We start from the raw sequence: 118626 nt of genomic DNA, 5'->3' as shown, positions 1-118626 counted from the left end.
CACACGACCGTTGTTTAGTTGGTTTGAGCTAATGGCTATTATGATGTCATCTTCTTTTAGAATGGCAAATGTTTATTTACGTCACTGTTTACGAATCTAGGAATCAGAAACGATTTATTTAAATGTTGGAATACCCTAACTGGTCAATATTTAACAAAATGTTCAGGTCAATATTTTTAGGGCGAGCCAATATCTCTATACTATTGATAACTTTTTGTTTAGAAAATAGACTTATAAATCGCAATATTTTACTAGTTAATTCTATGTTAAATGTAAAACATTTCTGCGATATATTTTCAAATCCTTTGTTGATTTTCTGTTTGTTTCTTAAAATAAGATAACAAACGTTGACTGTGTTTTTGCGCATTAATGATTATATTCGCCCCCTTGGGATAAACATTCTGCACTTTGTTTTGCGTCGGTTAACATTTCGTTCTCAGGGGGTAGATACAAACAATGTTGAAATCTAACTCAATCAATTGTTGTATTTAAATCCTGTTGATGTATTAGTTACGAATCTTTAATTGCAAGCATTTTGAAATAAAGATTTTTGCAGAATACCTGTAGAAACCCATGGATGAACACCAATGACAAAATGAGACAATTATTCCGTGTTATTTTGAAAATTTTATCCAAGTAGCAAAATTGTTCAGTACTAATTATTTAGGACACCACATGTTGATTTTTCATGAAAAATAGCACTCATTTCATCTCTTTTAGTTCTATAAAGGTGTTGAGTCGCTGGCGCATTTGATAGCGTCAACTGATTTGGACTTAGTAGCTCCGGGTTCCAGTTTGTCGTTATATAGCTATTATTGTAACATTGAGCAAGTTACTTTATTCTTCTTGTGCACTCTCTCCACCCAGGGGTTAAAAAAGTACAGCACATAAGACTATGTGAATGAAAATGCATTAACGCAGTAATTTGACAGTTCTGCCTCTATGCTCCCCAGAAAGTTGAGGATGCTTTTGAATGTACATGTACATGTCTAATCAGGGTATAATCTGCAAGGCAATTTACTTTGCATGAGAAAATATACACCGTTAGTTATCTTTTTTTCATTTTAATTAAAATATATAAATCTATAATGCTTCTCTACATTTGATTTGCAACTTTATGAAAATGTTTTACATTAATTATTTAGGTTTTTGAACAGGGTTCTCTGCAATCGATATTTATCAGCGTTTTCAATAATAAGTGGTCTCAGACCTACTTATTGTTGCTTTTAAGGCTTTTTTTCTATTTCTTATTCATGTATTTGATAACATGATATTCAAAGTTGGTTTAGTTTGATCAAAATTGATTCATTTAGAAAGTATCTACAAAATAATGGGGATGTTTCAAACTTCCAAAGCCCTATGGCTCCTGATCAATCTCATTGTCCAGTGTTCCAGTAATCTACATCCGGGCTTTTCTCGACTTGAACATGGACACCGACTGGACGGAAGCGTGATCAATTCCTTCCCAGAATTCAGTTTTCTGGACTGTGTAACAGAGTGTTTAGTTACCCCACGTTGCGTATCAGTTAATTATTTCAAAGGAGCTAATTTTTGTGAACTGAATTATGAAAAGAAAGAGACGGCAAATATTAAGTTTCCGGAGAGTCCTGGGTGGGTTTACAGCGAAAAAGATCACTGGCCAAAGGTTAACATTTAATTGTTTAGTTTTTGTTTTTTTTTAACTTTACATGTTTGGTATTGCCTTTTATCTAGAAGAAATTCGCGATACACTTTGCATTACATTTGGAATACATTTTGCGATGCCTTTAGAATACGTTTTGCGATACCTTCTAAATACATTGTTAACCTTGTTAAAATATGAACTAAATAAGATTTTATTTCATTTCTGATTGCCATTCATAAATAGGTGTTTTTATCAAAGGTATCATTTTTTTCCATCTTGTGTTTCATCAATTATTTATTTGCTATTTAATTAATGAACTATTCGATAATTCGGAACTGGTCGAGATTTTCAAATGACTGGAAGCTTAAGAGATTGGTTTTCGTGTTCTAGTTACTGTAAACGTGTGCAGATTAATTATCACAGACATAAATGATGCCCTCAGACTTTGTCATAAGAGTATGCAGCGACTAGTTGCGAAACATTGCAAAGAATAACATGAAGATTCTGTTGAAGGATTATTTTGACAGAAACTTAAATTCCTTTGATTTCTACTCACCTTATGTGAGATATAATTCCACTGCTTACATGTACGTAGTTATGGCTCAAGATGAGAGGATTTCGACAAATATGTGCTATGTTTATGTTTATGTTACATTGAATTCCCCATGCATAATACATTTAGAGGCAAAAACATGCTTTATTTCCTTTTACCAGGTCTCACAGATGCATATTTTGTGTAAAGAAATAGTGTCATGCATTAAGTTGAGAAGGTCATTAAAAGTCAAGTACACATAATGTCATTATGATTGAATCTAGAGACTTTTCATTGCTAACATCCCAAAGAACTAATGAATTTAATTTTACTGGAAAATATTTTTAAGCAATATAATCCAAAAATCAGTTTCTACCCAAATTTTAAGGTGAGTTCCTTTTCTACAAATACTGATATTCATGTTTGATGACATTAGGTATTGAAGTACTAGTTAATGCTAAAATGTATAGAAGGAGATATTCCTGATTTTTATATGGTAACCCCAGCACACCTGTCCTGGAATTATATCATGTAAAATGTATGGGTACAATAAAGATGTCCCACCCCTATCTACAACTATTGGGGCTGGTTTGATTATTTCTATAGTACTGTGATATGACATGCACTAATGTAATTTCTCTGGTAAAAATGCTTCAGAAATGCATTGCCTTATTGAATCACTCCATTTTTATGCTTATTTAGATCTCTTGCTGTAAATTATCTAAAATGGGTCAATCATCATTATTCAGTAGTTCTCTTTAAATTCTTTAGGGAGGGCCTATGATTTAGTATTTTCAATTAAAATTTGATGGCTGCGTTTGCTCTTCAGATGGGATGTTACATTAATCACAAGATGATGTTGGATCCCAGTTGTGTCGTTTATATTTTTATCATCAGAGCAAGATTGATGGTTGTCATAGCAGAACTGAGCTTCGTTACATGCTAATATCATTTGGAATGTCCTGTAATACAATGCTGTTCTTAGAAAAAACTGAGTATGGCAGTGAGTAGACAAGTGAACGGACTTTAGCTGATATATAAATTTACCAGATACAGATTTCATTTTTTACCTGATGATTCACAATATAGGTATAAAATTTATGATCAGTAGGGGTAAAATTCTTCTTTGTTATGCAATGATTGCATAATGAAGTGGCTCTAATGAAATCCTTTTTATTTGGTGTAAGGAAAAATGTATAAGCTCTGATTTGGAACCAAGATGGGTTGTAAATCATTGTTTTAAGGATAAAAAAATTAGCTTCAGGTCATGCGTAATGAGAAGCTCCAAATGCGTTATATCTGTGCTTTTTTCTTCAGTCTGAGTAAGAGAGATACATCTTCAATAACAAAAGAAATAGAGGGAGCTTGGTGGCAGGGTTTTAGGGTTTTGGTGACAGTTAATTTGGAATCCTCAGGTGCAAATTTGAGAATAATCTGACATCTTATGAGTCTCTTGAATGGTTGCTCCTTGTTAAGTGTTTGTTTCTTCGCCCTTAAATGCGACCGCCCTTGACGCATTTCGCCTTAGTTTCCGTTCGCCCTAGGTCTGTTCACCTATGATTACGTTCGCCCATGGTCTGTTCGCCTTATTTAAAGACAACATTAATGAAAATGTATATTATTGTATCTGATCATTTTAAAGGCCGGGGTCGACTTCGATTTTCTGCCACCTGGTAGACAATTAAACCTATAAGGGCAAAAAGGCGTATCTAAATAATTTTCAAATTTTATTTCTTTCTTGTATAGTCTATAATATAAAAAAAACTTAAGCAGATGTTTTAAGTACTGATTGCCAAATTTGGTAAAATTTATCAATAAAACATTTTTTACTTTTACTTTTAACCACTTGGTATTATGTATACCGTGTTTTGTTCAAGCCAAATGTTAGAGAGTCCACAGTGATTTAGTGTTGTTTTTATATAATCAAGCCCGTCAATTTTACCAATTTCTTTGTTTAATTAATTGAAAGGCCTAGCTGTAGAATAATATAAAACGTTTGGTTTCTTTCAAGTTAGTAATTTTGACCAATATGCAATCATGCGTGTTTTTACTTGAATTTCTAAAGTTCCCACTATATCATGAATTCTGAAATTGATTGATAAAATTTTAAATGAAGCAAAATTATACAAAATTGGAGATTTAATCTTTCTTTAACAGTGATATTCGAAAACTTCAACACTTCACATACATATAACAATATTGGCTGCGCAATTTTATCAAATAAATCCAGACATTGTGTTGATAGTTTAAGCATTCTTCCTTTTTTTTTTTAACTTTATACTTTGCTTCTGTTGCTTTTTCGGATTTGTTTTGCATTGCGACTTTACAAGACCCTGATCTAATTAAAGTAACTCCTATATAATTAATTTCTGTCACAACTGCAATTAACCTATTGTCATATCGTAGCTGTAAATTTTCGTTCCGTCTGCCTTTGCCGAAAACTAGTAATTTAGATTTATCTATATTCATTTTCAAATTTCATCGTTTGCAATCAATTTAGAAATAATTAAGTTGTGTTTGCAATTCTTCGGAAGATTTTGTTAAAACTACAATAGTTTTAAAAATACATTCAGCTTTATTTCAGACATTTCAGATAAAGTGGATAACGAGAGATATTAATATAAGTTGTAGAAATTGCTTATCAATCGTTGTAAAATAAATAAAGTTCTTTAATTTCAAGCATTTTGAGAAAAAGATTTTTGCAGAATATCTGTAGAAATCCCATGGATGAACACCAATGACAAAATGAGACAATTATTCCGTGTTATTTTGAAAATTTTATCCAAGTAGCAAAACTGTTCAGTGCTAATTATTTAGAACACAACATGTTGATTTTTCATGAAAAATAGCACTCATTTTTTATTGCTAAACCACTGCTCTTAAATGACCAAACATGTGATTTAGCAATAAAGTAAGGAAATAATGATACCCAATATTAACTGTGAGGGATATAATCTCATCTCTTTTAGTTATATAAAGGTGGCATTCGATAGCGTCAACTGATTTAGACTCAGTAGATCCGGGTTCCAGTTTGTCGCTACATCTACGAAAGCCGAGAAGGATCATTCGAGATTCAAAATACGAGATTCGAAATACGAGATTCGAGATTCGAAATTCGAGATTCAATATCTAAATTAACCAATCAAATCATGGATCTGAAACCTGTATCCTAGCAACATCAAACTGTTCTAAATAAAGATTATTCGTACATGCTCTTTCCTACAAATAAATGCTATGTTCACTTCTCCCTACCTAACTAAATGATTATTTGTATTTACTTTTACAGAGAATATCTAAGTAGACTAGTAATAATGCAGTGTGCTTCGCGGATCTAAGTGATTTTGTTTGCCCTGGTGCATTTCCACCTGATGCTTTTGAACCCTGGGGTATTTCACCACCAGTAATAGTTTAAAACCCGGGTTTATTCACCCCTTTTGTGTAAAAATGCGGTTATGGTAGAGAACTTCATAAGCGTAGCTAATTTTTTCTGTAGGGGGTCCTAGGCCAATTTTAAAAAATTTTACTATGTAAATTTAATAAGCTCCAATTTTCCCGAGGAGGGGGTCCAGATCCCCTGACCCCTTCCTTTCTATATTCCCGCATGAAGATTAGTACATGTATCTAAGTAATCTAAATATAAATAATCTGTCCTGTTTCACTAATAAATATAAGCATTACTTATCGTTTTTATGTATGCATACAGTGATACACTAGTACTATGATTATAAACAAATCATTGAGATATTATCACATCATACGGAATTATTAATAAATACAATTTTTTTCCTTTTCCTCAGTAAACAACTTATTATGAGTCTTACTTTTGAATTGTTTTCAATATAGAAGGATACCTACTTTCTACAATTAAAGGTAGGGATGATAGGGTGCCAATTTGTTCACATTGCCGATTTCTTGTGCAGAGAACAGTAAAACTTTTTAAAAATTTGACTGTGCATGAATATTTCAAAATTAATTGTTGTACATGTTTTTTGTTATAATTCATTCATTGATGTATCAACAAGAAAGAATAAAAGCATATGTTTCACAGCCAAGTTAAGTTTCTCTGTAGTTTCCTACCCCCCCCCCCCCCCGCACCAAAATTGACAATAATTACATATAAGTCATACAAATGTTTACTTTTTTTGTAAGTAAATATCTAAAGATGTAAATAAGCACTGCAAACAAAGATATGTGTATTAAATATACTACTACAATACACTTAGACAGATAAAATGTAGTCAGTATGAAGCTACAAGGAGTGAGTGATGCAAATTTACCAATTTGTCGCCATACACACAGAACACCAAATAAAGAAACTGTGAGTGGTGTGTGGAATGCATAAAAGATGGCGGCAAATTATCTCAAATAATCAGTGCAAAAACCCACAAATAGGCTGTTATTTGTTACATATCCTTATCATTATCATTGATAAAAAATGTTATCGTCCCATAACATAGCCGATTAAGTTAATGTGTACATATGGTCAACGTACATGTAATTCTAATATACAAGAAGGCGGACGTATCAGGCGGGGATCCAGAAAATTAAATTTAAAAAATGATCGATTGAATTACATTAAATGCTTTGAAAATTGTTTTAAACCATTGCAAGGGTCAAAATGCATGATAGAAGCTATGTACAGTGTAATTGGAAACTTTCATTTTATATCAATATGTAGTATTACCTATTATAACAAATGAGAGTATAGCACAACTGCCACAAGCAATACATGTCCTTTACCGGCACCACCTCCCTCCCCATAAAAAATGAAACAGTTGTCGTTTTATTTGCTAAAATGTGTGTGGTTCAAGATTTTTCTAAAGGACATACCCGATTAGAATTGAAAAAGACTCGTACGTTTAAAACTAATTTTGTCAAAATTTTTAGATTCATTTGGTTATATTTTGGTCCATTTGGGTAAATAGATGCACCAGCGCAGCTCTAATTTATATATAATCAGGCCATAAATTCAAAATATTTTCAAAAATTAATAGCTTTTAATCCAGTGGATGAAAAAAAGGAAAGCAAGTCGAACTCGATGAGTGTTAATACCTGTGTTGAATGAATGGTACAGTAGGATATGCGCAAAAAACTCCCGTCTACTCTTTCCTACCCTATATTTATTGGAATATTCAATCCGATTATAAGAGTCAAATTAAAAATCAAGTACGGATATGTACCTGTTTATCAAAAGTAAAACTACTCATAATTTATCTACAGTGCATCGTTATGGAGCTACACAGAAAGTTTTATATTAATTTGCCGAGCCAAATAAAATAAAACTGGAAAACGAAGAGAAAACAAAGTGGGGACAGAATAACTGGCAAACTAATTAGGACTATAAAGCCCCCCCCCCCCCCTCTTGAAATGCATATACTGAAAACAGATTATTGGAGTACAACATCCGCACACAATTTAAAGAACATTTCATGTTTTTTTTCATCATTTTCGCTAGCTAATGTAAGACATCACAAATACCCCAAACCCCCTCACGGAAAAGGAAATGCTAGGTGATGAGTAAGAGAGAGAGAGAGAGAGAGAGAGAGAGAGAGAGAGAGAGTCGATGTAAAATTAAAGCTTGCTAGCTGGTCTGCCCTACCCTAGCTACCACCTCTCTTTTATCCTTTTAGAGGCTTAATTATTGTCTATATATGCTTGTAACAAATCTAATTAATTTCAAATTCTAAATCAAAACTGAATTTGACACTACAAAACTCTCTGTCTGTCTGTCTGTCTGTCCGTCTGTCTGTCTGTGTCTGTCTCTGTGTGGGTCTCTCTCTCTCTCTCTCTCTTTCTCTCTCTCATCGACAATGGCACTGATACCCTACAATACACTATTCCTATAATGATTGTTGTCGTTGAGGTTGTAAATCATTATATCTTCTATGGTTTAAAACTTTATGATAACCTATAATTTGACATGTCGATTATTTCAATGAATTTCGTTTCATAGCTAAAACCACACTCAGTTTTTATTATTTAGATTAAACAGATCTTTCTTCGCGAGCCGATTTTTACACAGTTGGGGCGAACACACAACGGGTTAAAATGGTTCGGGGGGGGGGGGAGGGGTACAGACAGGACAAACAAAATCACATAGATTTGCAAAGCCCACAGTGTTATCACTAATTTAATTGTTTATCCTGTGTGGGGTCAATTTATCAATGTTAATTTAACCATTTTATAACCACAATATAAGAGCTATTAAGATATTTATTTGTAGGAAAGAGCATGTACGAATGATCTTTATTTAGAACAGTTTGATGTTGCTAGGATACAGGTTTCAGATCCATGATTTGATTGGTTAATTAAGATATTGAATCTCGAATTTCGAATCTCGAATCTCTTATTTCGAATCTCGTATTTTGAATCTCGAATCTCGAATGATCCTTCTCGGCTTTCGTACTATATCGCTATTATTGTAACATTGAGCAAGTTACTTTATTCTTCTTGTGCACTCTCTCCACCCAGGGGTTAAAAAAGTACAGCACATAAGACTATGTGAATGAAAATGCATTAACGCAGTAATTTGACAGTTCTGCCTCTATGCTCCCCAGAAAGTTGAGGATGCTTTTGAATGTACATGTACATGTCTAATCAGGGTATAATCTGCAAGGCAATTTACTTTGCATGAGAAAATATACACCGTTAGTTATCTTTATTTCATTTTAATTAAAATATATAAATCTATAATGCTTCTCTACATTTGATTTGCAACTTTATGAAAATGTTTTACATTAATTATTTAGGTTTTTGAACAGGGTTCTCTGCAATCGATATTTATCAGCGTTTTCAATAATAAGTGGTCTCAGACCTACTTATTGTTGCTTTTAATGCTTTTTTTTCTATTTCTTATTCATGTATTTGATAACATGATATTCAAAGTTGGTTTAGTTTGATCAAAATTGATTCATTTAGAAAGTATCTACAAAATAATGGGGATGTTTCAAACTTCCAAAGCCCTATGGCTCCTGATCAATCTCATTGTCCAGTGTTCCAGTAATCTACATCCGGGCTTTTCTCGACTTGAACATGGACACCGACTGGACGGAAGCGTGATCAATTCCTTCCCAGAATTCAGTTTTCTGGACTGTGTAACAGAGTGTTTAGTTACCCCACGTTGCGTATCAGTTAATTATTTCAAAGGAGCTAATTTTTGTGAACTGAATTATGAAAAGAAAGAGACGGCAAATATTAAGTTTCCGGAGAGTCCTGGGTGGGTTTACAGCGAAAAAGATCACTGGCCAAAGGTTAACATTTAATTGTTTAGTTTTTGTTTTTTTTTAACTTTACATGTTTGGTATTGCCTTTTATCTAGAAGAAATTCGCGATACCCTTTGCATTACATTTGGAATACATTTTGCGATGCCTTTAGAATACGTTTTGCGATACCTTCTAAATACATTGTTAACCTTGTTAAAATATGAACTAAATAAGATTTTATTTCATTTCTGATTGCCATTCATAAATAGGTGTTTTTATCAAAGGTATCATTTTTTTCCATCTTGTGTTTCATCAATTATTTATTTGCTATTTAATTAATGAACTATTCGATAATTCGGAACTGGTCGAGATTTTTAAATGACTGGAAGCTTAAGAGATTGGTTTTCGTGTTCTAGTTACTGTAAACGTGTGCAGATTAATTATCACAGACATAAATGATGCCCTCAGACTTTGTCATAAGAGTATGCAGCGACTAGTTGCGAAACATTGCAAAGAATAACATGAAGATTCTGTTGAAGGATTATTTTGACAGAAACTTAAATTCCTTTGATTTCTACTCACCTTATGTGAGATATAATTCCACTGCTTACATGTACGTAGTTATGGCTCAAGATGAGAGGATTTCGACAAATATGTGCTATGTTTATGTTTATGTTACATTGAATTCCCCATGCATAATACATTTAGAGGCAAAAACATGCTTTATTTCCTTTTACAGGGTCTCACAGATGCATATTTTGTGTAAAGAAATAGTGTCATGCATTAAGTTGAGAAGGTCATTAAAAGTCAAGTACACATAATGTCATTATGATTGAATCTAGAGACTTTTCATTGCTAACATCCCAAAGAACTAATGAATTTAATTTTACTGGAAAATATTTTTAAGCAATATAATCCAAAAATCAGTTTCTACCCAAATTTTAAGGGGAGTTCCTTTTCTTCAAATACTGATATTCATGTTTGATGACATTAGGTATTGAAGTATTAGTTAATGCTAAAATGTATAGAAGGAGATATTCCTGATTTTTATATGGTAACCCCAGCACACCTGTCCTGGAATTATATCATGTAAAATGTATGGGTACAATAAAGATGTCCCACCCCTATCTACAACTATTGGGGTTGGTTTGATTATTTCTATAGTACTGTGATATGACATGCACTAATGTAATTTCTCTGGTAAATATGCTTCAGAAATGCATTGCCTTATTGAATCACTCTATTTTTATGCTTATTTAGATCTCTTGCTGTAAATTATCTAAAATGGGTCAATCATCATTATTCAGTAGTTCTCTTTAAATTCTTTAGGGAGGGCCTATGATTTAGTGTTTTCAATTAAAATTTGATGGCTGCGTTTGCTCTTCAGATGGGATGTTACATAAATCACAAGATGATGTTGGATCCCAGTTGTGTCGTTTATATTTTTTATCATCAGAGCAAGATTGATGGTTGTCATAGCAGAACTGAGCTTCGTTACATGCTAATATCATTTGGAATGTCCTGTAATACAATGCTGTTCTTAGAAAAAACTGAGTATGGCAGTGAGTAGACAAGTGAACGGACTTTACCTGATATATAAATTTACCTGATACAGATTTCATTTTTTACCTGATGATTCACAATATAGGTATAAAATTTATGATCAGTAGGGGTAAAATTCTTCTTTGTTATGCAATGATTGCATAATGAAGTGGCTCTAATGAAATACTTTTTATTTGGTGTAAGGACAAATGTATAAGCTCTGATTTGGAACCAAGATGGGTTGTAAATCATTGTTTTAAGGATAAAAAAATTAGCTTCAGATCATGCGTAATGAGAAGCTCCAAATGCGTTATATCTGTGCTTTTTTCTTCAGTCTGAGTAAGAGAGATACATCTTCAATAACAAAAGAAATAGAGGGAGCTTGGTGGCAGGGTTTTAGGGTTTTGGTGACAGTTAATTTGGAATCCTCAGGTGCAAATTTGAGAATAATCTGACATCTTATGAGTCTCTTGAATGGTTGCTCCTTGTTAAGTGTTTGTTTCTTCGCCCTTAAATGCGATCGCCCTTGACGCATTTCGCCTTAGTTTCCGTTCGCCCTAGGTCTGTTCACCTATGATTACGTTCGCCCATGGTCTGTTCGCCTTATTTAAAGACAACATTAATGAAAATGTATATTATTGTATCTGATCATTTTAAAGGCCGGGGTCGACTTCGATTTTCTGCCACCTGGTAGACAATTAAGCCTATAAGGGCAAAAAGGCGTATCTAAATAATTTTCAAATTTTATTTCTTTCTTGTATAGTCTATAATTAAAAAAAAACTTAAGCAGATGTTTTAAGTACTGATTGCCAAATTTGGTAAAATTTATCAATAAAACATTTTTTACTTTTACTTTTAACCACTTGGTATTATGTATACCGTGTTTTGTTCAAGCCAAATGTTAGAGAGTCCACAGTGATTTAGTGTTGTTTTTATATAATCAAGCCCGTCAATTTTACCAATTTCTTTGTTTAATTAATTGAAAGGCCTAGCTGTAGAATAATATAAAACGTTTGGTTTCTTTCAAGTTAGTAATTTTGACCAATATGCAATCATGCGTGTTTTTACTTGAATTTCTAAAGTTCCCACTATATCATGAATTCTGAAATTGATTGATAAAATTTCAAATGAAGCAAAATTATACAAAATTGGAGATTTAATCTTTCTTTAACAGTGATATTCGAAAACTTCAACACTTCACATACATATAACAATATTGGCTGCGCAATTTTATCAAATAAATCCAGACATTGTGTTGATAGGTTAAGCATTCTTCCTTTTTTTTTAACTTTATACTTTGCTTCTGTTGCTTTTTCGGATTTGTTTTGCATTGCTACTTTACAAGACCCTGATCTAATTAAAGTAACTCCTATATAATTAATTTCTGTCACAACTGCAATTAACCTATTGTCATATCGTAGCTGTAAATTTTCGTTCCGTCTGCCTCTGCCGAAAACTAGTAATTTAGATTTATCTATATTCATTTTCAAATTTCATCGTCTGCAATCAATTTAGAAATAATTAAGTTGTGTTTGCAATTCTTCGGAAGATTCTGTTAAAACTACAGTGTGGCAAATAGTTTTAAAAATACATTCAGCTTTATTTCAGACATTTCAGATAAAGTGGATAACGAGAGATATTAATATAAGTTGTAGAAATTGCCTATCAATCGTTGTAAAATAAATAAAGTTCTTTAATTTCAAGCATTAATACAATTTTTTTTCCTTTTCCTCAGTAAACAACTTATTTTGAGTCTTACTTTTGGAATTGTTTTCAATATAGAAGGATACATACTTTCTACAATTAAAGATAGGGATGATAGGGTGCCAATTTGTTCACATTGCCGATTTCTTGTGCAGAGAACAGTAAAACTTTTTAAAAATTTGATTGTGCATGAATATTTCAAAATTAATTGTTGTACATGTTTTTTGTTATAATTCATTCATTGATATATCAACAAGAAAGAATAAAAGCATATGTTTCACAGCCAAGTTAAGTTTCTCTGTAGTTTCCTACCCCCCCCCCCCCCCGCACCAAAATTGACAATAATTACATATAAGTCATACAAATGTTTACTTTTTTTGTAAGTAAATCTCTAAAGATGTAAATAAGCACTGCAAACAAAGATATGTGTATTGAATATACTACTACATTACACTTAGACAGATAAAATGTAGGCAGTATGAAGCTACAAGGAGTGAGTGATGCAAATTTACCAATTTGTCGCCATACACACAGAACACCAAATAAAGAAACTGTGGGTGGTGTGTGGAATGCATAAAAGATGGCGGCAAATTATCTCAAATAATCAGTGCAAAAACCCACAAATAGGCTGTTATTTGTTACATATCCTTATCATTATCATTGATAAAAAATGTTATCGTCCCATAACATAGCCGATTAAGTTAATGTGTACATATGGTCAACGTACATGTAATTCTAATATACAAGAAGGCGGACGTATCAGGCGGGGATCCAGAAAATTAAATTTTAAAAATGATCGGTTGAATTACATTAAATGCTTTGAAAATTGTTTTAAACTATCGCAAGGGTCAAAATGCATGATAGAAGCTATGTACAGTGTAATTGGAAACTTTCATTTTATATCAATATGTAGTATTACCTATTATAACAAATGAGAGTATAGCACAACTGCCACAAGCAATACATGTCCTTTACCGGCACCACCTCCCTCCCCATAAAAAAATGAAACAATTGTCGTTTTATTTGCTAAAATGTGTGTGGTTCAAGATTTTTCTAAAGGACATACCCGATTAGAATTGAAAAAGAGTCGTACGTTTAAAACTAATTTTGTCAAAATTTTTAGATTCATTTGGTTATATTTTGGTCCATTTGGGTAAATAGATGCACCAGCGCAGATCTAATTTATATATAATCAGGCCATAAATTCAAAATATTTTCAAAAATTAATAGCTTTAAATCCAGTGGATGAAAAAAAAGAAAGGAAGTCAAACTCGATGAGTGCTGATACCTTTGTTGAATGAATGGTACAGTAGGATATGCGCAAAAAACTCCCGTCTACTCTTTCCTACCCTATATTTATTGGAATATTCAATCCGATTATAAGAGTCAAATTAAAAATCAAGTACGGATATGTACCTGTTTATCAAAAGTAAAACTACTCATATTTTATCTACAGTGCATCGTTATGGAGCTACACAGAAAGTTTTATATTAATTTGCCGAGCCAAATAAAAAAAACCTGGAAAACGAAGAGAAAACAAAGTGGGGACAGAATAACTGGCAAACTAATTAGGACTATAAAGCCCCCCCCCCCCTCTTGAAATGCATATACTGAAAACAGATTATTGGAGTACAACATCCGCACACAATTTAAAGAACATTTCATGTTTTTTTATCATTTTCGCTAGCTAATGTAAGACATCACAAATACCCCAAACCCCCTCACGGAAAAGGAAATGCTAGGTGATGAGTAAGAGAGAGAGAGAGAGAGAGAGAGAGAGAGAGAGAGAGAGAGAGAGAGAGAGAGAGAGAGAGAGAGAGAGTCGATGTAAAATTAAAGCTTGCTAGTTAGTCTGCCCTACCCGAGCTACCACCTCTCTTTTCTCCTTTTATAGGCTTAATTATTGTCTATATATGCTTGTAACAAATCAAATTAATTTCAAATTCTAAATCAAAACTGAATTTGACACTACAAAACTCTCTGTCTGTCTGTCCGTCTGTCTTTGTCTGTCTGTGTCTGTCTCTGTGTGTGTGTGTGTGTGTGTGTGTGTGTGTCTCTCTCTCTCTCTCTCTCTTTCTCTCTCTCTCTCTCTCTCTCTCTCTCTCTCTCTCATCGACAATGGCACTGATACCCTACAATACACTATTCCTATAATGATTGTTGTCGTTGAGGTTGTAAATCATTATATCTTCTATGGTTTAAAACTTTATGATAACCTATAATTTGACATGTCGATTATTTCAATGAATTTCGTTTCATAGCTAAAACCACACTCAGTTTTTATTATTTAGATTAAACAGATCTTTCTTCGCGAGCCGATTTTTACACAGTTGGGGCGAATACACAACGGGTTAAAATGGTTCGGGGGAGGGGGGGAGGGGGGTACATACAGGACAAACAAAATCACATAGATTTGCAAAGCCCACAGTGTTATCACTAATTTAATTGTTTATCCTGTGTGGGGTCAATTTATCAATGTTAATTTAACCATTTTATAACCACAATATAAGAGCTATTAAGACATTTATTTGTAGGAAAGAGCATGTACGAATGATCTTTATTTAGAACAGTTTGATGTTGCTAGGATACAGGTTTCAGATCCATGATTTGATTGGTTAATTAAGATATTGAATCTCGAATTTCGAATCTCGAATCTCTTATTTCGAATCTCGTATTTTGAATCTCGAATCTCGAATGATCCTTCTCGGCTTTCGTACTATATCGCTATTATTGTAACATTGAGCAAGTTACTTTATTCTTCTTGTGCACTCTCTCCACCCAGGGGTTAAAAAAGTACAGCACATAAGACTATGTGAATGAAAATGCATTAACGCAGTAATTTACAGTTCTGCCTCTATGCTCCCCAGAAAGTTGAGGATGCTTTTGAATGTACATGTACATGTCTAATCAGGGTATAATCTGCAAGGCAATTTACATTGCATGAGAAAATATACATCGTTATCTTTTTTTTTCATTTTAATAAAACATATAAATCTGTAATGCTTCTTTATATTTGATTTGCAACTTTATGCAAAATATAATGTTTTACATTAATTATTTAGGTTTTTGAACAGGGTTCTCCGCAATCGATATTCCGTGTATGCCCCAGATCTATTCATTATTAAAATTATAATCTCAAATCAATGGCACTTCATGCACTTGGTTTGAATTGTTTAAATGAGACCGTATCTACAAAACGATGTGGATGTTTCGAACTTTAAGAGCTCTATGGCTCCTGATCAATCTCATTGTCCAGTGTTCCAGTAATCTACATCCGGGCTTTTCTCGACTTGAACATGGACACCGACTGGACGGAAGCGTGATCAATTCCTTCCCAGAATTCAGTTTTCTGGACTGTGTAACAGAGTGTTTAGTTACTCCACGTTGCGTATCAGTTAATTATTGCAAAGGAGCAAATTTTTGTGAACTGAATTATGAAAAGAAAGAGACGGCAAATATTAAGTTTCCGGAGAGTCCTGGGTGGGTTTACAGCGAAAAAGATCACTGGCCAAAGGTTAATATTTCATTTGCTTAGTTTTTGGGTTTTTTAACTTTACATGTTTAGTATTGCCTTTTATCTAGAAGAAATTTGCGATACCTTTTGCAATACATTTTGCGATGCCTGTAGAATACGTTTTGCGATACCTTCTAAATACATTGTTAACCTTGTTATAAATATGAACTAAATAAGATTTTATTTCATTTTTGATTGCCATTCATAAAGAGCTTTACATATTCCGGTGTATTTTTCTTTTTATTTTGGATTTCTATTCAATGGGTTTTTTTTTATTTTTTCATAAAGTTTGCATATAGTCTAATACTGTTCTACAGAGCAACAAATTTTTAAAGTATATGTACACTTTACATACTTCATAAAATGTAAATGTCGAATCAAATAATAAAGAACGCCAATTGTAATATCAAGCACTATAGTTTACTTCTATATCTCAAATTATTATGTTGCCAGGCAATTTGTCACTTTATATTTAACGCTCATATATTAATATGATAAGGCTGCTTTGCGCATGTACATCTGTAGTATGCTTCTTATCAGTGTGTCACTATGTATTTAATGCGCATCTACTTTTTTCATGGTACATAAGGGTTTATATAACGTAAGCATACTATGCCGATATAAAGCACGGTGATTGTTATGCAGGAAAATCTTAAGATAGCAGGTATCGAACTTTCGATCCTAAAACCATCGACGATGAGAACGTTAGCCTTATTCGCTACCATGTTTTAAGGGGATTTTACTGTTAAAGGTTTGATAAACTTTTGAACAAATTGATTAAACATTTATCAAAAGAATTTTTACATAGGAATCATTAATACGCTTTGTGAATTGACGTTTGATTAAAAATGCTAAAGAACACGAGTTTTCTCTGAAAGGACCAGCGTTTCACATTTCTTGGAAACAAAAGGAATTTTTGCTGACTGTACATCACCTTGATTAATATATTATCACTTAAAATCAATCAACTGATAGAGCAAAGGCTTTCTTTCATAATGGCTATTTTTTTAAAGGGACTAGACAACACACATAAAGCACGCTAAGATTTTGACTTAAGTAGGGTCATAAGTAGGACTTAGGCGGAATCTTAGGACCTACATAAGTCCTGCTTTTATATCTTATACCGTAACATAAAGCAAACTTAGCATTGTCTTAGCTAAGCCATGTTTATGTTAAAAAATAAAAACATATTTTTCATTTCTGTTGTCGAATTTGAATGTATTTGTTTTTATAGATACACGTTCATGACATCTTTGATATAAGATTGACAGACACAACATTTAAGGTGGCATGAGTATATATACATATGTGCCTAAAATGTTTAAAAAGCTCAAAGCGATGGATCTCGGACAATTTATTCAGTCTATTGTTGTTGCTTGTTTGTTTTGACGAATATTCACTATTTAGTCGTTCTCGAAGACTGCCTGTGGCGTAATATTGCGATGCCGTAGAACTTGATATAATTATATAGTGGATTTCTTTTTATCTCTTGTTCTACCTTTTACCTCACCAATAAAGCAATTCACATATTATGGGTATAATTTCTTCATTAAGTCGATATATTGAAGAGAGGCAATCGTCGTCTTTAAAATCGCTAAGTGTTTTTCTGTCTTCGAACGTCTTTTTTTCAGTTTCTCAAGTTTCGCGAGTTTATATATGCAGTTACTTCTTGTAAACCGACCATTACGTGTTTATTCAGCAGTCTACTTGCATACTACCGGTTTATGGAAAATGTTACAAATCACTGCGACCACTATTAATATTTATATCAATCATATCAACAATTCTATATTCATTTGGTGAATATTAAGATATTCACTCTGTGTAAATATCATAATGCGATTAATACTCTGTAATCATATGCTGAATTGAATAATTAACAATAAACTTCTAAATGTCTGAAAACAATACTTAAGACATACTTAAGTCACCACTACCGGCTTAAGCACTGTCTTAGACTTGAGTACCCTTTATGGTACGAGCCCCAGGGCTTCAAACATAGCCTCCAGTCCGTGTACCAAACACTGAACCCTGACTACTATTTAGGCATAGTACATGCACAACACACCACTATTATATAAATAGTAGTCAAAGTTTAATGCATAAATAAATTCAAACATACGTTGATAAAAGCTAGTTCTGTGCAATTTGTTGTATACAACAATATCCACAAATGTATTTTGAGCAGATATCAAGCCGCTGTTAAGCAGTTTGAAAACTTCTGACCGGTTTAGTTCGAGTAAATGTGTTTTTTTTATAGCTTTAATTAAGTTAATTGATTAACTTGACTCTATCAGCATGAATTATTGTTAATGAAGAGAAATTATGGTTAAATGCTTCGAAAAAATTTAGCATTAAAAAGAAAACAGCGCCTTATGCGGCTTTTAAGAGAGAACATTGATAGCAGACATTTCTACCCCAAATACGCGTCGGTTTAACATGTTGACAAACAGACTTAACACCGTTTAGTAAGTTGCATCCTGCGAACATAAAGAAATAGTGTGCTATTTAATTCAGCTTGACAATTTCACTGAAGTAATAATAATGAAGTAATAGTAAATGAGTCCAAAATTAATACTCTAGGCCTAAAAATAGATGCCGAAAAATTTCAAGGAAAAAAAAAAGAAAAGAATTTGTTTCTTTATATATCTAACTACAATTGATTATGTTAATTTTGATTGGTATTCCCCTGAGTAAGACCTTGAAAAGAGAGAAAGGTTACTATGAAGTATGCATTTAGCTTGGTTAACATAGAGGAATAGTCTAAACAACGACCAAACCCAAATATGTACACAGCAGTCCCTAACAAACGAAAAGCGAAGTGTCGTAATTTGATTAACTCTGATACTAAGCTTTATTTACTTGATATTTGACCTTCCCTAATTGTCAGAAACACTTCATTTGTCGCTTTTTTGATTATGTTTGATTTTGCAAATGTTATTGACTTTTTTTTCTCTAAAGCGGATGATACATGTTACAACTGCATGTATGTAAGAAGCACAACCATCTTTTATGATTATGTTCATTTTTAAGGTGGCTCTCTACACCTTGAAATATTTTCTCAAATCTGCAGAGTATTACTTGATTATGATAGATATCATAATGGATAAGAAGTATTTAAGTCAAATAGGCAAAAAATGTGCAAATTTGGGTGAAAAATTACATTTTCAAAAATTTAATTTAGTAAGCATGAACAAAAGCTCCAGGCGGATTCGAACTCATGATCTGTGGTTCAGAATCCCAATACTTTAACCACTGAGCTACGACGATATACAACCCAATAGAACGATATATAAACAGTTTAACAAAACATTTAAATCGCCATCTTGTGACGTAGTGTCTTAAAAAGTACAAGTCTTCGTGTAGTGAAGTACCTTATAACTGTAACATGTTATTAAACACCAACGTACATCATTTATGATAAATGGTCATGATTTTTATTTAGGTTTTTTAATCATTTCTTTAGGAACTAGCAGGTGTATGTTCTAACTCAAACTGCAGCCTCCACGAAAAATGTGCACACAAAAAATACACAAAGGAGACACACTTTAAATGTGTTATTTCAGGTATTTTACTATTGTCAAGAAACACGATTGATTTTTTCTCTATTTAATAGAAAAGTTCGTTCTTATTTTTACACAAAAGCAAGATGTACCACATATATGACTCAAATGTCTTATTACAAAATTTCAAATCAATACAGTATATTATGTTCTTCATTCTAAAAAATGCAATTCAATGTGATTAAATAATTAAGTAGTTGATGTAGCAGGTATGTATAGAACAAACCTGAAGTATCGAAATGTTATCATCTTTTTTACGGTGCAAACTGTTTAATATGTAAAAGAATGCGTAATATCGTTAGGGTATTTTTTTTTTCATATCGGATTTCGTCAAAATTGAATTCTAAATAGTTACATGTAATGATAAAATAATATTTTCTATCCAAATTCATGAAGACTGTGGGATACCAGATAGAACAGGCAACCTTGATTTTTCTCAAACAAAACGTGAGGACGCCATTGGTATACACAGGAGGATACACGCCTCGTGTTCTGAAGGGTACTACCGAATTGGTTCAGGACGACTGACCTGTCAATCAAACGGAGAGTGGAAATACGATATCCTGTGTGAAGATGAAGACGGTAACATACTTGAAAAACGAAATTTTGTGTAAAAATAATAATGGTAACATACCCGATAGAAGAACTATTGCAAGATGAACAAAAATAACATACCAAACAATAATATCGTTATATTATTAATATAAGACTATTAAAGGTAGCAAAGAAGGAATACAACATTCACTGCGAAAATGAAAAACGGGATAAACAAACACAAAATTTCTTTTGTGAATATAAAAATAGATTAGAGTCCAAAATACATTATTAAAGCAGACATGAATTCATAAATATGCATTATTTCCCTTTTATCTCCGACTTCCGCCATATTAGTTGTCGATTTCTATTGTTCTGCTTATCGCTACACATCCCCTATAAAAGGCCGAGAGCATTACTCATGCTTTACCGTATTCAGGTATTTCATACATCCGCACACGTTACCTTGGACGACAAGACGTGTAGAAAAGCGTTTTGAACAAAAAAATATGACGACCACTGCACTGGCAAGGAATGACCAATGAACGACGAAACAAGAGAGGCTGAAATCCAGGCACAGATACTTAAAAAATCCTTGATAATTGTAGACCTTTTTCCTGTGTATGTTATAGCATCGCACAAGCGCAAACCACACACTATGGCAGATCGAGCAATGTCAGTGATCGCAGGGATTTTAGAAACGGGGCGTTTTCGTAGGGACGGATGGAAACGATGTTACGTTGTTACTTTCTTCGATTTACTATCATTTAGCTACCGTGTTGGATAAAGTGCCACCGGAGTTTTCAAAAAGATGCACACGTATTCATGAACGACACACGTGTTCGATTTGCATGCGAAGTAAGACACCACTGTCTGTGCAAAATAATACGGAACCCTTGGAAATTCTTTTAGAATATAAATACATTTTATATTTCATTGATTGTTGTTTCCTTTATTACAAACATTTTACTAGAATGTGTAGTTCATTTTGAAGTCCGTGCAACCTGAATGCCTCGATCAAAAAGCAACCGACTGTAACTTTCTCAACCGGTACATATACCACAGTGACAGTAGAGGAGCGATCGAAACTAATATGGCGACCAAATCTTTTTATGAATTCATGTCAGCTTTAAGTAACAGTTGAAATTGACACCCCAAAAAACCAATGTCAACCGACGCGAAGAGCGTCAGTTGACAATGGTTTTTTGGGGTGTCAATTTCAACTGTTATCCTACCAAACAGGCATTATTAATTTTATTATACTGAATGCCTTAATCTTAGAGAAACTTTACTGCTTTTATATAGAAATGACGTGAATTCTACGGCGAACCGTACGTGCAAAATTTACGCACATGTAGCAATTCGTTGTTACCCGTCGCCAAGTGTGTTGCTAACGCTGAGGGTAATATAGACTGAATTATCAACTGCGTCTAAACCAATTAGATTTTAGTATTTAACATGAAAGTATAATAACATCAAATGTTACACGACATTAGAGGTAATAAAACAGAAATACATTTTCAATATCATTTGTTATGATAAAATAGCATTATACCTCAATATGATTATTCTATATAACGCGTCACCTTATTGGTCTAGTAAGTCACATGACAAGGCGAACAAAACGTCGTGTCTCCCGGGGAATAAGTATCGTGTCTCACCTCTTCGGAAATATTGGGATTTTCATTCCAAAGGTATGAAAAAGCCAATTTTAGAATACGATGTTGAAAAATATTAGTAAAGCAAAATTAATTAAGCATTTAAATTCTCTTTAAAGGGGCATGGTCACGATTTTGGTAAAAAAAAAAAAATTCGATTTTAATGTTTACAATGCTTCAGTAAGGCATTTTCAATAGGCACTTAAAATTTGAGTGTCATTTGGTGAGTTATAAGCGAGTTACAGAGCTTACAATTCTTTGCAATGTAAACAAAGCTTTTGTTTACATTATGAATGTTGAAGTGAAAATTCCAGTTTTAGACCTAAAATGAATGTACTAATCGTTAGGAACTGTTTAATTATGCTTTAAATGAATAATCAGATAGACAAACCAGCTTGAAAAAGATTTTTACTGGTACATGTATATTGAACCTAAGTAATAAAAAACAGGGCACGAGCCTTGTTTTCATGACGAAGAATTGTGAGCCCTGTATCTTGCTTAAAACTCAACGAGTGGCACCCAAATTTCATTTTATCTTTAGAAATGCATTCCAAAAGTTTTTCGAATAATAAAACCAGAAAAATAAAATTTGACCAAAAATCGTGACCATGCCCCTTTAAACCGCAAAATTCAATTTTACTATATTTGATTCGTATTTATGAAAGAAACGAGAGACAAGAACCAAATTAAATCCTAAACAATCACGACGTTTCAACTTTTGACAAGTTTGAAAATTACTAGAAAATTAGAAATCGATGTATCTTGTATAATCATATGTTGTTAGGTATAATTAAACTTTGATTACGTGAATGTTCGGGAAATATGAAGATTCATTCCCCCAGAAAAATAATATTCTCCTCGGGCGAAGCCAACAAATTCATCTGTTATCCTTCCAAACAGACACTATTTATTTTATTATACTGAATGTTTTAATTAAAAAAAAAAGGGAACTTATCTGCTTTTATCTAGAAATGACGTGAATTCTACGTCAAACCGTATGGGGCTAATTTCCGCGCATACATTTCTTTAAAATTAAGACTTTCAGCAAAATAAAATAAATAGTGCCGGTTTGGGAGGATATTAGTTGAAATTGCTGTAACGGGATTTCCCAGCAATAATAAGACAATCCTTTCTTCAAATTAATTTAATTTTAAAACACATCTACTACATTGACACACTGAGAAAACCATTGTCAACCTCCGCTTCGCGTCGGTTGACAGTGGTTTTCTAAGGCTGTCAATTTCAACTGATACCCTTCCAAACAGGCATTATTTATAAAGTGGTACCCGTTGCCAAGTCTGTTGTTAACGCTGATGCATGGTAATAGAACGGATTATCAACTGCGTCTTAACCAATTAGATTTCAGTATTTAACATAAAAATTATTACAAAACAAAATACAACAACCTTCTACATTAAAACAATAATCATTGGAGATGTTACACAAAATCGGAGATAGTTTACGTTTTGTTAGATTAATGGAGGTTTTATTTTGAATTCGTCTTCAGAGGTGTATGTTTCGGTAAATGAAATAATAATGTCTAAACCATTTTTTAAAAATGTGAGCATACTCTTAAGGTTGATGGTTGTTTTTAAGTCTATAAAATTGTCTTGATTAACGTTTTGCATGCTTTATCGGCTATACTTTATCTAAATTGGTTTTAAAGCTGTGGTCAATTTAACCGATTTTTTAATACATGAAGAAAGCCTGATTAAAAGTGGTTGCTTTCATCTTTCGTGACATTATATTACAAAAATAATATCATAAGAAACTTGATTATTTTATATTAGGTTGGAAAAAATACGGACAACGCATTTATCGTCTGGCTACTGAAAGAAAAGCATGGAATAGTGCTAAAGTAAGTAAACGAAAAAGCCTACTCAGTGAGAATAAACTAGAACACAATTGCAAGTTGTCTACAAATCTGAGAGTAATGTATTTGATATGAATTTTCATAGATATATTGTGAATCTAAAGGCGCTTATCTAGTAGAGATTGACTCCTTGGATGAAAATACTTGGGTCATTGAAAACATTATTGTTCCGAACCTGCCCGGTAAGTCTTTTATTTTTCTGTTTCAAAGGATACATACATGTAACGTGATGTACGAGTCAAACCATTGAAGGAAACTGTCTAAGCTTAATTTCAAGCAAAATCTGTTTAACACGAAATAAGCAAATAAAAATGTTTTGTTCATAATTGCTTTTACATCATTGATTACGTGCAACTGTTGCTACAAAGTTCATGAGCGGAATTGATTAATTTTCGGTCAAATACGCAGACATTTATTTTTTTCTTAATGTCCTGGGTTTTTTAATGTACCGCTGATACACACGTGTAGATGTGAACATTTAAAAGCACCATAAACACACGATTCAACTTTAAAATCGGTCGATTGCGTACAACTCTTCACATTTACAAAATCATTAAACAATATTGATTTGATCAACTAAATTTTAAATTCCAAGATTTGGGTAATGTGAAAAATTATTCTTCAATGTATGGGTAAGATGGCTAAGTTCTTATACCTATCTGTTTCTTTTATATGCAGATTTTAAAGCATGGAATACTTATTTTCTTAAATACGTAATGCCATACTTGGAACGATGTGTATGAATAAATTCAGTATTGCGCATTAGTGCGTTCTAAAAATCAGAAACGATTCTATATTTTTCAAAATAATTTTGTCATTTAATGCTTTTAATTTCGATATTTTTAAGTTCAGTCTTGTCTGTAAATGTGAAAAATACCTCAGAATTTTAGTTATATTATTATAATTGTAAGTTAAAATTGAAAGAAGAGCAACTGGACTAACCACAACCGTGACCTTTAGTTTTTGCTTGCGGTGTTTGCTTATACATCGTTCAACGTTTGTGACATCAAAAATAAAAACTCAAAAAATATTAATTAATAAAAACCAAGAAAAACTTTTGAGCACCTGTTTGAATTACATATCATGTTTTATTCTTTTGTTTTACAAAAAATTTACCAACGAAGTTGATATTTAATGTAAATAATCATTTCGTTGTATTTGAAAAAATCTATCATAAACAATAATATGCATATGTTGTCTCCTAGATGACTGCAGTATTTGGGGTTGTACAGTATGGATTGGTGGAAACGATCGAGAGAATGAGGGACATTTTGTTTGGAGCAGGGATGGAAATCCAACAACTTTCACAAATTGGGACAGCGGAAATCCTGATAACTATAATGGGAACGAGGACTGCATAGAAATGAGACATGATGGGATTTGGAATGATAGGCGGTGTGATCATCGGACGCTTTTTGTTTGTGAAAAAGATATCAATTAGAGTATCCAATGCAGTTAGTAGAATATTATTAGCACATTCAGTTACAAAAATGTTCGTACCAATATTTTTGCTTACGTGAAATAATGCATTGAAGACTTTTTAGATAGTATAACGGCAATGAAATCATTAAATTTTAACATATGTATCCTACTTACACACATAGCAGCCTTTCAAAACAGGAAAAAAATTCAAAATCATAAATCTGTAATGAATATCTTTATTATTAAGATATATCATTATCTAAAAACAAAAACATCTTGGTTTTTGTCTTATTTTGCACGCTCCGAATTTGCCGAGTGTTTTCGTTTTACTGTACCAGTTATCGGCTTCGTGATAATAACATAGTAAAATCCCTGTACTTGTTGATTTTATTCTTTGCAAAATTTAACTTCAATTATGCCCCTTGTGGGGTAAGACTAAAGGTCGTAGGGGTTATGATGCATAAACAAAACTCATAAAATTATTCGTTTGTAATATACGGTAACACACAAAATCGTAGACTATTCAATGCATAATTGTGAAATCGGCCGTTCAACTGCGCTATGAATTTGTCAGAATTTTGTGATTTTTTTTATTGTTATTTCATGTTATATGTAGTGATATTATATGTCAAATCAAAGAAGGGATATAATAATATATCACAAAGGGGTTATATTCTATTTGTTATTTGTTACCTTACTTCCCCCACTGCTGAAAGTGCAAAGATGTAAAATCAGCGGTAAACATGGATCGTTAAGCTCATGTTTAAAACATATTCAAAGTTTCATGCAGACTTACTTTCCTTTATTCGAAACAGACGACTGAATTTAAAAATATTGGCTAGTCGCATGCTATTTACCGGAACTCTCAGTTTAGACTATAACTGGTCTTAGCCGATAACTGGTACAGTACCAATAAACTTTTCGCATATTTTACTTCTTCTCTAAAACCACTGTACCAAACTTATTCAGACTTAGTACAAAACATCCTTATGGGAAGGGGATTCTAAATTGTTTAAATAGAGAGCGTAATCCTTTTTATAAAAGGGATGATTGTAAAACAGTGAGTATAGGGTGTGTGTGTCTTTAAAATTCTTCCTCTCGAGAACAACTGCACTAGAAATACAAATATTTACATCAAAGCTTGTTTCTTTAATGAAGATTCTAAATTGTAAAAATCGTGACCCTTCGACCAGGCGGGATTCAAAGTTTTACTTTGGGGCCCCGAGTGGAGTTCAAAGTTTAACATAGAAATATATATTATTTAAAAATGTTTTTTACAGTTTGTGAGATTACTGTGCAAGCATCCTAAGATAGTATAGATTCTAAATTGTTAAAGCCAGCCAAAAACAACGGAACACTACTGGGGTTTGAAATAGAAATAGTATTTGCTAAGAAATAGAATGTTACAATGAAGTTGTTCGGGTGTGCGATGTGACCCATGGGCCTCTTGTTTTATCATCGCATTTCTTTTACAGATAAATTTCTATGTGCATTCATTTACGTTTAAAAAGCTTTATTAAAATATAAAAAAAAAACAGGTTTCTTTTAACTGGGTTTTCCAAAGGAAATATCCGGTTAATAAAATAGTGAAAATGGAGGGCTGCCCAAAGAGTCCCCATATAGTACGGATAACAGTTTTTAGGATAGGAAGTTGATATTTCGCAGATCAGTGTAACATATCTCAGAGATGTGCAATTAACTTGGAATTTGATTGTTGACATTATATTGTTCCTCAGCATATTGCCAATATGGTATACTGTTGTACAGATTACTCATCGTACACTATTGAAGATAGGAAATTGATTGCTGTTTTGTAGGTTTTTTTTGTACAAATATTAAAGATGTGCACATTACTTGGATTTTAATTTTTGATAATGGAAAAACTGTCACCGGTTGAACATAGTATTTTTTTTTCCGCATACAGGGTATCTCATTTTTCTGGATAGGTAGTGTTTATCGTTATATTTATGTCATTACAATATTTGACAATAATGTATATTTTTTAACTTTTAAGAACAATAACAATTCCAAACAGACTAGTTGGTTTCAAAGTAATACTTTAGCTTTTTTTACGACATTGCGCTTCACTGTAATACATTTCTTGGGACATGGACACCATACCCTTAAAGTTGTAACATAAATTTCGGGGTTTAAGGCCTTCCCATTTTGCGATTTTTGTTTCATTTTCTCTTTCTTCAGAATCTTCGCAAAAATGGTGTACAGCATTAATACTAGAGTACATTTATTTGTATTCGCAGTTTCAGCATGAATGACGGCTTGTCTTGTAGTCTTGTTTTTATCCAAATTGTTTTTTTTCTGTCTTTATTGATGCAATATAGGAAACAATATTTTACTATGTATGCATTAAAAATAGATGAATAGTATATCTTACATCGTGCATAATTTCTGTTTTAACTTGGTTTGTGTATACTAAAAAAAATAAACTATAACAAATAGACAAATGTATATGATAATTATTGAGCGTAGTTATGTACTGCAATACCAGAAAATGAGAACAAAAATTTCTATATTTATAGATTATGGAAAATAACTCACATGCCTAACTTTGATATCGGCTCCTTTGTTCATGGTATATTAGTTAAGGAACTAAATATAATTTTGTACTCGCAAAACCGTTTTGCTTAAAATTACATGTGATGAACACGTCTGATCTATACACTCAATAAATACCAATATTGAGAATAAAATGTATAGATGACAGCAAATCTAAAGGAGATATAGTCGTGATAACAATTGAATAGGATTATATATGGCTTTTTAAAAGAGTGTAGCAAGAGCAATAACTCTAGCAATTCTAACAAATATCATATCAATATACATTTAAGCATTATACAATCTTCGTGGTGCACAGGTATTAGCTGCTAGCTTTTAACTAGAAAGCGTCCTTTCACTTTTATTGAAATTTCTAATCAGACGTAAGATGCATCAACGGTATTTAATTTTTGTTTTAACATCCAAACTAGAATAAACTATGTGGGTTTTTTTTTAATTTGAATGATATCCAGAGGAATCATGTTTGGACAGTTTCGGAATTTTTACAAAGCACGATAGACTGCAATTTTGACATTATTATTTTATCAAAAGCAACAAGAGACACAATCAATTTTAAGACGAACATTGTGAATTTAGTTTTGTTTTGTGGATTTTCCAAAGAAAAAGGAAACACTTCTACACAATTAACACTTTCTGACTTATAATAAATACTAAATACGTTTGGCATTTAATCATTTGTTTAAAACCATTATTACTTGTTACATTCAGATAAAACTAGTTTTACCTAGAATTGAAAATAACCTTTTCTATCGCAAACACTGAACATATGTTATCAACAACCAAACAAACAAACAAAAAACAAAAATGTTGTTCAATTTGCAGGTTAAATTTAGTGTTTGGTATTATATATATTGTATGTGACACATTGACATAAGGATTCGAATCACTTAAAAACACACAATATATAAAACATTGCTTGTTGGTACACTAAATGAATTAAAAGACTTTCTTAATCAAGATCTAAAGTATCCGCTCCTTCCCTAAAACATTTACTACTATACCTGCAAAAAGCTCTCTCTCTCTCTCTCTCTCTCTCTCTATCTCTCTTCTCTCTCTCTCTCTCTCTCTCTCTCTCTCTCCATGTAAGAGTATGTGTTTGGCTTTTCTTTAAGTGTTTGTTTCCTCCTTTAGTCTAAATTCTCTAGTTGTCCTTGTCTGAACCTCGTGTGCTCGTAAGTAAATTACTTTTGAATCTTTTTACATTAAAGTTTTATATAGCCGAAAATTAGAGGAGGGGCACAAAAAAAAACTTTTCTCCTTGTATTCATTTTTCGCTTTCTATAGGAATTGTCTACCACCTAAGAATGATATATCAGATTTGTTAATGTAGTAAAAAAATGAACAAAAGGGCACCAGATGTATGACTTTTTTTATCAATGATTTAGGTTGCAACTGACTGAAAAGAGGTTTTTCTGTTTCGAGAAGAGTTTAATCCGCCTAGCGGTATCGTGGAGTTTGCTTAAATCCTGACTCTTGTAGTGAGTAAGGAGTTCAGGCGGTTGTTTGACATGCATTATACACATATATATACATATATATATATATATATATATATTATATAGGTCTTTATCTACAATTATTCTATTTGGGTTTTTTTTTCATTGTTGTATTTTATTTGAAAGACGGGGTTCTATTTCAAACATTAAAAACGAAATTGTCCAAATGTTTCCAATGAGAAAACAAATCGTAATAAAAAAAGTAAAAGATCTTTTTAAGCATATTAATACCAACTGCTTTTAAATTAGATACGAACATAATAAGGAAGAAACACTCAACTGAAGACTCTTATACCTATTATTTTTTTTTTTGTAATTTTTTTATTTTTTGAACTGAAGAAAGTTTTGGACATTTCTTGCATATAAATTTCAGTACTAAACATTTTACCTGCGCGATTCATCTTTTGCTTAACCGATCAAAAGAATTCCAGGAAATGTCGTTATTAATTGTGTATTGTTGTGCAATGCAAATGTTCACTCTATAATATATCATTAAGATTTCGTTGCTCAGGACTGTTAGTCTTTGCAAAACAAAACCAAATCATTCCTAGTGATAATCTTTGCAATCTTTCCCAATTGGTTTGTTCCCAGCTGGGGACATGTTTTGTTAACAGATAGTCGTTATTCATTACATCATTGTTTGCGTCATCCGATTTGACAACTCTCTGATAAATATACAGGAATTCCTTAATAAACGTTAAATGCTTCCTTTGTTTTGGCAAACAAGTTTAATCACATCCAGTGAATATTTTCTTAAGCAAACAGGCAGTTTTAAGTTACAAAAATATTTATTGTAACACCCGATTAAACCTGTTTGAACAATTACAATTTTTGCACATGCATTATGCCTATTCTTTTTCAACAACAGGCAAAGAAAACACGTGTTGACAAAACATTCTTAAGCTGACGTACATTTGATTTCATTATTGCTTGGCAATGATTATGTACATTTATCCCAAAGAATTTTTTTTTAAAAAGGGGGGGATGTAAATACCAGAAATCATTTCCAATGGAAATTCGATGCAAACTTCGACATTTACACAAAATACATGTATCTCTATCAAAAACATTTCTTAACCTTACGTTCAGTACTTTGAAATAACTTTCTTAATAGAACAAGATGAATAGATAACTAAACGTAATGAGCTACAAAGTTTTATGAGAATCATAAAAATGTTTTTTTATCAAGTACAGTATTAAAACGTTAAAGCAAACCCTAGATCCAAATAAACATCTCGCTAATCGACACAATAATTATCTATTGACTACAAAGCTTCATAAAACAATATGACTAATCGACTAACCAAATGACTAATCGACCGACATCATGATTAACGAATAAAAAAAAAGACATCATGATTAACGAATTAAAAAAAAAGACTAACTGAATGACATAATAACTAACCAACTGATAAAATGACTAACCGGCTAACAAAATGATTACTTTTTTGGTTAACTGACCGCTAGGCGGACAGATGGAAGCACAGATTGATATTAGCATTACATCTTACGCAAATAACTGTCTTGCAAATACAATGCCTACTAGTATATTGTTTAACTCCATGTTATCATTTTGGTAAGCATGACTCTTAATGACATGATGTAACCAACGGTGTTCAAAATTTAAAATCCAATAAAGTACAGAACAGGAGCCGTGCACTAACGGACCTCTAAAAAACGTAGAGGTAGGTGCCATGGGGGAGTGAACATCCTCTGCTAGTGGTGTAAAAGTACCCTTTCTGGCGCAGATACCTAACATAGGAGCTCCACAGCGGGCTGTGGAGCCGTATACGTCATTAATCACCATGGAAACCGAGAACGCAACGATGGGTTCTATAATTAATCAATAGGGCTATTGAAATGGGGACTATGGGGTTTGCTGACATTTGATAAGGAATTACCCCCGAAGACAATGATGTATTAAATGGAGGTATGCGTCAGTGACCTTGTAGTACGTATGGGGGGTAAAACATTGGGGCCCTTTTGTTTGGGGGTAGGGGCCGGAATTAAAGGGGGATGAGAGGAAACGTGTTTAAAAATAGGACATGAGCGTGGTAACATTCAATAGGGGAGACGGGGACCTGACCGAGTAAAAGGACAACCCCAATACAATAGTGTATTGTGTGGAGGTATACTAGTATGTATAGGATCACTGAAGGGAAAGGTGAAACGTTTTACCTGAGCGTAGCAATACGGAAATGAGGTTTAAATGTTGGTGTTTTAAGATAACCTGGGTGTCGTATAAATCGATACCGAGAAGAAACTCATCCTAAAAGAAAAATGAATAGACACAATCTCATAGACGAAAAAAGTTTAAAGGGCTTCATATATCTAGTCTCCTTTAAATAATGAGTTCATTATGAGTTGATACTCATTGAAAACCACAAACCCAATAGATACTATGATCCGAAGGACAGGTGACCATCAATGAGAAAGGTATCGATCGGGGAGTAGGTGACAGGTGGAGTCTAATATATTTAACCCCCAATATCAACCGAGGAGTAGGTGACATATTGATTCTAATATTATACCCCCAACCCCATATCATCGGAGGTATCGAAAGGAGAGACAGGTAGAGTCTACTATTATGACCTCTCAAAGGGAAGGATTTTTAACAGGGTTGTAATAAACTTGCTCAAGATAATCCTCCCAAGACATGTTACGTCTCTGAATGTCATCCGTGAAATGAAGAACAATAAAAAAAAGATGATACATTTAAATTCTTTAATCACGTGATCGATCTACACATTTTTTTTTGTAATTCATACGACATTTTAAATACAACAATGGTAAGTAATTTGATTTAATAATTTCAGTCCTCTTCATCTGTATCATCGCCTTGGGACTCTTCTGTTTCGCTATCATCGTATTCTTCGGATTCCATCGCACTATCATCATCTTCTTCCCAGATTCCGTCAATGAGATGTCGGTTCTTATGCAGGGCCATCATAATAGACTTGTGTTCACTGTAGCCCTTTGACTGAAATTCTGCTACATCATCCATTATAGTGGCATGAAGGGATCCATGTCTTAGCTGAAGAATATATTGGATGAGTGCAGCGTAATTTGATACAAACGTTTGTATGTCCTTTGATTTCATCTTTTTATCTGTCTTCTCTTCAGCTTCTCTTCGGTTTAATCCTTCTTTTATGTACTTATCATATTTTTGATTCCATTCTTTTTCATTGCTCTCTCTTGCTTTATCCATAAGAACATTAAAAACTTCATGTTCATGGTCATCTTCATCATCTTCCTCCGTTTCCTCCTGTTCAAATGGGATCCAATTTGCAGTTTCTTGGTTTTCCTCCATTTCTATATCGTTATTATGCCGTTTTAATGCGGGATTTTCGGGACACCATCTTTTAACATGTCTTTGAAGATCGTGCATATTTTCAAAGACAAGACTGCAATCATCACAAGACGGCATTTTTGAATCAGTATATTCAGAGTCCAAAATTTGCAACTGCTCTGGGTGAGACTTGGAATTCGAATGATAGATTTCTGATTGATCTTCTTGATCGCTTGGTGGGTTTTCTAAAGAATAAGTATTATTTTCTTCAGAACCGAATTTTATAGGATCCAAGGCGTCAGTGCGCAGGCGCAGATGTTCAGGAGTTGTCGGTTTTAAATCAATCAATAGATAACCGTATGGTTTTGAGGTGGCCTCTTTAAAATATCTCATCAGATGTTGAGAGTTTTCTGGATACATTTGACGAGCCAATGTCATCACTTGCTGCTTGTCTACGGGGTTATTAAACATCACCAAATAGTGGCAATTTCGTCTCTGAGTAGGATCTTTGTTATAGTACAAATTTTGGTTAATGGCCATGACTGACAGGTTTCTGTGATGGCTACCTTCTGTAAATAATTCGTTTACTCTAGAGTCTTTTGATGCTGTCGACATCAGATCGTCTAAAATCACAAGATTTCTTGTTCTAGGGTTGATAAACGAATCTTGCTCTAGATCTATTGGAATACCCTGTATAAACTTGACAGGGGGATAAACTGTAGATTTGATGATATTATATAGAGGTTGCCAACGCTTGTAAAGCCACAAAATTCTTTCTGGAGCCGGGACAATCTTAGTCTTACAATTTTGCAGCAACTTTTTTACAAAATAAGTTTTTCCCGAGCAGGTTGGTCCTGAGACATTAGCTGTAAATGGATGTTGAAAGAAAAAGTCATTTTGTTGACGTTGTGTCGACATGCCCTGTTGTTGTTGTTGTTGCGGCGACAAAGACAGCTGTTGCTGTTGTTGTTGTTGTTGTGAAAACATAGTCATTCGTTGTTGTTGTTGTTGTTGTTGCTGTTGTTGTTGTTGTTGAGGCGCCATAAACCTTTCTTGTGGTAACGAGTATCCCTCTTATTTTTGTTGTTGTAGAGGTGGTAAAGACACTTTTTTCTGCTGCTGCTGTTGTTGTTGTTATTGTTGTTGTTGTTGTGGAGCTAGACTGAATTCATAAAATCCGTGTTTATATTTTAAGTGCCTTTTTAAACTATCAGGCCACACATACTGTGGTTTCATTAATTTTCGTGGGTATCAATTTTCGTGGATTTTCTAAAAACCACAGTTTCAAGGATACGTAATTTCGTGGCCAATGATCCAATCAATACAAAATGTTAGTTGAAATTGAACTTCAATGAACATTTAATTTCGTGGATCAACTTAACAACGAAATCCACGAAAATTGGTATGCAACGAATATTGATGAAACCACAGTAAACGTTAGAGCACAAATTGCAGGTATACATGTTGCTCCTTTGAAATCCACAAGAATAATGAGAAAAATAATATCAAAGGTTCACATTAAATACGAGAACTAATCTTCGTTTTGATTGGCTGTTCAGTTTCGTATTTAATTTATTTTAAAAATATCAAAAAATGAAATCTCTCTGGACTCCGAGGCCAATGTCCTCGGTATCTTAGGACTCCGGAGTCAATGTCCTCGGGATCTTTGAACTCCGGAGACAATGTCCCCGGTACCTTTGGACTCCGAAGTCTTTGGACTCCGGAGTCAATGTCTCCGGGATCTATGTCCCCGGGAATCATAGTTTCCGCGGCACCCCCGGGGTCCTATGTTTGACAAAGTAAAATAATGAAAAAAGACAGTCATTCATTGAATCTATTTTAATTTGTATCTACATCATACATTGAAGTAAACATACACATCTCTATAGTAAACACAAAGAAGCACAATCTTCATATCTTTTCTTGATGTAATTATAGTGGAAATCATACATTAAAACTTTAGACAGGTCAAGAATAGAAAATCCCACGTAAATTGGTCTATTAAGAATCAACTTTTGTTTGCTTAGTTCTACAGAAGCCAAGTCATTGTTGAAAATTTGGAACGATTGAAAGCCAGGCTTGGCTGAAAGCTTTAAGAGCCTCTTCTTATTATGAACAAGTTGAATATCTACTCGTTTTCGTAGATTTTCCATTGTCTTACCAAAGACACTGTTATTCATTAGCTTAAAAAAGTCTTTTTCAAATTCGTTTTTAGCTGTTTTTCTCATGGTTGTATTGAAATCAATGTAGGCTTTAAGCCATGGGCTTTGTTTAAAGGACAGAACGCGATGGACTTTGGTCAATTTCATACCTAATGAGAGGTATAGTTGCAAATTTCTATAGTGCAGCACATATTTCTCTTTGTCAAACAGATTGGGCATCAGTTTTGTGTAGTAACCTTCTTTCATCCCGAGTCTTGTTAAGAGTTCCTTTTGATAAGGTGATAACATGTCTTGTTCTATTTTGAAGGATTCTGGAGCTAAAGGGTAATCGTTGTGGTCGTCGTGTAATTCTTTAGGATATTCCATGTCAACCTCAAATATGTACCCGGTGTCCCCTTCAAATGGAATAGAACTGACCTGAAGAGATTTGATGCAGTCGCTGCTTAACCAATCAAAGTCGTGAGTGGGAAGAGGTTGACACATAGCCCACCCATACAGATTGTTTGCATCTAAATACATCAGATAGTTAGAGGAGCGTTGTGGGTCATAGTCATTTAGATATGGATTGTTAGCTTTGGCGTATCTCTTAGAAATCATAGCAATAACCCCTCGGAGACCCTTTTCTATAAAAAGATGCATATCAGGGTCGGTTAATAGTTCAAGTTCGACACCTGTCATCTTTAGCGCGGCTTGCCAAGCCAAGCCAGGTGCTGTGTAAAAATAGGCTGCGTCAAGACCATACATTTCAAGACAGAGACTTCGAAAGTTTTCAAACACATCGGAGATGTGGAGACTGGAGATGTACATCAGTCTCCATGTACAGATCATGGTATAGACCTAAGTCTTGAATTTTAAACACGTCCCAAACCAACTGCGCATGAAAATATTCTTGATCGGAAACAGTTTTGCCATCTAAATCATTAAAGAAAGCTTTTTGAGGTGGAAGGGCTTTTTCTTCAAAACGTTTAAAGGAGTTAATGTATCTGTATGGGTAAACTCCTTTTCTGCTTAGCAGCTGTAGTTTCATTTGTTTATTTCCCGGGTGAGTGAACGTGACGTACGCTTCAAGATGGGGAAATTTATGCAATCATTCTTTTGCAAGATTGATGGAGAGTTTTTCAAGTGATGTGGACATAAACTGAAAAGTGTCTACAAAATCCAAATTACCTAACGAAAAAGCTATATACTTTTCATAGTTTTGAGGAATACAATTAATCCTTTTGTGTTTATATTTGCCGATAACACTCATGGTGTGGTGAGCATCATAACCTTTGAGATTGTGGAAGAACACAGGTATTCTCTCTCTTAATCTAAGATTTAAATTGCAGGAACTATGAGCAGCACCTCGAAATTTTCCAGTAACGTGGCAGTGATCTCGTACAGTGTCATTTCCGAGTTGATCTTTGCAGATGCAACAATGAGTTGCCTTCAAGAAACTTTCAGACTCTTGATCAGAAAGATTCATAGGTTTTGGATTACGTAATATGCTTACAAGCTTTTCTTCGAGTTTCACCATGTGATCCATAAACTTTTCAACAGCATCCTCGCCACGGTATGTAACGTGATTCTCTGTTGTTTCTGGTGAGACTCCAACAACTTTATACGTAAAACCGGAGTGAACGTGCTTCGCTAGTTTTATGGTAGACGACTTGTTAGGATCTGGTTGACAACCATAATGTCTTTCAAGAATGCTTTCAAAATCAGCATAAACCACGAACGGAACCTTGAGTTGCTTGGAAATATCGGTAAACTTTAGCCATTTGTCTTCCTCTGTGGGCATTTTCGTTCGTTGAGCACCGTGTACTTGACGATAGATCACATGATTTTGAAGGAGACGTTTTTTAGTAAATCCATGAAGACAGTAGTGACAATGAAACAACTGATTTCCTTTTTGACCGTCATTAAGAAGTCTATCGAAATCTTTAATCAAACAGTAATGATTACGAGTTCCTTTGTTGATAACAAGAAGATCCACGTGACGTAATCCCCTTTCTTTCGTTAAATGAAGAGGGAATATTTCTTGTTTTTCAAAGCCAAAGACGTTAATGGATATTTGATTTTTCTTTTCAAATTTGGGAATATCTCCAATTTTGACAGGAAACGGAACATCGGTGAAATCAAGTTTGTCTACGTACTGAACATACTGGATGACGCGCTGAGGATCCTTTGCCACTGGATAGAGGGAAGCTATCACTGACCACATGAAACATTTTTGATCAGAATTTTGAATATTGATGATTGCCTTTTTGTTCGCAAGTTTTGATGGTAATGGGAGATAACTTGAACCTTTTATCGGGTCATATTGGATGATATGAATGTTGACTCCCAGAACCTTGCCCAGCGTCCAGTTACTACCCTCTCTTTGGTATTCAAGAAAAGAGTTTACACATTTCATAATACTCTCTCTTAAGGCAGTTTCAATGTCTTCTTCTTTGAAAACAATGTGACAGAGTCCATGAAAAAAGGGCTCAGCAGTTTCCACTTGATCTCCTCTGGTCTTAGTAAATCGAACTTGTAATGTTAGATAAAATTTAATTCTTCTTCTTTTGGCTAGCTCTTCTTTCAGTATTCTTCGTATGTTCTCTTCTTTTAATTTAAGGAATGTTATAGGATCAAATTTGCTTTTGTCAGTGGCCTCTAACGATATCTTCTTTAAATTTCCCTCAATAGCCTCTTCCTCGCTGATGCAGGCATCATCTGCGTCATCATCTAGTTTTAAAAAAAAATACATGTTCATTTCTTGACTTCTCTATGTAAAAACAAAAAAAGCATGTCAACATAATATAACCAATCATACAATACCTTTTATGTCACTAGATGGATCTCCTCCACCCTGTTGAATTGGATGGTTAGGATTAACATTTTCTTTGTTGTCCTGGTCCTGTAACGAAGAGCTTATAGGAGGGGTTTCTTGTTGAGATATTGGACCTAAACATCTGGCCCCAGGATCATGAAGCAAACTTGGACTTAAGTCAAAAATTATAAACTGTCTTAATGCCTCTTGATTAAAAACACTGACAAAATTGAAATGCTATTAAAAGTGTCTTGATATAATGTTGTTAATTACAAATTTCAATCGTCATTTTATGATAAAACATTATTTTATGACTGATGGAAATGTTGACTTAAGTCTGAAATTGCTTCATGATCCTGAGGCCTGGAGTGGAGTCTAAGATGCCGCAAATAGCTATCCCTTCTATTAAAGCGTTTTCCACACGTCTGACAATGAGAAAGTTCTCACCCATGTGTAGTTCTCTGGTGTCGATGTAAATTTGAGATTCTAGTGAACCTTTTTCCGCAATCTTCACAAAGAAATCGCTCGGCAGGCATATTAATCTATAAATTAAGAATTACAATGAGTTGACATCATCAACATTATCTTTTCCCTTGTATGCAATCAAATACAAATAGAACACAATGACAAACTTTAAAAGCATTAAATAATGTACTTTGGGAAGGGGTTGATGCGCCAACGAATCACCTTGATTTCTATTTTTAAATGATTTATATATGAATCACCTTGATTTCTATTCTTAAATGATTTATATGCTTTAAAAAATATTTTTTAGAATACGCATTGAAATAACTATGAATTACAGCTACATCTCTTTATAGTTTATATTTTGATTCTTACCTCACGGATATTTAATGCTCCACTCCATATACATTGTAACTGAATGCAGTCTCGTTCGATAATATAACTGTTTGTTATTCCAAAGACGAGATGCGTTTGATTTGATTCCTTTTCAATTCATAGTTTTATATTGAACAATTTCCATGGCAACATTAGAAAACAACATAATCCGATTGGTTACTTTTAAAACGTCATGTTAAACGTCATTATTGCTTTTGTGTTTCATGTTCCTAGCAGTTTTTTTTTTTTTAAATGCGCGTTATTTTGTTTGTCTGAACAGTCATATCACGGCAGTTCTAAAGCGACGATGTAAACAGTATATTAATCAATTTATTCAGTCTGTTCAAATTGATTAAAATCCCTTTGTGATAAATGTTGATAAACATCAAAGATAACAGTCATGGTAACAAAATAAACATTTCATGTACCTAAAAAAAAAATTTATATTTAACAGGAGTTTAAAACAAATCAATGCGTGTTTTATTTAAAGAAATACATTTGATCAGTATCCCCGAAGACTCAGGGACCTTCCCCTTGCTTTTCTTGAAGTTAAATGACGAATATTTCTTTTTTTTGTCCCTGCTGTACAATAAACCATTGTATTCAGGGGTCCAATGTGCTCGGTCAATGATTTCCTTTTATTCTCTTCAGACTATGAGATTTGAGGTCTATTAATTTATACATTGCTGACATGAAATCACGTTGTTTTCAGATTTATTTCTTTTTAAACTGTGATCGTTTTTTTATTTCCTGCATTCTACACTGTCTCAGTTTTAAATTCTATTGCATGCATTTTTACAAAAGTATAAACTTCAAGGGTCCTTTAAACGCACGTTTTACAATCAAAATAATTTCGCTACGATGGAAATTTATTGATGTTATAAAATTGTTAAACCCCTTTTTTGTTTAAAAGTTGATTAATTATCTTCACATACATACTAAGTATCTTAGCAAATGAATATAAATGTTCTTATTTGTGTTTAACATTTTAAAAAATGTATTTAGTTTGTCTTAAAAAATAAAAAATATGAAATTAACGGACTTTATTGTATGATATTGTCTTTGTTTCATTTTTATCCGAAGGCATAATTATTTAATTAAACGAATTTCAACAAATTAATTTTTTTTAATAACGTTTGGTGCTTTAAAACAAGTATTGATTCTTTCTTACGCTCAGGTATCCTTCCCCTTACTCTTTGTAAAGTTCAATGACGCATATTTTCTTTTGTCCCCACCATTGAATAGCTTATTGTGTTCGGGGGTCATAATTATACCTGTTTCGTATCCTCATTGTGTTTACGCACACAATAGCCTTGTGTGTTTGGGGGTTATAATATTAATAGTTATAGTTATATATTATTATCCTATAAAAAAGTGACTTCATCTGTCCTCCGACTGATACCTTTTCCATTGTGTTTAGGTGTACAAAATTTTAGGTAGCTATAGGGCGGTTTTCTTGCTCACACATGTCAGTCAACTGCTCCCCCACTCCACTTTTCTCTATCCTATTGACTAATAACAAATAAGGCCTCACTCTAACAAAAATTATATGAACTTCGTATAATGAATGACACATCAACGTTAATTAAGAAGATCGTTGTGACGAATATCAGATTGATTTTTTTTCTTTAATTTTGAATGATCTGATTCGCGTATCACTCAAGTGTCCGTTGCATGCATTTTAAATGAGTTTCAACTAATGTTAATGAACTCATTATTTAAAAGAGATAAGATTTATGAAGCCACTATATATACATGTATATATGAAAATTTGTTATAGACCCTTTTTTTAATTGATTGATTACATAAAATACATAAATTGCGTCCTTTCATTTTGTGTAATTTTTTTGTATGAGTTTCTTCTCAGTATCGATTTATACGACACCCAGATTATCTTAAAACACCAACATTTAAACCTCATTTCCGTATTGCTACGCTCAGGTAAAATGTTTCACCTTTCCCTTCAGTGATCTTATACATACTAGTATACCTCCACACAATACACTATTGTATTGGGGTTGTCCTTTTACTCGGTCAGGTCCCCGTCTCCCCTATTGAATGTTACCACGCTCATGTCATATTTTTAAACACCTCTCCTCTCATCCCCCCTTTAATTCCGGCCCCTACCCCCAAACAAAAGGGCTCCAATGTTTTACCCCCCATACGTACTACAAGGTCACTGACGCATACCTCCATTTAATACATCATTGTCTTCGGGGGTAATTCCTTATCAAATGTCAGCAAACCCCATAGTCCCCATTTCAATAGCCCTATTGATTAATTATAGAACCCATCGTTGCATTCTCGGTTTCCATGGTGATTGATGACGTATACGGCTCCACAGCCCGCTGTGGAGCTCCTATGTTAGGTATCTGCGCCAGAAAGGGTACTTTTACACTACTTCTGCTGACCGGTTACATCCCATGTACGCTCTTTGTAATATTCGGGAAAACGGAAAAAACCGTAGACAAAAAGTTAATAATTTATGGTGTGACAATAAGAATGAACGATGTCAGTCAGCATTCGACCCAATGAAAGTAGAATGTTTTTGCTAACAACGTTGATGTATCAACCAAAGTTGACTTCAATCAAGACTGTTGATAGTCCTGTTTAATTTTAAAATAACCACAGTCTGAATTTCTCTATTATTTTTCCAAAAACTAAGTATTTTGTTAATTAGTTTTCAGTTTTAAAAGAAAATGAATGGTGATATTATTATAGTCCTAGACTTCTTGTATTCATTGCACTATAGTGGCATTTAATTAATATTAAATTAATTATTGGTCGGCAGTACCCCCTTTTCAAACATTTATTTTTCTTAAAAATGAAACGGGGAAAGACACGCTTATCATGCTGCCATTATAAACGATGCAACAAATCTATCTGTCTACAAGAGCAATTACTTTTTTATTTAAAGGGTTGAATGTTCTCAGTCATTTAAACCTATATTGATTTCCTTAAAAAGCTGATTTTTTTTTCAAAATAAAATGTAGAGAATAAATACTCATATTTTATAGCGTAAATATGTTATCCTTCTTAATAAAAAACAGTATGCAATGGATTAAGGCCAATCTGACAACTAATCTTTTGACGAATAAGTCTCCTTACAACAAAGAGGAAAAAAATGATGATTAAGATGCCATCTTACTATTACATGTATATATAGATATTAATCATTGATTAAATAATAGGACTTATTTTTCCCTCTTTTAGCATTGATAGATTTGGTATGATTGAATAACTAGTTTTTTGTTACCCTCATTTCCTTAGCAATAATTTGATATTGGTGAGTTGATCACTGATCAGATACCTTTTGTGTGTTTTAAAGACAAAAGTGTATTCAACTCTTCATTGATGCAGGCAGGTAGCAAAGGGCAATTGGCTTATTTGGCAATCAATAAATGTATTACAAGTACATTAAAACATGTACATCAAATAAAAGTTTAAAAAAGGATTTAGGGGTTCTTGCAATGAAACAAAATTTAGGAATTTTGGGAAGAAACCAGAAATACGTTCAGCTTAGCTGGTGTTCGTGAGCCCTCGCCAAAATTTATGTTGCAGCTAAAGGAAATTTGACGAACTTAATCGAGCACCCTTTCTGCTGAGTACGTCTCTGGTTATTTTTGTTTTTAACACAGAGTTTGGATATTCAAATCAATGTTATTATGTATGCAACTTTGATTTAACCCACGGGTTGAGATTTGTATTTCTTAGCTAATTAAATTCATGCATTACAGACAAAAACATTTTGTTATTTGAATAAACATGTATTCAGTCAAGTTTAAACTTAAGTTGCGTTCTTTTTTTTTAATCAAAATTCCATTCCATAACGGATTATACTTTTTTTATGAGTACATTCTACATTCAATCATGGTTTAACAATGCATTAGATGCATTTTGATTTGGAATTTTTAAAATGGAAAAATAAATGACAAAAAACGTAAAATAAAGGAATAAACATAAATCTAGTTCCACTTGTTTAATCTATTTCATTTATTTCTCAACTATGTAAGCACATGTTTGAAATATTATGCATGTCTAGACATGTGTTCAAATGGTTCACAATATTGATAACAACTGACTGTGACGTTGGTACGGAAGCACGTTTTTCGTTTAGCTTGTAACTTATTAGTCATTGTTCTTTAGCCATTTAACGCTAATGGAATTGAAAGATTGGTTATACTGTCATTGTTTCTCTATTTTTCAGGAACTGATAGAGAAAAAATTTTCTGAACAGGATATATGACAAAAAATGTCTCGCAATTTTGTTGAAACTAAATTATTGGATACCACTCCGCTCTCTCTCTCTCTCTCTCTCTCTCTCTCTCTCTCTCTCTCTCTCTCTCTCTCTCTCTGTACTGACTACCATCAAGGAAGAGTCAACTTGTTGCTAATGCACATCTTTATTCAGTCATTGTATAACTAGAATGATGATTTACGACATGATGGCGTGACTTGGTGTAATGACACATGATGTGACTAGATGTGATTAACTTGAAAAACAAAGAAAACATACATAAGTTTTGATGATATGAATAAACAAACTAAACACACTCAGCATATGACAAATATCACTCTAGTAAATATATATGCCCCTGTTCTTGTAAACAATACTTTCACTTATATATATACTCTAGTAAATTAGCAAATATAACGAAACTCGTACTACTAGCAAATTACACAATTCAAAATGAATATATATGTACACCTATGGTAGAGTGCACAAAACATCGCATCCAAACAATGAAACCTTAAATTCCGATATATCATACAATAGAAACATGCTACCATGATACTTATAGCTTTAAATTTGTATAACATTCTAGATATATCCCTTGTGCCAACATTCTAACATGTTACTAAAAATACATCTTCACAGTTGAACACTTTTGTTTACACATTTATATCTATCGTTTATACATAACTTTCTGCACAAAACAATACACAAGCAGATTTCATGTTAACTTACCGACTTAGAAGTTTTCTCTCGTAGAAGCAAACATAGTAAACATGGTAAATGTAAATGGTGTTCAGCACAGGGACTAGGAACAAATCTAAACTGCTCGTTCCCCGCGAAAATCCTAAAAACAAAACCAAATCCGGAAATCCGGAATATTCTAAAATTCAAACTCAATCCGGAAAAATGTATATAATGTAAAATTGGCTATAACACACACACACTCTCTCTCTCTCTCTCTCTCTCTCTCTCTCTCTCTCTCTCTCTCTCTCTCTCTCTCTCTCTCTCCTATCAATCACTCATTCGGAACATTGTTTTGTCATTTTTTAATTTTGTCAGATTAAAAAGATGTATTGTCGGTATCCCTGCAAGAATGTACATCACTTCACTATAGAAAGTTTAGCAAATGACTTAAATGTGAGTTGATTGATGTAGCTAAATGGTGACTAAATGGCATGGGTCTGCACAAATATTGTTCAAGACCTGAAGTTAGAATTCAGCTGACAGAATGGTTTAAAGTCAGTCATAATTTTCAAATATTTTTAACTTAATTCCAATCAACAATTTACACATATGCATATTTTTCGAATAAAATAATCATGTATAAAAATGTGTAATAAAAAATGTATCAAAATTAGACAAAATATGATGTATACACCTTTTTTCTCCATGTTTAAACCTACACGCTAACTGCCTTTTTTATTTACATTTCAAATCGATTCCAGCATAATGACAAGATTCTTGATCCCAATAAAGCACCAGATGTAGAATATTTCTCATTTATGTGTAACATCCAAGTCCAAATATGTCATTTATGTTCCGACGAAAGTTTGATTCATTTTTTTAAGTTGCAAAAAAAAAATTAAGCTTATTTCAAACATTTAAACGTTTTTGTTAGTTTTCTTTTAATAAAGATAAAAATACAACATATCCAAATGTTATTCAAATATAGTTATTTAAAAAATGAAAACGCTGTTACATTTTCGCCGTGTAAAAATTCCAATTTCATGACATGCAGGATATAAATGCATGATTATAGCAATATGTGGTAATTATACGATAACTTTATGCATTTACATTTCTTTATTGTATTTATGTTCAATAAAATCATGTACTAAACAGTTGATTTTCATCAAAAACAAAACAAAAGCAAAAAAAACAAAAACAAAAAAAAAACTCACGATGGAAATGATATAAAACATTAAATTCACGTTTTGTTTTTTTTATTTACTCTTATACATGGATTGTTAAAGGGTTAATTGTGCACTGGGTTTTTTTCAGTATTTATTTTGTAATCATCCAGTCTTGCGTTGGCATTTAGTTGTCTAGCCTAATGGTTTGGTTTTGCGTCATATGGGTTAATATCTAGTGTATGCTGGATGAAGCTAGTTTGGTTTAATCTGGATAATACTGGTTAACAATGTAAACCTTAATCAAAATAGCATTGATTAACTCTGAACAAAATGTAATATCATAAAATTGACTACAGAACGATTTTTTTTACTTTTGGTGGTGTCTCTTTTTGAAACTTAGATAATTGTATAAAGGCAACTATTCAATCAAAGCAATGTATTTAAAAATATTGATTTATGGTAACATCCTCTTATTAAAACAGTAGTTTGTATGATGTGTTTTGATCAATTTGGATCTGATTGGAATTGATTAGATGTTTACCAAGAACAAAAAAAGTTGAAACAGGATTAGTACAAAAAGGTCGATACTTGGGGGATAAAGCGTTTTATTTTTACATCAAATGGTATGTATATTTTATCAGGTTTTGATATATATATTTCGTTAAAACCTAAGTTTCCCTTTGTGGTGTATCTTTAAATCAAGATCTAAACACCGGAAAACACTACGTCAAAAATTGGCGATTTCAATTTTTTTAATTATTTGTGTTCATCAAGTTGGTTGTGTATCATCACAGCTCAGTGGATGAAATACTTGGTTTCTGAACCGTTTCAATCTAATGCCCGAGGCTTTTGTACATATGCATATATAATTAAATGTAGTACTAGATTAAATTAAATTCATACAAGATTGTCCTGTGACTATCCTATGATTAATATGCTAATTTAAGAACTGGTCAGCAGTTGATGCTCTCCCCTCAATGATCCGTGTTTTCTCTGCTCATGTTTTGCATATTTTTCTTTAAATGTACGAATTTGAACAATATTCGTTATCACACCATGCCATTTTCAAGGTGAAGTGACCACATGCCGTTTGAAGGTGTAATGCACCACCTAAAAAGGTAAATAGTCGTTACCTGACAAATTTAACCACCTACATGTACTAACAATGTAACTAGGTAAGAGCAGACATTTTTCAAAGATCATGAGCGAGTATGGTGTGAATTTACTTTATAGATTCATACAAACCATTTTCATTTCCTCATTTCTCAATGAATGCATGCTAGTGAGACGAGAAAAAAGGTTTGTTTTTTGAACATCTGGATAGAAATAATTCATTTTGAAAACTTATGTATCTTATTTGCGTTATCTCCTTTTATTATGCAACGATTAACATTAATCAGAGTGGCATTTGTATTTCACACTCGAGTCATTTGTGACCTTATATTATAAAGACGCTGCCAACTCCTCAGTCTGAATCAGAAGAATCTTGAGCAAGGATCGGATAAGAGTCATTGCCTTGCTTCTGTTAAACTGATCACTTTATCCCTGCTGTTAAGAAGACTCAAGGATTCGGTTTAACATGGAAAACATTTCGAACAACTCTGGTGAGTGGTTTTTAATTTGCGTCCTTGTATTCTTTGCAAAAATAGACTTTTTTATGATTTTGTTTAAGGTTTTTATGCCTACTTTTGGAATATTTTTTGTTGGTTCTCATAGTTTTTTCGGAGGAGGGGAGTGGGATGTTGTTGGTTGTTTGCTTCTAATAATTGTTCTTTATTATATACTATAAATTGGTCATTCTTGGATAGACCCATTTTGCTCAATATATTTTGTGCAAAACGGTTTTGTTTTTAAAATATATCAGCGAATTGGTTTGAATGTCTTACAAACTAGTAAAAGTTTCCATTGGTAAGAGATAATCACGGGATAAAATTAGTATTTCAAATCGGTAATTTTTTATTCTCCATGCAACAAAATATGTCCGAATGCAATAAAATTGAACTTCGATATCTCAAACACTAATATCTCGTATACAATGGATATGCCGAAACGATTTGTAAGTCCAAACCCCCCTTAATTTTTAAGTATTTTACCTTTGATATCTCGAGTACTCCGATATCGTGAAAATTTTAAACAGTCCATTCTAGCGTAAAGTTAATGGTGATCAACGTTTAGATATGCAGACAACTACATATTGCTTTGATGTAGTATGATCAAAAACATCTTTGAAATAATTTTGTAATTCTTCTATTGTAATGATATTTTTTTATAAAATTTCGATTCAGTCTACGTTTATTTAAAAACATGTGTTTTTGGTGCATTAATGATCGTTGTTTTAAGAATCAACTTTAGTTTTAAGTTGACTTAGTAAATAAAATGAATTAATGCGAGCGGAGTTTTGGGGACTTATTTCATCTTAACTCTTAAAAGAGTTCTGTCATTTACGGACGTTTTCATGATTTGTTTTGTAACAGTCCAAAATCTTTTAATTAACAATTTATTTCATTTAAATAATTTTAAAATCTTTCGTAATCTTGCATGGTTGCAAAGTGTGGAACATTTTTGTTACTAATAACTCTAATAGATGTGGGTGGGATTGTGAACAACAGGACTACTTTCCATCGTGTTTTGAAATGACTACAATATCAATACCTTATGAAAGTTTGTATAATTAACACTTTTGTTCCAGTGCTCAAGACCATTTATCAGAAAATGTTTTAAAGAAAAAAAGCTCTAATAAGAAAGCAACATCTATTTACTGTAAAAAATCACAAATTGATGCTACACAATTTTCTTTTAATGCAATGCCTCCTCAGTTCCTTAAGACAGTGTCTTTTCCCAAAGAATTTTAGTACTTGTACAGTAACATGCGTTCGTGTTATGAAACATTTTTTGTCGAAAAATATGTAAAACATACATAGCTTTGGAAAAAGAATAAATTTCAACTAGACAGACTACTTTTGACATGCTGATAAGTCTGATCAAGGTTCAAAAGATAAGACACTAGCTTTGTGAGCTTAACAAAATATATAGAGAGTTGCGGTTCTTTGTTAACGAAAAAAAACGAGGTGAAGATTTTTAAAACGACATGAAGAGAATCACAATTTTTTTCAAATACTGACCATGGTCATCACGCGGCTAATGGGATTAATTCAAGAGCATAATATGTTAACCTAATAGGTATATGTTCTATAGTTACATGTATCAATAGCAATCGATGTTAAAAGGTCAATACTATGATTAGCTACTCTCAAAGTACAATATTCAACAAATCTTCCAGGGCCGCAAAACTTCAATTGAAAACGGAATCGTTGAAAACAATTCGTGGCCTAGTGGAAAGAAAATCACGTAATATTTATCTCGTCCTGGGCCGACGATTGACAGTTTTTGTTTTAATATACATTTATGTATATCGATCCAACCTTTATGATAGCTTGGCATGGGTCAATGATATGATAAATCTTTTGTCTTACAGGGCTCCGTCCTATGCTGAACCCACCGCCCCAGTGGGGGTTTTGGATATCTTTCTACATTACTCCCGCCATTGTTACACTGGGACTTATCGGAAACATGTTGTGCTTTATCGTGATGAAACGGAAGTCGCTACGACAGCGCTCCTACAGCCACTTCCTGTGCGCACTGGCCGTCTTCGACTCTCTGACCCTTGTTGGTCGACAAGTCGACCTTGTCAACATGTATTTGGACAAGTACACGGAAATCGGAAATATGTTTTCCACATTCTCCGACTTTGGCTGCAAAATATACTTCTTCTCTTTGAACATTTGTTACCTCATGTCAGCTTGGTTGATTGTCTGCATGTCCTTAGAAAGACTGCAAGCCGTCTGTTTTCCCTTTAAAAAGACTCCTCTGAAGACGCAGTCGGGTGCGGTGTCCATTATATCCTGCCTCTTTCTGATCCTTTCCCTATCGCAATTTTTTCGCTTTTCCTTCTTCGGCAGGAGCGGATCAAGATGTGGCGCGTATGTGGAACACCGAGAAATCTACTTGAATTTGCACATATACGGATACATGTTTACGCTGATGTTTGGCTTTCCTTTCTTTGTAGTCCTTATTGGAAATTTCTCAGTTCTGCTAAAAATTCGACGAATCCAGAAAGATATATACGAAAGAAGCAATGGAGGAAAATCAAACATGTGTCAGTCGCGAGCTGTCTTTCGAAAGCGTTCCTTCAAAACAACAGCAACACTGCTAACAATATCATTTACATACATTGTAACAATGCTTCCCTTGCTTATAATATCTATTATTTTGTATGCTGTTGTAGACATGAACACAATAGAAGGTATCTATTTGTACTTTCGTCTGAAACCCTACTCCGAAGTCATTTCCACTTTTTCCTATATAAACTACAGCATCAATTTCTGCATATATGTGTTGTCAGGAAAGTTATTTAGAAAGGAATTGAACAGGATGTTCACGCATTCAAGATCTAGCAGCCAAACGACAGGAATGGTGATCAAAGCTTCAAGACAAGAGTTAAACCGAATAAAAGATGCAATTAAAGTTGAACAAAGTGAGGAGAGGTTTCTGTGAAACTCAATTTTCATGTAAAAAATGACGTATGACTGAATTTAAGGTTATATTCTTTGCTCTTCTCATGTCATCTATTGCAAATAGGTTAATTGACAATGGATAACTATGTGTTACAAAAAAATCGAAACACAATTTTTTTTTGTTTGTTGGTTTTTTGTATTTTTTTGTGTGTGTATTTTTTGTACACATTCTGTTTTGTAAATAAACATAATTAGAATAGTCAGAAGGTATTGTTTGTAGAAGTAACTTCCAGCTTTTGTTCCGCACTTATACAATGTATCTTAAGGAAGCACGGGTTAAGCCATTTGTTTTTAATTATAAAGACACTAGTGTACCTCAAAACTGTTATTGTACAAACTTAAGTTACTTTTTCTAACACCTTTGCCTGTAAAAACGCTGTGAATTGATTTGGTACTGGAGTTTAATACATTTCATTAATGACATATTTAGATTTTTAATCGTGCAATTTGTGAACATATGTAAACAGAAGTAATGAGGAATCATTCTTTGGATATCATCAGGTGATCATTAAGGGTAGGCTTGGTCAAATCTGTCATAAGTTCCGTTGGGTCCTAATAGATTTAATTTGATGGCCCCCCTTTTACCTCATTATACCCAAAAATGAGTCCTTATTTATAGTTAACACTATGTGTACGACTTAACGTTTTATTGTTGTTATGATATGTAGTACACAAATATTACAATAATACGTTGTATATTTTAGTATATATTTAGTACATAATATGTGTGTGGTTATATGCCTGCAATGCACTAAAAGATCGACACATTAAAGGAAGTTTGATGTCCAGAAAATTGCCTAGCATATCTACCTAAATATTTAGAATATTCATTCCTGTAAAATTTATATTTCAGTTTTGGAAAAAGCTAGATATTTTAGATTTTAAAAAATACCATCCTGTTTATTTTTAAGGAATTCCTCTTTTCTATAAGATATATCTAATTCAAACATGGTCATGAATTTCCGACCCTCTTTAAATTTGCTTTAGATTTGTTTTATATATAGAGAAAGATTTATCAATATGATACGATGAATTGATGGTGTAACTTGTCTCAATTTTACATCATTGCATGTGGGGTTTTTTCAGCACAATTCGTTTATACTTTGTTTGATATTTGTATAGCCATGTTGTACAATGGGAAACTGAAACAAAGCACAAAATAAAATAAGCTTACTTTATTATGTTTTATCTTATCTCTAACAAATATTCAAAGCAAAAACTGTCTGTCTAGTAGAAAAAAGTTCAACAGTTGCTACCTTGAATTTCGCAACAAGCGTTAAATATTCAATACCCATTTCTTCAACGCGGAGCAAAGTAGTTCATGGAAATTTATGTGCATTGTATATGTCCAAAACGCATAGTCTTGTTTTTAAAACACGTTATAAATAAAAAAACTAAAAAAAAAAGATAGACAACTCTCGAAATTTAAAAACAAAAAAAAATGCCAACACTTTTGACAAAAAGTGGCTCTTTGTATAACTATTTGGTATAGCGGAAGCTTTTACTTTGACGCTCTTTGGATTTTTGTTTACTTTTGAAGTTGTGCTATTTATAGTGACATTCGCGATTTGCCTGCCTACAGCCATGACTCTACTTTCAGTAGAGCCCGGCTAAAAACTTCACAGCAAAGCAAAACTGCTAACATACACATCTAATCTGTAGTTGTTAACAAAGACAGCTTTCTAAGTTCAAAAGGGACCAACTTTTCCAAAAGCAATGGGAATAATTAATCCGAATTTCATGTTAAGGTGGAATAACACATCGCCACAAAATGGCTGATCCCTGATCGAAACGACATTTTGTTTTATTAAAAGGATTTTATCGACTACAACTGATAACTTATCTCATAGCCGAGTGGATAAAGTGTTGGGCTTGTGATCTTTACATACAGAGTTCGAATCCCGCAGGGGTTTTTGTTGTTACTTACTGAATTGATTTTTAAGATATTCATTTTTATCCCCAAAATGCAAATTTTTCGCTTGTTTGACATATGTATACTTTATTTATCATTATATTTTTCATAATCAAATAATTTACTGTTAATTTGAGTGACTTTTTACAGGTGTGTTATTCCACCTTAATATGCACATCTAAATATAAACACTGTCTACTATATTACTACAAAGTTACGTGAAATTCTGTGTAGTGGTTTAAGAGGAGTTATATTTACAACTAGAAGAATTAATTGATTCTTTTACAATATACAATGCCCCTCGCAATTCGTGTGTTGGGTAAATGTATAGTTGCGATCAACACCAACTAAAGTGCACGGCACTTTACAAGAAACTTACTTAAACTTACTTCAAATTGACTTCAAAGTTTATCTGATGGTGTACTAAGGTTCTAATCTGAGTTTTTTTCTGTAAAAGGAAAAATTATCAAAAATATCAGAAAACATTTGAAGAACTAAAAACAATATTTGTTTTCTTAAGAATACCTATCATAAGACTGAAATGTTTTAAAATTGTTGTCTTTTTGTGTGATCCTCAAAGTTGTTTGCAAGTAACTATAAATAATTAATGAAATTAAATATTAAAATTAAATGAAACGTGCATTAAAAATGTTTTATCGGCAAAATATCGATAGGAAACGCTTTAATGCTTTTAAACACGTGAACAAGGAGCTATTTTGAATAACAAATAATAGTGTTGATGTTACTCCTGATTGAGGGGGAAAATTATATCCTACTTGATGTTCTGTTAAGTGCCTTTTAAATTTGTTTGTTGTATGAAACCCTTAGTCTTGCAGATCTTCACTTCCTCAACAATTTTAAATCTCAGCTATTGTGTTAATTGTTCAAAACTCTGATTTAGGTAAAATAACTCTATTAATAGAAAAGTTATTTAACTTCATCTAAACTAGATAAAAAATCAAATACTATATACTGATACAACTTTAATTGAATCATCAAGCGAAAATGTAACACACTCGTTTAGTTGGAGACATATTAATCAGTTTTACATTTAAAAAAGCAATTCACTTTACACAAACTAAAGAATAATGCACTTTATTTCACACTGATAGTTAATTTATGTAAGCCCACAATTTAAACGTGAGATACTGCATTAATGTTGTAACTTACTTTTCAACTCTACTTGGCAATATGGGTCAATAACAAATAAATTGAAATTGTTTTATTTAAAAGAAGCAAAGCTGTATATGTTTATTCACAATGGTTTGAAACGCTAAAAAGCAGTCGATATGGATACTGACCGTGTGTTGCGATCTCTCGGGAAATTTGGTCGTTTTCAGTTGCTCCAATATATCTACAATTTAAGTTGTTTCCCTATGATGGCATTTCCTATAGTCATATATGTATTCATTGGTAAGTCAATTTATTTATTTTTGTTCACATATTTGGGCCTACAAAAGTATGTTAAACTTCCTTTTCTTCAATAAGTCCAATCCACACTTTGCTAAAGTTGTTCCCTTTGCAGGGTCAATCCAAAGGTCAAAAGTGAAAAAAAAAACTTTTTCATTCTTTATGCAACTAAATATTTTGGCGACCTGTTAATTAATCTCTTGAAATTAAATGGATTCCATTCCTTCGATGTGTGGGTTGCCCTAACTTAGGGCAATACAAATTCACAGCGAACACGGATTTCTTATGTCAAATGACAATTCAACGACCCTCTTTACTACAAAGGCTAAAGTGAGAAATATATGGGTTTTTTCCCAAAAATGGCGGCCTAGGGAAATAACTTTTGTTAAGTGTGGTTTGGTCTATATTCTCGCTTTTTTCCGTTCCTACTATGATGACGACAATGTGTACAATATAAGAAACACATCCATATAAGGCTGCCCTCATTTCATTGTTAAAAAGATAGAAACGAAAGGATTGGTCTCATGTCAAGTTCAAGAAAATTCAATACGCTAATTAACAAACAATTAATTAGTGAGATATTAAGAATCACAGAACAAACTTTGTAACACCTTTCGGTTGAGTAAACATGTATATGTTAATTGTGTTAACAAAATTTCGACAGTTAATGCTTTGCAAAACAGTAAATGTTATCATTCTGATTTCTTATCGTTTTTTCCATATATATATATATATATATATATATATATATATATATATATATATATATATATATCCTCTGATACACTTTCTCTAACAGCCATTAGGTTTTCAAATTGCTTGTAAAAAAATGATTGTAATAAAAGAAAACAAAATAAGACATTTATTTTTTTATATATTCTTATTCAGTAATATACGGTCTGCTTTGAGGGCAATTAGTCCACTTTTTAAAAGTATAGTTGTCTACAAGGCAAGCTGATAATATTTCAATTGTTTATAATTTTTATCTTGCTTGAATATTGAATTACAACATTAATTGTGAGGTAAGGGTTTGTTTTAATCGACATTTGATATATAAATACTTTGAGTGACGCATCATTGAATTTTAGAACATCCCTACATAATAATAAAATTCCATCCTAGAACTCTCTTAGATACAATTTATGAATTGCTGTAACTGTCGAGATTTCCGCGTGTTGCAATAACAAGCAAGATAGCCGTGTTTCTTAGTTACAATCAATGGATCTGTGTGTCGCAGATACCACCGATATATCCATGTGTTTTGCCCAAACAAAAACATAACACATCCGTGTGTCTAGACATTTAAAATTTCAAAAGATGAAACGGGGATTGTGTTCACTTCCGGTCGTATCTGTGATTGTCCTACAAGGCTTTCACCCGGTTTATGATTCAGGAAAATAAAAGTTAAATGAGTTTAATTACAATCGGAAAGACGTATACGAGACAACACGCGGGTGTCCACGGATGAAATGGTATTTCTAACCATGCAATACATTTATTTATTTACCCAGGAAAAGTCAAATATCCCTCGACCAATGCCCTCGGGAAATCGGATTTTACTTTAAGAAATTTATAAAATTTTAATTTGTTCTTCCCCATCACGCAATGGATGTATAATATTCAATCAATATTATTTTAAGAATGTTTAGAACGATAAAAAAAACTTTAACAAAAAGACCAAAGCATTTCTTCGCCTCCTTCCCCCAAAACAGTTTTCTGTCGACAGAGCTCTGGATTCATTCCCAATCAATGAAAATTGTTTCAATGCCGTCACAACCTGTTAAGAACAATTTAGATGTACATTAACAGTTGAACATTTGAATGTGCGTGTGAGTGTCAATGAGTATGTCTAACGAGGGAAATCCCTTAATTCTGATCTCAATCTACTGAGATTTCCCCCATATCTCAGTAACATTCTAAGTGACTGAAAAATTTTGATTGACATCTTTTCCTAGACATTTGAGACAATTTTTTCCAGTTTCAATGAAACTATAGCTGAGATTAATTACCGCCAACATATTGCAGTTACATATTTTTAAAATTTCTGGGTATATGTATTTGTTCTCCGTTGGAAAAACAGTGATTTCTATGAATGATTCACTTCTGTGTCATCTTATAAGCGTATGCAAATTCATTTACAGAACTTCATATCATACACAAACAATGCATTTCTGCTTCGTCACTGTTTTGCCTAGTTAAACTTACACGAACTATAAGTTATTTAAAGAGCCACTTAACTGATATAATTTTCATTTACAGAACTTCATATCATACACAAACAATGCATTTCTGCTTCGTCACTGTTTTGCCTAGTTAAACTTACACGAACTATAAGTTATTTAAAGAGCCACTTAACTGATATAATTTTCAGTCCAAAGGAAAAAGGAAAGTTATTTAAAGAGCCACTTAACTGATATAATTTTCAGTCCAAAGGAAAACAAATGTTATGTTCTTTTTTTATTTTTTCAACGTATTTGAAACTTTTCAACGGCTGTTATTAGCATCTCTAAAAGCTATCGTACATATCTTCTCGACTGGTTAGATTTTTGTGATAAACAAAAAAAGTGATAGCTAGTGTGTTTTATCTAAATTTTTGAATGTTTATTTTTTCGTGGTATCCTTAATGTCCATTATATCAATAAAGTATTAGATTTCAAATTTCATTTAGAAAAAACATGGAATATTTTATCCATATCATACATGGTAATTGTAAAAATGAAATAAATTGATCATACATATGTATTTTTAAGATTAAAATTAAACGGATAAACAAAAAGTATGCGTATAGTATGTGTATAATTTTCGCGATGGTTTTGCCAAAAATAGTTGCATTGAAGTTCTACATGTAAAACTCGAGTGTTAGATGCTTTCTGTCATTATCAATTGGCTAAGAGCTGGAAATAAAATGTCAATGGTGCGAAGATTAAGGATGAAAACTGCAGTAAGTAACCTTTGCTTATTATATGTCTTGATGTTAGGCAAACAAGCCCACCATCGCCTCCTAATTAGGCTTATTTTGTTATTTGAACGTATTGATATCGACAAGACGTAATTATCAGCAATTCATTTCTATCATTACCTAATCAATCAATTTATCGATCGATCAACTTATTTTTCAACATGATCAGTTTATCAGTCAATAAATTTTGATGTAACAACCAACCAACCAACCAAACAATTAATCAATCGAAATGAAATTATGACATGACAGTCCAAAGAAAAACAAATTGTTATAATCCTTTGTTCAATTTTGCTTTAACCAATTCATTTCATATTGCTATATGTATACTATCAACTTGTCAGACATTTCATAATAAACAAAAACAAATTAAAACGTTACATGTAAGTATTCGTCGTCTTTATATAATATAATTTACAAAGTCTTAATCATAGAAATGTTATAAAAGATCAATTACAAAGAAGATGGGTGGATAAGGCGTGTTAAATGCCCATACGCGGTCGGACAGGCTACTGAAAAATTAAAGTATCAATAAATCTTATGGATTTCTTTTAAATCATTGAAAACAATATATATTTAACGAATCATTGATTTTTAACCTATAGGTATGTTCAATACTTGGAATATGTTGACTCAAACAGGCGTGTACGTATCAAAACCTGCAAATACTGTCATTTATTAGAACTTCAGGGCATTTTCTTCTATAGAGTGGGTCTGTGCTCCATATTTTTATCATAGTCTAATTAAGGTCTATTGAAAAACAAAGCGATTTTAATCAACAAAAACGTGGAGAGATGACCCACTATACATTAAAAATATCATTTTGTATCCCAACAATTGAATGTTTTGAAAAAATAATACAAGTCCGGTAGTTCGTGGCCTTAGTCTATGGAGGGTAATCGTGTTAAAAAATCCAGACATGTAAACTTGTAAATCCGAATATGCAATCGTGTTGATGTGTGAGCCTGAGCATGAATATGTGTAATTCTGATCGTGTAACCTATAAAACTCGGGCATAAACACGTGTAAGATTTGACTCAGTTCCTTCGCATGATGCACATTTTGCAACTTTATTGTTTACATTAGTTAATTAAACCTTCAACTTTGCACACTTTCAATCCGTAATTTCTGCGATTGTTACTTCAGGCTCGGCAATAGCACATCTGACATGATACAAATTGACAAATGTAAAGTCTACAAGCTTGTCGAATTTTGACATGACCTTATATGGAAACAATGACGTCACTGATAGAAAAGGGCTAGCTGCAGGTAAAGGCATGCCGTAATCGCCGGAATAGGGACGGAATACTAGTAAATAAAAAAAAAATATTAGGTAAGCCTATAATCATATTATCTCTGGATAACAACATTTCATAGAGTATTATTTTTTGGAAAATTAAATTATGAGATTGGTGTACATTTAATCTAGAGAATGTATAAAAGTTGCGAGTAAAGAATTCGATCGACTTCAGATATCCTCATAGAACTGAAAAAATTACATTTAATGACTTTGTTTGAATACACGTGTATAAAGATATATAAGCATTTTTATTAATAGTCGTCTGAACCGGGAGGGGGGCTGGGGGGGGGGGGGGGACTTAGCCCCCCCCCCCCCCCATTTCTTTTGCCAAGTTAGACCTAACCATTAGTAACATAGCAACAGATCAAGAGAGGATTCAACCCTCCCCCCTACTTTTTCCTCGCAACAAACAAAATTGTTCCTTAAAAGACCTTAAAGAGAATGAAATATTAATAGTGATATTGAAAATTATAGTCATAGTAGGTATACTAGCACCCTCCCCCCCACCACCACGGATTAGGAATTTCATGATTTGGGGGGGGGGGGGGGGAATTGGGCAGGTAAGATTGGAGTTATTGGTATACCCTCCCCCACGGATTAGAATTTTCATGATTATGGGAATTCTTGACAATATTTTTCATGATTAGTTTAGCCCCCCCCCTTTCAATTTGCTTCCCACGCCACTGTTATTAGAATACATACAACAAATTGTTAAAGTATAGGCCTCAGCTGAATTAAGAAAATATCTCCAAATGCATCCTTATCGCTACCACAAAGTTGTGACAAGACCCCCCCCCCCCCCCCCCCACGCGAAAAATTACACGGGGTCCGTCAGCTGAGTTGCAAAGTTATCGATAAGAAAAGCAAACTACCAGTATTTAAATACATTGGTTTTGAGATTGTGATTACCCGGTAATATGAGACATAAGAAGCGACACCCTCTTTAAAAAATGAATAAAAATTCCAAAGATAAGGTTAACTGTCGTGAAATTAAAATGTGTATAAATTATTTTAAGAAATGTTTCTTTGCATTGTCGGCAATATATAGGGAAAAAAAGCCTATCATGAAGGTAAAAATTGACATTTCTTAAAAATTATTTAAGCAATTATTACGGGATTGAGTATGACGTCTTGAATGTCGGTTCAATACAGACTCACTTTGTGAAGTTGGCTGATAAAAATTTTCTGGAGATCTAGTATAATACAGCTTTACAGCCACTTGTAAACTAGCTGCAGGTAGAAGATCTTTGAGCTACAGTGCCTCCCATAGTAAAACTTCAATTTACGGCGCCCAAAAAATATGCGCTAGTTTTTTTTTTATTATTATTGAAGATTGTGTTATTATTTATCTTTCACTTACACAACAACAAAAAGTATAAATACATGTAAAGTAACAAATTTTTCCGCGAAAAATTACCAAATCCTTGCAGGTCGTTTATTCTAACTAATTCAGAAAAATAACAAGAGTAAAAATGGGGTACTCTATATGCAATGCTTTTGCCCAAAAATGACTAAGTTCAACAGCTGATATTTTTATAAATAATCAGAAATCAAAATCCTAGCAATTTGCAAAAGAACAACTTCCTATCTTGAAAACTGTTCGATGAGTTATCGGTACAATAATGGTACCTTTTTGACAGCCACTCGCCCGTCTGCAATTTTTACTATATCAATAATCGGAAACCCGGTTAAAAATTCACTCTCAAAATTCTTAGAATTCAGAAGCAGTGGAGTTACATGGGACCTCACGGCGGTCTTCGAACCCCATGCCGCTCAAAATATATTTACCCCCTTAGGCAATTTCTTGATCCGTCTCATTTCTGGAAAGAGTACGCATTTACTTATATTCCAGTTTAAATTACATGTCAATATTTTGTCAATTTTTTTTTGAGATATTAGATATTAGGCATTTCCTTTTATAATACCATGAGAATTATATTACGGATATTAGCGCATTCGTCACATCGGCAACGATTTTTTTCTTCCTGTTTGGTCCAGTTTCAATCATACCTCTATTTTTTTTTCTAAAATAATACCGGTGTTTTCGATAGAAAAGGTGTCGTTCATTAAAAGCTTATTGCAACAGTTTAGCTGAATATTATGTTTATTTTTCGTTCATTCCGGTCCGGCGGTTACGGCATGCCTTTTCCCGCAGCAATGCAGTGGCCATATGAGGTCATGTCAAAATTCGACAAACTTGTAGACTTTACATTTGTCAATTTGTATCATGTCAGATGTGCTATTGCCGAGCCTGAAGTTACAAACGCAGAAACTACGGATTGAAAGTGTGCAAAGTTGAAGGTTTAATTAACTAATGTAAACAATAAAGTTGCAAAATGTGCATCATGCAAAGGAACTGAGTCAATTCTTACACGTATTTATGCCTGAGTTTTATAGGTTACACGATCAGAATTACACATATTCATGCTCAGGCTCACACATCAACACGATTGCATATTCGGATTTACAAGTTTACATGTCTGGATTTTTGAACACGATTACCCTCCATATTAGTCAGACATAATATTTAAAAAGCCTTTCTTGTTGTGTCTGAAATGGCTCAGTGGTTAGAGCACCTGTATGGTGTTCCGATGGGGCCACTTCGACCTTCGCACTTTCGCCTTTAGGTCGAAGTGCGAGAGTGCGAAGTTGCGACGGCGAAAGTGCGAAGGTGCGACGGCGAAGGAGCGAAAGTGCGAAGATGCGACGGCGAAAGTGCGAAGTTGCGAAGGCGAAGAAGCGATACTACTATCGTACCTTCGCCATCGCAACTTCGCACTCTCGCCTTCGCATCTTCGCACTTTCGCCTTCGTCTTTTTATAATTGTGGAGCTCTCTATCGTTTAAAGACAATTTTAGCTGTATAAAAGGACATCTGAGGCAGACGATGAACTTTTTAGAATTTATTTTCAACAGCCTGCGCAGATCCATAACTTTTTCTAGGGGGGGGGGGTGTGGATAATTATGTTCCGAGACATATTTTGGAGATTTTATTATATATAATTAATAAAATTAAATATTCCGGGGGAATGAGATCCGGACCCTCTACCCCCTTTACTGCATGTGTGAAGTTATTTATATTGAATTCTCCGGGGGGGGGGGGGGGCGGACCCCCTCTCCCCCTTTAGATCCATACATCAGCAAGCAGTGTCGCATAATGAAATTAGAATGTTACTGTGTTTGATCCACGGTAAACAGACAGCTGGTAAGTGACAGGGGCTGGAAGTGCATATGTATGCATTATGACGGACATTACATTTTATATTGAGTATATAATGATTAGGCATAGCCAGCACTGGTAAACATATATATATATGTCACATATACACATTAAGATATTTATAAACATTCATAGTAAGCACAATGGCCTAGCGCATGCGTACCAATGATATCATGGATTAATCGGAAAACCTTGGCGAGTACGGTGCCTGCATCAATTTCTATGTAATCGACCGAGACTTTCTGAATGCTATCAAAAAGGCGAAGGCGAAAGTGCGAAGGTGCGAAGGCGAGAGTGCGAAGTTGCGACGGCGAAAAAGCGATAGTAGTATCGCTCCTTCGCCGTCGCACCTTCGCACTTTCGCCGTCGCACCTTCGCGCTTCGCCGTCGCATCTTCGCACTTTCGCTCCTTCGCCGTCGCACTCTTGCACTTTCGCCTTCGCAACTTCGCACTCTTGCATCTTCGACCTAAAGGCGAAAGTGCGAAGGTCGAAGTGGCCCCATCGGAACACCATACACCTGCCATAAGCTCACCTTATCTATCTAGGGTTATTATGTTACGGGTTCGATACCACCAAAACTTTCTGGCAATATTTTTTTCTTTCTTAATTTTTGTTAAATATATTAAAAACTGACTATAGTTAGAAATTTTGCTTATGCAAAGTTTTATTTAATTGGGGAAAAATAAATTCAAAATTGTATTTCATTGCTAAACCGAATGGGCATTTGCGCCATCTTATTCCCCCATCTTCTTACCACTCGAAGTGTGAAAATCAAGTGGTTGGTCTAGACATAATTATAAAGGATGCAGGTGCAGTACTAAAACATGTTTCAAAATCTTAATCTATAGATGTTGGGGAATTTCGGCAATATGTTCTAAAAACTAAGCAAAAAACGCCTGTACTTATACTAATCTTTGTAACAGCAAGTTTTCTGTACGTTTAAAACACAGTATTGAATCACCATTGTCTATTTTCCACTTATTTGATCAGATATTATAAATAGATTTAGATGTCTTTTTTTTTTAAATTCACTCTCCCGAAAACTTTTAAAAAATAAATGCAATATAGTATTTTACATATCCTTTTATTCACACTTACAAACATTTAACAATAATGTAAGAGGCTGTACATATTGAAATGTTCTACCAGAAAGCTAAACAAAAAACCCAATACAACAGCAAACAAACCAAAAACAAACTAACACACAGAAAAATGAGGTACTGTAAGTAAAAAATTCATAAATACGACAGACGCAAGCTCGTAGAAAAATAGATAAAATTGGTTAAATGTCATTAACACAAAGAGCTTGATAATGATTAAGTAATAGTATTCAAAATAGATAACCAGAGTGCAGGTGTATTAACAATATATGTTTCTTGAAGAGTAATTCTATACAAAAAACCATCTAAAAATATATTTCAAACATTTTACAAGCAATAAGTTTATCAACTTTGTATTTTTGTTGAGTAAGTGAAATTAGAGTTGGACAACGAATAAATACAGTAAAACACGCTTATAACGAAGTCCCAGGGACGGCCAATTTAACTTCGTTATAAGCGTAATTCGTTATATCCGTCAAGTTTACAACATGAAATAGAGACTTGGGGAATGAAATTCACTTCGCTGTAAGCGTCAATTCATTATAAGCGTGTTCGCTATAACCGTGTTTTACTGTATTAGGATTTTTGGATTTTTTTTTAATTTAGGCCACATTCCTGATTTCCGGTGTAGCTCTTTCGAAGACGATGCTTCGTACACAAACAGGAAACTGAATCCTTCGCACAACGTTATTTTCCAATATCATCAGTGTGACGTCACAGTTACGACAAATCTATCTGGGACAGTGGTAGAAGAAACAGTGCCATGTAGAGCGGGGTTCGAATTTTCTGGGCAGCAGACGGTGGCATCTGAGGTAATGATTCACACTTTACAGCAGGCCATAAGATAATAAACTAGGAACATGCTGATAGCAATTAAAAGTGGTAGATCGAAAAATTCGGGGAAAAAAATAGACTGATTCATACACATTACTATTGTCTGTCCCAAGTTAATGCTTTCAACACTTGATGATAATTTAAAAAAAAAACACACGCATAACTGTGAAAAATACAATTGAAATCGATAAAAGGGAAAATATCTATGATATCCTCATTAACACAATTATTATATATCTATCGTTAAAGTTCACAGGAACGAAAACAATTTTATTATGGAAATTTATAATGGGAAATGTTGTCATCTTTTTACCATTCGGAACTCGCTCGGAATAGCTCGCATAATTTTTCAACATTATTATCCGGGCTATTTTATGGCTGATGCAATGCAAAATCTCCATTGACTTTTTACTTTATGTTGTGTATTGAAGTCTAAAGCGGTAGAGGGGGCGTTTTCAAACATAAAATCTGGAAATTTTTCATTTTCAATTTTAGTGGATGAACGTAGTTTGAGCACAAATCGAAATTAAGGTACTTGTATTTATGAAAAAATACAAAAAGCGAAAAGCAGGTGGAGCAAAATCTCGAAACAGAGTAGGTCTATAATGATGTTCAGCTTTACATCAATAGAAAAACTTTAAGTAATTTGGTCTTTCACAAATTCTACGACCTTTTGATTGACAAAAGGGCACATAAAAAACCTTCAATAAAAAAAAGCCATTTATAAATGGAATCTACATAAGGGTTTAAAGCAAAAGAAATCGTAACAAAGCAGGATGATTATTTTGCTGACAACCCTACTTCCTACATTTTTTTTTCGTATGCCAAATTTGGTATTCGACCCAAATTACGGATCTATAAAATGGTTGACATGAAGCAACATTGCGTTTATTGATAACAGGTGTCCTATAATGCTAACATCCGGTTAATACAAGGAAATCAAAGTCAGGCCGAATGTTTCTTATGCAACATGTAGGTCAAATAGATTTATTTTGTTTTGTATACTGCTAAGGATCATTATGACTAAGGGGCGCAAACATTCCCTTATATAGGAACGAAAAAAACCATAACCAATTGTACATTGTAGCCCTAGTATTATATTTTCAAACTAAAAGTTTAAAACTACTACAATGCTATCTTGAATCGATATTGTGTTTTATTTATATTTTATATTACGTATGAGGTAGTGTCCGAAATTTATACACACATATTTACAAAATAATTTTCAGCAATGAAAAGAAGTTTTTTTTTAAATAGTCCGAATTTCCTCTGTTTCAATTTGCATGTAAATTTCACCAATGAATTTTAAATGTAAAGTTCCTATCGCGAATTTTCCGTGAAGCTGCGATTAGCCCGGTAGCATGCCAATCGGCTTTCTACTAAAAATACTACCCAACTTTCACGAACGTATGTTGTAAAATTGTAAATTGTAATATAAAAGTTCTTAAAATCCATATGGTGAATTCAGGGGAAAGCTCAATTCGTTACACTCGCTCAAGTTTACGCTGACGGGTTTCCACTACATCACCTGGACACGGAGTGGTGGTGGTCAATTCCGAATCCGCATGGGAAGCTTGCGTTGGATTTTCTTCCAAATGCGTCATTAGGATGGTAACGTTAGTAGCGGGCGGAGACACAGAGTTCGGAGATCCCTGGAATTTCTTATCCAAAAACTGCTGCATACGATTCCTGTCCCGTAATTTCTGTTTTTCGGACTTCTTGTGGATGGACGGTCGCACTTGTTGGTTCATCATGACGTTAGAGTTTCAATCACTCGCTTTGTTGAGAGGACGGGGAACAATTCGATTCTCACACCAATTTTCACCAATGAATTTTAAATGTAAAGTTCCTATCGCGAATTTTCCGTGAAGCTGCGGTTAGCCCGGTAGCATGCCAATCGGCTTTCTACTAAAAATACTACCCAACTTTCACGAACGTATCTTCTATTTGATTTGTTGTAAATTGTAAATTGTAATATAAAAGTTCTTAAAATCCATATGGTGAATTCAGGGGAAAGCTCAATTCGTTACACTCGCTCAAGTTTACGCTGAATAAAAACTCCAAAACGAAACAAAAGTTCAACAAGTTGTATTTAAGTTGATGAAATAACGGTACATGGTATTCCAATGAAAACCGATTCTCGGAGTTCCGAGATAACAACTTAAGAACGTGCGGAGATTCCAGCACGGACAGTGCGATATAATTCTGTACTCAAAATCGACACTAACGTGCAGAAATCCAGCACAGATAGTCCGATATCACACACTCTATGCTAATGTGCGGGGTTCGAGCACAGTTAGCCCAACCGTTCTCTTCCAGATCTTAAACCATTCTCTGTTACAATTATTTTTTTTTTGACAGGCATTGCTTTTTTATGACAAAGGGATAGTAATGGCATGCCAGAAAAGTAAACATTCACATATCTAGCTGTTACGATAATTTCACACTTCTATTGTCCAACAATTATTTAATTTGCTTGGAGATCAAGTAAAGAAGATATCAATGACTAGTGTCAAGAGGATTAACATTTTTGTCACATGAAAGCATCTCCGTTTGTTTGTTTGGTTATTTCCTTTTTTGTTAAAAACTAAATTGCGTAATTAATCAGAGAGAAAAAAAAACCTTAAGTTTCATAGCAGCTTGTAAATTTTAAATCGATAACCTGTTACATTAAAAGTTTAAAATCGAAGATTTCTAAACTTATCTATATGGAAATCACTATCGATATTCATTTTTCAGAATAAGAACATTTTATAAAGATATAGAAAACTGGGTTTTTTTATTTAGACATCTTTTTTAAAGGAGATCAATAAAGTATAAAAAAAAAAAAAAAAAAAAAAAAAAAAAACCATGAACATAAAGCCCTGTGGCAGGCTTGATGAATGATATATCAAGCCTTCGGCTATCAATAATAAGCGTTCAAACTTTAATAAAGGCTTAACTGAATTTGTTTACCAGACTGCCTCCCTAACAGCACCTGTTGCAAGTTTGATAACTGAGACGCCATGCCTTCAGCTATTGTAAAATCATCATTGTTCATGGGGATCCAATGTTCATGGCTTTTGTGGATTACCCTTGCACACGAATTTACATCCCTACGAACGTGTATACAAACATTTGTTTAGAATTTATTTACAAAATAGAACTTGCTATCGACAAAGTTTATGTCTCCACGAACCAGGAAAATATTGGCTGCCCACGAACATTAACCTCCAAGAATAATTATGGTTCCACAGTATACTAGTATAACTAATAAGCGTTTACTGTCCATTTTCAGTGGGAGCTGGTCTGTGAGAACGAGGGACTAGGTGGTATGACTACCACCGTCCTAGTAATAGGGCAGATGGTGGGGGCTAGCGTTTTCCCTACCCTGGCGGACAAGCATGGCCGACTCCTGATCGCCTACACCACCCTGATGGCCGTCACTGTCTGTTTCCTGCTGACCGCCATTGTACCCTGGTTCGCGGGCTTTGTTGTGATGCGGTTCCTGATGGGCATGTTCTCTCAGGTGTGTGTTAAAAAATATGGAGACCTTGTTATTGCTATGTTTATATTTTTGACATAACACCCAGGAAGATAATTCAAATGATTATAATGACAAAAAACTGTGATTATTCTTGTGGTTTTTTTTTTGTTATTTAATGACAATTGCAATAGCACAATTGAGGGTTAAGATTATTAAATCATATATTTTGACGTAAAAGATGATGATAATGATGATGATGATGATGATGATGATGATGATGATGACGACGCTTTCATAATTTTTATTCTAATCTGATAATCGACAACGTTGCCTTTTCTTTTGATAACATTACATTAAAACATAGAAACTTTTAGCCTTACGAAATGGTTCAATACAATATTGACACGTTTTTATTTTTACATTTAGTATAAAGCATCGGATTACAGATATTTAGAAAATAAATCCAAAAATATTTTGAAAACCATATTTTTCTTGATACAAAATAGTATTTTATGTCCTCTCCAAATTGTACAAATAATCAAAACTCTAGAAAATACATCAAAATAACCTAGGATTTTAGAAATTTCCTTAAAATGTTGAATCATGGGTGAAAAAAATAGGCTGGCAAAATCATGATTGGCGTAAGCAAAAATATTCAAGCAAAGTAATTCCGGGTTTTTTTTTTCCAGGGACCCGGAATCGTATTGCCTACTTTAGGTTTGGAGCTCTTCCCCACGGAGCTAAGGGGGTTTGTCATCAGTTCCGGTACCGTGGCCTGGGCATTATCTCTCAGCATCATTCCCGTCGTGGCCTTCTTCTTGCGTCACGTGACTTGGAGGTACATGATGGGAGCCGCAGCGGTGTTCGGGATTCACAGCTTTTTTACAAAATGGTATTGTCAACAACCGATTTGTACTTTTTGAAAATAATAACCGTATGTCCTGAAAACTTAACAACTACAAGATTATTGTACAATGTTCTGAACTGTGTTTTGAACCGGTCTATACCCAATTAATGTGTTTATGGTCTATTATCAAAAATGTACTAGTATTAACAAATTCATAAACAAAGGAATTTCATAAGTTGGTGTGCTTTTTATATCAAGAAAACTGCTGCATAATGAAGCAATTACCAGTGAAATTCAATCATAAGTAATTAAAAACGGATTAAAACTAATTCAAAACGGATCAAATATCTAAATCATATTATATTAAATATTTTTCATTGTCTCTGTCTGTGACAAACTTCCGAGTCGATTTTGCAATGTATATTTAATTACATGTCATCATTGATGAAGTTTGGGTGCACGACCGGGTTTGCATAATTATGCAAAATTAAGATAATGTTTAAATGTATTTGATTTAATAATGAGTATTTAAATTTACAACAGCTTAAAGTTATATAGATATGAGTAATTATAGTGAATCACTCTTTGAATATTGTGATCAAACACTGTAAGACATGGTCAAATTTAAAGCCTCGCGGGCTTAATTGGAAGTAATCACCTCGTAATACTGAAAAAAAAAATGATTTTCATTCCTTAAATAAGATTTAGTGTATCTTATTGGTTCTGTTTTCGGTTGTACATGTAACATGAAGATTTACTAGATTATTTACATGCATTTCTATATACCGGTCTTTTACATGAACACGTGTCAAGAAAAATAAACTGGTCCTTGCATTTTACAAGAAAATTTTGTTAGGATAATTTTTATTCAGGTTTCTTCATGAATCACCAAGATGGCTTCTTGCCAATAACAAGTTTGACCAGGCCAAATTGTGGATTCAAAAAGCAGCAAAGTGTAATAAAAAAGACCCGGCTTGCCTGCTTTCAGAACTAGATTCTATAAAAGAAAACGCAGAAAGGGAACTCCTTCTTGAAAAAAACAATGACGTCATCCCAGAACAGACCGCAGAAATGGCGGGAAAATTAGAAGAAATGATGGATTCCGAATCTACGCAGGTGTCTGTCTTAGAGATATTTAGACACAAACATCTTTTAGTGCCATCCCTTGTCGTGTGGATGCTATGGTAAGAATCAGCTTAATACTTTATACAGATATATTTTCGCCTCTTGTTATTTTCGCCGTTCTTCACTTGCAAACAGTTTCGTTCCGTCTTGAATTCACCCAAGCAAAGTTGTGTGTAATTTAAATAAAGGTAATTTGGACTTCTTGAATTCGTTCAATCTGAAGTTTGTCCTCTTACAAAGAGGGTAGAGAGGCCAAAATAAAACAAGGCGAATGTTTCCCTGTAAACAGTGTACAATACTGCACTCTAAGAATTCTTTAGATGTGTATGAATAATTTGACCGTTGTGTAAAAGCCCCATATTGGAGAGTTTACTAGTAAATAAATATACGTATTGTTATTCTTCGTTTATCTTTCACTTTGAATTCAGCAGTAAAAATAATAGTAACCGAAACGTTCATTCAGTACTAGATCAGTCAAAGAGAACAAGAGCACTTAAGTTAAATTTTCTTCAAAAGTATGTCCAAAGTTATTATTTTGGTCATATTTGGACGCTTGTTAGTAAAACTTCATTTCCTTGTAAGAGAAGTACAATTAATTAAAATCGATGAGAGAGAAAATGTGTAAGATGTCTTCTTTGAAACATTATTATTTTTCAATCGAAAAAATTCACATGAGAGAAAACAAAATTCTGATTAGGAGATTTATGATTAGAAATGTCGACATCTTTTATCATAAGAAAGTCACTCGAAACACCTCGCACTATTTTTCAACATTATCGTCCGGGTACCTATCATATTTGTTGCGTACACTTTCAACTTTTTGTTGTGCATTATAACCTGAAGAGTAGAGTAGAGGGTGCATTTCAAAACAGATAATCTGGACTTTTTATTATATTAGTGGATGAACACAGTTTGGGCTCAAAGGTTTTATGGCTTATATCTTAATACCGTATATCCGATAATTTTCGCGGTGATCTAATTTTCTCTATTTTTGCGATATCTTTAAAATCGCTAAATATTAAATACGTAGAAATTATATCCTGTATCATTTTCTATCGGACATTTTAAAAATCGTAAAAATGACTTACGCAAATAGAAAATGCTACATATTGTCCCATTTTCGCAAATTTTTTGAAACACACGGAAAAAAATGGATATACGGTTTATAACAAAAAAAGTGGTTGAAGCAGAAACTTGGGATAGATAAAAATTCATGAGTACTTGTTCAAATATGTCTGCACTTATGTCTACATGATTTCGAAAAGTCTAGTATTAAAGTCTGTTACGCAGTGTTTTAATCCTCGTCCAATGTGTAAATAGATTGGCGTACAAGAAAATGTTCTTCATACAATAAAACAAAAACGCATGTCCTCCTTGACTATATGTTAGCGCTAACATTCTAGCTTGTAAAGACACTGTTTCTTACTGTTATATTAATTTTTTATTGTTTATATAAAATGAAGATAAAATATATCTAAAAGCCGATTCAAAAGTTTACTAGTTTTATAGAAATTTCCAGGAGTTGTTCCTATATCAATTTACATGATTACTTAGTATTTATTTACATATAGTTGTATCAACATTTATACTGTTTTATTCTACAATATGTCGGCTTTCGAGAGAGTGTCCCTGAAAATAAGAACCACCTAGTTCTCTCCAACTTTGGGTTTGTGAACAGTCTGCTTTTCAAAGGACTGTTCATTGCTATTCTAAACAGTCTTCCTCCCTTTTGGAGCCCCAGTCTCATTTGAAAAAAGTTTGGGGTGCAGAAGACTGTTCTTCAACGTAGGTAATCATTCATTATTTATATTTGAATTAGTATTTGTAAACAGCAGGCTCGCTTTAAGAGCTCCCATTGCTTTGACCATAAGTTGGTGTATTAGATGGCCAAGTGGTGCTATGGACAATACAGTTTGCCTCTCACCGCTGCGACCCGAGTTCGATCACCATCATCAGCAGTGGTTGTATATGAAAGGGTATGGTGGTCGCCCGCTTGGACAAATTGGGTTTCTCTGGGCAATCCGTCTTCTTTCCACATCCTTGTTAACGCAAAATATTCATATGCATGTTTTTCATACTTCTGTGAATACCGACAGCCACTATTCGCCTCTTGAAATAGTTGCTGTCTCGGGGGCAATAAACTTGTTATCGTCCTCATAGCCTGTAAGTAAGTATCTTATAAGTTGTAGAACTTGTTTATCAATCGTTGCAAAGAAAGGTTCAGCATTAGTTTTTGGTGTATAAATGTAATCCCTTCAATGTAATAACTCAAATTCTTTTTTGCCCTCAGGTTTGTGAACAGTCTGACTAGCTATGGACTGTTTCTCAAGACTGGGACAAATAATGTTCAGCATTGGTTTTTGGTCTATAAATGAAATTTCTTTAATGTGATAACTCATTTTCTCTTAACCTGTAGGTTTGTTAGCAGTCTGACTTACTATGGACTGTTTCTCACGTCCGGGACAATGTCGGGCAACATGTACCTGAATTTCTTCCTGAACAGTGTAGTAGAAATACCCTCCGTGATTCTATATTCACTGACCATTAACAGGTATATTTATATTCTTTTGTTATTCCCAGCTAGTTTGGACTGCAAGAAAATGTTGTAAGTTCTTATGTGCAATACCTTATATTCGTGTCACAAAATTTGAGAAAATTTGGTAAAAAGGGCGACTGTTTAATCAGAAACAGTCCTTTCTGCGATCAAAAAAGTTTCGTATAGCAAACAATACTGGGTATAGTTTCGGTGTATTGCGATATTTTGAAATGTAAAAGCGATCGCAAAAAACCCCAAAAACAAACAAACAAACAGAAAAACAAAAACAGTCGAAAATTGAATCATCGAGAACATATCTGGATAGGTAAGGTATTTGGTGTTTAAATTATAGTCTAAAGAATCACCTTTCTTTATTGTCTCTCTTATTGTATCAAAAAGCGCATGTGATGGTAAAAAAGTACAACACAGTTATCAAAATCAAGACTCAATGTATGTAATATAGTAGTTTTTTCATTTAAATTGCTATTTGATATTTTTGGGAGTTAATTAGGAACTCTTATGTGCAGTTACTCTAGCAAAACGGATGTGAAAAAGTTTTTGGGCCTACATGTAAACACAAATCACGAATGAAAAACCATCACCGCTGAGTTAACTTGGTATTTGAAAATAAAAGATGTAATGTATTCTGCAGCATTGTTTATCAAGGAAACTTATTTATACATACCTTTAAAAAACAATAGATTTTAAATGGTACGAATGATTTAGATATTTTTGAAGTCTTATTGCTAGCGCCCTCGAGCGCTAGCAACTACGTTAGCCTTTTTCACTGGAATACGCATGCTCGACTCTATAGTAGGGGATTCTGGGAAAACTGTCCTACTGTAGATAAACTGTACCATTTGAATTTCGTTTTATCATCTTCACATGAAGTTTTGTGTTTTATTGTAAATGTAAAAAAGTAACAGTACTTGTAGCTTAGGTCTTACAATGCCAAGTTATTTTAAATATTACAATAAATAGCTACCTTTATCTTAAATTCTTTCAAGCTCGGAAAACAACCCCGGATATGTTTTCTGAGCTTTCCGGAAAGGCCCGAAAAGATACAATTGCTATAAAACAGTACCAATGGTTCTTGGAAATTGTCACCTCGAAATTGAAATTACAGTAGATATATAATGATTAAGGTACGGGCAATGAGCTATGCCAATGCCGATGTGAAGCCCACTCTAGATTCATAATTCTAAATTGAGACCCCCCATTCCAGCACAATTCCAGTTCACTACTGTGCCTTCCTTAATTAATCGATTCAGAAAGGACTATGTGCGGTATGGTCAAATATCTGCCCCCAATTTCAACCAATTTTTAAATAGTATCGTATGAAAATGAAATCTTCACAAATCATTGTAAAGAAGAAAGCTCACCAATCTTTTTTAAAAGATACGCGTGTGTATTCCTAAACCAGAGTTAAATAATTAAAATTGTTCCTCTGTCATTACCAAAGTGCCATTTCTTCAGTCCTTGAAATCAAAGGCAGACTATCGAATTTAAAGATAGAAGCATGCAGGCTAAACTTTATTACCATTTGTTTGTCAAAAAAATTTGCTTTTGATACAATTTTCAAGAAACAATACTGATAATAATGCATCGTACTACTGTGTTATGGGTGTTAATTCTATCTTTAATTTTTTGTTGGAAAGGTCGGAAATTCAACTTAGAATAAAAATGTGTGTAATTTATTCGGGTAAAAACCTGAACTTGCAATGCGAAATTACATATCGTTAGTTTTTATGATATAAGATACTGTAAATTCCTTATTAAACTCAAGGAATTATTTTCCGCGTAAAATCGCGAGATATAGTCCTTGCGGATTTTAAAATCTCGCTCTTATTTTTCAGACATGTAATCATAACAAATTATATATTCTCGTAATTTGATGCAAAAAGCGGAAGAGCGGAATTGAGTACTCGCGTAAAATTAGGAATTTACAGTTATCAATAAAATCAGCCTTGCTAATACTTCAGATCTCTGATTTTATTCGGCGTCTTTTGACAGCACATAATGGTATAAACCGATGATAAATTTCCCGTCGTCCTTTGACTGATTTCGTTGAGTACACATTGATTACTATAAACTTCATTTCTATTTTACATAAGGTAATCGTACTTAATTTCACCCACGTAATCAGATGGTTCTTAGTGTGATGTCGGAGATAGGTGAGTTGTCTGCAAGATATAGGTCTCTATTAGCACTTATTTAAAACCATCGAATCACTGTTAAAGTCTATTGCCAATTTAGGTAATATCTTCTATTTATAATTCCGAAGGCGTGATAATGAAACGATTCAGGTTGTTTAAAACATACGAGAAATTACTAGTAGTTTGTGATCCTTTTATAGTAAAATAAAAATATTGAAATTTGCATTTGCATGGTCATCACAAGTGTTCAGACATAATGAATTCGCATTGAATTCCAAGGTAGGTCAAAGGTCATTATGGATACGTCATATACGATTTTTGTCATCCCTCGAGCTTTATGAGATTTGATCACGTGACCAACCCGTATTTATATCCCGATATACATCCAAAAATGATACCTTATTTCTTAAATTCTGGTTTAACAGAAGCAGCTTATTGATTATTACAGAATCAATTGGCATCTTTATTCAATATTATATTTATGCTTATAATTAAGTAAAAGACAAAAATTAAGAAATAAGTTTTAATCAATTTTCCTAGTGTCAATTGTTTTGCGTAATGAGTTACTTCATTGGTTTAAATTGATTATTAGAACACCTATCATATAAAAAACAACATCATTGTATTAGACAATCTTTAAATGTTGCATATTCTTACCTAACTGTGTGTTCTTTTGTCACACTGCATTGTCTACATAGTGTGTGTACATGTTCTATTGTTACACTGCATTGTCTACACAGTGTGTGTTCTATTGTTACAATGCAATGTATACGCAGTGTATGTTCTATTGTTACACTGCATTGTCTACACAGTGTGTGTTCTATTGTTACAGCGCATTGTCTACACAGTGTGTTTTATAAATACACTGCATTGTCTACACAGTGTATGTTCTATTGTTACACTGCATTGTCTACACAGTGTGTGTTCTATTGTCACACTGCATTGATTGTCTACACAGTGTGTGTTCTATTGTTACACTGCATTGTCAACACAGTGTGTGTTCTACTGTTACAATGCAATGTATACACAGTGTATGTTCTATTGTTACACTGCATTGTCAACACAGTGTGTGTTCTACTGTTACAATGCAATGTCTACACAGTGTATGTTCTATTCTTGCACTGCATTGACTACACAGTGTGTGCTCTATTGTTACACTGCATTGTCTCTACAGTGTGTGTTCTATTGTTACAATGCAATGTCTACACAGTGTATGTTCTATTGTTACACTGCATTGTCTACACAGTGTGTGTTCTATTGTTACACGGCATTGTCTATACAGTGTATTTTCTATTGTTACACGGCATTGTGTACATTGTGTGTGTTTTATTGTTACACTGCATTGTCTACACAATGTGTGTTTCATTGTTACACTGCATTGTCTACACAATGTGTGTTTCATTGTTACACTGCATTGTCTACACAGTGTATGTTCTATTGTTACACTGCATTGTCTACACAGTGTGTGTTCTATTGTTACACTGCATTGTCTACACAATGTGTGTTCTATTGTTACACTGCATTGTCTACATTGTGTGTGTTTTATTGTTACACTGCATTGTCTACACAATGTGTGTTTTATTGTTACACTGCATTGTCTACACAGTGTGTGTTCTATTGTTACAATGCAATGTCTACACAGTGTATGTTCTATTGTTACACTGCATTGTCTACACAATGTGTGTTTTATTGTTACACTGCATTGTCTCTACAGTATGTGTTCTATTGTTACAATGCAATGTCTACACAGTGTATGTTCTATTGTTACACTGCATTGTCTACACAGTGTGTGTTCTATTGTTACACTGCATTGTCTACACAGTGTGTGTTTTATTGTTACACTGCATTGTCTACACAGTGTGTGTTATATTGTTACACTGCATTGTCTACACAGTGTATGTTCTATTGTTACACTGCATTGTCTACACAGTGTATGTTCTATTGTTACACTGCATTGTCTACACAGTGTGTGTTCTATTGTTACACTGCATTGTCTACACAGTGTGTGTTTTATTGTTACACTGCATTGTCTACACAGTGTGTGTTCTATTGTTACACTGCATTGTCTACACAGTGTATGTTCTATTGTTACACTGCATTGTCTACACAGTGTGTGTTCTATTGTTACACTGCATTGTCTACACAGTGTGTGTTCTATTGTTACACTGCATTGTCTACACAGTGTATGTTCTATTGTTACACTGCATTGTCTACATTGTGTGTGTTCTATTGTTACACTGCATTGTCTACATTGTGTGTGTTCTATTGTTACACTGCATTGTCTACACAGTGTGTGTTTTATTGTTACACTGCATTGTCTACACAGTGTGTGTTCTATTGTTACACTGCATTGTCTACACAGTGTATGTTCTATTGTTACACTGCATTGTCTACACAGTGTGTGTTCTATTGTTACACTGCATTGTCTACACAGTGTGTGTTCTATTGTTACACTGCATTGTCTACACAGTGTATGTTCTATTGTTACACTGCATTGTCTACACAGTGTGTGTTCTATTGTTACACTGCATTGTCTACACAGTGTGTGTTTTATTGTTACACTGCATTGTCTACACAGTGTGTGTTCTATTGTTACACTGCATTGTCTACACAGTGTGTGTTCTATTGTTACACTGCATTGTCTACATTGTGTGTGTTCTATTGTTACACTGCATTGTCTACACAGTGTGTGTTTTATTGTTACACTGCATTGTCTACACAGTGTGTGTTCTATTGTTACACTGCATTGTCTACACAGTGTATGTTCTATTGTTACACTGCATTGTCTACACAGTGTGTGTTCTATTGTTACACTGCATTGTCTACACAGTGTGTGTTCTATTGTTACACTGCATTGTCTACACAGTGTATGTTCTATTGTTACACTGCATTGTCTACACAGTGTGTGTTTTATTGTTACACTGCATTGTCTACACAGTTTGTGTTCTATTGTTACACTGCATTGTCTACACAGTGTGTGTTCTATTGTTACACTGCATTGTCTACACAGTGTGTGTTCTATTGTTACACTGCATTGTCTACACAGTGTGTGTTTTATTGTTACACTGCATTGTCTACACAGTTTGTGTTCTATTGTTACACTGCATTGTCTACACAGTGTGTGTTCTATTGTTACACTGCATTGTGTACATTGTGTGTGTTCTATTGTTACACTGCATTGTCTACACAGTGTGTGTTCTATTGTTACACTGCATTGTCTATACAGTGTGTGTTCTATTGTTACACTGCATTGTCTGCACAGTTTGTGTTCTATTGTTACACTGCATTGTCTACATTGTGTGTGTTCTATTGTTACACTGCATTGTCTACACAGTGTATGTTCTATTGTTACACTGCATTGTCTACACAGTGTGTGTTCTATTGTTACACTGCATTGTCTACACAGTGTGTGTTTTATTGTTACACTGCATTGTCTATACAGTGTGTGTTCTATTGTTACACTGCATTGTCTACACAGTGTGTGTTTTATTGTTACACTGCATTGTCTACACAGTTTGTGTTTTATCGTTACAGATGGGGAAGAAGAAAAACATGTGCAATGTTTTTGTCTACGGCGGGGGTATCTCTTCTTCTGTCTGGTGTCCTCGCCTTTGTAGGGGGTGTGTATTAATCTGTCTTTCTCTTTCTCTTTTCTCTCTCTCTTTTCTCTCTCTTTCTCTCTCTATCTCTCTCTGCAAATGTAACATTTTGTTAACGACAGAATTCTTCTCGTGAATGCAAATTTGAAATGGTTTTAGATCTAGTTGAAAAATGTTAATATGACCTTGAAATTAAGTTTAAGTCAAAGTCATTTGTCATTTACTACATATAAATTTGTGTTAGATTATGTATGTTGTCCTTTTTAGAAACAAAAGTCGATCCAAAATTTGTAAGAAATAAGTTGTGTCTTCAACGTGGAATAAACTTTGAGATTTGCTTTTGGTTTCAACGTTGAAACCTAACGTTAACTAAACGTTGAATAATGGCTGATCAACGTCTCAACTTGAGTTTAACTTTCAATGTGTGTCTTATAGTATAAAGGGTAGCTCAGACCAAGAGCTGTACAAACCTGCAGCTATATAAAGAGTTAAACTTAATGCAGATCAAGACGGGTCCCTGTAATTTAAATATACTCTTATATTTCAGTATGGTGGCTAACAATTTGTTTTGCATATATTTTTTTTCAGAATCTGGTATGATTAAAGGTTTCGCAATGACTCTAAGCTTTACGGGAAAGTTTGGTATATCCGGTGCTTGGATGGCCGCGTGCTTATTTACGCCGGAAATCTATCCCACCAATATCAGGTTCATACCAAAATTCATAACGAGGCTGGATATGATATTAGCCCTTATAACGTGCATTTTTATAAAGCAAAAGCAACCAAATACCCCCAGATAATTGAGGTTAAGATATTTTTTTTTTAATTTCCGGGGGGGGGGGTGTAGAGAGTTTTTTTGTTTTAATAAGATTAATATTAAGGAAGTCCTTAATTCAGTCCATTTAGCCTTCTTTGAAACAAAACACACCTATGTCATATACATATGACGACGTTGTTTAATGTTAGATTTATACATTTCGAATATAAAAAAGAAAAGAAATGCATATTTTTATGACATTGCATATTTAGACAATGTGCAATACTTGACCAACCTAAAAAGTTTCATATTGGTCATCGACTGATAAAGTAACGATGCACAAATATCTTTATACTGTTTATTGATTACGAATTTTAATTTAAATTGTTCATTTTTGAAAATCGCCATTAAGGATTTATAAGCATATAATTATACTTTTATTAAGTCATTTTTATGAAATATCATTTACAATCATAAATACATGCATATGTGTGTTGAATTTTCATTGCAGGGCGCGAGGGCTAGGGTTGGCGTCTCTAGCAGCGAGAGTTGGGGGGATGATCTCACCCTACGCAACCATGTTCGTAAGTTTTCAATATATCTGAATTTTCTCTCTGTTCTTGGGGATTTTTTTTAAAAATGTTTTTTAAAGACGGGGGTGCTTTTTTTTAATTTCTTTTTTTTGTTGTTCTTGTGGGTGGGGGTTGTTAACTTGTTTTTTGTTTTTTGTTTTTATTTTTGTTTCTTTCGGCTTTTGTTTGGTTTTTGGGGTTTTTTTTGGGTTGGGGGAGGGGTATTTAGGTTTTTATTTATTTTTTTTTTGGGGGGGGGGTGGATTTTGTTTTTTATTGCTTTGCTTTGTTTGTTTGTTTGTTTTTTGTTTTGTTTTTGGAGGGGGGTGCTTTTGTTTCCCTTATTTCTTTTTCTTTGGAGGTTTTTTTTGAATGAATCACATAACAGAAAAATACATGGAATTACAAAAAAAGTCATCCTTATTTAGAAAGTTATTTTGGATTTCGATTTCGTTGAATTGTTCTTAATCAGTCTGCATTTCCTCTATCCAGTTTGTATACACATGTAGGTGAGTGATCATAACACACACCATAGATGTACTTATGACGTCAAAACTGATATTTAAATGCAAGAGTGTATCCTTGTTCTTTGTGTAGGAAAATGTCAAAGAATGTTATTAATCAAGACATTTTCAACAGTGATGCTATTGGCATTTGTTTAAAAGCCCGTTAGGGTTAAATAATTCATTGATTATACATGTAAGGGTTATTTGTCTTAGCTGGTAACTATATCTTAGGCTGTCTAAAGTTGATTAATTTTTCGTCGTCCGTGCGCGTAGTTTTAAAAGACTTTCTCATTTAAAAACAAACAAACAAAAATTAAAAAAAAAAACAAAAAAAAAAAAAAACAAACACCCCCTTTGTTTTTATTTTATTTTTCCTGTTTAATTTTTCTTTTTTGGTAAATAAATACTGCATCAATTGGTTGGTGCACATGGATAACTTTTTTAATTAAAAAACTCAATAGAATTGTTTGAATTACTGACGGGAAAGGTTATTCAACAGTTAGTCTACATGAAGCTTGCATACTCAATGCATTTGTGTTAGAGTTAATGAATGAAACAAAGCTCTTGTTTATAATCCTTCCTCGTAGTTTTGGTATTTTGAAAGTGACAGGAAACGTAAAATTAACTTTGTTCATGCATCCTTTATGTTTTATTTATTTTTTCACAGGGATCGCGTTTCCCTTGGGGGCCCCCTGTCGTGTTTGGGTCGTGTGCGGTTTTGGTGACAATTCTGTTGATTTGGATACCCGAAACAACCGGGAAAGAATTACCTAACACGGTGGAAGATGTCAAGAGGCTTTACACAGTTAAACAAATTCGATCTAATTAAGACAAATAAAATCTAAATCTATTTAACATAATAAAAATCTTAACAGTAGTGTCTTCTTGTTTGATTGATATGAAAACAGTCAAAAAGAGAAAGAAAAGAGAGGCATGCGCACACTCGGAAAAGATGGACTGGAAATCTTAGACAAAGACTCTAGATCTAGGCATTTGATTTTACATTATCTTTAATTTAAAAATTAAATAAATAATGTGTATATAGTATTTAGCATTTTTCATTGTTGTCTTTTTAATACTGCGCTGATGTTACCTTTGCAACGGAGGCCGATTTTCGGTACTTTTTCTACGTAAAATTTGAATTTCGATGAAAGGGGGTTCTGAAACAACACCTCCTCCCCATGAATATCCTTGTGTATATATGGTATTCCTGTGGATTGCAATTAATACAACTTCTATGCAGTATATTATATAAATAGTGCCTGTTTGTGAGGGTAACAGCTGAAATTGACATCCCGAGAAAACCATTGTCAACCGACGCGAAGCGGAGGTTGATAATGGTTTTTGAGGGGTGTCAATTTCAACTGTTATCCTCCCAAACAGGCACTATTTATTTTGTTATACTGAATGTCTTAATTTTAAAGAAAACATCACTGCTTTTAGATAGGAATAACGTAAATTCTAAGGCGAACCGTACGCGCATGATTTTCGCGCATGTAACAATTCGTAATGTTACCCGTTGCTAAGTGCGTTGCTAACGCTGAGGGTAATAGAACAGATTACGAACTGCGGCTTAACCAATCAGATTTCAGTATTTAACATGAAAGTATAACAAAACTTATAATTCCCCTGTCACTTTCATTTTGGTTAAATACTCTTGCATGACTTCATGTACAAATATTGTTTACGTATTCACTCCGTATACACTGAACCAAAATTGACCTTGGCCTCTGGTTGCAACCGAAGACCTTGACCTTCGCTAAATAGGATTTCGCTCAGAGCTTTTGGAGAGTTGGAGATGGAAATGACGTTGCTCATTTTGGAAGAAATGTTTCCTTAGGATTGTTTATTTTTTAAAACAATGTCGATAACAAAATAAACAGCAAAAAGTGAATACAGTGCGTCACAGAAACAATGCAGACACAATTATTCCAATGGCTTTGGCTGTTATCTCAATGATCAGTTTGGCCATATTTTAAAAGTTTCTTTTTTTTAAAACTATAACCAAGTTAGAGGTGTTGTTGTGTGTATATTGCTGATTAGACAATCAATAATTAGCTAATCACGCATTCTGTGCAAACCCTACTCACAAACCTCGACCACTGAACACAGCATGCATGATTCACCACTGTAATACACCGAACAATACCCGTCACTGCCCACTCATTAGACCTGCAAGACAACCTATAAAGAAATGACAAATATTTGCTTTTCTGTTTTTTCGCCACTGCCAACTTATTGGACTTGCAAGACAACCTTTTATCAATGAAATACGATTTTTTTCTGTTCATTCAAGAGGTCATAACCATATTTCTTAAATTACTATTATATCGATTTTCTTAAGAAGATGAGCGCTGAATAGAGACATAGGAAGTATTAAAAACGTTAACAAAAAATTCGTCAACAAATAATAGGTTATAGCTTAAAAATTCATATCTAAAATGTCCATATGAATCTAATGGTTAACTTGTTAATCACCCAGCTTCCTTCATAACGCAATCATATTGAGGCGAAAAGTACTATGACCTGTTTGTCATTCGATGTGAATCTAATATGGCTGGTCAAATGGTTGATGACCCAGTCTTCTTAATATATGGCAATCATAATCAGCAGTCGCAACTTCTCGGGCCTTCCGGCAGACTCCGAGCCTGCCGGAAAGGCCCGAGGTGTTTTTCCGAGCCTGCCGGAAAGGCCCGAGAAGTTGCGGTTGTCATAATCAGGCGAAAAAGTATATAACATACAACCGGTATATTGTGGAGTCATTTAAGTTCCGGGAGGGCAATTTTCGTGGATTATGGGTTTTTTGCTTATTCGTGGATTTGTGTATTTCGTGGATGCGTTGTTTTACAGTTTCAGTAAGTAAACCAAATGTTAAAAAAAAATAATTTCGGGGAAGATGAAAATTCGTGGGAGAAGGTTATACACAAAAACCATGAAAGTTGAGTCACCACGAATTCTTATGGTTACAGGTATAGCGGTGATAGCATCATGCGATGTGACGGTAATGTAAGCCCAACATATGTATACAAAAGGCTCCTTTTCAAATAATTAGTTATTTCAAATGAATGTAAAATACGCCTAAAACTCTCTCTCTCTCTCTCTCTTTCTCTCTCTCTCTCTCTCTCTCTCTCTCTCTCTCTCTCTCTCTCTCTCTCTCTCTCTCTCTCTCTCTCTCTCATAACGATCATAATAAGAGAATATCTGGATCGACGACACTCGTTAATCAAGAAACCCCTTCTGTAAGATAGAAAGGGAGGGGGGGGGGGGGGGTGTTGTACGGTTAGACGAAGTAGTTTGCAATTTATAGGTTATCTTTTGTCTTGAACGGTGTGAAAACTTCTTGGACATGCCGTTTTCTACCTTGGGTTTGCAAATCACTAGACACAGGAAATAATATCGACTTAAACTAAATATATGCAAGAAAAGAAATGTGTACATAAATATTTTTCGAGTAATTCGAGTTGTATGCATTTAATAACATGTGCAGTTTCCCATGTTGTTTTGTGATGCAAAATATTTTCCTCCTTCCATTTTTGGTAAATAATTAACACCTTTAAGTAGTAATGTAACAAACTTATAAGGTTTGAATAAGAGAACAACACTAATCATTTTAATATTATTTACCTAACTCTGGTGTCAACCTGAAAAATATCCTCGCGACCTTAAATTGCCATAATACTAAACCGCTTTGCGAATATAATCTAACATGATAAGCGGTAAGCGCGCTGTTTTTTTCTTGATTAAAAAACATATATTGTCATTAGTTTAATTTCCTCCGAAATGATGCCTCCGTCTATCAGTATATCCAGTACTTTGATTTAAGTATATTCGTAGACTTTTGCACGACACTCGGGCTCTGCACTTGTGCATACAGTCGCAATTAATCTTCGACATTCTTAGGAAACTCGCGAAACTTCGTAGTACTTACGTTGCTAAGAATATTCTTCGATCGACCCCGAGTAATTTTTGAGTTCATGCGATTGTTTCTCAGATCCCCCCGAATGTCCTTCGAGTGAATGGGAATGTAGTTCGAATTGATGCGAATACAATACGAAAACGGGCGATCGGGGGCGGTTGCAAAACAAGAGTTGTGCGAGTGAACTACGAGTTAGTACGAAAATACGAGCCTAGTCGGTGTTTTGTAATAGTATTCTTCTTTTGATCACTAAATACATCGTCCAGTAACTATGTAAGTTACTTACAGAATGTTGTCTTTCGAAATTTTATATATACTTGTAATTATTTCATTCTTATAAAAAAGATTTTTGTTTTTCATTGATAATCTTATTCATGGAATAAATCACACATTACTGCTGCCGCTTTCATGATTATTAAACCATTCATGAACTATAACAATCTCACGAACGATCTTCTTGTTCGTTTATAACTACAAAAAAAAATAAACGAGCGTCAGCAAATCATTAAAACAAGTTTAGTCACAGTTGCAAACATTATCACAATGTGGCTTTCGTTGGTAATCTTAACCCACAATTTTACATCTACATGTACTTGTTTATATATATATATATATATATATATATATATATATATATATATATATATATATATGAATATTACTCTGCATGGTCTTGTTATAAAATTTAAAAAAGTATTTCCAGGTAAGTATTTTTCGCAAAAATGCAATTATTAATTTGTATAATTATCACTTTATAATTAACAAACCATGCAGTTACATATTTGTATATAAACGCGTATCTATTCGTGGAAATATCGTGTATCAATCGTACAGTTTCGTACTCATTCGTAAGCGTATCGTATAAAAATCGTTTCCTATCTTATCTGCTCGTAGGAAGATCTCAAAGTGTTCGTTACTTAATCGTCGAAATTCGTACATGAATCACCACAATTCGTCCTGTTATCGCACAAACATCGTACATGGTCGAGCGGACATTGTAGTCAAGTTGTATTGGATTCGAAAAAGTACCGTCTGAGAATTATTGCAAGTCCGACATGGCAAATAATGGCGATTTTTTAAAGCTGCTTGGTCCGATTTTTTTGTAATTACAGTATCAAATTTTTTTTCATACAACTCATTTATCTTAGAAAGTTATGGACTTTCTCCTATTAACACCAGCAGAATCAGTCTCCTTTCAAAGTCAGAAATATTCAAAGTAAACAAAAATAATTTCTCTTTGGGCAAACGAAAAAAAACAAACCAAAATGCATCACTGGAATGTTTAGAAAAGGAAACCGCTTGGTTTCTTCCCCCGAATGATTGGGGTTATTCAACCCGCATGCTAATAATGCATCGATTGTAATGAAAGCAGACTTTGGAAATATTAGCGAACAAAACGTACACACGTTTATTTGTAATTTGTCTGATCATTTCGACCTTTATTTAAAGCGATGTCAAATTCGTAATACAACCATACCCGCCTCGTTGTCAGGGGTAAAATTTAACATGAGGCGAAATAACGCGGTACCTTTTAATTTCGTTTCTTTTGTTAGCAAATTTTGTACGCATTTTTCTTCATTGTAATTTGGCATAATTGACGGGTAAAACTACTGCAATATCTATTATTATACATATACTAAGCATAGCCATCGTTTAAAAACGTGCATAAAATTTGATATAAAATCGGACCAAGCAGCTTTAACTTTTACCAATTCGTGGGTAATTGTTGCATAAATCGTGACATGATGACAGCATGACAGGGGATTTTTAATCCAGCAAAAACAAAATTTGCAATACTTTGGGCTTTGTTGGATTTGATCACGCAAATAAACCTCATAATAATGCAAAGAATGATTGATTCCTTCAATACATTGTATATCATATTAAATATTTTAAGCTGAGCCATCTAAATAATTTATCAACCCGACAATACAATACAACAATACAATACTTCGTGGGCAGAAAATAACAAACCAAAGAGGCTGTATACAATTGTTGTTTTAAAGAGACTCATTTTTCACCAAAACCCCTTTTAAAATATTAATTTGCCTAATTTGAAAGTCATTCATACTGTTCACGATTGAGACACATTTAAGTATTGATTGGATTTGATGATGAAATAGAGATAATTTGTTGGGTTTTTTTAAGTTTAATATTCACACAACGACTTGTTCAAAAACAGACGTTAAAGGGACACGCAGAAGAAAACATGTTCCAAACATGGCATTATGTTTTCGTCACTCTATTTCTTGAAGTTTTCTGTAAGCAGAGAAGTGTTTCTTACTCTGTAGTGGACATCGAGGCGCCTAACTACCCATTAACGGTGCCTTATCCAGATTTCAGTATTTTGCAATGCGGAACGCTGTGCACAGAAGATAGCTATTGCACAGAGTTTCTATTCAACAAAACAAACAAACAGTGCAACGCAGTCCATTGCGTAAACAAGCCAGGCTACTCGTATCAGTTTTTGAGTCCGAAAAATGACCAACTACTCCGTTTCCGGAAAGGTAAGAAATGAATTTACATCGAAACTCGTTCTGTAATTTGGCCGGCGGTTTTATTCAACTGAATTCAACTTAATTACCTTCTGACACAGATTTAAGGAACGCATTTTTTAAAATTGATTTTATATCAATGTTTCCGGTAAGGTGAAAAGTCTATTCACGACGCACGTTCCATATAGCTAAAAACGAGAACAGTAGAAATTATGTTACATGAAAAATTATTCTGCCATCTGACAATTTTTCACTCTAGATTAAAAATTAGTTAAAGACAAACTGATTTAAGTAAGAGAGCCTTTGATTTAGATTTAGCAAGATCATGTTTTGTTTTATTATCAATGTTTTTTTTTGCTTAATACGATCATGCATTCCTTAACATTATTAATTTTTAAATTTAGATTTTCAACAAAAAAAAACTTAATGAAAATAATCTGAATGTTGTAAAAGACCGACAAAAGCTTCACTGACTTTGGTTTACGGTATGATTTTATTTTCCGAATGAGATGTTTAGATTTATGTCTAAGGTAATTAATTAGCGATTTATAATTTTAAATTAGTGTCCATGGTAATTAAATACCGAATTAAAAGTTTAATACTTACCATATAAGTTGTTACACATTTAAATTTTGATTTTCAGTTCAGTTCTTTATTAACTTTAAGTTGTACAGCTTATCAGTGCAGATTTAGATGTTAATGGTAATTCATTACAGATTTGAACTGGATAGAGTACATGGGACATTATTATTATCATGTAGAAAAAAATGCCACGTGGGAAGAAGCCAAGGTAATATGGAAAGGAGGACTAAAACAAAAGTTTGATTAAAATAATGTTGGTTTTTGTTTTGTTTTTTTTTAAATTTAGGTTGTTTTTTTATGTATTTTGGGTTTTTGTTTGTTTGTTTGTTTTTTATTATTAATATTTATTTAAAGCAAATCAGCGAACACATTAATGTAATTAATGTGCATTTCTTAACTTGCATGAGCAAAGAAAAAAAATTATAGCAGTATAGCTTGGGCCTATGAGATTCTGTTTAAAATAACACTGTTTATACATGTAGATGTAGTACAGACATAAATACGATGTACACATTGGTTATAAGGTGGAAAATTAATTTTCAGTTTTTGTAATATTCATTTTTTTTTTAATTTATTCTAAAATAATACTTATGATTATATTATAACAGTTGGAGTGTCAGAAGCTGTGCTCTTACCTTGTGGAGATCAACAGTAAAGAGGAATCCGATTGGCTGGCTGCTTCATTTCTCATGAAAGGTAATTGTTATTTGTTTGATATCTCGCAGATGGAGGGGGGGGGGGGGTAGTAGATGGCTATTTGTATTCGGTGAGTTTGGTTATTATAAACGATTATATGTATTTTTAAATGAATACATACTTTTTGCGTGTTTGCGTCATTTTTGGGTTGGGTGGTTTGCCTCTAATATTATTTTAAAATTGACGTTGCTCAACTCATTTTATGAGTGACACTATTTGCGGGATCGGCCACCTTTCATTATATGAACAGTTATAGTTCAGCACGGATTTATACAGGTGTATAAATTATATCATTAAGAAAAAATTCTTTGTGTATAATGAGGTGATCAAATACGGTCAGACGTGATCAAAATTTGATCATATTCAAAGACTTTCGTATTAATGTTTACATAATTTTCATCAATAGTTCAATTGAATATTAAATTCTTGATATTTTTGAGTTTCATTTCGTGTGGTTATGCAAAAAGCCCACTTGCGTCCTAGCATTGCGTCATCGATGAAAAGTTTTGAACTATTACGTTCCTATAGCAACTTTTCGGACGTTTTCGGCAAAGCTCGGAAAAACACCTCGAGAGCCGATTTCAGCTGGAACTCAAGTAAGAACTCAGTTAAAGTCTGTCCGAAAACATTTTTGCCGAATATTTTCTTTAATTATTCGATATCTATAAAAGTATAAATACTTCTTAATTCAGACGATGTTCATTTAATAGTATGAAAAATTCCCAAGATTTCTCTTTTGAATCGTCCCCTCTGGATTTTCATGTTTCAATACACGGCTAAAAATAGAAAGTCCACGGGGATTTTGCATTGCATCAGCTATAATTAAGGTCGGATGAAAACGATGAAAAATTATGCGAGGTATTCCGAGTGACTTCCGAATGGAGAAAAGATGTCAACATTCTCCGTAAACTGTTTTAGTTCCTGTGAAATTTTTAGAGGAAAAATGACAATATGTGAATGAAGTTATCTTGGAAATTTTATGGTAAAAAAAAAAAGGTAATTGTATTTTTATTAAAAATCGTCCAAATGTACAATTATAAAAACAGAGGGGTCTCGGGAACCTGACTACTCTTCGGGCTTCACAGGATTTGATCACGTGACCAACCAAGTTCATATCCCGGTGAACTTTTTAAATTGATGTTTTAAAACTTTATTTCTTAAATGATTTTTTTCGTGACGTCACAATGATCATAGCACGCGCTTATCGCTTTTCGCTTGGATTATTTTAAACATAAAATCTCGGTATTTTTAATAATTCTGAACGATTTGTCCTTTTCAAACGTAAATATAAGTAATAAACATTAATATTAAAAAGTTCAAAGGGATATGAAGTTGGTTGGTACGTGATCAAACCTACTGAGAAGCCCTTCGGGTTTCACAGGATTCGATCATGTGACCAACCGACTTCATGTCCCGGTGAACCTTTTAAATTGCTATTTATTTCCTAATTCAAAAAGCTGAAATAAGCAATGAACATCCTGTTATCAAGTTAGTTGGAATAGGAACTTAGTTAGTCACGTGATCAATTCCTGTGAAATCGGAAGGGTTTTTCAAAAGAGATGATTTACCAATCAAGTTCATATCTCGGTGAACTTTTTAGCATTGCTGTTCATAACTTTATTTACTTATGAGAAAAGCAAACTGCCTAGAATTATTAATTACGTATAAACGTTATAAACAATTAGCGAGTGCAGTAGTCATTGTGATGTCATTAAAAATTTCAGAAAAATTATTGAACGTCTTTGCTATTTTATAGGCTTATATAAGGAATAACATTTGCATATGTAAATATACAGCAATAAACGTTTTTACTATGCTATAGGTTCATATGAGGAAAGATGAAATACAAAGAAATTAAACTGCCTTGCTATTCTATAGGTATATACACAGTATACAGAAACATACTTGTAAACGTAAGTATTCCTAAATGAACCAATGATGGAAACTGTTGTATCTTTCTTTGACAGACAGTTGTGACAGCAACATTTACCTTAGTTGCACCGCATGGACAGGGGGTAACGACAGAAGCACAGAGGGAGGATATTTATGGGACCATACGAACTCGCTAATAAGCTTTACTAACTGGTACATCGGAGAACCGAACGGACGAGATGGTGAAAACTGCATTCATTTAACGAACGATGGGAGATGGAATGACATATGGTGTGATACACCGCTGTATTACATTTGTGAAAAAAATTATATTTAAGTCACGGTTTTCAGTTTCGATTAGAAAGATAAGTCTAAATTTGTTTCTGTCGAGAAAGAAAACTCTTGCATGAGAGAGGACAACCCAAGAATATCACGAAAATGGAGTCAACGTATATTAAAGATTCCACAAGTTGTCAATTAAACATTTAAAATAATTTTATAATATTACATGTTTTTATATAACGTATTTTGACCAGATTTTTATTTTATCTTTTTCAAATCTTCAGTTATCCTTTGAATCTTTTGCAAATAGCCTGATAGGAAATGCCATTATCATACAATAAAATACAGTACTTTGATTTTATATCGCATTGTAAGTTTCGTTTCATACACACCTTACGTAAATATGGCTGTACTTCCGATTGTTTGTGTTAATATCCAGTCCAATTATTTGTGCTCAATGCATCCAATATATGCATGTTATTCATACGAGAATAAACTTGATCAGGGCAGTGTACGATTTATAAACCGAAAAGGGTAAACCGGTCTAACTAAACCGACATACTCTTCTTGAACTTTTGAACCTAGTTTATAGAAGACAGTTCTTAATTTTCTGATATTTGATGTTGAAGATGAGGCCATCTGACTTTAAAATGACAATATATATCTATGGATATGAATCCCCTTTATCTAAGGATGCTTTGTGCCAAGTTTGGTTGAAATCAGCTCAGTGGTTCTGTAGAAGTCGAAAATTAAAAAAAATTACGCACAGACAGACGGACGGACAGACGCTGTAATAAAAAAGATCAGAAAAGCTCACTCAAGCTTTTAGCTCAGGTGAACTTAAAACAAGTATGTTCTATGATTTCATAATTATTCGTTTGAAACTAGATTTCATTGCTGAATAGAACAACGAAATATGTTTATTGAAATACAATGTCTTATATCAAGCATGTATTATATTGTATTAATAGGATAACAGGACACAAGTATTCAAGGCTTGAAACTATAATATTCACATAAACCGCGAAAATGTATACCAGCAAATATTGATAAAACAGCAGTATTTACATACTGAATATGTAATGTTTGCTCAGTGTTATTTTCGCCCTTCTATACTTACAGTTTCACCCTATCTTGAATTTGCCAGCCACATTAAATTTTGTGCTAAAAGAGTTTTATTTGAGATTTTATATTTTCCTCCTGACCATGGCGATGAATAGAGCGAAAATAAATGTGGGCGAATATTTCCCTGTATACAGTACATGTATTTCTTAACTAAGTAAACAAATCACAGAAGAGTTGGGTTTTCAATTCCTTTATTTCTTCCAACAATACATGCACAGTAACAAGTAGTTAAAATGATTCTGTAACAAAAAGCCACATGTTAATTTATACTATGAAGAATCCATGATCAAAGTAAGCAAGATATATGATTGTATGTGAGGAAACCTACATGTGCATGTTACCACATTACATATGTTCATTAATAAATTTACATATTACATAATCTATTCAACAATTAAAATGTTTAATTGTTTTTCCTTTTTTCTTTTTTTTCCTTTACATTTAGAATTTTAAGAAAATTTGACATTGATGAAAATCTATCCTTGGCCAAGAATTTACTTTGCATGTCAGATAATACAAAATAATTTTAAAAACTTTCAGTATTACATTATAAATGAAAAGTTTGGTTTACATGTTTCACATGTATTTAAACCATGATCATAATGGTTTGGAAGTAAATAACTCAAAGTTTACAGTAAACACAGATTTACACAAACCAAGAATGGGCTAATTATGTCTTATTTCAAACCAAAAATGTAAACCATTATGCTTTTAAAAAAAATCAACGAAAAGATGAAATATCCTTGAATTGATCAAACTTTTTTTTTTAATTTGATAAACTGGCATCCCAGTGTGGCTAGACCTCTCTTAAACAGACAATTAGCAGATTGACAAATCCTTGAAATTGAAAATATGAAAGATATTGAATATTTTCATACTTAGTCTAGAGCATTATTTCCAGTCATAAACTTCTCTACACTTGTGCACTTGTAAAGATAATCAAACATGATTCACCCATATTAAAATGAAAATGTAACGAGACACATATTTGGAAACATTTTCACAACTACATCACAACTGACTAGTAGCTATATTTCAACGAGGACTTCATTTTGAAAATAATTTTATTATTCGCTTAATTTTCATTAACTTAAAAAACAAATTAACAACATTTTTTTTTGCAAGTCCCATTGTCAATATATCTATGAACTTTGCAATTTGATCTGCATGGGGTGAATCCCCCAAACCATATCATTCAATGTCTTTGCAAGGAATCGCAACATCCAAAATAAAAAAATTCTCCCACATATGTCTTTCAGTGAGAGGACATCATCACCAGGTATTAAAAAATATTTCTTCTTATCCTATCCCAGAATGCATTGGTCATGTCCTTACAACTTCCTTTCCTTCGACAATCAGTTTGATTTCCTCCATGTCCAGAGTCTCGTACTTCATCAGTCCTTCTGCTAGCTTTGTCACCTTTTCTTTATTCTTTATCAGCACTTTTTTTGTTCTGTTGTATGATTCCTGCAAATTGAAAAAATAAATACTTGAAAACAAATTGGTAGGCCATTAAAACAATTATATTATGTTTAAAATAATCATTAAATACTTTAAAACTGTGACATAACAATTGGAAGAAGAAAATCGTTTAAACTGTAATGCTAGTTTTTTTTAACCCTAGCTAAAATGTGTTTAGCAAAAGTAAAAGAATGTATAGTTGAGAAATATTAACAATCAATTGCCACAGTGAAAAATCATTCTTTTTTCATTTCCTATTACTGCCAAATGAGCGTGAGTATATCTTCACAAATCTATTTATTTTTATGCATCAGAAGGTCCTTACCTCCAGAATTCTGTTGATCTCGTCATCAATTTCTTTCTTCATGTGAGAACTGAGTGTCTGTAGGTCACTTTCACTGTATACACGCGCCCCAATCTGAAGAAAACAGAACCCTGTTATAAACGGTGATACATGTATCATCTACTGGATGATAATTATTTTTCAAGCCAAGCCCCTACAACTGTTCCAAGAAAGATTACTCATACTTTCAGTCAATCTAGTACCAAACACAATTGTACACGTATTGCTAAAGTTGATTAAATGAAATTTTGATATTATCAGTAAACTTATTAGACATATGATTCATTCTGATTTCTTTGAATTGAAAGCGCCATTGAGAGAAATATGTCAAAAATGTAGATATTATTTTAATTAGTTTCAATTAGTAGCAAACAATTTGTCAATGACATTTTTATAAGGCATGCAGGTATTTTGTTTTTATTGCAAGATTTGCAAAAAAGGAATAAAACAGTACAGTGAATTATTTTGGAAAAATAAATTAATCAAGGACAAAACAGCAACATTTCACCTGGGGCCTATTTAGCAGAGCAGGCAATTGTGAGCACTTGCTAAAATTCTCTATCACTATATACTACAAAATAGCATGCACCTGCTATGATCAACAGGCCTTTGATGCTGCAGTGTCCATGAAATAGAGCTGATCTCATTTTGTCAGTGAACTTACCGAGTCGGCCATTCCGTAACTCATCACCATCTCCTTGGCTAAGCTTGTGGCTCTCTTTAAATCACTGTGCGCCCCTAAAAAACACACAATTAATTTTTATCATACAAGTAATTGAACAACAGTCCCTGTTATTGACAATGTATATGGTTTCAAAAACAGGACAAACATTATTTGTCCTACAATACACCAACTATATGTTAAAGAGTTTCAAACTTTGTTATCTAGAAGTTTGTAGGGCTGAGATTTTTTAAAGGCACTTATCTTATTTATTAAGTATATTATGTTTATGGAATTAAATTACGTCAAGAAATGATCACATTTGTTGGGAATTCCAACTCATTTGAACATATCTATGATATTTGAGGTATCAACATTTAACTGTACTTCAGGATTTGTTATACACATGTAAATTGTAGCCTAGTACAAAGCTTGCTGTGTCTAAGAAGTAAATAGACCAACCTGTGGTCACTTTGTTGGTTCCGAACACTATCTCCTCCGCCACTCTCCCTCCCATACACACGTCTAACTCGGCCAGGAGCTGGGCCTTACTCATGTCATACAGTTCTGTCTTGTGTAGATACTGGGTCTGAAATAGCAGAAACAAGAAACATATATATTAATAAGTTATAAACAGTTACTAAAGATCAGGGATACAAAGTTTTAGTTCTCTGTTTTGTGTGGATACAAGGTCTGAAACAGAAACAAACATTGTTAGCCAGTTATATTCTAAGGAATGAGGATACACTCATATTCAATTGTATCTTGAATTGATATTGGTAACAAGAGACAGTCAACGTTAGCAAGTTAAACACTGAAGTTTGGAGAACCACCCATACTCTGTCCTTTGTGAATACCTGGTGTAACTACAAAAACAAGAAACTTGTAAACAAGTATTAAACTTACGTGTCCCAGGCTCTGGTTGCGACTTTTGATGGTGACTTTGTACACATGTTTCTGAAGGGTGGGCGTTTCCATCCCTATAATGGTGTGGCCGGCTTCATGAATGGCCGTGGTCCAGTTCACCTCCTCATCGGGTGTTCGAGTCTTTTTCTCTGCTCCTGTTGGTATACAAGTGATTGCAATGACTTGCAGAGCTTAAAAAACTAAAACGTATCTGCTCAAATAATTTTTCCAAATAAAATTCTTGGTATGAGAAACAAACGTTGGTTTTCCGGGCCTTTCAAAAACCCCGAATTACCAGTGTGTGTGGCAAGATGTAGTGAAGCGTAATTGATGGTGAGCCTGTTATTGTTGAGTTTAACCTTATTACATATACATGAGAAGAACATACCCATGAGGAGTTTGTCTATGGCGTACTCTATGTGTCCCATGTTGACACAGTCGGCTCCCTCATTGGCCGCTTTCAGGGCCGCCTGGTTCACAACAGTGCTGATGTCTGCTCCTAAAACATCCAGTAAAATGGAACATTATGAAACGAATCAAACGATACTCAAAAATTGATCCTCAACGCTCCAAAAACTGATGGTCCCTCTGAGGTAATTTCTATAACATCCCAAAAACAGATCATTATTCAGATATTTCCATTTCTCAAAGTTAGAAATTTCTATTTCTAAATCAATGAAACATTACATAAAAATAACCTCATTTTTTGTCTAAAAATAGAGCAATTCTTACAAATTGTCATAAAACATTTTAAAATACTGAAGATAAGGCAGAAATGCTAAATTGTTGTCTAAGAAAACATTACATCAAAATTTCCATCCAAACATGGAACTTTATAAATACACCAAATTAGAACTGTTCCCTACCTGTGAGTCCAATAGTCTTCAGAGCTGCATGGGTAATGTTGATATCTGAAAAAGAATCAAATCATTGATTAAAGTGGCCATTTTTAGAATATATTAATCTCCTTTAAGAAAAGAGTTCCATATAAAGATACAGGAAAATATTCAAAATTTAGATTTGGGTATTTATTTTTACTAAATAATAGTTTAAAGCTAAAATAATAATATCTGAAATTTAACAAGATCATAGTTAATTTATTGACCAACCAGCCTCATTTAATTCATGGGAGAAGAAAGAAATAACTTTTATGAACTGTCAAATTTTAAAGGGGCTCATGGGTATGTTATTTGTTGCACTTTACTGAACTAACAATTAAGCTTTTTGATTAAGTATCCAAAAAAGGCCACTACCTTTATAAGTAATTAATAACGTAAAGTACCTTACATATTACTTACCTGAATCTCTCTTCACTTTGCTTAGATATTGCTTGAATATTTTTTCTCGCCCCTGTAAGTCTGGTTTGTCTACAGATATGTGTAAGTCTAAGCGTCCTGGTCGTAATATGGCACTGTAAAGAAAGATATTGATACAAAATATATACCTTAAAGGAAAATCAAACAGGTTTCTAATAACACCAGATGTTTATTTAGGATGTGAAGTACAGTAAAACACAGTTATAACGAAGTACAAGGGACGGGCAATTATGCTTCTTTATAAACGTAATTCATTATATCTGTTAAATTTAAAACATGTTATCAAGTCACAGGGGGGTGAAAATGACTTCCCTGTAAGCATTAATTCATTATTACATGTTTAAAGCACTCTAGATGACTTACGGATCAAGAACATCTTTTCTGTTTGTGGCAGCAATCAAAATGATTCCATTTGTTTTCTGAAACCTGTGAAGAAATTTCAAAACTTATAATGATAAATCAATAGTCCACATTTATTTAGCAATTTCATAAATATTGGCACTAAAACCTGTCTGCTACAGCAAGCTAGCATTACGTATCATTAAATATAAAGTTTTCTTTTGACAGACAAATTTCATTTTTTAAAGAAAATTTATCTCCCCATATGAGTTGAAAGATTCCTTATTCTGACAAAAAAATGACTTTACCTCACAACGTTAATTAGAGGCAATCTACCAATCTACTGTTTACAAACAAGTACCAACCAATCTACTGTTTATGTACATGTATACAGTCATTTCATGCATATCTTTTACAAATGTATGCTATGCTATGGTATGCGATTTTAATGATATGCTATGAGATTTGTATGATATGCTATGAGATTTGTATGCTATGCTATGAGAAATTGAAATGAAGGGCTTAATGATATGGTATGCTATGCTATGCTATGGTATGCAATGAGATTTGAACAAAAACGCCTCCATACACAGAAGAGTTCCACACATTTCGAATTAAATAATAAGAAACCAAAGTTTACCACAAATCTATTATGTAATCACTTATTTTTTAAAATAAAAAACATTTAAAAACATTTAAAACCGAGTTAAAACAATGTCGTATGCTATGCTATGGTATGATATGACGAATGCGATTCTATGAGATTGTATGCTATGGTATGATATTCCAATGCTATGCTATGAGATTTCAATGCTATGCTATGAGATTGCAATGCTATGCTATGCTATGGTGTATGTTGTAAAAGATATGCTTGAACCGACTGTAGTACTTACCCATCAAGCTCAGTCAGTAGCTGGTTGATGCTTTGATTGGAGGCCGGGGGAGAGTATGGTCCGTACGACCTCTTAGAGGCCAGACTGTCAATCTCATCGATGAATACAATACAGGGGGCAAGATGTCTAGCAGTATCTGTGGGTCACAAAGGAAACTTATTGATTGAGAATACCAAACACAAGATGTCTAGCAGTATCTGAGGGTCACAAAGGAAACTTATTGATTGAGAATACCAAACACAAGATGTCTAGCAGTATCTGAGGGTCACAAAGGAAACTTATTGATTGAGAATACCAAACACAAGATGTCTAGCAGTATCTGAGGGTCACAAAGGAAACTTATTGATTGAGAATACCAAACACAAGATGTCTAGCAGTATCTGAGGGTCACAAAGGAAACTTATTGATTGAGAATACCAAACAAAAACTGAAAACACTGGATTAATGAATAAACTGGAAAAAAGAAATGATGGATAATCGATGGAATGCTAGACAAATTGGTTGAAATGAATAGAAGCAGGAATTATGGGTGAATGGATGTGTGATTAAATTGAATAATGGATGGGTAAATTACATAATGAATATTCAATTGATTGACAGATGGATAAGATTAATGATATTTGCATGGGAGGATGAATTAATGGATGGAATAATAGAATGATGTATGAATGAGCCTCATAGTAATATAAGTAAATATTAAGATTATCATAATTGTTGAGCAAAATGATGGATTTATGAGTCTAATATTGATGTAATTAAATTAATAAGATAGTTCGCTAATTCAGAAATGTATTATATGATGCTACTTACTGAAAAGTTCTCTCACTCGCTTGGCACCTACTCCAACGAAAATTTCATCAAATTCGGAGCCAGAAGCAGAAATAAATGGCACCCCAGCTTCTCCTGAGAACAGAATGATAAAATCATTGTATTAACGCCTATATCACAGGAAGTTATTCCCATGCCAAGCACATATAAATTCTTTTTTGCAAAGGTTTAGAAAAAAAAATATCTTTAATTTCATTTTATTTTGATTTAATATTAACTTTTGCCCTTTTACTTATTGAAAAAAGAAATTGTCTTTTTTAACCAAATTTACACCAATCTGAGGTCTACCTGCTACAGCCCTGGCTAACATGGTTTTCCCAACTCCAGGGGGACCTTCCAACAGGATTCCTACAACACATAACAAATTTTTAAATAAAGATGTAACATTTTATAGAAGGACCTCAAAACATTAGAAAGAGTCTAACTTAAAGCTGAACACCGCTCGTAAATAGGCACACAGATACCTGGTTTATAAACCCTTCGATTTCGTTACACCCGATTGCACACCTGAACCTCGTGGCCGACATGTAGTATTCCTTTCGTGGTCTTTAGATTTTATGCATTTTTTTCTTATCTAATGTTTATTTTCTGTTCGTAAATAATGCATTGACCAATTTATTTGATGTTAGTATTCTCCTGGCTTCAAAAAGTGTGTAAAATTTGATAATTTCATCGCGAACGGGTAACACGGCGAGGCAAAATGTACGTCCACACAGTCAGGTGAGACCTCTACAGCGAAGTACTTTGAACTGTTTAGAGGTCTGTCCCTTATATAAGGGTTGTAGGGACAGCAGTGATTAAAGAGAAATATGGCGGACAGTGCCTATTTACGAGCGGTGTTCAGCCTTAAGGTGTAGAGCTAATACATCTTGAAGACATATCAAAACAATTTGTTGACCAATGCACGAATCTGAGATAAGCTATCACATGTACTATGACACTATCCAATTCAATGGCATTAACATTTATATAAATCACCAAGCCCTTTGTAGTCTCCTTTTAGCTTTACAATCACCATGACCTAGAATGTACTTGAATGTATACTGGTATTTACATTGATCTAACCTGTTTGTGACCTTGACCTTTCTATATTTACAATGACCTTCTCCTAACCTTTTGGGATCTTGGCTCCAACTTGCTCGAATGCCTCTGGATTCTGCAGGAACTTGACAACATCTACCATGTCTTCTTTGGCTTCATCCATCTATGGGAACAGTTACAGTGATAATTTGAGTAATCTTGAGCCAAAATAAAATTATTATTTGTTTGGGATTGCATCCCGCCTCATTAAAAAATACCCCAACTGATTAAATTCTATAAGCAAAAAATAAAGAACTTTTTCCCTATTTGGATATTATTATTTTTACCAATTTTTAATTTAATTTTAAAATTAATTTAAACTTCCTTCCTTTCTGGGTTTACAAACCTGCAGGCGACAATTCCAAACAAACGCTTTTCTAAGAATGGCCTTATGGTTTATTTTTTTTTTACATAGATCCAGAGGTATTGCTATAAATACTTTATTTGTGTGTCTGAGTACTTAATTTATCAATTTCACCATTTTGTATCAAATCTTAAGAATAAACATTCTCAAGGGCTGAACTTTTGATTTATTTACACAGAGTTTAATTCAATCAAAATTAAATAGTATTAAGACTTTAAAATCTGCAAAGATTATTTAGCTATTTTATCAGTACCCTCCCTTAAAAAAGATTTTAACAGCATTCAACATCAAAAAGAATGTACTTACTCCATGGACATCATTGAACTTTTCCTTGATCATGTCCTTTGTGAACACAGTAAACATCTTGTTGTTGTTTGGCATCAGATCTGTCAAGTTATTAAAAAACAGCTGATTAAAGCAAATGTGGATCATATATAATATCATCTCTTTCTCTCTCTTTCTCCGTATCAAGGAGGCTCAATATACCCAATGCATGATTCTGGTAATTCCACAGTCTCTCTCTCTCTCTCTCTCTCTCTCTCTCTCTCTCTCCTCTGTCTGTCTCCTTGTCTCTCTCTCTGTCCTCTGTCTCTCTCTCTGTCCTCTGTCTGTCTCCTTGTCTCTCTCTGTCCTCTGTCTCTCTCTCTGTCCTCTGTCTGTCTCTCTGTCTGTCTCTCTCTTTCTCTCTCCTCTCTCTCTCTCTCTCTCTCACTCTCTCTCACATAAATATATTAAGGAGGCTCGATAACTTACTGGAGCCCATCATCCTAGTGATGATGATGGTGAGCACTATGATGGCCGCAGCGTAGCTCAGGATCTGGATCACGTTACTCAGCTTGGACTTTTTGTTGGTACTCAGTGTCTTGACCTGGGCAGTCAAAGTCTGGTACTTCTCCTCCAGACTCTGTATCTGAGCCTTGTTCAGTACTTGCTTGCTTTGCTGAGAGACTTGGCGCGAGTTCTGATTAAACAGTTCCTGTCAATAAATTAAACAGGGATTGTTGTAAACAATACATTTATGGTAAACACTTTGTAATGACACTGTTAATTTATTTTGAACATTTTTCTTTACAAAAATTGCATGCTAATTCAACACCATGCTATAAAACTGTTCCAGAATTCATTACTAGCAATTTTTGCTAAGAACCATTTCTCACCAGTGCTTTATTACACCAATTTATCAACACATGAAATTATATACAAGGTAAAAACCTCTTCATTGTCAATACAGTCAAAACTGCTGCAGCTGCCACCCCTATTAAGCAGTCACCTTTCATAAGCGGTCATTTTATTTCCTCCCGATGAAAAATCCTATATAATTGCCTTCTAAAGAGCGGTCACCTGTCTAATGCAGTCAGCAGTCATTGTATTTTGATCCGAAGCTGTACAGTCGACATGCATTAGACCGCCATTTTGGCCGGTCACATGATTTACACCCGGGGATTTTAAACATGACTTCCGAATGTCGGGTAATAAATGAAAACAATAATACACTTGAGGCGAGAGAAACCAAATTAATAGATGTATTTATAATACATAACTGGCAGATCAGATATGAATGGGAATCAAGTGAATTGTTTAAACATGTATTAACAATGTTTGTTTTATAGACATGAATGAAACAGGTGTCAAAAATGTCCGCGGCTAGGCAAGAGAAAATTGCTTGATTTAATGATATGATTTTGAGTTCAGATACGGTCAGTTAAAAACTTAATAGTTGATTTGTATTAAAAGTGTTTGTTTTCTATATACCGGTACACATGAAAATAGTGTTATAATTGTGAAAACGTCAGCGACAAGGTTTTACCACGTAATGACTTTTTTCAATAATTTAGTAAAATATAAAAAATTACATGCACAATGCATTGTTATGTATTTATACTTATTTGTAAATACAATAGATACAATAAAAAACATTAAATCAATTTCTTTATCTATAATTTTGATACATTATTGTTTTATTGTGATAATTGTTTTAATAAGGTATTTGATGTTGGCAAATTGACAAGTGTCTATTCAAAGGTCACCTCTGTTAAGGTGCCTCCCGCAGGTGACTGCTTAATACAAGTTTGTCTGTATTCAAAAGTAGACTAACTAACTTCTCTTTTGATCAAGCATGGGTTTGAACAAAATTAAAGTTCAACTTTTAAGATAAAAGAATTTCTGACTGACCTTCAGAAGAAGCTGTTGATTTTCCACAGTCTTCTTAATCTATCAAAAAAATATAAATGTTGTTTATGATATGAATTACAATTACAAAACAATGAACAGCATGGAGAACAGACAAAAAACTAACACAATATTTTCATTAAACTGAATCCTTTGAGCTGATAATTGTGTTTACCGGTAATAGTACTGAAAGATAATTACTGTATACAGGGTTATTTTCGCCCCTCTACACTTGCAAACAGTTTCCCCCCGTCTTGAATTTGTACAGACACAGTTGTGTTTAAAGAAAATTAATTGAAGACATCAGAATTCACCCAGTCCTAAATTTACCTGTTAGCAACGAGGGGCGAATATAAAATGGAGGCCTATATTTCCCTGTATACAGTATTTTGATTAGAGAGCTAGCAAATTTGAATGTAGAACTTACCTCTTTTAAACTCTCACTGTCATTGTATCTACCTCCAGATTTACTACCTCCTTCTCTCTTGATATAAAAATGTCTATTCTGGGTGTACCCTATGAAGTATTTTTCTTTTAAAATCATGTCAGCTTCAGTGTTAAAAAATATAGTTTAATGTAGAAAGAAAGAAAGAAAGAAAGAAAGAAAGAAAGAAAGAAAGAAAGAAAGAAAGAAAGAAAGAAAAATTATATGTAAATAAATCTTACAAAGATTATTATGTCCTCGCAGTAGGAGTTTTGGTTCTGATGACCATGGCAAAAGAACAACTGGTGCAGGTCTTGTAAAACTTGTATCCTCAAAACCTTTTAATGAAAATGATTAATAATACACACAGGAACAAATCTTCTTTAGATGTTATGAATTTGGTAATTGATATCAGAATCCCAACGATGCATAAATTTGTGACCATGCACTGATCCTATCTGTACAATACATGTACTTTACTAAAAACTGTATTTCAATGCACATTTTATTTCGTAGATCAACTTAATAATGAATTTCACGAAAATGGGAATTCAACAAATATTGACATAACTACAGTATGGCTATTGTCCCTTTTTCCAGCAAGCATTGATTTCTTCATACATTATTTTCTTAGTCTTTAAAAACACATTAATTTTTTAAACATATACACATTACTTAATCATACCTGTCAACATTCCAAATATTTTTTGGGGGAGAAAACGTGCGACGACCTTTTTTGATAGTAAAAAGTCATCGCGCGTTCTTTTAGTTTATACTGAAAACTAAGAAATAACAAATGATACACTTAAATGTTCTTTATTGTAATTGTAAGCTGCTGATTTAGTTAGTTTTAGAGTGTCCTTAGAAGGTTTCACTTGATAGCATTCCTCTTTACAGTTTATTTTAGCACATAGAAGACTACATAGCGTCTGATTGTCCATGGAAGCTCTTTGTTCTGTCTGTATTTTTCTCACAAGGTAGAAGTTACACCCTCTTACAATCTGCTTTGCTGTTTGGGATACAACACATAGACTGAGCAGTTTTACTAAGACTTATCTTTTCTTTTTGGCTTTAGTGGTGTATTTTCCATGCTTAAAAACTTCGTACGTGATTATAATAAGGAATGCCATATTTCCAAAACTTATTTCCATTTATAAGCCGTTTATTAGTATATGTCATATTTTGCTGCAGAGTGTCTATTCGACACTAGCTGGTATCCCGTTGTCAGTTTTCCAATGTGTATTTCTAAAATTTCCACATCTGGCATGCCTGTCTCTGTTAATAAACTCTGCTAATGAGAATCGGAAGCAATTACAATTCCAGTAATCACTGGTAGCACAGTTGACACCTTGTTGATTACCTGTTATCAGCGGCAATAAACATATCTCTACCGATAAACAATGAACTGCCATCTTCTCTTTCACAGGAAATATGGTATTATTCAAAGCGAAATCGGTAAAAATTCCGGATTTCTTAAAAATCGGTAGAAATTGGGGGTAAAAAATATATCGGTAGACAAGTGGTACAATGGGTTCAAAATCGGTAGACTCCCGAAAAAATCGGGAGAGTTGACAGGTATGCTTAATTTGTGTTTTTGAGTAACTACAAATTAATATATCCACTTGCGAGTATCTGAACTATTTGATACGTTTTCTAGTGTCAACCCACTACACTCGCAGAACAAAGTTGCCAACAACACTGAATAACAACTTAGTTTTTAAAATCTTACCATATTTGTTTTCAAAGAATGTAGGTGAGGAGACATAGCTGTCCACCCCTAGTCTTCCTGTCGAAGGACCGCAGGTCAAGGGACATAACTCGAGGGCTGACAAGTTCTTGGGCAAATCTTCTAAGTGCAAAAGACTTATCAACTGTTCCACCTGCAAAATTAGAGTTAAGGTTGGTCACCACCATGAAATAAAGGCACAGCGCCATAACAGGACCAGGGTTAAAACTTAAAATACTTCTGTTTAATTATGAACAAATTTCTATTTGCATTATTTTGCTTTATTATATCAAAATTAAAATAATTACACATATTTTAGTGATCCTTACAGTGCAAAAGTATTGCAAATCAAAAATGTAGAACACAATTTTTTCTGCCCTAATCTTCATACATGTAGTGGGTTGTAAACAATTTGTTTAGTTATTGTGATTTTGACCATAATAAAGTACTGAATTTGTAATACAGAGGCAGTCTCTCTCTCTATCTCTCTTCTCTCTGTATTGATTATCTTAAACCTGCCTTCTTACCTGGTTTGCATGGTTATTATTTGTTCTTTCATCCTTATTAGACCTAGATTTTCTGTGCTGTTTTCTGCGACGTTGTCTTCCACTGAAACTGTCTGTTGAGGAGGCCCGCGCTCCATTTAGAAGAGAGGAAAACTGAGCAAGGGCTGCAGCAACCTAGTTATTTGTAAAAATTCAATTTACGGTTAAATCATTTTAAAATAAATTCTTTTCAGGCGAGCATGCAGGAGTTAATGAAAGTGAGTCTATAGCCAAATATTTCTCTTTGTTTAAATATGTTCATTCTAAAGAAAAACAGCTTGATCTTGACAGTATACTCTTGTCAATGTGTTACACAACAATTAAACAGTTTACAGTGGTCGCATGTGGAAATTTGGATTTTCCATGAGGCAGATCCAATTAAGTAAACATATATGGAACTCTTTCAGTGATGGAATTAATGAGCTTTGCTCACATCTTATTTCTTTAAAACATAAGACTGACCCTTTTGACATGATTTACATCTGACCATAATTATTTATTTCACCAAAATTTTACTTAGAGTTTAGCAATAATCTTTGACTTTAACCTACCTGCGGCTGAACAGATGCAATAGTAAACATTTGAACAATCGTCTTCTCGCGGCTTCAACCTGAATAACACGAAAAATTAAGTTCTGCTAGTTGCGTAAAAAGAACAGCCGAGAAAATTTGGCTTACGCAACGGAATAAGTTGTCCAACGCATGTTGCAAAACCAATGTATCTCTTCCGGTATAACACAGCAAAATCCGAAATAAGCGGTATACGTATAATGGATTTTTTTTATTCATTTACCAAAATATATCAAATATAAACTTACCTTCATCATTTATTTTGAACTTTATTTACAAAAAATGATGACAAATATTTTTTACCATCTACAGAACGGCTGATTTTTTCACCATAACTTTCTTTCTTTATTCCGGATATTTATACGTTCCTCTAAAAAAATCCGAGGTTCTTCAATTAACATTTTCCCCTTTTAATAATCCGCATTTTCTCAGCTTTTCATTAACATCTGTTTTGTAAGGCCTAAGAGTGGACGAAGAAGACAAATCAACCGATGTTTTCCTTGACAACATTACAGCCTCAGGTCATTATTTTGTAATTTTTTTAGTAAAAGTCAGACTTCGTTGAAAAATACTGTAACAGTGAATTAAGTTGAGAATATTTTGAAACCGGTCAGCCGATTGCATAAGGCAAAGGTGAGCATGAAGTAGGCCTGAAAATCTGACAAAAATCCAAACTACATGTAGTTGCTGGTGGTATTAAACAGTGGCGTCGGAGGGAGGGGCTAGACTTGTAAAAAATCTTGACAGAAAAAGAAAAAAAGTTTATGTCTTACTTTGCAAAAAATGTGGGGAGAGGGTCTCCCTCTAGCCCCAGGGTTTTGACGCCTATGGCAAAATCAAAAGTTATATCGCTTGTTATTGAGACAAAAAAATAAATCATGAAGTGACAATTCAGAAATAAAACAAATTGGGTTAAGCTGTGTCAGTCACATTAAGCTTCACTTGCTGGCGCTAAGTACCTCAGTTGATAAATTATCCGACAAGAGATTCAGAGGAACCAGGAACTAATTTAGGTCTGGTTTGCCATAACATCTTCAATCCTGCTACATTATAACTGTGAAAAACAAAGTGCAAGATATTGGCGGTAATTAATCTCAGCTATAGTTTCATTGAAACTGAAAAAAATTGTCTCAATTTAATGTCTACAGGAAAAGATGTCAATCAAAATTTTTCAGTCACTAAAAATGTTTCTAATATATCCGGGAAATATCAGTAGATATTGATTAGAACTAAGGGATTTCCCTCGTTAGACATACTCATTAATTACATTCACATGCACATTCAAATGTTTTATTCATTTAGAATTTCTGTTGATGTACATCTAAATTGTGCTTAACAGGTTGTGACAGCATTGAAGCAGTTTTCATTGATTGTGAATGGATCCAGAGCTCTGTCGACAGAGAACTGTTTTGGGGGAAGGAGGCGAAGAAATCTACAGAAAAAATACAATGCTCCTCAAACAGAGAAAGGCCACTCAAGTCAGACAGATCAGGTTTAAAAAGTTTGATAACTTAAATTTATTACATTGCTTTAACATCTAAAGTTCATTAAGATTCTCCAACCCTCAGCCTCAAAATATTTTTTCATCAAAAATATGTTATTTGTCCTTCGATGAATGCAATACTATGAAAAAAATTTCTTTATGGTATTTAACCTTGCATTTTACAAAGTTATTGTAAATTTGCACAATGGATATAACGGTATATATAAATGTAAAAGTTGCACATGAGATCTTTAAAAATAAGGTTTTATTGGTACATCTGTGCTTTACGCCCTTTTACCTACCGGTATATGTAGTAACTGCAGATCTGTAAATTTGTCTTATATAAGGCAGAATTATGCTACAAATTAAAAAAATCCAAATAATTTAAGAGTTATTGGACATGGCAGAGGATCAGAGATTGTTAAGTTACTGTTGGTAAAACTTATCTGAATATTGAAATAAAAACTTTGAACTTGTAAATTAAGTTAGAGATACACTAGCCAATGTGCTTCACAAAATGTTCATATAAAATGAACTTTTAAGAGAAATAACATAAACAATTGATTAAACAGAAGTGAAGTTAAGATGAAGTTATTGTGTTAATCTATGTCAGTATTGATATTTTATATTAACTAGATTTATATGAAGAAATTTTGTGTTTGCAGGAGTTTAGCCCCTTGATTTGCGGCTCAGTAAGGGGAGATAGTTATGTCTCCTCTCCTACCTTCTTTGAAAACAAATATGGTAAGTTCCCTTTCTTTTGTCCAAAACCTCACAAAAAAATAATAAAACAATATTTAATGGAGATAAATCCATGGAGGTCAAGCCTTCTGTATTTATTCTTTTATTAAAATGTAAAATAATTATTGATTACTTTGACCTGTTTGTGCTGGTCAGCAAATACAATCTACCCCGTGTAAATTATCAACGAGACAGCTATCGAACAATAGTTTAAATGGATGAAAAAAACCAACCTCTCATAATAAATGATGGATAAAAGCAGTGGATTTGGGATTTTACTGTCTGATTTTTTAACTTTGGGCCTACGATAAGCCGATATGGGGGATAGGCCGAATCTCGCGCATCGGTGGAAAAAAATATCGGCCTATGCCCTGAAAAATACGGGGTAATTAAAATTAGTCCTGCAGTATCACACCCTTACAAGATCTTTCAACACTCCTTACAGGGTCACTTCAGAGCAACCTTTCAGTTAGCCAATGAAATTTGAAGCTGTTGAAATCTTGGCTGGTTGTGGATTCTGTATAAGAAACATGTTTCATTTTCACTGACGAACCTTATTGCCTGAGGTGTCTCTGTAGTAAATAAAGTCATAGACATAGGAAAACGAAATTGACCCGAATAAAGGTTTGCATGCATGCAGTTTGTATTTTTTGTTTGTTTCCTATCTTGTAGGTTTTGAGGACCCTAGTTTTACCAGGCCCGCACCATCATTACTAACTTCCAGGACAACAGAACAAAGACGTCTGCTTCAGTTACGTCAACTATGTAAGGGTTTTTGGGTTTTTTTTAATTGATTCCTCTTTATCAAGTACCCGGTAATATGAAATTCTCTGCCTCACAAAAATGATGGGGGGGGGGTGGAAAACATATAATTATACTTGTGTTAATAATTTTGTTATTGGTTTTTAAGGGCATTCGTCAGTCCGCTTGTTTTACGTACGAAGGGAGGGAACTGGTGATCCAAGGAACGAAGACCCTGAACAGCAAGGACTGAAGGAGGTCGAGTTACCATGGTTACCAATGAATTTCACAATGGTCTCCATTGGAAAGATTCTTGCTCTTAAGCACTAGCACTAAAATGTTCCCAAACTTTGACTTGAAACTTTAACAAATACATAACTGTATAAAAGAATTTATTTCTGAATTGCTGAAATACTAAATGATATACTCTATTTGTGGGGTTTAAAATCATGGATTTATTGATTGATTTTACAGGTGAAAAAGACAGTAGAAGATCAGTATGCTGTGTTAAAGGTAAAAACAAAGTGTTACCTCTGCTATTGGTATAAGAAATTAAAGATATAAAAATCACTTAATTTTTTTATGATGGTACAGTCAAACTTCGTTATCTCGAACTAGATGGGGCTGTAGAAAAACTTCGAGATATCCGAATATTCGATATATCGAGGGTAAAATACTTTTAAAATAGGTGGTTGGGACTTAAAAATTACTTCGACATATCCATTGTATTCGAGGTATCGGTTTTCGAGATATCGAAGTTTAACTGTATATGTCAAGAAAAGGTCATTGACAAGTACCAGTATGCTGAAAGAATTAAAAAATTCAAACAAATCAAAACACATGTACTGAAGAATCATAGTGTGAGCAAATAGGGCTTTGTCATAGCTTTGTAAAAGTACATGGTTTATGGAAGATGAGAATCATATTATGATATTATATAAATTATGTAGTAGATTGTTTATTCATGTATATTTATGTGTATTTATATCTAACGTTATTACTTGCAATATTTATAAAATTTCATTATTAGGAGAAGACTATCTAAGTTATTTAGAACTTGTGTCTAATCCATTTGATTTAATCAATAAAATATGTTCAATTCAAACGTCTTATTTACCTTGCCATTGCCAGAAGTGGACCGATCTTGCTACATCTCTCTCTGTTAGATTTGCACGATTTCGCCTGAGTTAACCCGAAGTTAAAAGATTGTAACCCCTAACATTATTATTGTATACAGGAAAATATTCACCCCCGTTCTCTTTTTGCCCCTTTCGCCATGGTTGCCAGCAGGCGAATCTAAAAGTAGACTGGTACAATTCCAAAGTTTCAAATTATTTCTCTTTAAACGCAACTGTGTCTGGGCAAATTCAAAATGTGGCAACACTCTTAGCAAGTGTAGAAAGGCGAAAATAACACAGGGCAAAATTAATCATTAAATTATACAGTATGTGTTTTTCCCCCATCTTTATCTATAGAAGTAAATTGGAAGATTGTTACATTTATGTGTTTTCCCTGGCTTTAATCAGTAGTTTGCAGATTATAACCTTTAGCATACATGTACAGTCAAACTTCATTATCTCGAACTATAGATGGGACTGTTTTAAAACTTCAAGATACAGAGTATTCAAGATATCGAGAGTATTCGAGATATCGAGAGTAAAATTCTTCAAAATAAGTACCAGGTAGTTGGGACTAACAAATCACTTTGACATATCCATTGTATTTGAGATATCAGTGTTTGAGATATTGAAGTTCAACTGTATTTTTTTCTTCTGTTTACCAGGAGTTAGCTGAACTTAGTACAAAGCAGGCCGCCGATAATAAGAACCTGTTGAAACAGCAGCAGCTGAAAAACCTGGAGGAGAAGTACGAGATGCTGATGTCACAGGTCAAGGAATTGAGCAGTAAAAAGAAGACGACGGTCAATCACGCCGTCCAGCTCCTGAGTTACGTCGCCGCAGTTATCCTTCTGGTCATCATCATTGTTAGGATCACAGGATCAAGTAGGTTGTTTTTAAAGCAAAAAAATTATCTTAACCTTACTCACATGTTTTCTGAAACTAGAAACGTAAGTTTGATTTATGTTGGACTAAAAATTAGGCCAAAAATAATTAAAACTTTAAGTTTAAGTAAACAGCGATGTTGCATGCAGGTATTTCACTTTTTATTTTTAATGCACTTTTAAAAAGAGGACTCAATTTAACTCACTTTTCTGGGGAGGTTTTTTCAACTCTAATGAAACTTAACACAGAATATAGACAAACCACTTATGCTAGCTGTAACCGGTATTTTAATTCTTTAACAGATGTTATGAACGGCAACTCCAAAACATTCTCGGTGGTGTCAAAGGATATGATTGAGGAAAAATTCAGCGATGTCCATGGAGTAAGTGTTGTATTCCTGATTAAAAGCGAAGGATTAATACATCATCAAAAGAAAATCACAAGAAAGCACCTCTTATGAATGTGAAAATCTTTGATTTTTTTCATCAATGATGAAATTTCAGAATTAATTTATACTTGTGTTAGATCTGGAATCTGCAGTATCAGGTATTTTTTTTAATGAGAAACACAGGGAACAACCTTTCCCATTTACACATGAATTCTCACTGTGACATTAAATAAATAAGTGAAGATTTTTTTATTTTTTTTTTGAAAACCAAAAATTTGATTAAATATATTTTAACATTCTGAATTATATGCATGTACATGTCTGCATTACAGACTGTGGTCTCTAAGATATAAACTCAGAGTATGATAATGTCTTGTCATAGAAAAGACAATAAAACACAGTTATAGCAAACACACTTATAATAAATTGATGCTTACAGCAAAGTGATTTCCATTCCCCTTGACTTAATTACATGTTGTAAAATTGACAGATATAACAAATTACGCTTATAACGAAGCAAAATCGCCCTTTCCTGGCACTTCGTTATAACCATGTTTTAGTGTACAGTATTATAATAGTGTTATTATACTGCATGTAAGAGATTTACAGCAATGAGCTGGATCCACTGTACATTCATTAGAATTTACAATTTAATTATCTGCAACCATTGATTTCTAGATGGATGAGGCCAAGGATGATATGATTGATATCGTCAAATTCCTGCAGAACCCCGAGCCATTCAACCAAGTGGGAGCCAAGATTCCTAAAGGTAAGGTGAAGGTCATTGTGTAGGTCGTGGCCATCGTTTAAATCAAGGTCACTTCACTGGTCAGGTCTATTTTACATGTCAGTGTCAAATCTAAGTCATTAGATAAGTCAAGGTCATTGTTCAAGTCAAGGTCACTACACATATTAGGATCATTTTACATGTCAAAGTCAAATAAGTTACTGGTAGCTATTATCTACATCAAGATTTTTTCTGCATTGTAGGAATCTTATTGGAAGGTCCCCCTGGAGTTGGAAAAACCATGTTAGCCAGGGCAGTGGCAGGTACTAAGATTATTTTAAAACTGTTAAAGCAGTCAGGTTTTGGGTCTTTTTTACTGAAAGTATTTTTATTCTCTAAATGATTTTTTTTTTTAGTTTGCTTTCATTTTCATATTTTGTTTTGTAAAAGAAATTTGCAAATATCTGAAGGAACTTTTGATTAATGTCGTTTGTATTTTAAAATTAAAAGAACATATGAATACTTAGTTGACGGTTGAGATGCTTACGCTCATCAAAGCATAACTGTTATTTAGGAGAAGCTGGAGTGCCATTCATTTTTGCCTCGGGCTCCGAGTTTGATGAAATCTTTGTCGGTGTGGGTGCCAAGCGAGTACGAGAACTTTTTGGTAAGGATTTTGTAGCTTAAAGAGAAGTCCGTGAAACTTTGTTGGTTCAGTTTTATGTTTATTTTCAAAAAGACTATATTCTGAATCAGTGATATTCTAAATCAGTGATATTTCATAACTCATTGGGAATATAAATTCATATGGTTTCACAATATTTTAAATGAACGAAATAATGTCACTTTTCTTTTTCTGATTATAATCATAATTGTTATTATCCTTTAGAAATTCAAATTGAGGGTTATCAATTCCAATGGTTTCACAATATTGTAAATAAATAAATTAATGTATACTTGCTTTTTCTGATTATCATGATTGGTTTTATCCTTCAGAGACTGCGAGACACATAGCTCCGTGCATTGTTTTCATTGATGAAATAGACAGCCTGGCTACCACCAGGACACAGAGTCCGTACTCCACCCCCGCGGCCTACCAGAGTATCAACCAACTACTGACAGAGCTAGATGGGTAAGTACTTATAACAGAGTATCAACCGACTACTAACAGAGCTAGACGGGTAGGTAGTAGTAAATTACATGTACAGTGTATATGTGTTACAGTTTTACCAACTTGAAAATATCAACCAGTTACTGACTGAGAATTTGTGGAGGTTCAATTTTTGGTGAACTTGCCCATGAATGAACATTCCCACTCAGATATGTAACTTATCATTTCTTCATGATGTGTATATGATGTACATAAAAACAGTTTAACACGAAATATGGTCCCACTAACCTAATACAAAATAATTCATAATCTACAAATATTTGCTCACACTATGATTCTTCAGTGCATGTGTTTTGATTTGAACAATGTTGTAACAACAAGGCATGTTTAATTTTACAGGTTCCAGTCTATGAATGGAATCATACTCATCGCAGCCACAAACAGAAAAGATGCTCTAGATCCGTAAGTCTGTATTTCAAAATTTACTACATGTAATTGTTTAAAAAAAATTCAATCTGATTTTTTTTTTTTTTTTTTAAATGTATTGATTATTAACAAAATTGTTTTAAATTGTCGAATCTCATCTCTGTTAAATCCAACCAATTTAATAATAAAACCAACATTTTTCAATCTTAAATGTAAACTTTTCAAATCCAAAAATTGTACAGTCTAAGGACCTGTCAAAGAAAAGACCCATATTTGATATACCGTCCAATAATCTGCATGATCCAAATAATCTGCATGATCCATTGAACACGCATCTTATCAAACAGCTATGCCTGTATATCCAAAAACCTGACACCAATAAATATGAATTATTTCAAAAAGATAAATGTCTTAAATATTGGTCAGTGTTGGTGGAAATTTGATTTTGTGAATCAGCTCAACATAAAAATCAATGAAAAAGTGGCATGGCAATAGAGGACAATGGTGAAAAAACACAATCTGCTAAAAGATAAAATATGCATGTAATGCCATAACACCCTGATTTGAATGGTTGACAAACTTTGCAGTTCATTTTAAATTTTTTGATTTAGTGCCATATTACGACCTGGACGTTTGGATATGCACATATCTGTAGAAAGACCAGACCTAAAAGGACGAGAGAAAATGTTCAAGCAATATCTGAGTAAAGTCAAACATGACCCAGGTAAGAGTGATGAAAATAGTTGATAATAAAATTTAAAAAATAAGTTATTGTCGAATTTATTTTTCATAGTTAAAAAATAAAAAGAAGTAGAGAGAATTGGTAAAATCACAAATTGTTGCAGCAGCAAGTTTGAATCCTACCATTGTAGCTTGATGTTGCATGTTCATAGGGATATAAACACCAGAGTCTTTCTTTTCCAGATATCAATATCACACACCTGGCCCTTGGTACAAGTGGATTCACAGGTATTTTGTCATTCATGTGTTAATATGCAAAGATCCAGCAATGTGGATAACCCCACCCCTTTCCCCCATGAAAATTCAAACTTAATCTTTTTAAATTCACATAGTAATGTTAAAGCTATACACGCTATAATTTGCGTCAATTTTGAATAAAGGGGAAAATGTATGTGTTTGATTACTAATAAAAGTTACCTTTATGCTGTTAATTATAATGCTCAATTCGATCACGTAACAAATATATCAAATATTAAACAATAAAAAATATTTATTTTCCTGCCAGGAAAGTAATGCCTCCTCGTGAATATCAATCTATCACGTGATATCGACAGCTAAATTTAGTCTATCATACCACACCTGGTGAAGGGTCAACATCTTCATAATTGTGATAGTTTCACAAAGGAAAGGGTATTTTCAGTAAAGCATACATTTCTCCGATATATGAATACAAACAAAAGAAAAAAATACAAGCCTGTGAGTAGATATGAATGCTTCCTTTAAAAAAAATGACGTAGACATGTGTTTTCCCCTATGTGCTATTTATAGATCCTATAAGTGTTAATGCAGAAGTAAGGGTATCGTGAATGACAAACATATTTTACTCATTATACATGTATGTATTTCAAATTAACAACTGTTAAGCATATCAAAAATCAAGTTGGATATTTAATTAGGCAAACAATAACGACCACCTAGTTCTCCGCGGACATGCGCAAAGAGGTCGGTTTCGCTTTCCTTCATCAATATTCATGAAAAGGTTTATTTTCCTGGCAGGAAAATAAACAATTAAAAATGTATATCTTTGTAACGAGATGGAATTCACCATTGTAATTTACAGATTAAGGATAACTTTTATAAGTAGATAAACACATGCGTTTTCACTGTCATTCAAAATTGACGTAAATTATAGCGTGTATAGCTTTAATAAAAAGATCTAAGACCCCCTGGAAGAACTGAATTTTATTACCCCTTTAAAAAAGGAAATAACAAAATTTTTGAATCCTATAAAAAAATTAAAGGATAAAGATGAAATACCTAGTACCTATAGTTGCATTTTGATTTGAAATTCATAGATTGAGAAACTATAGGTTAATTCTAAGAAAGTACTGAATTTTCCCTCTATCAGGTGCTGATATCAGCAGTATGGTGAATCAGGCCGCACTGAAGGCGGGTATAGATGGAGTATCCTCAGTCAACATGAGTCATCTGAACTACGCCAAGGACAAAATCCTGATGGGTAAGGATTATTATACCCCCCGCAAACGAAGTTTGGGGGGTATATAGGAATCACCTTGTCCGTCCGTCCGTCCGTCCGTCTGTCTGTTCAATTCGTGTCCGGTCCATATCTTTCTTATGGAGAAACATTGGAAGTTCTTACTTCAAACAAATATGGCTAATGACCTAAGGGTGTGTCATGACCTTGACCCAAGGTCATTTGGGCAAGGTCAAGGTCACTGGCAGAAAAAGTTCAAAATTCGTGTCCGGTCCATATCTTTTTAATGGAGAAACATTGGAAGTTCTTACTTCACACAAATATTGCTTATGACCTAAGGGTGTGTCATGACCTTGACCTAAGGTCATGCAGGCAAGGTCAAGGTCACTGGCAGAAAAAGTTCAAAATTCATGTCCGGTCCATATCTTTTTAATGGAGAAACATTGGAAGTTCCTACTACACACAAAGATTGCTTATGACGTAAAGGTGTGTCATGACCTTGACCCAAGGTCATTTGGGCAAAGTCAAGGTCACTGGCACATTTGGGCAAGGTCAAGGTCACTGGCAGAAAAAGTTCAAAATTCGTGTACGGTCCATATCTTTTTAATGGAGAAACATTGGAAGTTCTTACTTCACACTAATATTGCTTATGACCTAAGGGTGTGTCATGACCTTGACCTAAGGTCATTTGGGCAAGGTCAAGGTCACTGGCAGAAAAAGTTCAAAATTCGTGTCTGGTCCATATCTTTTTAATGGAGAAACATTGGAAGTTCTTACTTCACACAAAGATTGCTTATGACATAAGGGTGTGTCATGACCTTGACCCAAGGTGATTTTGGCAAAGTCAAGGTCACTGGCAGAAAAAAATCAAAATTTGTGTCCGGTCCATATCTTTCTTATGGAGAAACATTGGAAGTTCTTACTTCACACAAAGATTGCTTATGACCTAAAATGTTCCTGAATCAAGGTCATTTGGGCAAGGCCAAGGTCACTGGCAGAAAAAGTACAAAATTCATGTCCAGTCCATATCTTTTTAATGGACAAATATTGGAAGTTCTTAATTCACATCAAGATTGCTTATAGTCTGAAGGTGTGTCATGACCTTGACCCAAGGTCAATTGAGGAAGTTCAAGGTCATTGTTTTTAAAAAAAAAATGGGCTCAGTATACTTATAATTCAAAATGTTTATATTAAATGGCTGCTTGACATGTGGAATTTTGTTTGATTCGAGTCATGTTTGTTAACATAAGGATGCAAATGTCCTCATGCATTAACAGTTAACTTGAACTAAAATGGAATTTAAAGAATAGAAATTGGTGTGTGTACTCATATTAGCATTAACAGTTTTATTAAAAAATAGAGCAGTTGTTATGTATAGAAAATGGACAGTGAAATAGATTCATCCAACGTTTTCTATAATAGAAATAATACATGAGTTATGATTTTCTTAGCGGGGGGTATCAATTGTGAGCTTGCTCACAGTACCTCTAGTTGTACATGTGTCTCGGTTCTAGTTATACAGACAATATTAAGTTCATTAAAGGTGCAGACAGTAGAGGTAGCCTTTACATAATTATGTAATTATTTAAGGAAGCTCTTGATTATTCTGCAATTCTGATAAATACAACCACTTATTTGAATAAATTGTAAAATGTATTTCTAAACAGTTAACTCTACTGGTAAGGCTCAAGATTTTTCAATTAAAGTTACTACAGTACACACAGTTATTTTTACCTTTCTCACTTGCAAATGTTTGTCCTGTCTGAAATTCACACAGTAAGAGTTGACATGTTTTAGGAGAGATCGATAGTTTAAGACATTAGAATTTGCCTATTGCCACAAAGGGTGAAAGGGATGAAAATGAAATAGGGGCGAATATTTCTACATGTACTGTAGATTGTAATATGCCAATATCTGTATGTCATGTACAGTTTATCATTTCATTTAACAGGATCAGAAAAAAAGACCCGCACTCCAGATGAACGAGTAAACTGGTGCACGGCCATCCATGAAGCGGGGCACACCATTGTAGGCATGGAGTCCAAAACCTCCGTCACGGACGTGTACAAAGTCACGATCAAAAGCAGGGGAGGCAACCATTCCCTGGGTCACGTGAGTGTCTGCAATCTACATTGTCCATATACATGTACATTGTCTTAAACCAGATCACTATTCTGATGTTATCTTTCTACTAACAATGAATTTATTTTTTTGTTCATTGAATTTATTTTTTTTTTTTCTTATTGATTAATTCTGACATATATTAATGGAACAACAAGTCATCTTCTATACTGACTGTTGCTTGTGCAATGAAGCTTTGGTCTTGAACTCTTTTTATAATTAAAAAGAAATCAATTTGCCTGATTAAATGTTTGTTTGCAAAATCTTACCCATGTCCTGTAAATATTAAAGATTTTAACTAGTATAATTTAACTTTTTGCAGACTCAATTTCTACCAAAGACAGAGCTTTACGACGAGAGCAGAGCTCAGCTGATGAATGAGCTTGACATTTGTATGGGAGGACGTGTCGCTGAAGAAATCATTTTCGGAGCCAATGAAGTCACAACAGGTTGGTGGTTTTTATCATGGCACCTATGCATGATTTTCGAATTAATAAATCTACGAAACTTCTTCGATGGTGAAGAATAAATGTCCCAAGCAAGATCTTATGAATCTAAGAAACTGCTAGTAATTGGGAAAAAATATTTACCATTGGACTTACCGGTATTTAACCTTTGGAAATTTTGACCTTTGGACTTTTTATGACCTTTGGGAATTTTTACCCAAGTTTGGACTTTTTACTTATAAACTTTGCAGAATGTAAACAATCTTGGAACTTTTTTTTTTATAAAAATGCATTGATACCTCTGTATTTCTTAAAAAAATCTTCCATTTAGTTATTTCTCTTTGCTTCTCAAAGACTTGAAGGTTAGGTTTAACCTTTTGAGTAATAAATATAAATATGTTGCTTCATTCTTTCTTACCAAGCATTAAGCATTAACTCCTCTCATTACAACTTTGAGTTTCTTCAGTGGTTTCATCCATGATCATTAACATAGAATGCTGGCATGTCAAATTTTTAAGTTTAAAGGAAATGTTTTTGGTGAATAGCTGTAAAATCCCAGGTAATACTTAAAATTATGTGCATGATAATTATATATGCAAGATTTTCTAGCAACTTATATATTAATTTTCTCAAACAAGTGTTAACTGTGTCATAAAAAAATAAGTAATAAATGAAAAAAGAAATGTTATAGTGTCTATAACATGAATATCACATTAATAGAGAATTTCAAGGAATTTTACCATAAACAGTTTTGTAGTCTAGATGATAAAAAGTCATATCATGCTCTTAGATATTGTTACTTGAAATTCTCTTTTAGTGAATTTCACATGAAATCTTTAATCTTTTATTTGTGAAATTCCTGTAAGGTACAATGAAGATACATGGACATATATATTGAATTAGACGTCCTTACTCTGTGGTAGCTAGATAACTTTAGTAAATGTAGATATACATGTATTTAGTGTGTATTTAGTGTAACCGTGTGATATTTGGCAGAAATTCATTTTGAAGCAAGTTAACTTCGATTTATCTATGAAGGAAGCTTGATGGCCAACAAGTTTTAACCATCCAATTTATCTAAATAATTTAAATATGATATTTTAAGCCAATCTTAATATTTTTGCTTTGAAATTTAGAATTTTGACCTGAAATTTTATGTAAATGATACATTTTAATGTTCTACATTTAATAAGATGACTATATGTAGGTTATTATTATATTCCCATATAAAATGTGTGGGAAAAATATCATGAAATGACATCATTATCAGTTATTGACACAGAAATACAAAAGACCTGAAAATTTGATTGACCTGAAAATTTGAGCTGACCTGAAAATTTGAGCTGACCTGAATTTTTTGTTGAATTATAATATATTTCACATTATAAATATTAATAATTACAACCAATAACATGCGTTATCTGTTTTGTTTTGTACATTGTCAGGTGTGAACTGCTAAGAATACAATGTCCTCTAAATGAACTCGATCTGTATACTTGTACAGAATATGAACGTGACATGAAAATTTTAATTGACCTGAAACTTATATCATTTGTTATTGAGCCTACTAAACTTATAAAATTTGTGATTTCTTCGCCTATTAATTGTTTTATTGTGCTAAAATTTACAACGCATGTACAGCAATCTCATTATCGCATAAATGCAAAGCATTAAATATTTATATGAAAATTTGATTTGACATGAAATCGTTTTGCATTGATATGAAACTGTTAAATGGTCTTGATATTAGATATTGATTTTGTGTTTTATATATACCATGTTTTCAGTGTTCAATTCTCTGAATTAAATTTGATGAAACCAGAGCTAAATACAGTATTCATATATAAATGCTGTTATGCATTATATAATATATATGTAGTACCCTTGATTTAGGGGATGCGATATTCCGCGAAAAACTTAATAGAATACACAGCCAAATTTATATATAATATCAAAATAATGTTTATAGCATTTTTTCTTTTGTATATTAAAGGAGCCAGCAGTGATTTTAAAACAGCCACCTCCATTGCCAAGCAGATGGTGATGTATTATGGGATGTCAGAGAATGTAAGTTTACAAACTGAGCATGTTAAGATCAAAAGTGTGACCTCAGCTATTCAATAATTGTATATGTACAGGTACATGTACTGAGAATGTAAAAATAATTTTGGACGAGTGTTTTATTTGTTTGTGAAAATTCAGACATCCTTGTAAACTATGATTGTGTAACAAAATGTTAATTCCTTGAATATTCATTAATGGCGCCAGATAACATGTACAGTAAATGCAAAAAATGTTTTAAAAGGGCTCTAAGATAAATGAAGAGAATTAAAGTGTCTCCTGAAGGAGAATCAGATGTAGGCAAATATGATTCAAAGAAGCAATGAAAACTAATACCTTTTTAAGAATGGGCAAAAAAACCCTCTAATTTTCAAAAAAATTCTTCCCCTTTTTCAATATTGCAATAAAATGAATCTGACCAAATCTGGTAGTGGCGGAGGAACAAAATATGAATTTTATTTATGAAATTACACCTGTTAAAGATATAATAGAATTAATTTTCTCTTTTCAATATTAAATACAATTACTGATATTAAAAGCATTTAAATTTTATCCAAAGAATTCAGAGTTTTCCCTCTTTATCCTATCAATAAAAACTCAAAATTATCTCCCTTTGTCTTTTATTTCACACATTTCGTATTTCAAATTTTGAAGCTGGGAATGCGCGTCTACAGCAAGAAAGATCTACAGATGATGAGCCCTAAAATGAGAAAAGAAGTCGATGATGAAGTCAACAAACTTTTGCAGGTATTTTGAAAATCATCCTATTCATTGTAGCGAGAAAGTTGTTTCGATATATATAAGACAATCTTTTTATGGTTTATGGTATGCATGTACATCAAACATAAAAAAAAAAATGAATTCATTAAGGTTGAATATGCTGCACCAAATTTTTTATTTTTCAAATTGTTAAAATATAATTTCTGAAACATGATTCAATTGTTCATAGAAGAATACATGCTTTAAATCATTTTATAGAATTTCTTTTGTGTTTTTTATGAGAAATCGAAAAATCAATTTTTAGTTGCAAGTAAGACAGTGTAAAGTTTAAAATTTGGTGTGAATAAATGCATATTTTAAAATATCTTATAAATCAATAAATGTCAGTAGGACATTTTATTTATTTTAATTTTAAAAAAGTCATGAATAATTCATTTTTTCCAAACCTATGGATTCATTATGTAAAAATTATTGTCTTATAAAGAAAAATTTAAATATAAATAGATCATTTTTCAAAAAGAAATTGAAACAAAATTGCACTAATTTAGAAATGCAGCCAATTTTCAAAATTTGACCAGTTTTGATAATAGATAAACTGATCCCAATCCAATTTGCCCATAGAATTAGAATTAACCCCCCCCCCCCCCCCCCAAAAAAAAAAAAAAAAAGAATGACCAGAAAAGCTTTTGGAAATACAATATATACAGGAAAGTTTACCTTTGGTCACTTTATGAATTTATATTGTACAACATCGATTTTCCTGTTCCTTTAAAGGACTCGTACAATCGGACAAAGAAACTGCTGCTGAGAAAGAAAGACAAACTGACCAAGCTAGCAGAAATGCTAATGAAGTACGAAACTTTGGACATGGAGGAAATTCGGCTCATCATGGAGGGGAAAGACATTGTTCGCTCTTGATTGTGGGCATGGCTCTAGTTGAAGAAACTATTGTCACATGAGTTTTAGCATCTTTTGTGTCTATTGTGAGAAAACTAGATCAATTCTGATGCTGTTTAATTTCAAAATCTTGTCTTCTCATCATATGGATATTGCCAATACCAAGATTTGAAATGACGCAATGTGGCCATCTTATGTTAAGCAAGGAAACCAAAATCTTCTTATTTGCAGAAAAACAGGGCCTTTATATTATGGTGGATTGAAACAAAAAATTGTTTGTGTTTTTCTTATTACTCAAGATGAAAAACTAAGAGTAAACCAATCTAGTATGAAGTTATGAAGTGGTTTTTATTTTTGTTTTTTTTATTTGATTTTTTCAGGTCATGGATTACTTATTTACCAATGGTTACCATTTTGAATTATCAAGAAAAAATGATTAACCATTGACCTCCAACAGAAAATGCACTTATCCACTTGCCAAAAGTGGGTTAGCTCATTCAACAAACTATGGAATGAATCTTCTATCTCTAGAAAATGCTGAATAGATTCAGTAAACATTTGTTTAATGAAACTTTGCTTTGAATTAAAAAAAAAATGCATGCACCGCTTAAACACATTTGCGGTTGAATTTTGAAGCTGTCAAATCAACTTTGTTTTTGTACTGTGATTCAAATGCGAGACTTCTGAAATGATTTCATTAATTAT

The 118626-nt window shown here is 33.4% G+C and overlaps 8 protein-coding genes across 9 annotated transcripts; 5 read left to right on the top strand and 3 right to left on the bottom strand.

The window, feature by feature from the left end:
- The first annotated feature begins 15804 nt into the window (after positions 1–15804).
- On the top strand, positions 15805–25298 carry LOC128173392 (versican core protein-like). Its single transcript, XM_052839067.1, has 6 exons — positions 15805–16119; positions 19586–19685; positions 20079–20264; positions 23665–23732; positions 23833–23929; positions 24953–25298. Exons 1-6 carry the CDS (start codon positions 15805–15807, stop codon positions 25186–25188), a joined length of 1002 nt encoding a protein of 333 aa, XP_052695027.1. The 3' UTR covers positions 25189–25298.
- A 6753-nt stretch (positions 25299–32051) lies between these two features.
- On the bottom strand, positions 32052–33521 carry LOC128173999 (uncharacterized). Its single transcript, XM_052839649.1, has one exon. It carries the CDS (start codon positions 33519–33521, stop codon positions 32052–32054), a length of 1470 nt encoding a protein of 489 aa, XP_052695609.1.
- Positions 33522–35491: 1970 nt separating this feature from the next.
- Positions 35492–37836, bottom strand: LOC128173998 (uncharacterized). The gene is made up of 3 exons (XM_052839648.1): positions 37832–37836; positions 37493–37656; positions 35492–37399 (listed from the first exon to the last, which is right to left on the bottom strand). Exons 1-3 carry the CDS (start codon positions 37834–37836, stop codon positions 35778–35780), a joined length of 1791 nt encoding a protein of 596 aa, XP_052695608.1. The 3' UTR covers positions 35492–35777.
- Positions 37837–45899: 8063 nt separating this feature from the next.
- On the top strand, positions 45900–50152 carry LOC128173391 (G-protein coupled receptor daf-37-like). The gene is made up of 2 exons (XM_052839065.1): positions 45900–46018; positions 47890–50152. The coding sequence occupies exons 1-2, from the start codon at positions 45994–45996 to the stop codon at positions 48966–48968; spliced, it is 1104 nt and encodes a 367-aa protein (XP_052695025.1). The 5' UTR covers positions 45900–45993; the 3' UTR covers positions 48969–50152.
- A 1965-nt stretch (positions 50153–52117) lies between these two features.
- Positions 52118–78195, top strand: LOC128173390 (solute carrier family 22 member 7-like). Of its 2 annotated transcripts, none has more exons than XM_052839064.1 (10): positions 52118–52313; positions 61497–61702; positions 65002–65232; positions 65880–66082; positions 66910–67221; positions 69579–69713; positions 75389–75474; positions 76042–76159; positions 76722–76790; positions 77956–78195. In XM_052839064.1, the coding sequence occupies exons 1-10, from the start codon at positions 52190–52192 to the stop codon at positions 78011–78013; spliced, it is 1542 nt and encodes a 513-aa protein (XP_052695024.1). In that variant the 5' UTR covers positions 52118–52189; the 3' UTR covers positions 78014–78195. The 2 variants fall into 2 exon arrangements, with proteins under 2 accessions (XP_052695024.1, XP_052695023.1); XM_052839063.1 differs by having other exon boundaries at positions 52120–52313; positions 76722–76794.
- Positions 78196–83400: 5205 nt separating this feature from the next.
- LOC128173393 (perlucin-like protein) lies at positions 83401–87614 on the top strand. The gene is made up of 4 exons (XM_052839068.1): positions 83401–83711; positions 84416–84489; positions 84890–84977; positions 86945–87614. The coding sequence occupies exons 1-4, from the start codon at positions 83414–83416 to the stop codon at positions 87184–87186; spliced, it is 702 nt and encodes a 233-aa protein (XP_052695028.1). The 5' UTR covers positions 83401–83413; the 3' UTR covers positions 87187–87614.
- Positions 87615–88430: 816 nt separating this feature from the next.
- Positions 88431–101892, bottom strand: LOC128173997 (ATP-dependent zinc metalloprotease YME1L-like). Its single transcript, XM_052839647.1, has 21 exons — positions 101863–101892; positions 101294–101446; positions 100770–100920; positions 99283–99378; positions 99044–99132; positions 98620–98658; positions 97201–97423; positions 96754–96833; positions 96117–96207; positions 95292–95351; positions 94986–95078; positions 94176–94311; positions 93307–93369; positions 92926–93038; positions 92494–92538; positions 92016–92126; positions 91628–91782; positions 91184–91310; positions 90725–90798; positions 90043–90135; positions 88431–89723 (listed from the first exon to the last, which is right to left on the bottom strand). Exons 1-21 carry the CDS (start codon positions 101890–101892, stop codon positions 89580–89582), a joined length of 2166 nt encoding a protein of 721 aa, XP_052695607.1. The 3' UTR covers positions 88431–89579.
- Positions 101893–102274: 382 nt separating this feature from the next.
- On the top strand, positions 102275–118258 carry LOC128173635 (ATP-dependent zinc metalloprotease YME1L1-like). Its single transcript, XM_052839308.1, has 21 exons — positions 102275–102401; positions 103220–103372; positions 104029–104107; positions 104777–104869; positions 105015–105103; positions 105320–105358; positions 106629–106848; positions 107151–107230; positions 107915–108005; positions 108227–108286; positions 108538–108630; positions 108960–109095; positions 109474–109536; positions 110112–110224; positions 110425–110469; positions 111590–111700; positions 113628–113788; positions 114120–114246; positions 116237–116310; positions 116959–117051; positions 117799–118258. The coding sequence occupies exons 1-21, from the start codon at positions 102372–102374 to the stop codon at positions 117940–117942; spliced, it is 2094 nt and encodes a 697-aa protein (XP_052695268.1). The 5' UTR covers positions 102275–102371; the 3' UTR covers positions 117943–118258.
- Positions 118259–118626: the final 368 nt, after the last annotated feature.

This window comes from Crassostrea angulata, chromosome 2 (assembly GCF_025612915.1).
Source record: "Crassostrea angulata isolate pt1a10 chromosome 2, ASM2561291v2, whole genome shotgun sequence".
NCBI classification, from domain to species: domain Eukaryota; kingdom Metazoa; phylum Mollusca; class Bivalvia; order Ostreida; family Ostreidae; genus Magallana; species Magallana angulata.
The sequence above is the reverse complement of the archived record's forward strand: the minus strand, read 5'-3'. Positions and strand labels throughout refer to the sequence as shown.

What these genes read in the sequence shown, in the direction of transcription:
- LOC128173997 (XM_052839647.1), bottom strand. Translation starts at nt 101,892, where the DNA reads ATGTTTACTATTGCATCTGTTCAGCCGCAG. An exon ending in ATAATAACCATGCAAACCAG is followed by an intron (nt 100,921 to 101,293) that starts GTAAGAAGGCAG and finishes CTAATTTTGCAG; the next exon opens with GTGGAACAGTTGATAAGTCT. An exon ending in ATTCTTTGAAAACAAATATG is followed by an intron (nt 99,379 to 100,769) that starts GTAAGATTTTAA and finishes TTTCATTAAAAG; the next exon opens with GTTTTGAGGATACAAGTTTT.
- LOC128173635 (XM_052839308.1), top strand. Translation starts at nt 102,372, where the DNA reads ATGTTTTCCTTGACAACATTACAGCCTCAG. An exon ending in ACTCAAGTCAGACAGATCAG is followed by an intron (nt 103,373 to 104,028) that starts GTTTAAAAAGTT and finishes TTGTGTTTGCAG; the next exon opens with GAGTTTAGCCCCTTGATTTG. An exon ending in CAAGGACAAAATCCTGATGG is followed by an intron (nt 111,701 to 113,627) that starts GTAAGGATTATT and finishes TTCATTTAACAG; the next exon opens with GATCAGAAAAAAAGACCCGC.
- LOC128173998 (XM_052839648.1), bottom strand. An exon ending in TCCATCTAGTGACATAAAAG is followed by an intron (nt 37,400 to 37,492) that starts GTATTGTATGAT and finishes TTTTAAAACTAG; the next exon opens with ATGATGACGCAGATGATGCC.
- LOC128173392 (XM_052839067.1), top strand. Translation starts at nt 15,805, where the DNA reads ATGTGGATGTTTCGAACTTTAAGAGCTCTATGGCTCCTGATCAATCTC. An exon ending in CTTTAAATGTGTTATTTCAG is followed by an intron (nt 19,686 to 20,078) that starts GTATTTTACTAT and finishes AAATTCATGAAG; the next exon opens with ACTGTGGGATACCAGATAGA. An exon ending in CCTGTGTGAAGATGAAGACG is followed by an intron (nt 20,265 to 23,664) that starts GTAACATACTTG and finishes ATTTTATATTAG; the next exon opens with GTTGGAAAAAATACGGACAA.
- LOC128173390 (XM_052839063.1), top strand. Translation starts at nt 52,190, where the DNA reads ATGGATACTGACCGTGTGTTGCGATCTCTCGGGAAATTTGGTCGTTTT. An exon ending in TGATGGGCATGTTCTCTCAG is followed by an intron (nt 65,233 to 65,879) that starts GTGTGTGTTAAA and finishes TTTTTTTTCCAG; the next exon opens with GGACCCGGAATCGTATTGCC. An exon ending in CACCCTACGCAACCATGTTC is followed by an intron (nt 76,795 to 77,955) that starts GTAAGTTTTCAA and finishes ATTTTTTCACAG; the next exon opens with GGATCGCGTTTCCCTTGGGG.
- LOC128173999 (XM_052839649.1), bottom strand. Translation starts at nt 33,521, where the DNA reads ATGACTATGTTTTCACAACAACAACAACAACAGCAACAGCTGTCTTTG.
- LOC128173391 (XM_052839065.1), top strand. Translation starts at nt 45,994, where the DNA reads ATGGAAAACATTTCGAACAACTCTG. An exon ending in AAACATTTCGAACAACTCTG is followed by an intron (nt 46,019 to 47,889) that starts GTGAGTGGTTTT and finishes TTTGTCTTACAG; the next exon opens with GGCTCCGTCCTATGCTGAAC.
- LOC128173393 (XM_052839068.1), top strand. Translation starts at nt 83,414, where the DNA reads ATGTTCCAAACATGGCATTATGTTTTCGTCACTCTATTTCTTGAAGTT. An exon ending in ACTACTCCGTTTCCGGAAAG is followed by an intron (nt 83,712 to 84,415) that starts GTAAGAAATGAA and finishes AATTCATTACAG; the next exon opens with ATTTGAACTGGATAGAGTAC. An exon ending in TGCTTCATTTCTCATGAAAG is followed by an intron (nt 84,978 to 86,944) that starts GTAATTGTTATT and finishes TTTCTTTGACAG; the next exon opens with ACAGTTGTGACAGCAACATT.